The sequence below is a fragment of the Besnoitia besnoiti genome, chromosome XI (genome assembly GCF_002563875.1).
Source record: "Besnoitia besnoiti strain Bb-Ger1 chromosome XI, whole genome shotgun sequence".
Lineage (NCBI taxonomy): Eukaryota > Apicomplexa > Conoidasida > Eucoccidiorida > Sarcocystidae > Besnoitia > Besnoitia besnoiti.
The window spans coordinates 138-137,521 of NC_042366.1; the positions used below are offsets into that span (position 1 = coordinate 138).

The 137,384-nt window shown below is 57.3% G+C and overlaps 14 protein-coding genes across 14 annotated transcripts in view; 8 read left to right on the forward strand and 6 right to left on the reverse strand.

The window, feature by feature from the left end:
• Positions 1-1,063: 1,063 nt before the first annotated feature.
• Positions 1,064-6,170, forward strand: BESB_018980 (calcium dependent protein kinase CDPK8; the record flags this gene model as incomplete). Its single annotated transcript, XM_029360607.1, has 5 exons — positions 1,064-1,150; positions 1,590-2,143; positions 2,923-4,193; positions 4,516-5,266; positions 5,723-6,170. 5 exons carry the CDS (start codon positions 1,064-1,066, stop codon positions 6,168-6,170), a joined length of 3,111 nt encoding a protein of 1,036 aa, XP_029215966.1.
• Positions 6,171-8,507: 2,337 nt separating this feature from the next.
• BESB_018990 (uncharacterized protein) lies at positions 8,508-20,533 on the forward strand (the record flags this gene model as incomplete). Its single annotated transcript, XM_029360608.1, has 12 exons — positions 8,508-9,481; positions 9,723-9,825; positions 10,208-10,356; positions 10,774-11,245; positions 11,636-11,703; positions 11,914-12,007; positions 12,372-12,471; positions 13,050-15,598; positions 15,857-16,321; positions 16,741-18,050; positions 18,519-19,422; positions 19,973-20,533. The coding sequence occupies 12 exons, from the start codon at positions 8,508-8,510 to the stop codon at positions 20,531-20,533; spliced, it is 7,749 nt and encodes a 2,582-aa protein (XP_029215967.1).
• An 816-nt stretch (positions 20,534-21,349) lies between these two features.
• Positions 21,350-55,675, reverse strand: BESB_019000 (uncharacterized protein; the record flags this gene model as incomplete). Its single annotated transcript, XM_029360609.1, has 32 exons — positions 21,350-26,320; positions 26,567-27,272; positions 27,455-27,958; positions 28,100-28,208; positions 28,421-28,816; positions 29,234-29,522; positions 30,069-30,332; positions 30,833-31,132; positions 31,659-32,007; positions 32,632-32,836; positions 33,329-33,724; positions 34,019-34,147; positions 34,343-34,786; positions 35,252-35,587; positions 35,996-36,406; positions 36,994-37,219; positions 37,650-38,254; positions 38,581-38,799; positions 39,514-39,846; positions 40,226-40,513; positions 40,971-41,207; positions 41,827-42,099; positions 42,797-43,390; positions 43,665-43,832; positions 44,118-44,267; positions 44,726-45,082; positions 45,173-46,231; positions 46,681-46,914; positions 47,315-47,635; positions 47,934-48,486; positions 48,973-49,126; positions 49,626-55,675. The coding sequence occupies 32 exons, from the start codon at positions 55,673-55,675 to the stop codon at positions 21,350-21,352; spliced, it is 21,630 nt and encodes a 7,209-aa protein (XP_029215968.1).
• A 5,802-nt stretch (positions 55,676-61,477) lies between these two features.
• BESB_019010 (transcription initiation factor IIB) lies at positions 61,478-63,680 on the forward strand (the record flags this gene model as incomplete). Its single annotated transcript, XM_029360610.1, has 3 exons — positions 61,478-62,335; positions 62,779-63,098; positions 63,416-63,680. 3 exons carry the CDS (start codon positions 61,478-61,480, stop codon positions 63,678-63,680), a joined length of 1,443 nt encoding a protein of 480 aa, XP_029215969.1.
• Positions 63,681-66,920: 3,240 nt separating this feature from the next.
• Positions 66,921-69,925, forward strand: BESB_019020 (uncharacterized protein; the record flags this gene model as incomplete). The annotated part of the gene is made up of 2 exons (XM_029360611.1): positions 66,921-67,489; positions 67,804-69,925. The coding sequence occupies 2 exons, from the start codon at positions 66,921-66,923 to the stop codon at positions 69,923-69,925; spliced, it is 2,691 nt and encodes an 896-aa protein (XP_029215970.1).
• Positions 69,926-73,609: 3,684 nt separating this feature from the next.
• BESB_019030 (uncharacterized protein) lies at positions 73,610-93,197 on the forward strand (the record flags this gene model as incomplete). The annotated part of the gene is made up of 18 exons (XM_029360612.1): positions 73,610-73,732; positions 74,396-75,075; positions 75,144-75,532; positions 76,093-76,166; positions 76,799-77,287; positions 77,938-78,678; positions 79,198-79,607; positions 79,840-80,161; positions 80,575-84,985; positions 85,689-88,930; positions 89,313-89,378; positions 89,819-89,956; positions 90,293-91,093; positions 91,127-91,535; positions 91,788-91,903; positions 92,239-92,405; positions 92,701-92,835; positions 93,008-93,197. The coding sequence occupies 18 exons, from the start codon at positions 73,610-73,612 to the stop codon at positions 93,195-93,197; spliced, it is 12,903 nt and encodes a 4,300-aa protein (XP_029215971.1).
• A 911-nt stretch (positions 93,198-94,108) lies between these two features.
• BESB_019040 (rhoptry kinase family protein ROP40 (incomplete catalytic triad)) lies at positions 94,109-95,659 on the reverse strand (the record flags this gene model as incomplete). Its single annotated transcript, XM_029360613.1, has 1 exon — positions 94,109-95,659. The coding sequence occupies one exon, from the start codon at positions 95,657-95,659 to the stop codon at positions 94,109-94,111; it is 1,551 nt and encodes a 516-aa protein (XP_029215972.1).
• A 4,127-nt stretch (positions 95,660-99,786) lies between these two features.
• On the forward strand, positions 99,787-108,379 carry BESB_019050 (RNA recognition motif-containing protein; the record flags this gene model as incomplete). The annotated part of the gene is made up of 15 exons (XM_029360614.1): positions 99,787-99,881; positions 100,150-100,624; positions 101,178-101,248; positions 101,567-101,675; positions 102,246-102,347; positions 102,537-102,608; positions 102,904-102,997; positions 103,869-103,966; positions 104,268-104,315; positions 105,519-105,618; positions 106,205-106,310; positions 106,569-106,620; positions 106,902-107,091; positions 107,504-107,569; positions 107,883-108,379. 15 exons carry the CDS (start codon positions 99,787-99,789, stop codon positions 108,377-108,379), a joined length of 2,175 nt encoding a protein of 724 aa, XP_029215973.1.
• A 1,217-nt stretch (positions 108,380-109,596) lies between these two features.
• BESB_019060 (uncharacterized protein) lies at positions 109,597-113,617 on the reverse strand (the record flags this gene model as incomplete). The annotated part of the gene is made up of 5 exons (XM_029360615.1): positions 109,597-110,012; positions 110,546-110,750; positions 111,143-111,212; positions 111,321-112,044; positions 112,720-113,617. 5 exons carry the CDS (start codon positions 113,615-113,617, stop codon positions 109,597-109,599), a joined length of 2,313 nt encoding a protein of 770 aa, XP_029215974.1.
• A 4,796-nt stretch (positions 113,618-118,413) lies between these two features.
• BESB_019070 (RNA recognition motif-containing protein) lies at positions 118,414-123,236 on the reverse strand (the record flags this gene model as incomplete). The annotated part of the gene is made up of 7 exons (XM_029360616.1): positions 118,414-118,769; positions 119,258-119,627; positions 120,391-120,569; positions 120,712-121,482; positions 121,644-121,751; positions 122,556-122,784; positions 123,231-123,236. The coding sequence occupies 7 exons, from the start codon at positions 123,234-123,236 to the stop codon at positions 118,414-118,416; spliced, it is 2,019 nt and encodes a 672-aa protein (XP_029215975.1).
• Positions 123,237-124,501: 1,265 nt separating this feature from the next.
• Positions 124,502-126,086, forward strand: BESB_019080 (uncharacterized protein; the record flags this gene model as incomplete). Its single annotated transcript, XM_029360617.1, has 3 exons — positions 124,502-124,964; positions 125,328-125,405; positions 125,671-126,086. 3 exons carry the CDS (start codon positions 124,502-124,504, stop codon positions 126,084-126,086), a joined length of 957 nt encoding a protein of 318 aa, XP_029215976.1.
• Positions 126,087-127,960: 1,874 nt separating this feature from the next.
• Positions 127,961-129,280, reverse strand: BESB_019090 (Ydr279p family (RNase H2 complex component) protein; the record flags this gene model as incomplete). The annotated part of the gene is made up of 1 exon (XM_029360618.1): positions 127,961-129,280. The coding sequence occupies one exon, from the start codon at positions 129,278-129,280 to the stop codon at positions 127,961-127,963; it is 1,320 nt and encodes a 439-aa protein (XP_029215977.1).
• A 2,054-nt stretch (positions 129,281-131,334) lies between these two features.
• Positions 131,335-135,539, forward strand: BESB_019100 (microneme protein MIC1; the record flags this gene model as incomplete). The annotated part of the gene is made up of 7 exons (XM_029360619.1): positions 131,335-131,407; positions 131,708-132,174; positions 132,536-132,614; positions 132,900-133,064; positions 133,317-133,780; positions 134,146-134,224; positions 134,746-135,539. The coding sequence occupies 7 exons, from the start codon at positions 131,335-131,337 to the stop codon at positions 135,537-135,539; spliced, it is 2,121 nt and encodes a 706-aa protein (XP_029215978.1).
• Positions 135,540-136,817: 1,278 nt separating this feature from the next.
• BESB_019110 (uncharacterized protein) overlaps positions 136,818-137,384 on the reverse strand; it is a gene marked incomplete at both ends in the record, with an annotated part of 6,303 nt that continues 5,736 nt past the window's right edge. The window contains 2 exons of the mRNA XM_029360620.1: positions 136,818-136,915; positions 137,076-137,142. Coding sequence (XP_029215979.1) covers positions 136,818-136,915; positions 137,076-137,142 — 165 coding nt within the window. The remainder of the gene's footprint in view (positions 136,916-137,075; positions 137,143-137,384) is intronic.

Consider the following 137,384-nt stretch of genomic DNA (forward strand, 5'->3'; position numbering starts at 1 on the left):
ATCTATCTATCTATCTATCTATCTATCTATCTATCTATCTATCTATCTATCTATCTATCTTCTATCTATCTATCTATCTATCTAATCTATCTATCTATCTATCTATCTATCTATCTATATCTATCTATCTATCTATCTATCTATCTATCTATCTATATCTATCTATCTATCTATCTATCTATCTATCTATCTATCTATCTATCTATCTATCTATCTATATCTATCTATCTATCTATCTATCTATCTATCTATCTATCTATCTATCTATCTATCTAGCTATCTATCTATCTATCTATCTATCTATCTATCTATCTATCTATCTATCTATCTATCTATCTAGTATCTATCTATCTATCTATCTATCTATCTATCTATCTATCTATCTATCTCTATCTATCTATCTATCTATCTATCTATCTATCTATCTATCTATCTATCTATCTATCTATCTATCTATCTATCTATCTATCTATCTATCTATCTATCTATCTATCTATCTATCTATCTATCTATCTATCTATCTATCTATCTATCTATCTATCTATCTATCTATCTATCTATCTATCTATCTATCTATCTATCTATCTATCTATCTATCTATCTATCTATCTATCTATCTTATCTATCTATCTATCTATCTATCTATCTATCTATCTATCTATCAGTAATTGCAGAGTATATCGGGGTCGCATTTGTCTCTCGTGTCGTGCTGCAAGGGCACGCCCGGTCTGCCCTCGGGCGGCGCTGGCAGGGAGGTGCTTGGCGTCTGTATCTCCGCCAGCCACCATTTTTCTTCCGACAGGCTAGCACCTCGCCTTCTCTTGCTTTCGTTCTTGGGTCTCCCGACACTTATGCGCCTGGAGAAAGCCGAGTAGGAAGGGTTTGAAAACGCCTCCTGTTTTGTCTCTGTCGCTCTCTCTGTCCTGTGTCAGCGATTCGCGGCGCGCACCTTTTCGAGCGCGGGGATCTCGTCGACCGGGGCGATGACCACGCAAGTCGGACGATTTACTACCTTTCGCCGTTCGTTCTCAAAGGCCTTCAGTACGACGAGGTTCAATCAGATATGTGGGCCGCTGGAGTCGTTCTCTTCATGCTCATTTCCGGAGTCCCGCCCTTCGACGGAAACACCGAAGCTGAAGTCGCCTCAAAGGTGAGAAAAAGGCACGCCCACGCGGGCGCGTGTCGGCGCAGCACCGATTCCATCCCCGTGGCGTTCGTTTGTCCCTTCAGCTGGTACCTGTTGCTGACGCATGGGGCGTGTTGCGTTTCGAGGGACGGCCGGGAGAATAGAGAGATGCGCGGACGCCAGAGAGCGTTGTAAATGGTGGGAGCTGGCTGTCGATTAGGCGGTAGGCAGACTGACGAAAGAGTTGAACCTGAACCATGACGAGGAGGCTCTCCTTTTTGAGCAGAAGAGAGATACCCCCACCTCTTAGATGCGTCTCCGTATGCGGTGGAATTATTTTTATATCAGCAGAGGCACATTGGGATGGTGGCGTGTGTGTGTGTGTGTGTGTGTGTGTGTGTGTGTGTGTGTGTGTGTGTGTGTGTGTGTGTGTGTGTGTGTGTGCCTGTGTGTTTCGTTTCAGATTTTGACAAGCCCTGTGCAGTTTCTCCAGCCTTGCTGGCAGCACGTGTCCGAGGAGTGCAAGGACTTGATTCGGCGGCTTCTGTACAACCCGTTTCTGTCGAATGCGTCGCCGTTCTACTCTGCGTCTCTGCCGGCGTCGTACGAAGATCTGGCGTCGCTCTCAGGGGCAGCGGCGCGACCGCTGTCCGTCGATTTCCTCTCCGTGACAAGAGCAACTGCAGTCCCAGGGTCGTTCATGTGCGCGGCGTCGCCCTTTGCGCCGTGGTCGTCGCCGGCGTCTTCCGCCTCGTCGCTTCCTCCGTCGTCTTCGCTACCCTCGTCGCCACTCCCTTCACCGCTGCCTTCTGCGCCGCGTTCGTCCTCTCCGTCCGCCGCTTCTTCTTCGTCACCCGGGCCCCCGAGTGGATGTCCATTGAGCAGGGACGGTGCATCTGGAGAGGCGACGATGCAGGACTCTTTCGAGGGGATTGCTGGGCAGCCCGCGGAGGCCGTGTCGTGTTTCCCTGCACCGACCGCGACTCCGGCTGAGGGCAGCCTGCAAACGGGCGCCAGGTGCGCTGAGGGAGGCGACCAGGAGAAGGAGGGGAAGAGGAAAACGTGGGAGCGAGGCGTGCTACGACGCATGGATGCCGCAACGACGCTCACCCACCCTTGGTTTGCCACTGTGCAAAGGCAGCTCCTATCAGAGAGTACGCAAAGCGACACTCCACAGTAGCATGTAGCTGGACAGGTGAAAAGACGTGCACGCGAGCTGGGACGTCTCAGTAAAGCTTTCGGAATTGCTCACTCGCCTTCTCCGCAACCCACATCCACAGGAACCTAGGCACCGACCGACCTGTCTCTGTATAAATTTCTGTAACTCATTTCTGCTGTAATAAGATATACATGCATGAGGCCAGGAGGCAACGAGCTTAGATATCTGTCCGCATCGTCGGTGAATGAAGCACCAGGAGAAACGAGGCGGGCGAGAGTTCCTACGAGCGTTTGCAGACGCGCGGATGCCGCAGGGGCTGCCGCCAGGTAGCCGTCCAGACTCGCAGATGTATTTACATTTGGCATGCATGGGTGTAAGGAGGATGATGATCATTAAGGGGCAGCCAATGATGTAGGTGCGTGTGCAGTTGCTTCCTCGTCCACGTTTTCTCGACACGGGTTGAAGAAGGCGCTCTCCGGGAGCATGCACCAGCAAATGCCTCTGCGTGAGGCTAGAGTACGTGACACCTCTGTGCGGTTTCCGTCGCTCCGCCTGTCTGCGTTCGGCTGCGGAGCCGATGCCTGGGTGTGCTCCGCCGTGCACGCTTGCTCGATGTGCTGGCTTTTCTTTTCTTCAGTGCCCGGCCCTCGGATGTCGATGCCTCGCTCGGTGTCGAGTCCGGCGTTCAACCTGGGTGCACAGGAGGCTCGGCTTCGCTTTGGACAGCCGAGCAGCGACGGCGGCTTCGCGCCCGCGTGGGGGGGGGGGAGCCGTGCACGGGCGGGATGGGCTCCACAGTCCGCGCGGCGGACGCCCTGGCGCCCTCCGCCTCGCTGGTGCCGTCGGTCGCCTCGGGCGGGGGCGCCGGCTCGTCTTCGCCGCCTCCGTCGCCGGCTTCGTGGATCAGCCCGGTCTCCGGCGCGTTTCGGCCCGCGGTCGCCGTCCAGCCGCCTGCAGCGGCGGCTTGGCTAGACGGAGCGCTCCAGAAATCCTCGAGGCGGGGTGCTTTGGGCAGCCTCGTCGAGGGCGGCGAGAAGCGAGAAACGGAGATCTTCGTCGGGCGCTCGTCCGCACAGGCTGCGAGTGCTTCGGGCGCGGCCCCCGGCTTGGGCGCCGACGGGGCGCGGCGCCAGGCCGAAGCGGCAAAAGAGTGCGTGCTCGAGCGGGACGACGAGGCGAGAACTGCCCAGAACCGGCCCGCGCTTGATCGGATGCGAGAGAGAGGACCGCAAGAGGGAGAACGCGAAGGCGCTCAGGGTCAATCTGCTGAAACGCCTTGTGCAGGCGTACAAACAACGGTATTCGTGGCAACAACCGTGACTCCCTCGTCGCCTCCCGGTCCCCCGGCTGCCGCTGTCAGTGAGCAAGCAGGCTGTCCGGCCAGCTCTCTCTCGCCGAATGCATGCTGGGACGCCGCATCTTCAGCGGAGCTGACTGAACGCCAGTATGGCACGCGACTCTCGTCAGCCAAGTCGCCCTCCCGCGCGTCCTCGGGCGCTGCGACACAGCCGCCAGGGGTCTTCTGTCCGCTGCCTCAGCTGCATCCGCCGTCTCAATCGCCGAGCCCGTGCGTTGCTGGCGTGTCTGCCGGCGCCCCCAGCGCGTTCGTCCCGCCGGCGGCCCCGTTGTCGTCTCCGCCAGGCGAGCTGCCGCCGCCGCAGTTGACGCCGTGTCTGAGTCGGGTGCCCGCGTCGCTGTGCCCAGTGAAGCCGGAAGAGGCGGGCGTGTTTCGCTGCCGCTTCCTGCTGCTGCTCAGCGCCACCGCGTGGCGCTGCTTCGCCGCGCTCGGCCCACTTCAGCGCGCCCTCCGCACCGTTCTCGCTCGCGAGATGGAAGACGAGCTCGAAGTCCGGATTCTGCGGGAGGTCTTCTGCGCCCTAGACAGGCGCCACAGAGGCACGCTTGCACGTAAGGCGACGCGGCAACGCCTTCCGGAGTGACCCACGCGGTCGTTCGCTTGCGTGCCTACGGTGTGCATGGCGCAGCGGGCTACCTCCACCTATGCACACCCACAGAGGTCCTTCGCGTTCTAGGCTGGACTGTTGTCGAACGCTCACGCTCCGGGGCGCGTTAGACACATCGTTGCCTGCGCGCCATACAGATGAATATGAAGTGGTGTGCGGGGATCGAGGCGCTTGAAGCAAGAGAGTTGGACTGTGTCCGAATAGGGTGCCGGCGCGCGCATTGCCTGTTTGTGTCTGTGTGGTGTTTCGCTGTTTCTGGGCTTCAGCGGACGACTTCGTGTGGGGTCTGAACGTGGCGCGCGAGATGGTCACGACGGAGTGCAGCTGCTGGGTAATGGTGCAGGCGAAGCAGGAGGCTTTGGTCCCCTCGGGATGCGTTGGCCTTCACGCGTCGGATTCAACTGCTTCGCTTGCGTTCAGCAGCGTGTCGGGCAAACGCGAGGCGCTTTCGTGCTGCAGTTCACAGGCGAGTCTCCCGGTCGACGGCGACCCCACAGGGGGCGAGCGCGAGCCCCCGGAGCAGAGGTCGAGGGAGACGAGTGCGACCGAGGCAGCCGACGCCCTCGCGCGGTTCGTCGCGGATCGTCCAGAGCGCATCTCGGTTCTCGCCGCGGCGCCGCTCGCCAGTGCGGCCTTGCCGCCCAGTCTCCACTCGCTGCTGAGGCTGGCGAGCGCCGGAGACGCGGACGGCGACGGGCCTGCAGTCGACCAGATTTTGCCGTACCTGATGAACCTGCATGCGCTACTTGGCGTCGCGCCGCCCGACGTCCTCTGCGAGTATTTTGCCTTGCCCCGCGCCCCCCCGTGGACTCGCGCGGCGCTCTGCACACACGCCCGAGCGACCGAAGGGACTGCGGGCGACGCAGTGCCTCAAAACAGAGACCAAGACGACCTGTGGACGATCGACGACGTTATCGCCGGGCTAGACACCGACGGGAGCGGGAGCATCGAGTTCGTCGAGTTCCTGGCCGCCACGCTCGCCGATGTGGATCTTGCAGAGCGAGAAGCCCTCAGCCGGTGCGTATGCGAAGAAGCCACAGCCACCAGATATCACGGCACGTGTGCACGCCCCATATGTACATACAGATGTTACTCCTATATATGTATATATATGTAAATTGTGCCCGTTTGTACCGGCTGCCGACATGCCAGCCATCGCTTCGGATTCACCGCACCGACGCTATGATTGCACCTGCGTTAGGGTGTGCCGCAGCTGCTGCATTCGTTGCATGCTCTGGGTGTCCTGCTTCGAAAGGCTGTAAAGAGAAAGCTGCTTACATGTGTATGTATTGATATAGTCGTGCTTACCTGCGGGGAACGACGTTTGCGGTGGAAGATGCGTACCTTAGTATCTGTACGTGTATCTGTCTGCCTGTCTATCTATGTTTCTGATCAATCTTGTAGGCGCTTGGGGGTCAGCACATCACGGCAAGACATCTTACGCAGAGGCGTTCTTTGTGTTTTCTTTTTCAGGGCGGCATTTCGGTACTTCGACCGTAGCTTTGACGGCCTGGTGAGCTACCGCGATCTTCTGGGGCTTCTGACTCTCCAGCCTGCGTCGCTGGCTTCCCCTCATTCGCCTCCGCCGTCCTCGTGGTGTGTGCCGCCGGCGCGTGCGTCGTACGCGTCCACGCCGCCGGCTGCAAGCGGCGCTTCATTTGCATACTCGCCGTATCCGATGAGCGCGTCGCCTGCGGGCGATTGCGCAAGGGGAACAGGCGTTGGAGGGTTCGAGGACGGCGTTTGCGATCCCGGCGCGGAGCTTGAGCTCGGAGAAGGGGAGGGATTTCTAATGGACCTTGAGCGCGTCACAGCAGCGAATCTGCCGCTCTACAGAGCTGTTTTGAAACAGATTCAAGCTGTTGACGAGGACAAGGATGGCTTCATTAACTACGACGAGTTTCTGCGTCTGCTGGGATAGCCGACACACGAGGCAAGCGCTGTGAACAAGAGACGCATTGATGCAGGCGGAAGAGGGGGGGAGCGCGGGAAGCCCTCAGACCCGAGGGCGAGGGCGATGGCGAGGGCGATGTGCAGAATGAAACGGCGGAGTCGAGGCCCTTGAATCGCGGGGGGAGTTGAGCTATGGTGACAGGGATTCTAGACTCGCCTAACGATGCAAATGATAGACACAGGGTGCCCGGTTTCTCCTGTTCGCGAGAGAATGCCAGCGGGAGATGCGGAGGCCGTCTTCAGTGTGCAGACGGCGCCAGCAAAGTTTGGGGTAAACACGTTTTTGTATGACGCATGTTGCGATTTCTTTAGAACCTTTTTTCGCATGGAACGAGCCGTAGCGTTCTTCGCGCGCCGTCTCTCAGCTCACATTCTGAGGGTTTCGTGTCTCTGCCTCGCCGTTTCTGTAGGATCTTTCCGATCACGTTGCGCGGAATTCTTCGCGCGACCAAGTCGACTGAGTTGCGACCGTTTGCCAGGGTCTTCGTCGCAAAGAGGGGGGGACGGGTCTTCTGCGGGTGACACTGTTTGCCCGGGGATCGGCAGCAATGGGTTTTTCGTCGTTTTCCGGAGAGAACAAACACAGTGGAGCTGCGCCCAACAAAGTCTGCACACACGTGCGTCTGTGTTCAGCGCACCTACCGGTTTCCTTTTGAAATTTGTTTTCGCTTCACACAGCGGCTGCGCACTCGATGCGCGAACAGATGGGACACGGCGTTTGTGGATGGAAGAGTGCTTTGAAGCAGAGTCAATCGCACGGGGCTGCGTAGGATTGCCTGCATCAGGCGAAACAAGGAGAATCGTTAGGTGTCGCAGCAGACTTCATAGAGGCAGTGATGACGAGGAGACGCGCAGAAGGCATAAGGCCGTAACAGTACACAGCCTACCGGAGCCACGGAAGCAAAGTCGGGGGGGCGGGGGGAGTGCGTCTGCTATCGATAGCTTGCACTGGATTCGGCAACCTGGAACCTTAAATCAGTTTTCGCGCGACCAATGAGGGATTGGATTCGCTACAATAGCCTGTTTAGGATACCGGTAGGCTCCTGGTGTCCGTCGGCGCACAGAAGCATCACGTGCCCCAGAAAGGCCTTCAAAACTGATTGGAAATTGCGAGTCTCCGTGCGTGGAAGCTGCAAACATGGTGCCCAGCTGAGATGAAAACAACTTCGGGCGGCAAACGACGCGCGTTCAGATATGTGCTCGGAACGCCGATAGCAGATTGTTGCTGCCGTCGCTTGCTTAGAGACAGGGAGATCTACGTTGGTGTCCCTCGAACAGCCGCTGACACTGTTGCAAAACGCAAAACAGGCACCGATGTTTTGAGAAAGTGTATTAATCAATGTTTTGCGTCGGATCTGTACCGCTATGGACGTCGTCGCGAAGCAGCCGTTCCCCGTTACGTACGCAGAGCTCCTCGCATATACCTCTGCAGACTCTACACGACAATCAGCATGTGTGGCAACGACCGTGGACACGACTGTTTTGAACGACTGCGACTCTGGTTGTCTCTCCAGTCCCCTCTACTCCACGGCAGAGGCTTCGCAATTGCGCAGAGTCAAGTCGGAACCGTGCATGCTGTGCATGCAAGAGGCGCATGCACGAAACGCAGTATTTACCTGTCGGATTGTGTCGACTCGTAAGCAATCGCGAAAAAAAAAGTTCCACGTTGGACAGTCACACACCTATCCTTGAGGCGCTTGCATCTTCCGTTTGAGCTACAGCGACATTCTGCAGATCTGGGCCAAGCGCATGCAGCTCCCGGCCCCGTAATCCAGCCGATGGTTCAGACGGTCTTTACATCTTTGACTCAACATGGAAACACCGCGCTACCCTGCGCGAAGGTGCCGTGGTTAACGTTTACTTGCTTCCTGCGTCGCTCTGAATTGAGTTGGCTGCGCCAACTCAAACGTGAATACGCGGTTGCTTGCCCATGAGCGTACACCTCGAGTCTGACTTCAGCAGCGTGATACCTGTATTTGTATTGGGGCTGGACATCTTTTCGCTTCGCAGTAGTGCTCCTCCAGCTTTTCCTGCACTTCCTCATCACAGTTTTTCATTTTCACGAGAGCGGGGGACGCGGACGAGGAGACCGACGAAGGAGGATGAGCGCCGGAAGCCGCAGCACTGTCTACAGGGGGGACAAGAGGTAACGAGATCAAAGTTCTCTCGGCGGGTTCATGACCATCGGCTGGGCGCATCGACAGAGCATTGTGGAGGTGATATACCTCTTGTATCTCTAAAATGTTTTGTCGTGTACTGACGCCACATGAGAATCAGGTAGAGTGATCTATCATTGTCGCCAAAAATGCGGGCGTTCAGTGTGAGCCGCGCATGCCGCTCGGACAGCCTGATTTCCCCGGCGGTTTCCGGCTTGCGCACGCTTTCGCGAGCAGAGCTTTGGCATTTCAAAGAGTGCAGGACCCTCAAAAGAAGAGAAACAAGAACAGAGGCGGCCAGAAGAACTGAACTTCGCTGGCTTGCCTTGGAAAACTGTCGTACACAGAGAAACTGCGTGCGCCTCCCAGCCCGGCGGACTTTCAGACGATTTTATCATTCACAACTCAAGTCCGCCTTCTCGCCCGCGTCATCACCGTATCCTGCCCCTTCCGTTCCGCCTCCAACCACCGAAGAAGAAGATGCAGCGTGCCTCTCGATTTTCGAGCGCATCTACCGCGCAAAGTCCGAGCCGTCTCTGGCTGGCTCGCGGCCGCGTGCGGCGTCTCCTTCTTCTTCCTCTCCGCCCTCGCCGCTCGCTGCCGCCTCGTCTCTGCACTCAGCTGCTGCGGGCGCTTTTGGCCTAGAGGCGGGACGGGACGGTGAGCACATGCACCGCTCTGGCGAGCCGAGACTCGAGGCTGAAGAGATGCCGCCGCCACTTCCCAGCCTCGCCCGGCGCGCTCGCGACCCTCGGGCCTCTGAGTCTCCTGCGTGGGCCGCGGCCCCCGCAGCTCCTGGGCAGCCTTTGGCAGTCTCTGCCGCGCCTCCGCGCCAGTCGTCGAAGCTCTCCTGCCACGTGCTGGTGTGTATGGTGGCTGACACGGCCAGATCTGGAGTGCGTACGCGGGAGGCCTGGCAGCCGCTCTTGCTGTTGGTCCTGCAGCATCTGTCCCGGCTGTCGTCGCAGCAGATTCAGCAGACCGCCTTGGCGCTCAGCCGCGCGGGGCTCTGCGCTCCCCTCGTGCTCCAGGGACTCTGCGAGGCTCTCTACTGGAAGTGCGAACAGAAGAAGCCGATGCCAGACGACCTCGTCCTCTTTTTCGATGCCCTCCGGCGCCTGCGGTGAGGCGACGCGACGACTGAAGCTTTAAGTTCGCAGAACGACCCACGGAGCAGAGAGAGCCCAAGCCGCGCCCCGCACTTGGCCCCGCCTCCCCCTCCACATGATGCCGCGAGCGTGCAGAAGGCCGCAGGGGAGCGTCGCGACGTTTTGTCCGATGTGGGATAGGGCACCGTACCAGTGTCGGACGGTCTTGACGTTTTTAAGCTCTCTTTGTGCTCCGTCTTCTGTTCCTCGGCGCAGGTACTGCCCGTCGACGCGCCACATGAACAAGTACATTGAGAGGCTGAAGGAGGGGCGGAAGAAGCTGACTGTGTCGCACTGCTTGAAACTCCTTCGCTTCTTTGTAGGTTCCCACCTCTTAGTACGACCAACCTACACGGCGGCGGCACATGCCACAGCGGCCCGTCGTGACCGTTTCTTTCCTGGGCTCGTGTTCTGCAGTATTAGACCGCCCCCGCGAGAAGCCGCGCCGTCCCCTAGGGACATGCATGCGCTTCGCCTCCGTTGACATCTGTGTGGCTCTCTCTGCCCCCGTCCTCAATAGTGCACTCGACTGCGTATAAGAGCGCCTTCGTCTTTTCGTCGCGCTCGCTGCCCGCACGCGTCGTTCAGTCGAGGGCCGTGCACACTCGCTTCCTTGACTTTCACCCCTCGCGTACCTACGGTTACACATTCCTGAGTCCCCGTGTGCGCGCCACCCAATTTGCGGTTCTGTATTCCTCCAGGCGGAAGCGGGAATAGAGGCACGAGACCTCAAGCTTCCGGCGTTTTACTGGGGCGTCACCGAGCGGCTCACCTCCGGTTTCGCTTCGCTGCATCCGCCTGAGGTCGCGGCAACCGCCCAGCTCCTTGCGCAGCTAGGCAGCCGCGATGGGTGAGTTGCGGGCAGCCCAGGGTGCAAGAGTCGCTTTTACAGGGCCGGCTGTGTGCGTGCAGTTTCGGGAGTGTTTGGCACACCGTTGAGAACTTAGCAGCCCACGCCTCTCGCTCGCCTTGGAGGCGCGCGCGGATAGAGGCAGGCTAGCTGAGCGCGCACTCACGTTTCTGTATCTGCTGAAACATTGCAATGCGCGATACGCGTGCGTGGATCTTCAGGCAGTGGAACCACTTCTGGCGTTAAGGCGGGCTTTCGGCGCAGACGGCGTGTCCACATGCTGCTGCTAAAACCTCAACCCATGCTTGCGCCTGCACCATTATGTTTGTCTCTGGTGCTGGCCGCTTGATTCCCCACGCAGATCAACTGCTGCAGGTTTTTCGGCTCTGTGTTGTCCCTTTACCCGTGCGTTCTCAGTTTTCTTTTCGACCGTATATGCCTCGCACTCTACAGCCGGAGCGCGGACCTGATCAACCAGAACGTGGCGGCCGCGAGCCAGCTGGAGGAGGCTCTTCACGGCTCTCGTCAGGCCTCGCCGCCGTCTTCACATGCTGCGTGCCGCCCCCCTCCGGCTTCATCGTCTTCTCTCGCGGAGGCCCTCGCCGCTGGAGACGGCTCGTCGGGTGCACTGGCTCCCTCGGCGGCTTCCGGCGCTCTTCCAGAGTCTGCCGTGTCTCTGTCGTTCGCTGACCTGGCACACAGCCAGGGTCGCGGAGGTCTGCCTGCCTGTCGGCCTTTAGAGAGCTTCCGTTCCCCTGTGGAGAGAGGAACATCGAGAGAAGGCGAAGAGCCGATTCTCGAAAGAGATCAATTTTTTGCAGCGCTCGTGCACCTGGGTCAGACCCTTCTGCGGATCAAGCTGCTGAAGTTTCCACCTCATTTTTGGCTGGTAGAGCGAGCACGGCAGGGGACCCGGGGGGTTTAGGTTTGAGTGGCAGATGCCGATAGCGGTGGCGGACGCGCCAACAAATCGAACAGAGGGACGAGACAGAAAAAGGCTGAAGGCCGGTGCGGCGCTGGAGCAGGGTGGAGACGAACCTGAAGCGTAGCTCTGCGAATGCACACGCACATGCATATTCACACGCGGCCAAAACCCCGGGGTACCAGTCACAAGTTTCGGCGCCCCCGCGTCCGCTTCTCGCCCTTCCCTGAGCGCGGCCCCTGCTCCACAGGCGTCCGCAGGGCGCCAACGCAGCAGGGGGAATGGGCGTTTCTCCTGAAGGCTGTTGGGGTGTGTGAACTCGTGAATATCTGCGCCTATTGGCTGTCCTTTGCGCAGGCCCTTAAGCAACACGTCGAGCACCACGCGGCGTCCCTTAGTCCAGAGCAAACGGTTTTTGTTCTCTCGTAAGGCGAGGACAGATCTGGGCGCGGGCCTTGACGGGGACTCGCGCTGAATCGAGCTTGCGTCTACGCTACGTCATATGTGTGTTCGCTGATGCACCTGTCCATCTGTGTCTGCCTCGGTCTCACGTTTGTGATGTATTGCTCTGACACGATTTCTTTTCGAGGGAGTTTCTCTCCTCATGGACCCGGCCTTTCTGTCCCCCGCTTCAGGCTTCTAGCACGGGAGCACTACCGCGATACCTCGCTGTTGAATAAACTCGGCGTGACAGTGGAACAAAATCTCCTTTCCTTCTCGCCAAACCAGGTGCGTTCTCAGCCGCCGGTGCGGAGCGACGAGATGACGTGTCTCCGTTTGGGGAGCCGTGCCGCTCAGGGGCGCACGCCGGGGCAGGCGGCTCTCCTGTCGCGGACAACCAACGTTCTATCTCGTCCTCTACAGGTGTCAGGCCTACTCGCTGGACGTCAGTCACATAGACGTTTTGGTGCCTGCCCAGTTCCTTGTATCTGCTACGGTCCTCTTGGCTTTAAAAGGCGCACAAAGAGAAGATGTTTTCCCTCGCCGCAACCAGGACCAGTAAACATATCTACATGTATTCGAAGTCAAGCATACGGCTCTGTTTACCGGCCCATCGCTTCTCTCAAGTACGTTTCGGCATCCGGTCGTTCAGCTAGCCAGCGTTCTGTTCGCGTTCTCGTCGCTCTCCTACCGCCATCGGACGCTCCACGCAACGCTAGCGCTCCGTCTGCTCCAAGCCGGTGCTCTGCCCAGTACGTCAAAAAAGAGCAATCTGCAGCGACCTCCTGGTTTCTGGTTCTCGTCCTTGTGTCCGGATGCCACGGCGTCGCTCTGCATCGTGCGTAGGTCTGCGTCGCAGTGGCGCGAGCTCGGGATGTGGCTTTGCCGTTGCCGTCCCCGAGGCGGAGCCTGCGCATGCCTCACGTTGGCCGTCCGCTCTCTCTCCATTTGCGTCAAACCTCAAACGCATCAGGCGGGGGTTCCTCACGGGTTCCGTTCGTCTCCGTGTGGCCTGGATGGCTGCATGCTTCTGCAGGTGCAGTGCAGTCTTTGTATGTCTGTCTGCCCTTTCCCATACGCCAATCGCACCATTATCCTTTTCGCCTCCTTGGGTGCTCGATGCTCTGCCTGAGGGCTACAAATGCAGGCGTACACGTCAACCAATGCGTCCACGCCCACATAAGTTTGAATGTGGACAAGTACGCTGGGGTGCCCGTGGTTTTGCTTGTGGCCCAGCGTATGCCTGGTCATGTACGTCTTTCCGTGCGCCGCGGTATGCATGCGCATGCGTCGTTGTGTCGGCGTCTGTTCTCTTGCATGCTTCACGCAGGTATGGAATCTCTGAACGCGCGCTTTCTTCGATCTGTCCTTCCCCTAGCACGGTTGCCAGGCCGCACGAAGAACCTGGCGATGCTGTCCTTGCGTGCGGGGCTGCCTCAGCCTCTCGCCTTGGCTCACATTCCTTCAACGACTCAACGGGACCAACCTGAAAATGAGGCAGAGGCTTTTTTGTCTTCCGCTTCTTCACTGCTCTCCTCACCTGTCGGGCACCTCTCTGCTGCCGGGGGCGATGCGGCAGGGGGCGACGCGCGCCAGGCTACGGTGAACGCAGGCCGGCAGGGACTAGCGAAGAGGGACGACAAGGTGCTTGCTGCGGAGCCCGAAATGCGTGGGCGCTGGAGAGACGCAAACACCGCGAGCAGTGAGGGCCGCTGTCATCACGAGAGGGAAAATCAAGAGGCGATCTTCCCGAGATCGCAGCGCGTGGGCACACGAGAGCGCGAAACCCTGGCCTGGACTGATACGAGCACACAGAGCACTGGCACGGCGGAGCGAGACGCATATCACATGATGCATACAGATCCTCCGCCGCCGTCCTTTGGCGCCGCGCCACACGCATGGGCAGACGACCGCACTTTCGCGACCCCTGGCGGGAGAGGAAGGCAGACTGCGAGGGGAACTGGCGAGGCGCAGCCGCTGGGTGCGGACGCGCACATGCCTCCGCCCATGTTCTGCAGCGCGGACAGTGTCCCGCGAGAGTGGGAAAAACGAGCACTCGGGTCAAGCGTGTCTGCATGCGATTTGCTTCACGCGGGTGGAGCGTCGCCGGATGCTGAAGTGCAGACGGTGGAGGCGAGCGGCGGTGGGCTCAACGGAGAGGGCCGAGCACACGCAGAGTGGGTCATGGAAGCAGCAGCATCATCGAAGCCGCCGAAGCAGCTGGCAAGCGTGGAGTCATTGTCAGCGGACATGGGAGGTGGCGCACAGCTGCTCCACAGCGGACCGGACTGGAGAGCGGACGGAAATGCAGGAGGGAGTGAGGCCGTCCTGGGCGTCGACCTGCTTCCAGGAGCAAGCGCGAGCAGAGATCCAACTGCGAGCCGGACTCAACACGCTCAGGCCGCTCCTCTGGGCGCGGGCGATTCTGCTCAAATGATGGCGGGCTCCGTCGTTTCACGAGTTGGCGATGGACACCGAACAGAACTTTCGAAGAGCGCGCCTGTACTCCCGAGCTTGGTGCCTCGGCGGATCGAGCCGACTGTCGCGGCAGCTATGCTGAGCGCGTGCGTTGAACTGAAGCACCGTGACCGCCTCTTCCTGTCGTGCCTGATGGCCTCGCTCAAGGTCGCAGTCGAAGAAGCCACAGTCTCCTCTGTCTCGTCTGTGGTGCGGCGCAATTCTCGCGCTGTCTCGTGTCGGCATCAGGGCGACTCGGCCTCAAGCGACAGCGTCGACTTGCCACCGGTACCGCATCCGGTTGGGGACGGCGTTGCCAGCGCTCTTGATCGACCATCCGCAGGATGTCTTTCTGCAAACGGCAGGCGCCTTCGACCGGTAGTTGGGCTCCACGAAGTCGCCGGGGAACTGGTGTGGAACCCGGAGGAATCCTGTCCAGCCACAGGAACGGAACGCGGTCCGGAGCCTTCGATGCGCGCAGAGGCAAATACCAGTGTCCCCCGTCCGGGCGGCGATATCGACCGAATTTTCAGAGCCACGTCTGCTAACGCTAAAAACGCGGATGCACCGCGTACCTGCACACTCGCCGAGGAGAACGAAGGTTATTGCATGGCTGAGTTAGGAGCGTCGCCAGGAGGCAGATGGTCGGTAGAGTCGTCAACGCTTGGATCACCTTCCAGGCCGAGGCAGGGGTCAACGAGAATGCGACGAGGGGCGGCTCCAGCAGGAGACACTTTGTTTGAGCGCACCCCGAGGGGGCCTGCGTCAGCAATGTCAACAGTGCCGCCTGCGAAGGCGGAAGTGCTTCGGGGGGCTTCACAGAGCTCAGACGGGCTCGCCTTCCTCAGCGGCTTGGATGCCGCCCAGGCAGACGCGCTCCGCAGCCTGTCGCGCGAAGTAGAGACCGAGGGGTTTCAAGGCGAAAGGGCGAAGATGCAGGAGAAACGAGAGGCACGCGAAAGCGGAGAAGAAAACAAACCGCATGACTACACCTTTTGCCCTTCAGGTCTGCCTTTCCCGGAGCGGGATTCAGCGGCCGCATGTTCGTCCAAGGCTCTCTCAATGCCTGGCGGTGCAGCTGCGGCGTCCACATCATCTGGTTCTGGCGTTTTGCGCTTCCGGTACACGCCTCAGTTTTTTGAGCTTCTACGTCGCGCCGCTCTGCTGAAGGCCGCTGGGCGCCTACCCTTTGCGTCTGGTAGCTTCGCGGAATATATCGGTGACGCGAGCGAACCCCGGTGCTCGCGTCCTTCGCCATATAACGGGGAGGACACGGATGAAAGCGTGCAGAAGTTGAGAGAAACACGAGGGGCGCTTGTGGTGGGAGACGAGCTTCTGAAGTCCAGGAAGGGCCTCATCGGCAGATGCAAGACGGTTGTGCCTGCGAGCGCGCGCATTGAGAGAAAGATTCCTCCAGAAGAGGTAGGACTAAGAATGCGGCGAAGATTCGGACCACATAGGGCATGCGTGTCAGCGAAGGAAGAAGTACGTTGATAGCCCGCCATGCACGACGCCCCGTTTCTTGGGAACTCTGATGGCCTCTGCAGTTGCCTATCTATTTGGGTCTCGTCATCTGTCGCGCTGCCCATTTGTTCATCTGTCTACGTGTGGTTAGTGGTGAGATGCGGCGCTGACTTCACTTCTGTCTTCATCATGCCCTACTTTTGCTCCCTTATTCAGCAGCGCAGGCGCTTCTGGGATCGTCTGTTTGAGGCCACGGGGCATCCTGCAAAGCGACGACTCTACAACCGGCGACTGTTCCTCGCCGCCTGCGAACTTCGGACCATGACGCTGCCTTCGCGACCTCTCCGCTTATCTCCCGTGGCGCTGGGGGGGGACGTGCAGCAGCCAGAAGAAAAGGAGACAGATGCAAGCGACGCAGGGCTTCCAACTGAAGACGGACGGTCAGCAGACGACACAGGGACAACGCAAGAAACCAGCGGCGAAGACCCCGGTGGAGAGAATGTTGAGGGGATGGAGTGTGGCGCCTCCACGTGCGCACCGTTCAGAGATTCGGGGTCCCGCAAAGGCATGCAGAGAAGGCTACGTGAGAAGGCAGCTGGCGGCAGGTGTGCCAAACCGAGAGGGCGGAGAGAACTCATCGCCGTCGGCCGTCCGAGCGACAACGCGTTTCGTAATGCCCAGGTATGACAGGGAATACCGGCTGGTAATGAACGCTATCGACATACCGCCCACCTCTTGCCAGCTGTGAGAGCATGTATCCACAGATGCGTGAGTTGGTAGGAAATGCGTATCCGTGTGCCCTGCGCTCATGCAGGAGGAGGCTCGCGGTGAGACAAGGAGTCGCTGGAAGGCGGGATTGAATGTACACTCAGCACGTGCTTTCATGGCTCACATAGATGTATATATGTGGACGCTTCCACAGATCTCTCGACACCTGCGGGGAGGGAGGCGGGAAAGACATATGGATGGGTTGCCCCATCCAGTTTGCGTCGACGCAGGGGTTCGAGACCCGGGCGGTGGCTTCAGATGCTCCTAGCCGCTGTGTGCCTGATCCGGAGCACAACAGTGCACTGCCGCCATGTCACTGGTGATGCCTGCAGACGGTCCGCAATGCCATGCGCCGCTGGAGCTTGCTTCGTCGGGCGTTTCTGGAGCCTTACGAGGGACACGCACGTGCTTTGGAGCTCGCCCTTCACCGGCTGCAGACCTCGAGAAACGCTCGGCTGCTTGCCGCATCGCTTGCACCACAGCAGACATACAGTGCCTCGGTCCTGCCTGTGGGGGGACCCCAGGGCTCTGCACTAGCTTGCGAGAAGATGAAAGCCTCTGCAGAGACACACGACGCAGGCGATGCCGGCGCGCCGCTTCCCAGCCTCGCGCTCCTGTTCCTCCCCAGAGAGCGAGGCACTCCCGCAGCCTCTTGTTCACGACTGCCTTTCCTCGTTGACACAGCCCAGCTGTTGCCCCCGAGAGGGCGTATCAGTGCGCGCGGCGGCAGTCGACATGAGGGAAGCGGCTTCTGGCTCTCTGCCTCGCGACTGAAGGCTATGTCCACCCGCATTTGCCGCGACAACCGGCGAAGCCGAGAGCGCCTGCTTCGAATCCGGGCGGAGCGCGGCTCGGCTCTCGAGAGAGATACTCTGATGCTCAAAGATACAACTGCCCCCCTGAAAATTGCGGCTTCCACACCCGACACTCCAGCATCGGCACAAGACGCACCTGCGGCGGAAGCGCGCCCAGGTCTGTCCGACCCATGCCACACCCTTCACGTCTTGTCAGCCGAGGTGAAGGATGTCCCATGCGAACAACACGAGAAGCCGCAGGAACCGCGATATGCGAGTAGGCCTTACCTGACAATCAAAAGAGACGTTGGATCGATTCGGACCCGCTGCCCCCTCGTGCGCGAAGTTTCATGCGCGCTCCAGGCTTCCCTTCGGTTGCACTTCCTTCCCACTGGTCTCGTCACCAGTTTCACTTCCTACCTGCTTCAGGTCTTGACTAACGTGTCCGCTCTCTTCGTTTTGCCGTCTCCGCTGGAAGAGGAGGCGCGCTGCCAGATTGAAGCGAGGGCCGGCGCTGAGCGTCAACGGGGCGAGGAGCTGGCTACGAGCGAAGTAGGCAGCACGCGAGGCAGACGTCAGGGCGGCGGCGGCGGCATTGCCAACACGCGGGAGCTGCGGCGCCCTACCGCAACGGCGCACCGTGAGCTGGTGGTGCTTCTGCAATGCCTGAACAAAGCCGCGGACGCTGCGTGCTGCGTGCCTGGACTGGCGGCTATGGAGGCCGGTGAAGGCGAGGGGGCGAACGCACATGGAGATCCAACTGACGAGGGCGAAGGATACGGAGACGCACTGAAGCAGTATCCTCAGGAGCAACGCGAGGCGTGGCATGCTCTAGAGAAATGCTACAGGTGAGGCTGCCATTAGCAATCGGATGGGCGGTTACTAGGCACGCGCCAGGCAAAAGTCCCCAAATACGAGGGCGGGATTGAAACGGTAGAAGCTTGAGGTGCTGGGTTAGCTGTGCGTTATAAAGGGGTTGGCACGAGGTGGGAGCAAATCACTGAAACTATCCTCATAACGCGATGGAAGGTAGTGGCGCTCTCAACTTGCGCCCGGTTACAGACACTCGTAATCCGTATGTATGTATATGTGTGGGTGTATATGTTATACACGCATATATATTTTTTTTATGGCACCAGCAGTGTCGCGGGCAGGCGTGGTCGCCAGGGGGAACTCTCACACCCGTCCGTCTGATAGGTCTGCAGGAGTATCTGACCCTGCGGCAAGCGAACGCGTCGAACAGAAAGCAAACGCGGGGGAAGCTATTTTTACTGGATAACGCCGGCGGCACGCCTCTGTGTGTGCGTCCTTGTTAGAGCCCTAGCCTTCCAAGTTTTATGGACGGTCGAAGCGTCGTCGACCACGCCCCAGTCAGATGCACTGTTCGAGGCCCTGCGGGTCTACACTCGCCTGTCGCAGTTGCTGGCGATACAGTTCCGCGCCGCCCGCTCGGCCGCCGGCGATCCACGCAGCGCAGCAGAGTCTAGCGCAGCGAGCGCCTCCAGTGCAGTCGCAGCCGCTGCGTGTGAATCCGCTGGCATTCGCCCGCCCGCTGTGTCGCTGGCGCTGCGCGTGCCTTCCAGCCCAAGAGAAAGGCCTCGCAGCTCAAGCGCCGCGGGCCGGGACGCGTCTTCTTTTTTCCTCTCTCACGCCGACTGGTTCCACTCACTTCTCACGTTCATTGGCCGCCGGGTGGGAGTCGCGCCAGGCGTCTGCAACGGAGGGAGAAACGAGCAGTGGAGACACGCCTTCACAGCGCAGTCGGAGCACGACAGCGAAATCTGTGAAGAGCGACGCACGCGGGCAGGCACACGAGTGCAGGAGAGTCCGAGGGCACACGCGCCGAGTGTGGGCGACTACGAAGAGAGACAAGGCGACAAAGATTCTAGTGGTTTGTGCAGAGACCGAGATCGGCCTTGTGCGACACCGGCTGATTCTGTGCGTGAGCACGAAGCGGCAAGACGTGGAACCAGCGGCGCTGCTGGGCAGCGTAGCGACTGCAGAAAAACGGGTGCCAAAGTTTTCTCTGTACGACTGAAGGAGCTTACGCAATTCATGGCATGCCTTCATGGCATGCGTGAGTTTCTCCGGGAGCTGGAAGGTCTGCAGGGTAGGCAGTTTGAGGTCGTCGAGCTTTGGCAGGCGGTGCGTGCGGAGGCGAAGCGCCGTTTGCTGACGGCGTTTCGAAGGGCAGGAAAGGACGACGTACTTTATTCGAAGGTTAGTCAAACATCAAGGCTAGCCTGTGTCTGCGTCAGGCGATGCTAGCCTGTGTCTGCGTCAGGCGAATGCTAGCCTGTGTCTGCGTCAGGCGAATGCGACATACTCAGAGCTCGGCAATCGTCGTCCGTTAAAGAATTCAGAGGTGATAGAATGGAAGGCACGACATGAATGCCACCATGTCCGGGTGCACCACAAGCGCATGCGTTGGTTGTTTTCTACGGAGCATTGCAAAGCCCGACCAGTGGAGAAAGGCGGCCTTCGCGAGGGGCGAACGCACGTATAGCGGGGTTCGTTGAGGCGCTCTACGTACTTAGTTCGATGCCAGTATTCGGCATGCACTCTGGGATCGGCGTAAGCGCCATCATGCAAGTCGTGGAGGCATAGTCGCACGCACCCACGAGCGAGTGCAGCTGAGCTTTCGCTCAGCTGGTAGGTGCACTCTCGGAATGCTGATGTCTCTGAGTGCGCCTGCGCGCGCAGCACTGGTAGGTTTCACATTTTTCGCTTGTGTTGTTATGCGTGGTTCGGTTGCCTTCATCACCTGCAGCATTTGATGAAGGCCACAGCTGACGCCACTGAGCCCACCACCTCACCAGAGGGCGCGTTTCACCGTCGAGACGTACTTGCAGCCCTCGTGGTTTTGAGCATCGACGCTCTACCAGTTCCACTCGGCGGCGTGCGGGAGGAGCCCGCGCGTGGAGCATGTACCGCACTGGAGGCAGATTCGCATATCGCCGCTCCGCAGACTTCGGCGCAGGTAGCCCCAGAGGCAGCTGGCCACTCAGAGAGCATGCGCAGTCATGGGTCGCTGAGGGCCCCGCCAGAGCCTCCCGGAGCGGTGACAAGCGCCGCCGACGAAACACGCCAAGAAGCAGAAGACGAACGGGAGAATACTGCCCTGCGCAGAAGCGGCCTGAAGCGCGAAAACCAGCCCTTTCACAAACGCACCTGCGTTGCCGAACTCGATTTCGAGCAGACTGTGCGAGAATATGCGCGGCGAAGTGCTGTCCCTAGTCGGCTGCTGTTGCGAGCTGTTCAGCGTGAACTCGCGAGGCAGGGACGGCTAGAGGCCGCGGCCCATGTTCGTTCCGTAGTCACTCGGCTTTAAAAGTACGCGGGACATGCCGGCTTCATACGAGCGCTCGTCGCCTCAGTGCGGTTATACAGATTCCCACTCGGGGAAGGGGAGGGGAGGGGATTCATCGAGGAGCCTAGAGGGGACAGCGACGTCGATTAGTTCACTAGTAGTCTCTCACGTTTGATCCTTGTGTGGCACTGGAGAGCACTGACTGACCTAGTTCAGGGCGTGCGCCTCGCGGAGCATTTCACGCATTCCTTTGTTGCAACTATCATGGCCGCGGGCTGTAATCCCTTGGGTTTTGGGGAGTACAATGACGGAGCTGGCTCGGCGATACGGCTGGCGGTAGTGTACGAGGGATATAGCGGCTACTAAGGCTGTATGCGACTCAACGTGTCTTTCGGTTAGCTCATCTGTTCTTATGGACAGTTTCCGATGTTTGGCAGCAGCCGAAACATGACAAACGCCAGCCCGGCAGACTGACTGAAGGATGCTGAGAAACAAGGGGCGTAGCTTGCGCTGCGCTTTCACATGCATGGACACATTCTGAATACGCAGTGTTGGTTAGGCTGCCACAAAAAGGAAAACCCAACGACCCCCAAAAAAATCGCGTTCGGCGGATGGCATTAGCCGTCATCTTAAACCAGATAGAGGGAGCTCTGCCCTCTGTTGATGCAGGACAGGAAAGAGGTCTACTACTGTGGCATCCAGTCCAGTTTTTCCAGCCCTCTAGCCATGTGTGCCTGCCAAGTCGCCTCTCACACAAATTCAGTGCTGCACGAGCGCGGATCTGTTCTCCTCACGAGCATAGCGTTCATGCCCATACACGGATTTACTTTCACCAGTCTAGTCTTGCTTTGCATCTCCGAACTTGCCCAGTTTCCGCTTGCCCATGGGGAGACCCTGTCCCTTGGGCACCGCCGCACGCTTCGGTCCCGGGAGACTCCCTCTGACCCCGGCCTCTGACGACGCTGCTTCACCTGCAGCCGTTTCACTCGCGCGCGGCGTTCCCAGTCCACCAACACGGCGGCGACTTCCTAAATCTGCCGGAGTGTCTCGACTGCGCTGCGCTTCAGGGGCGCCACCGGCCCCCGCTGACGAGTCCCCGCCAGGCCTGCTCACCCGGCGGACTGGAGTCGGGGGCGCCGGTGACGTGCTTCGCTCTGCTTCCGTGTCGCCGCGTCCTCCTGAAGAAGCTCCGCCTCGCGAGCTACTCAGCGACAGAGTTCGCTTCGATTCTTGCTCAGGAGCCGAACTGGTGGCCTCTGCACCCGGACCCGAGTCAGAACCAAGGCGTATCGTTCTCTTTCCCTCTGCTGGAGCGGCCGAATCCTGCGAGCCCGGCCGCAAGACGCGGCGCTGCGACTCGCCCGAGATGCCCTCCACGCTTCTCGCCCCGCCTTGAACATGCACGCCAACCCTCCGCTTGCCGTCAGCGTCGGAGACCTCCGAGCCTGGGCGCGACAGGCCGTGCTGCAGATCTGATCTCTCGGAGAGATGACCTACGGTTCGTGGAGGCGGCCCTCGGTTTAGCGCAATTCGCCGCTTCGCACCAGAATCCTTCCCGTTGGGTCCCAGCGCCAAAGACAGCGTCCGTTGTTCTCCCGTTGGAGACGATCCTGGCCGCACAATAGCGCGGCGTTTTTCGTCACGCTTCATCTGGAGTGTGCGTTTGCCGACGATGCCCAGGGCTACGCGACGGTCTGCCAGCGCCTCCTTCCTCTTTTCAAGTCTCTTCCTCGATTCGTCGATATACCCGACGCGTGCAGCTTGCTCGTCCCGCCCTCTCTGTTCATCGGCCTCCATAGACTCCAACAGACTCTCAATATCCGCATTTTCATCCATGCCCAACTCCAAATGAACCGCCATAGCCTTAGCCGTGCGCGCTCTCTCAATCTCGTCAATCTCCTTGTCAATCTCACCTCGCAGCCTCTCAACTTCCATCTTCGCTTGATTCACCATCTCCACGGTGAAGAAAAAATCGAGGAGAGAAAACGTGATTTCGGTAGCGTCCTCATCGGTTGCTGTCATCTCCTGGAGCGCACGGTTCAGTTCTTGGAGCTCGACCTCCAGCTCCTCATTCTCTTTTCGTAGCTGCGGTACCATTGAATTCCCTGCCTGAGCCATGCGCTCACGGTATGCCACGTGGAGACGCCGGAGTTGTCTCTGAGGAATGTGCTGCATGGACTGGACGGCCACGTAAAGCTCCATGAGAGTGATTGGACTGTCATCATAGACGTCGTCGTCAAGCATGAGATCAAGGAAATCTTCTTCTGCAGTATTGAAGGTGATTTCTCCCACTTCCAAGGATTCCGCACCATCGTCACCATCGCCATCCTCCTGGGCACCCTGTTCATTGTCGTAGTACCAATCCGAGAACAGCGTGGGTTTGATTGCTTCGAATTCTTCTAGATCGAGCGGAACCCGCAAGCTTCTGTTGTCTTGATAGCGTTGCCAGAAGCAATAGCAGAAGGCGTATCGGATGGTGAAATCTAGCCAGTCTCCCGGAATGGAGAATTGGCACCACGCAATAACCAGCTGCGAGAGAGAGTCTCGAAGAGCTGCCACGAAATACGTTCGGTTCTCGTAGTTGATCTTTCGATACGTTGTTTTCTTCTTTCTCAAAAGAAGTCGCCTCAGATGGAAAACACGCGACTTTGTAGCTGCTTCCAAGACCATATCCTTCGTGATGTAGTTGTAGTAAATCTTTGCATTTCCTGAAGTGTAGAGGCGGGCGAGCGACCTGGTGACGCGGTTGTAGTAACGCCAGAACGACGGGACGTTGACGAGATACGGTCTCATCATCACCATGCGGCCCCACTCGACGAAGAGAGTCCAAATAACGTAAAGGTAGTAGAAGGCCGTGATCGCCAGCGGGAAGGCGCCTGAGTACTTGAAGAGCTCAAAGTAGTAGCTGCCTTGAATAATAATGCCGTTCGCGATATTGCACAACAGTCCGTAGAATTCCACGCGGTTTGCCAAGTTGTGGCTGCGCTTGTCGAAAGGCTCGACCTGCAGCTGGACCATGATGAAAAACATCGTGACGGCGAGGTTGGCGGAGTTCCTGAAGATCTCCTGAGCCCCAGAACTGTTCAGATGCACGTGCATCGTTATAATTAGTGCGACGCACGTTTTCCGCAGGCTGATAATCCCCTCCCACCAGCGATACTCGTAGTGGTAGCCGTTTGCGAGGAACCCGTGCTTGAATCGCTGACCGATTGTGTCCGAGCTGTGGTCCGTTGACATGTATGCAATGAACGCAACGATGCTCGCCACGCCCCACACGAAGAGACCAGCGCCTCCGAGGCAGAGGCCTGCGAGGTAGTAGGGATCCTCAATGTTGCAGGCCTGAATCGGCAGACCGGCGAGAACTTTGAAGGGCGGCTCAGACTTGTACTGCGTGTCAATGCAGCCCATCAGCGTGGTGCATTCCACAACGAAGGTCGGGAAGTGCCAGAACCAGATGACCGTATACGCGGGAATGAGGTCTTCGAGAAGCCGCAGGAAAGTTCTCCAGCCGCTCATATCATCCGCAGAAATATACCGGAACATGCCCAGACACCGTTCCGCCTCGACCTTGCGAATGGTCCTCTCCGTCCACGTGTCATCGCCGTGAGCCTCCCTCGCCTGGTGCAGCACCACTCGGACTCTGTCGATATATCGAGAGTAAACAACCTTGTAGAAGGTCACCGCAATCGCGCCTAGAATGGTAAGAAGCACCACGTCCAGGAAGGGGACAAAGATCTGGAAAAAGTGCTGCCAGTACCACTGGTGCGCATCAGACAACTCAATGCCCATGCTCGGCAAGAAGCAAGACACTTTGAGGTACGGATGGGTGGCGAAGAACAGATCCAGGAAAAAGACGCGGTAGACGCCAGTCCACTCAGAGAGCTGCGACTGAGTCGTCTCTGGCATGAGCCCGTAGATGCTGAAGAAGAACATGTTGGAGATCAAAATGCGAACCAGAACCGGGTGGGTGCATGCCTGCTGTTCAACCGCGACGATGCTCAGCGATGCAATGATCCAGATGATGGCGCAGACCACGATACGCGACAACACAAAAACCAACGTGTCGAGCCAGACCGACAGGCAGGCGTTGCAGCCGCTCTTGTATCGCACTTGTGAGTGCCCCTCAGCGCAGGCGCTGCAGAGATACCCTGCTGAACCGTCCACGCATGTGTTTCGCGGTCCGCCTCGGCACCGCATGTCATCGAAGCAAGGATGGATATCGGGGATTCGATCGTAGCGCGCGCTCTCGACGATGAAATCGACGTCCCGCACCCGCAGCTGCAGTGCGCTGACGACGGCGTCTTCCTTTGGCTGAGACCGCCTAGGCTCGCCACTGGGCAACTGCCCGGAGCCCGGCGGAATGACAACGCCGGGTTCACCTGACGCCGCCGCGCCACTTAGAGAACCAGGCAGCGACTCCAAATCCTCATCCTCTGGCGGAGGGGCCTCGAAGTCCACAAAGGTATCTCCAGTGAAGCTCGCCACCATTGGAACCATAGAGGGTTTCCACGTTGTCGCGTTCAGCGGCTTGTACACAGCAAAGAAGCCTGTACTGGGGAAAGGCACCTGATGGTCGTCGATGGTGATGTCTACAAAGTTGTGGTCTTCCTCGACAGCGCGTCGAGCACGGGTCTTCAGGCCACCCGGGCACACACCACCTGCAATGCAATCGTGGCAGGTGATGATACCTTCCGCATCTTTTGCCTGCACAGCATACTTGCCGATCTTGCAGAAGCACTGAATCTTCGCAACAGCGCCTTCAATGGTTTCGGCGTCTCGCATGCATCTTCCAGAGCAGGGGGCGTTTTCCTGAAGTTCCTTGTAGGTACCTGACGCGCACTTTGCGCACTTGAAGTTGAGGTTTTCGCCGTCTTCCCCATTAGCAGCCGTACCAGCGAAACCATAACCAGGCAAACACAGACACTTCTCCACACTGTCCGCAAGCACTGTCGACGAAGGGACGTTCGCACCGTCTGGACAAAGCTGAGGCGGCATGTGGGTACTGTTTAGCGGAGGGTCCAACCACAGACCCGGGCAGTACATTTGCTTGTGACAGGAGACACATTGATGCAACGTAACGACCTTCTCAAGCTGCTCGCGGATGTCGGGCTCCAGCCAGTGCACTTTCATTGTTTCGGCAAATGTAACACCTCGTTCCTCAAAGATTGAGGTATCCATTCTGTCTTTTCTTGAGCCAGCATGGCCTGTCGCTCTCGGATGCCCTCGTAAAATGCCGCGATCGCCTCGAACAGCCAATCCCTCCGAAAGCTGGACAACCGAAACTTGTTCATCCTCAGGGCTCTGTTTTTCGGGATCCTGTTTAGGCTCGTCACCAGACGCTTCGTTCTCAGCAGGCTCTTTGTTCTCAACGTGATTCTCGCTGTCGGTGACGTCGGATGAGGCCTCTTCCTCCGAAGGAGCCGTTATGGTCATATTGGGAGCTGGGAGCATAAACGTGCCAGGAGTGCACGCGCATTCATAGGCGCTCGTGCTAGCCACGTCCGCGGTTGTGAAACCAGCAGGGCACTCCGCACACAGGGCATTGTCTGTTGTGTTCTTGTACGTCCCAACGTTGCACGGCTCACACTGACGTCCAACGAGATGATAACCCGGGATGCACTTGCAATGGTCTGACGATGACGCTCGATGCGCCAACGTCACTGAAGCCAAGGGGCATTCGTAGATTTGCCCGTCTTGATCACCGGGACAGTAGGCGTTCATAGGGCACTCTTCGTAGGTCACACGCCGCCAGGTCATATCCTTCCCTGGTCGCTTGATGGCGCAGGACACCGTCATGCCTTCGCCGACCTGCAGCATGCACACACACACCCACCGCACACAGGGAAACGCCAAGAGATGCGTCCAGCTTTAGAGAGAGAACGACCCGCACGTCTCTAGACCAATATCTACTGTCGTCCTCAGTCTCCCGGCCTAGTTGCCGTAAGGCGAGGTGACCCAACAGGTTCTTGCTGCGCTGCTGACGACCTCTCATATGGTGTGCGGGGCGTACGCGCAACACGCGTACCGCTTGCAAGGTACTAAGTCCCAACGTACCACCATGTCCGTGAAGGGATTATTGACGGTTTCAATCGCTTCCTCCTCCAAATCGGGTCCATAGAAGTGCAGTTCGCAGACGGAGTAGGTGACGAGGTAGGTCCCAGTATGATTCGTCACGGCTGTCATGGTCGACAGGAAGGAGCCGCTTCCTTGGGTGAAGGACAGCGACGTACAGTAGACGTTCCGCACGCAAGACAAAACACAGGTTTGGAAAGACGGGGTATAGATCCGCATCTTTACTTCGGGCATGACGCGGGAGATAAGCCCTGTCCCCACCTCACAAATGCGATGCACTTCTTGTAGGGCAGAACTGCCCATAATTTCGTATTTGCTTTCAGCAGTTCGAATGTTTTGGAATTCCTCGCTTGCACTCGTCATCCTTCTGCTCGCGAATTCAGACGATTCTCGTCGCAAATGCTCGTTAGCAACATCTCGGCGCGCAGCCTCGTCTATCAGCGATGGGTGCCCCGCTGAATCTGAGATTAGCTGCTCCAGCCTGGAAGACAGGAAGTAGCCGGGACGGGCAACGCATGCGCTGAAAGACGATGCCTTGGTCGTCTTTGTCATCGTGAACGGTGGACACGGCAGACAGCCAATCGTCATTCCGTCGAGATGCTGGAAGGTGTTTTTCGGGCACTCAACGCAAATAAGCGTATTGTCCACAGGGCTGCGGTCCATGGATTTCCCGTAGCCTTTGGGACAGCTGCGAAGAGGACAGCACGGAAAGAAAACGCAAAGGAGCTCGGTCACGCGCAGGTCTCCTCGCAGCGTCCTCCGGGAAATATGGAGCTACTCCGCATTGACACCGGACCCAGCTGATGTCCTTCCCTCCAGACGCCCGGTCCTGCCCTTGGCAAATCACACACGCTCGACCAAACAGCTTACTTGCAGTTCAGCGCTGACTCCGCTCCTTCCAGCACAGTGGCCGCGTTCTCAGCACATGCGACGGGCTCTCTGGCTTTCCCAGGACAGTAGTAGTTCTTTCGGCACGGAGTGCAGCCACCACTGGTCGCTTCGTAGTAGAAGCCACTTGCGCAGAGGGAGCAGTCGCTCACTCTCTTCGCTCCAGTGCTGCTTGTGAACTGCACTTCATTAAAGTTCGTTGACGCATGAAGAGAACCGGTGTCTCCCTTCGACGCCGGTTGTGGACATGGCGTGCACGCTTCATTCCCGATTGAGCCTTTGTAGGAAAGTCTATCGCACTGGACGCACTTGTCCTCCTGCCTCGTGTAACCTTCAATGCAAACGCAATCGGAGAGGGACTTGCTGACGGTAGCTCGTGTCGTGAAATTCTCTGGGCACTTCGTCGGCGGGCTGTCCTCTCCTTCGCAATAGCTTCCTTGAGGGCACGGCTTGCACGTATCGTTGTCCAAGTAGTATCCTGCGTCACTGCGGAAGGAAACACCACAGAGGCACCCGGATCCTAGTCTGTATGCATGATGGGATCCAACTCATGTGCCCTCTGCCGCAACCAGTGTGTACGGGAAACCCACAGCGATCCGCCACAGCAGCACCGAAGAAGCGACTTACCAACTGCAAAGAAGAGCTTCCTCGCTGTCGGCTCCAAAGATATAGCTGTGCATGTTTGGCGGACAACGTCCAGTACATTTTGTATCCGAAATCGAAGCTTTGTATGCACCTGAAAAAAAACACGGAGCAACCGACAAACCTTCAGTTCCTGCTAGTTATAGTAGTTAGGCCCCTGACTTCGAAAGCAAGTTGACGGCACAGCACTGCCCTTCCGGCGGTGGACACCACATTAGCGGCGCTCAGTCACAAGAACTTCCGCTGAATTCCTGCTAGTAGCCGCCTCCCTACGACGTCGCAGCACTTTTCGAAAGCGTCGCATACCTGCGCCACACGGATGGCAGTCACCGAGAGACCCGATCTCAAAGCCAGGCAAGCACCGGCACTGAGCAAGCTGTGTAGAACCCGCCGACAGGGTGGTACTGTACGGCTTGATCGTGTGACACTCCTGAAGCGTAGCCTCTTGGTCGCGGAATGTTCCGACAGGGCAGAGTTCGCATGCATTCTTGGTGCTCTCGAAGTATTCGCCAGCGCGACATCTGGCGTCTCCTATCACTGTCCACGTATAGGTTTCGAGGAGATCACCACCGGTGATAGAGACTGTGAAAGAACCCGTGTGGGAGACCGTGCCAGAAATAACTCCTGTTTTCGGATCCAACTTGAGGCCAAGTTCACTTAAGTTGCTGCCCCTCTCCTCTCTAAAAAACTGGATGGCTGGCCCTGTTGAGAAAAAAAAGACCATAAAAGAAAAGCCGATGGATACGATGCTGCACGCAGTCAAACGGAACACCAGGCTTTGCTAATGAGCATGTAGTCTCGTGGAAAACCAGCGAACAAAACTGTGTTGGCGCGGATGCGAGGGACGCCTAAGTACTGAACCGAGTGCGGAAATCCGTGCACACGCCTGCGAGAACACGAACCCATATATGGTTGAGCACTCATTTCCGCGATAACTTGCGTAAAAGACAATAAATCAGATTTCGGTCCGACGCGCAACGCAATTCTTTCGAAAAAGCGGGAGACATGTAGATGCCAGAGACCCCCGTATGGTCCCCTGTTGATTTGAAAGCTGCGCGAGTCGGTGCGGGCGCAATGCGCTGCTCGGCTCCAAGCAGGGATTTGCTCAGACGAACTCACCTGTAACAAGAGGCTCAAATGAGTAGAACAGACCCGACTGCAGCTTAGTACGGAATTCGGGATAAGTGAAGTACAGATTGCCAATTAGATCCCGTAAACTCAGCAGTCCCACAAACGCGTCCAGACCGTCGGTTGTGACTGATGGAGGCCAAGTCCTCGCGATTAGCAACAAAGATGCCCCGAAGCTTTGCATTCCAGAGATCAAATGGCGCCCCTCGAAGCTGATCTGCCGATAAAAGGTTAGGTTGTTGTTCTCGACGTTCAAGAAAACTAGGCGGTCCGTCACGAGCTGCTCAAAGACAAGCACGAAACACAGGACAGAACGCGCTACCCTTGTCCACCGAAATTTAGACCACCTACGGAATGCAAGCCCGCCATCCAGACCGCAGAAGCGGTCCTCCCTCCGGCTCAGCCGCAGCCCACGACACCCTACACGCGTGAGGAAAAACGGCTGGAAGCTCTGCGCCATCTTGCATGTGTGTTCAGTGAATGGACAGACGCTATATCACCCTGGCACAACACACTGAAGGCGAACATCAAACCACTGGGATACATGGGAGCAGAGGTACGGCGATCAACCATGAAACGGCCGAGACATCCAACGCAGGCGAAGGCAACGACACTGCTGCTCGGCAGCCTCTCGAAAACCGCTTCTGCGCGGTTCCGCATGTCTACCAAATGTGTGCAGGCAATCCGTCTGCACGTGTCGGTGACGCAAAAAGATCCGTGTGGCTGGGAACTGACGCATGCACACAGACCACATCCTTTGCAGCCGGATGGACGGTGGTGCAGAGAGAGGCCGCCTTTTGTGGAAGCCACCGCGTCAATTTCGTACCTCAGTCACAAGAATCAAAGATGCTGAGGAGCCTCCGCGTGGCTTCCCTGTTGGAATATACTTGGACAGCGCAAAGGGATACGAGAATCCATGTGTTCCGTGTTGCGCAGTCTTTGGAGTCCCGAAGTACGCGGTCCACGGAGTCCCGGTCACCCCTTGCTGAGCGCCCCTCATTTGGGCTAGAGGGATGTTGAGGCGCCCTACAATGTGGTTGAACGTGTCCGCTACCAGCAACGCCATGGTGGCGTCGTCGACGTCGACAACCTGAGCAAGCAGACATGCCGTTCCGCCAGCAGGTGACTAGAAAAAGTGCCAGTTCTACAAAATCCACGCACTGAGCACGATGCACCATGTTGCGAGAGGCAGAATGCAGAGTGTGACAATGGATACAGCGTCACTCAAAAGGCGCGTTCCTTCCAATCAGGTGCCCTCAACTCAGGTGACTCAGGAAGCCCACGCGAAGAGGCCGGTTCCCACCGTGGCTGTTGACATTTTTTCGAACGGGTCTTCCAGAAACATGAGCCTTGTGGATGTGCGTTCAAATCAGTGTCCGAAGTGTCGCGCGCCCCCCGAGCTCCAGAAATGCCTCGTACACACTCGGCAGATGCGGCGGGGGCTGCTCGCCGAACGGCTGCAGTACGGAACGTCGCCCCTTTCACTCAATAAATCCATCGCCTACGATATGACACACACAACAGGACTCCACTGGTACGGCAGAGGGCACGACTGCTCCATGGAGCTCAACAAGACGGAGAAGACCTTACCTCTACACCAGCCGAGAAAAGCATAACAGGGTTTGTAGGGAAGAACATCCGGTTCAAAGAGGGATCTTGAATATTGATGGTAGTGATGACTTGGCTTTCGTAGTCGGAAAAGAAGATGTAAGGCTCTCGGACTGCCAGGTCCAGCGGCTTCAACACGGGATGCGAGAATACTTCGCCGGTGGCAGTCGAAAGATTCGGAGCATCCCCTGACACTGGATTCATCATGTAAACCTTCCCAGGACCGAGGAAGAAGACCCGCTCCTGCTGGTCCCCGGCACACGCGACTGTCGATCTCATGCCCTACGACACACCACCAGACCAGGATATTCACACGTCCGTAAAGAGCTGGATACCTGCCCGCTTTATGTGTGTCACGTCTCAAAACGTTCTTCGATGCCAGGCGCAAGCTACTGCAGAATATGCCAAGGCACATAACACCATCACGTTGTAGAACGGCAAGGACAGCAACGGGCGCAGCGAGAACCGCCACCAGCAGCTTCTTATGGTCAGAAGTCTTTGTCCGGGTTAACCGGATCCACGCTCAGTCTCCTGTTGCCTGGAAGAACCGGGAGGGGGGGGGGTGGCGCTTCATGCTGTTCCACACGCGCTGTAATCCTATGAGGCGCTAACGACGGAATCTTCACACACATCTCCAACGCCGGAGGCGGAAAAAAAAGCGAACCAACAGCAAAACAGGGGTCTCGACGTAGGCTCTATCAGCACGTCTCGGACTAATGTTGGCCAGCTGATAGCTTGGGAAGCCATCGGTTGTGACTTTGACTGCCACTGAGATATCTTTAGTAGGAGATATTCCCACAGCGCTTACCTGGGAGTAAAAATTGACCCACTTGGCATCAAGATTGCTCACGCGGCTGAGGATTGTCACAGACTTCGATTGGTCGATCTGAGTCGTTCCTAGGGGAAACGACCACGCACCCATACCGTCTGGCAGCCAAACGCGATCGGAACTCCACGATGCAGCTCCTGCGGCATCCCCCTCAGCGTGCCCACGTGTGTGGCATGGGAGCATGAAGAATCTGTCGTCGTTGACGAGCTCCGCCACAGTCTTCCAATAAAACTGCACCACGGTTGCTGTGCCGGCGTCATAGCATTCGCTTTTAGACGTAGTACATACGCAGACGGCGAACATGCCCGTGCCTGGGACATTTGCGACTCTGCAAACAAAGCCGTACACGCGCATGACCGTTTGCACAGTCATATTACTGCGCAAGAGCTGCGCCCCGAAAGGACACGGCGCGCCGCAGTACCCCCTCAATGGAAGCGTCTGACAGTCTGGGATGACAGCCACGAGCCGACCCATACACACATACATCACAAACGCGAACCAGAGCGGTCGACAACCTACACCATACCCCAATCCTGCACCATCACGAGCGACAGGCGACATGCAAAAGTAAATTCAGTGGCGCAGGAAAGCGCGAAAACTCCTTTCGCCTTGAGGGCGTACCTCGTGCCGCCAATGGCGATAATGTGTCACAGCTCCTCTAAACCAAAACTGCTCAACTGCGGAGGAGCCTCATGCGGCCGTCATGGGGGGTTAGATCCCCTTCCAGCGTCAGTCCCTGAGCTTGGGAAAGCAAGACCCTCTGAAGTGCCGCGTCGGCATCGCCATGCATTCTTATACCCACACTCCGACGCGTGCCTTTCCCAAGTGGTGGCAAAGAGCGGCTGTCAAAATGTCTCTGCACTGGCCGCACGGCGTGGCATCCGACTCAGCAGCGGCGACCCATGACACCATGCGGTGCTTATCGTGGCGTGCACGTGGCGGAAGGGCTTACCTGAAAGAAACGTGATTCTGGTCACGCTCTACTATTTCGGAGAACGTGAGGTGCGGCGCGTCTTTTATTTCGTCACATCCCGCCACGATATCCGGTTTACCGAAGTAGGCAACGTACTCCTCATTCGGATCCGGGGAGCCTCGCACGTACAGCACCTCACCAACGTAGCCCTGCACGAGCTTGAACAGCTGGCCCGGCCGAAAACCTGGCGTTGAACCACAGTGCAACACAACGACATTCAACAACCGAAATACCAGGTCATCTGCACCCTTCCACCCTTTCGTAAGATCACGGCGGAGTGTGCAAGTTTCGCCGAATGCTTAAAGGAGGCGTGGCTAACAACCCCATCGATCCGACAGCCCGGGGGCATTCCGTCTGCTGTCTAATATCTCAGATTAACACTGGGGCGGCGCCTGGTTCTTCAAACAAACGCCAGAGTGCTAGTCTACGGTGAACACTGCGACTCTGCAGAGACCAAGTCGGTCGTTCAGAGGCTCCTCAGCTTCTGTCCGTGTAACACCTCTTTTAGAAGACCCTAGGCCTTCGGTGCACCCCCGCTGCCTGATAGACGATCCAGCCTGTTACGGGCATCTCCGCTGTCTGCTTTTTTCACGCATAAAATAGGTTCCCAGCTCTGTGAGCCGCGCCCCACTGCCAAAAAGTGCTCTCCGTACGCGTTCCGCGAAATCCGACTCACCAGTGGGCATCATTTGAGTCAAGTACGTCCACTTTGCCTTGCTCTTGACGTCAGTTTCGACTGACTGCGTTTGCTGTGTCTCGGGGTCTCCTGCTGTTGCGCTCAACTGATTATCTTGCATAATAAATCCCACCGCTTTCTGTATCTCGTCTTGAACTAGGGCGGGCGTCGAAACTTCTGCTTCAGCTTTAGCCTCTCCTGCCAGTTCCAGTTTTGGAGAAGCCGCGGAACTAGCAACTCTGGCTGTCCCTGAGGCAGGCACCGGCGCGCTACCAGTACCGGCGGACCAGCAAAGAATATAACGAAAGCCGGGTTCCAAACTGACCGGAAACGTCGCCTCCGTCCCTTCAGAATTCACCCCGTCTGCCGAAACTGCCACTCCGTACCCTGAAGCACCTGCAACACAGCGGTTACACCAGAGAGCCTCGCACAATGGGTGGAACTCCAAAAGACACGTGCCGATCCAAGAGTCGCAGAAGTTCTACAGCCGCACGTCTGCGTGCCACCTCCGCCGCTCGCGCTTCACAGAGTGACCAGTAGTTCATCCTTATTCGTGAGATACAATTGCGCCTGGCACCTTACTTGGCCCTGAGTCAGAGCCAATCAAGGGCCCGCCAGCCCAAGCCACGCGTAGTCTTCTCTTCTGCGTCATTCTCGGCCTGCCTGCAGTCCACCGAGGAATCATCTTACCCGACTCGCAGAGATGGCGCATTTCACGGGCGCCGTGCAACGCGGCGGGCGCCCTCAGGTAGACTCTCAGTTCATTCGTTAGTGACAAGCCTGTTCCTGTTACTTGAAGCTTTTGCTCGCCGTCGACTTCTGAAGGTGAATGAACAATGGAACACAACAGGGCACGACGTAACTGGCGGTGACGATCGGCGACGAGACAGAAACACGAAAGTGTCTGAGGTGTCACACCGAAGCGCCAAGAACGCAGATGCAGCCTTCCGGCTTTGCAACACTGGCTCCACAGCAAAGCTCCAGCAGCCACGGTCGCTGAAATTCTGAACCTACGAATGATCTTAATGCCTCTGGTCGAAGGTCCCTGGATATGGACGCTGCCGACCCATACATTGAACCGCTTCGCGCCCGTGCAGACGCCAGCTTCGCTGGAACAGTAGCAGACTCGAAGGTATCCTGATGCAGTTTCCTTGGCTCGAATGGGCCACGACCGCCAGAGAAGCGAAGGCGACTCGGCAGACCAACTGAGGTCTCCACCCGAGGTTCCACCATCACCGGCCTCAACGCTGCTAGCCATTCCTAAGTTATTGAGTTCAGTGACCGGCGAATCTGTTGGGACGTCCACAACGGAGCTGTCCATTTGATCCGCGCCCTCGGCACCGCACTGCTTGGTCGGAGAAATCACGGTAACCGCATCATTGGGACGCAGGACCGTCCCACGCAACGTTATAGAGAACGTCCCGCCGATGATCGCCGAAACCGGTTCGAAGCTCGGGTCTGTAAACAAAACACGCACAGACGACGACGGCGAAAACGAAATGACGGATGGAATAGGGCTGTGTACTACGTGGGCTGCCTCTGACAGGCAACGGCAAAAGCTCCGACTTCCGGCGGTGCGGTTCTATAGTTCCCCGATGACAAGCCGAGACCAACGCCGCAGTACGCCACTCGCGCGCTCCCCCCTCACAGCGCGTTGCAGCAGACCACCTGTCCACTTGCCAGCCCTGTGACACTACCTGTGCGTGACAGTGCATTAAACACAGTAGAAAGCGCCAAAAGCCGCAGTAGACTCCCCTTTCCTGCTTTGTCTGCTGTCAACAGATAAGGACTGCCCTACGCACTCGGCTACCCCATGTGACCCCCGGGCACGGGCAGAGCCCCGCGCTGAGAGGGGCGGCTTGCTGAACGTGTTCACGAGGTAGTGGTAGACATCGCTTCGCACCCTGGCAAAATGGGACTTACACTGGACATCAAGCTCGCTGACAGATGTTTTGAAGTCCTCTGGTTTCGTGCAGTTGTCGCCGCCACACCAGCAAACGCGAACAGATTTCGAGGCCGAAGACACGACGATGTGCGTGAATGTCACTCTATTGGATGTGTCGCTCGTCGCCCGCGCACTGGTAGGGAAAAAGTACGGCTCCAGTCCAGCGTCGCCACAAGAAAACGCCACTCCTGTGGTAAGATCCGAGGCGGGCAGCATGAACACAGAGTTCTTCGGAGGCAAACCGACACCGGTTATTGTGTAAGTGAATTCCGTGCCAATGGTGACTGTATCTTTAACTGTTCTCGGAGAGGGTCCTGAACGCAGGGGAATATGGGGGACACCCACTGGCATTCTCAATCATACGAGACTAAACAGAGGCTGGTGTTGACCGCCGAGGGTTGATGGCAGCTGAGAAAGCCGTCAAGGCGCTGGTAGACAGGCCCTCACAGTCCTGAGTAGGCAATGGCGCCGTGTTCGATGGGATCAAGCAAGCGCCTGCGTCCACAACAAAGTGTCTTGAACACATGGAATCGCGAAAAGGCTGACGTTTGGCGGGAAAGCTCATCGTTGTTCACCCAGTAAAGCGCCTACCATGCAATCGCACGCGCGCTACGCACATCAGCATTGCTACACAAGGGGACTCTTCAACGCTAGTACTGGATCGAGTAGCGCGGCGAGAGATGCGTACGCGCATTCGTATACCCGAAGCATTCACAACTCACCGTGAACCACCCATGAGGCGACTTGCAGAAAGTAGCTTGTGCCTGAGCTGCAGTCACTTCGGGCTCCATCGCAAATGCAGACGGCAAACGCACTGCCAGGCGGCAGCCCTGGCGTGTTTTCGTCCACAACGAGGATGAGATTTCTCCAAAGAAGCCGGAACATATTGGGTCCTTGTTGTTCGATTGCGTCGGGTCGTCGGTCAACCGTCATGAAGCGCTCATACGGATGCTGCTCGTTTGGATTCGGCACCGAGCAATCAAACCTTTCTTTCTCTTCACCTCGCGGAACGGGGTAAATTCGAATGCGCATTTGGTCGAGCTCGTCCGGGTTGTCCGTGCCGGCATACGTCACTCCAACCTCAACGGGTTTTCCACTTAAGGAAGTTAAAGCTGCTTTCTCGTCAACTGGGCCTGTACACAGCCACAGTTGCGGACAAAAACTGTAAGCATGACTTGCACGTCCCGAAACCCTGACGTTCGCGCCAGGCAGAAAAGGAACGAGAAGGTCACATGCGAAATACGCAGAAACCTTACGAAACCATCGACTGTCCTCAACACGCTCCACGGCGTACATCTACAGTTCAGTTTTGGTAACCGAAAAATACGTCTCAATAGAACTGCACGGTAACATCAAGAAGGCTGTCTCAGGCAAGCACGAAGACAACAGTCCGTTGCGATAGCGGCGGTCAGCCACAGTCTGATCCAAACCCCGCGCTACACACAACACAGCGAAACATTACGAACCAATCGTAGGTCGGTCTAACGAGGTCAGCCCGACTAGCCTTGCAGACCTGCCTCTGCCTGCGGGGAACAGCAGTCAGTATTACCCAGGAAACCGAACACCGCAGTCGCGATGCACGCGTCACCAAATACTGGTTTCAACGATCAAAACCCCAACAGCAGTGACACACGTAGCAAAACCTTTGGTAAGGACCGTCTGACTCCCCCAAGAGGATCCCCTGCAGGCACACCTGCAAACATCGTCGTTGTTGCCTTACCTTTAACGTGGAGTTTGCCCAGAGCAATGCCCTCTCTAGAGTCGGCGGAGATTCTCCAGCACACTTCATAGGACCCAGCAGCGAGACGGACTGCAGTGGAAAACAGAAACGTCTGTTTGACAGCGTTCATCTGCAGGCCAAGTAGCGGCTCGTTAATGGGGGCTTCGCTGTCCGTCGTCCCCTGTACCGTCGCCTTCATGAGGCTGGACCCAGACGAGCAGGAAGCCTGGGGGTTCGGCGCGGAAAAAAGCAAACGGGATACCACAAAGCAGGCTCACAACATGCACAGTGAAAACGGGAGAAGCTGGAATTCATATCTGCTGTCTGAAATGAGCAAGATGTAAGTGAGAGGCTACTGCAATGCATCACGTCGTCAGTCTACGACGCCGCTAGTTCGACTGCATTCACTGCGAGAGAGAAGAGCGAGGCAACGACAACCGCTCTTCCCCTCTCCCGCCTTTCCTCCCCCCCGACACCGCGCCCCTGCCAACGCCATGTGCACCACTGTTGTCCACTGTATTGGATTCCCACAAAAAGCCAAGCCTTCTTTAGAGTGGGCGAGTTACGAAACCATATGTGACTCGGCATGAAAACAAAGCCGGCTCTACGTCCACAGCCCAGTCGCACTCCTCATCTCCAACCTGGCAGCTCCTCACCTGACGGACGTCTGCAACTGCGTTAGAAAGGATGTACGACGTCGAGGTGGCGTGAACGGCGTCGATTTCGATTGTGCACTGGGTGCCGCCCATGCAAACGAAACTCGCACCTTTTGTCGAGGGACCGGTTACCAGAGCCACCGCCACCGGAATAATGTAGCCCGCTGGAGTGTTACAGTTGGACGGATTCTCTTCTCCCTTGAAGGCGAAAGGGTCTCCGCCGGCGGATATGTCTAGGTGAGATGTGCGTGGGCAATAGCACACAGCATAGATGCCGCCGCCACCTAACGCAGGCCACGTTATACGCCCGTCGCCGTCAACCGTGCCGATACCATGCCGCGGCAAGCCAGACTCTGACCCGTCCATCGTGCCTCTGCATTCCTTGTCGCCCGTAAACATAAAGAAGTCGATGGACGAATCGATTCCTCCATCCCACGGCAAGTACTTGTCCAGTGGCCTCGTGGACGCTGCATCCTCCAAAGCGACGACATCCAGAGGGCCGCTGAAATAATAGTCCCCAACGTGCCAGTCGTAATCCCCTGGCGAAGTGCACTCAGAGGTCGGCTTTGGGCATTGGCAAACCCTGGTTGTCGCCAAGCTCCGGCCTGCACCGCAGACAGCAGATCCAGGAGAAGACGGGACAGTCACATGCTGCAGATCATCTGTGTCTCGTCGCTTCGCGTTACGCTCCCGCCGAAGGCACTGAGCGCGCACGCAGGCCAAATGCTGGCCGCAGGAGGCACCAAAGCGGCGGCATGGAATCGACTTCAGAGCTGCTCAGCGGCAGCGCTCTGAGCAATGTATCTAAGGTGCACCTCTCACCACCCCGTGGATCCGCTCGCATCCGTAGCACAACCCCAGGTGAGCTCACGAGCACAGAGAACACAGGCAGACCCACCAGTGGCGGCGGAGCATGTTGCCATGTTCTTACCACGGTACGGCTCAAGAAGGAAGTTCGCGACCTCGTCGGTGTGTGATTCAAGCGTGAGAATGCCTTCATTTGGCAAGACAGTAGCCGGATTCCCCGTGGGTCCGCATGCGTCCTTCATCACCCGCAGGTTCAGGGTATTGTGCTGCAGTCTGAATCCCGTGAAATCAAGTCTGCAGGTCCTGCCCACTGTGCAACTTCCTCGGTGAGCCGTCTCCAGACCTGGAGGACCGCAGGACACCAGTCCCAGGCACAAGGTGAGTGGGACGAAGAGTGCTGCGGGCGGTGATCACGAAACATGAAGTTCGTTCCCTTGCGCTGTTCATGACCACGATGACGCGCGCATGGCGAGAGGCGCATTACAGCGCACAGCATACAACGCAGCTGGTGAACTAGACGCGGCACACGCAGATTCTGTGTATACGATAAATAATCAATAAAACCGGAATCGTCAGACCAGCACGGGCGACGGGCGTTGTGCAGGCACGCGTTTGGCGAGTGTACGCGCATACGCGCTTGTCGAGTTCACCGACACCCGAGACGCCGCAACATCATCAGAGTACCTTCCACGTACTACCAGCACTGGCTGGCCCTGTCACTCGACAGAGACACGCTTCATCAACGGGATGGAGAGATGAACAACGCATTCTAGATGCATCCTGTTTGGCCACCACACAGGTGCCGGCCGAACGGCGTGTTTTGCAACCGAAAAGCAAAACGCCAGAAGCGCATCACTTGCCAGACCGGTTTTCCGCACGTACAAGAACGACAGTGCAAGAGTCCACGGGAAGAGAGGATGGCTTTGAAGTCCTGACAACAAGGAAGTGCTGCACAGTGCAGCGAACGCCACGCTCCCCGCGAGATAGTAGCCAGCGAGACCCACCAAACAAGGGCAATATCTCTTGCAGGCACCCGTCATCGGCAGCGTGCTCTTACCAGAGACGAGAAGAATACCGACTTCCGTTCCATATTGCTCCGTCCTGGTGCAATCGACCACACTGCTCTTCTTGCACCAGCACAGCGGCATATGGTCCAGACCGGAGTCAGGAAAATTCTCCGTCCATGCAAACGTCGTGTCTATCGGCTTCGACTGGTCTGCTACTTGTGGAAAGCTGATTTTGCTGCTCTCCCCGTAGTCGGTCCTGTAAGAAGCCCCGCAGCTTTTCAGGGCTGCCACCTTGTCACCATCAGCAGGATGGAAGACCTTCGTAGTCACTGCGCAGGGAACACCCATTACGCACTGTGATACCCACCAACCCGACGCCGGACCTGAAAAAGAAAATCGTAAAACCTGGAGACGCAGCACTTGGAGTACCCGCAGGCAGTATATCGTGTGAACGGAAACAAACGCGGTGCAAACAACACCCGCAACGGCCCTTATCAAGTACTTCTCGAGCAGCGCCTCCCATGAGCGATATCCCCGCGGGAAAACCGGGCGCCACCGCTACACCAGTATCTCTGGCAGTCAAGGCAACCACACAAACTGCAACATCGATGAAGAGTTTGCCCTGCATCGTACGTCAGGCAACACTCACGAGCGCATGGCTAGTCATGGCACACATTTCCGATGCCAGGGCAACCGTGAATGTCTTTGTTTGAGGTTTGGTGGAAGTCGGGACGTCGTGTAAACCTGATGCATGGCACCTACCTTTCATGATGATATTCATAAGCTCGATTCGGGGAGCATCGGCGGCGTCACAATTTTCAGCAACTGTCCTCTCGCAGTATGTGACGTTCACAGTTGCCTCTGGGTTCACAACCGTGATGAGATCGACAAGCGTTACTTCGAACATCATGGAAGAAACCATAGTAACTGGGAGTTCGACATCACCGGCTGCGGCATACACGTGGCCTTCATTCCCATCAAATGGAGGTGAACGAGGGCGCACAACAACCTTGTCGTACATCGTAGCGTCGGTCGTCCCGTCCCATACATCTGAATCGCACGGACACAAAACCAACGACCACTATTCCCTCCACTCCCTTCCTTTACACATCCGGAAAGAGCGCGCAAACTCTGCCAAAAAGTGAGCGTAGTCAAGCTAAGGTTCGCACGTTCCATTCGCAAACTGCTGCCTTCCAACCCTCCCAGAGCATTCTGGACTACACTTCTCCGCGTTTGTAGCGGCAGAATCCACCAGTCATCTAATTTCGGCGCTAGCATCCCGGGTAGAAATCCCTTTTGGTTGGAAGACACTTCCCTTCTCGCCGCGCGAGAAGTATCTCCTCTGTACAGCGAGTACACGAGGGACGTCTCATCTCCACTGCATCGCTTACGGGCAAATGTTGCTTCCCGCATAGTTCCACCTCGCGTACTGTTACGTGTTGCCGAACAATAACGTCGCTGCGGCAACGGTGAGTCGTGGGGCATCCAGTTCCGTTTCAAGACTTACCGTAGATGGTCATTTTTCCAACTGGGAACATGACATCAGGCGTGCATCCAGATTGTTTGAGTGCGCAATAACAAAGCGTGTATACACGCTCTGATGTCGCATCACCGGAAAATACTGACGCCCGCGACACCAGTCCAGAGAACTCCCATTTGCGAGATTCGGTGGCATGTCTCTGCTGCTTAGCAACTGGTTGAACAGCCACAAGCCGACCCCTGTCGGGTAGTTCCGTCGCCACATCTGGAAAGGAAACAGACAGCACGAAAACAGCCCAGTCACGCACGTCGTCCACCGCGGTTGCCCAGAGGACAAGCGCACAGTTGCGGGACGACGTCCGTGCAGTGCGAGGGAAGCGTCGGCATAGCTGCGGCATATTGAAAAGGCCTCCGTCTCCGTCCTTCCACGTGAATTTGTCCCCTCTCGCGGCACTTGTAGCCCCCAGCGCGCCGCTCAGGCGGGTTTCGGGTCACACGGCGCTCCACACCTGCGTTCGAGACCGGCCGTCAATTGCTTCGCTTCATGTGAGCACCCCGATGTGTGCACACGTATTCGCATGCGGCAACGCGACGTATACCCGCATCGTCGCCACTGGAGCCAATGGTGGAGCCGTCGTCAGCCCAAAACGCCCACGCGCCGCATGCATGTGCACGCCCTTCTGTGCATTCCTATTTGCCTGTATGCACGTCCAGCCGCATGGCTGCCTCACACCTCGCCGCGAAGGGCGGCGAGGAGGACGCGCCTCTGCAAGTCGTTAAGGTCGTTGCTTCCGTCCGCGACAGCACAGATGCAGATGTCCTGAAACTCTTTCACGCCTCTCTCCCGTGGGCAAACGGGGAAAACTTCTTACCTGTGCATGTACCTCTCATAACATGGACATCCGAATCCATGCCGTACTCCTGTTGGCCAGCGACGTCGTCAAACGTGAACGGGCACTTTGTTCCGTAAGTGCATAACACAGCGACATTTTGCGCCGGTGAGACGACGTTCACAGACAGAACAGGAACCGAGAAGTCCCCGTCGTTTTCGCAGGAGGACTCCGGGTCGCACCAGCAGACATCTAGTTTGGTGATGCCAGTGTTCGGCAGCTTGAGCACCTCTGGTCGGCTGTACTCGGTGTTCTGGTGGAAGGGAACTGGACGGAAAGCAGGAGACTGGAGAAACAGATGGTGCAGCGTGGTCGTTGGAAAAGAATTTTAACGGCCTCGAATAATACTGCTTGACACATCACCTGAAAATACCCTCCGCGCTCTGACGACAACCGAAAGAACAAGCTGGTACAAACTACGCGCTCCACAACTCGAGCCACGAGCAACTTTTGATCAAGCTGACTCACAATGTCAGCTGGGGGGCATGAGCCAGACTCGCTTCGCAGATTCGCGCGCGGTACTAGCGGGCTCGTCACACCAAGAACAAATATACAGAGACAAACAAATGAATGTAAAACCCAAAATAAATGAGACAGAGAAAACGCGGGAGGGGTAGGACACCAGGATAGCCACGACGGTTGTCATACGGGGTAGAAACACACGTGACGGCTCGTGTGCAAGAGGCACGTTGATGGTAGTACTACTAGGCACGCGCTATCACTCTGCATGTGTGCATGACAACTGCACCGGGGAAGTCGAACAGCGGCGAAAGAACTCATGAATTCGAGAGACACGTGTACGTAGAGAGGAGAGCAGGAACAGGTTAGGGCAAATAACAAGCAGACACATGGCAGGTAGTCGCTCTCGTCACGCCGATACACCACTGAATAACCAAAACAATGAAAACGCACGTACGTACCGAGCAAGACATATAGATTGAAGTTCTGCCGGCAACGCACTTACCGAGGGATGCAGTGACCGCCGAAAGCTTCAGCACAATCGGGCCGACCTCTGTCGCAGCTCCGCACGTGCCTTTGGGCGCCAGCCGAACCTGCCGATAACTCGGCATGACGAACGGATCTTGCGTGAAGTCTAGACCGACCAGGGATTTGAAGCCTTGTGACACGAGCACAACTCGAGTAGGCATGCCTAGTACGGCCACCTGGTTCTCGAACTGAAAGTCAGGGTCGGAGGGTCCTGCAAACCCGAGGGCACCCAGTCGTGCTGGGCTCCTCGTGATCTGCAGCTCGGAACTCCCTCCGGACCTGTCATTGCGTCCTGTTGAGGTCTCGCGGCAGACAGCAAACGTCCCTTTCGCCACCGTATCGCTCCCAAGCGCCTCAGAAAGTTTGCGCTGATCCACCTCGAAGACGAGCTCGCCGTAGGCAGCGCTGACCACTGGCGTGTACCTCGTGTCCAGCGTACAATCGGCATCCGTCCCCGAATAGCCCGCCAAGAAGACCGTTCCTGCTTCGTCTCCTTGAAAGGCCTCATTTGGGAACGCAAATTTGCATGGTCCCGTGAAGGGCAAGCACATGACGCCGGTTTCCGGGATGACTGCGGACCACAGCGGAACGAAAACAGGAAATACATGGGAACGATGAAGAGGTGAGAGCGAAGAACTGCCTCGCACTGCGAGTGTACGCATGGACGAACTACAAAGGATGGGCGCTCAAACCAAGCTAAATCCTGTTGTAACTCTTTGCGATACACCAGCCGATGTTGCTGCCGCCGACTGAGTTTCCTTGCCGCTGCAGACCGACAGCGAAACGCATGAATTCTCTCACAGCGACGTCCGCCATTCCCTCGAAAGAGACCCCGGATCGCTTACATTGCACAGTCAGTGAGCCAGCGGGCTCGGAGTACGCCGTGCCGACGCACTCGCTCTCTTGGGCCTTGTCACACCAACAAAGCTTGTATTCGGCTCGCTGGATGTCCTCCTTTGGTGGAATCGGATGCGAAAAAATAAGCCTCTGTTTGCCTGTGAACTGAAACTTGCCTGCAAAGACGTCGCCACCGGCACGCAGAACCGACAGCACAGCGCCGACACAGAAACGACATGAAACCTCCTCGATGCAGGCGCGACGACCCAGCTTTGTAAAGACGTGTCTGAACGTTCCAGCAAGTTTATTACATACCATACCGGCGGACAGGACGGAACGAACGGAGTGGAATGTGACTTGAGACAAAGCGACAATGTACCTCGGGGATGTGCATGAACCCCTCCTGTGAGCTAGCAGCATCCGAAAAGCCCCCCAGCGTCGCGCATGGCACACCGCCGTACCTCCGTTTCCGAGTTCGTCCGTCAGATTGGGGTCGGAGCAATCGACAGCTTTTACGCCCACGAACAAGTTTGGTCGTTCTGGCCCGTGGTAGTCGATCATTACTTCACACAGGCTTCCGCTGTAGCAGAAGGCCTTGACAGGTTGGAGTCCTGCGCGGCAACAGCGGCGACAGTCGAACACGGACGTCATCTCTATTGCAAGAAGCCATATCACGCGTGTCTGCGTCTGCTCTCGCTGGAATCGATCGCAGAGATCATCGAGGCTGGACATACACTTGCAGGACCCGCAAGTTCCCTTCATCAAGGAGGAAGGTCGAGACCGTGAAACCGCGTTGAAACGCACACGCTGTGGTACAGCGCGTGTCTGAGCCACGCAGTCTCCACGTGAAAGGCCACTGGTGCAGCACGGAGAAATCTTGTAGACACGCTGGGCATGAACACATGAAGGTAGAGGCAGATACACCGGTCAGCAGACGGATGTGCGTCGCTTCAAAACCTAGGGAAATTCATAGACAGCCACATCTGCTGTGTACGAGCCGATGTATCGGCGCGAGTAGAACCACTGTGTATATATAGGTTTCATGTGTGGTTGAACTCGTGGACCTCACCGTAGCCGACCACCTCGCCTATTGGCATGGAGAAGTCCGCGAGTTCCGTAGTGGGGGTTGCGGCCGGGTTCCAGCAAATAAGGAAAACCTCTCCAGTGCTCAGCGTCGTTTCCACCTCGAGCACATCGTCCACGGAGCTTGATGGGATTGCCCAAGTGCGACTCCGGGTTTGAAGCGTGCTCACGTGTCCTTGTTGACTCGAACATTTTGATGTCGCGCTCCCCCCGCGAGCTCCATACCCACACGTCGGCGGGCGACGGTGTCGCCCCAGTCTGCGCGGCCGTCCAACGCGCCAGAACGCACCGAGCCCTTTCGTGCGGCCAGCTGCACGCGTCTCAAGCAGTGACTCGCTATCCTCTGCACCCTCCGCAGAGGTACCGCCCACGGCGGTTTGATCCTGGTCCTCCGTGGATTGGTTTGCTTGGGTTTGGTCCGTATGCTGTGGGCCTGCATCAGGTGCAACTGGGACGGCGGAAAGCGTCGGCCGCGTCTTTATTTTCGCAATGCCCGGGCCGTCGCTCCCCCCGCACTGCTTCACAACTGACACACGCGAATGGGTCATGTCCATCTTGAACAGGTTTCGTCCTCTGATCCTCAAGGTGCATGGCGACCCGGCTCTGCAGTTGAACGCAGCGAAGTCCTGTGTCCACGCGGACGGCACAGGTCCCATCCAGCTTAGCAGTCCAACAGTGGCCGCGCATGGGAGCGAACGAGGCGTTTTCTGAATCGCGCAGCCACCGTTATTGACCCAGCACACCACAGCATCTTTGTGCTCAGCGAGCCACATCAGATGGGCATCTGACAGTGCCGAAGACAAGCTCGCTACCGTGGCGGTCGATATCGGTAGGCCGATCGTCGACTCCTGCAGATCCCTTTCCGATATGGTTGTCTTCAGCCTGAACGTTGACTGGAAACGCGTATATGCAAGATCTTCTGGATCCTCGGGGCACGCATCACGCCCTGCAATGAGACCCAAACTCGCTAAGGGGCGGAAGTGCGAATGCAGATTAGCATACTTCGAATAGTCCGTAAAACCGGATCGGGTCCCGCTATCAGATCCTGGCGCTGGATAAACACTCGAAATAGTATCCGGCTCAAATTTGATGGAGCACTTGGCCCCACTCGATCCACTGCACATCATCTCCCCCCACGCACGCGGCTTCGGATTCACAGCTCCGGGCAGGGTGCCCAGCAAGATTCTTTGCTCCCCTCCATCAGCGGCAAGCTTGTCATTCGTCCAATGCCAGCACATCCCCTTTTCATGAGGGGGTGCCTTGATTCGATATCGAATCACCGCCACTCCGGAGTCGCCTGAGTCATAACTCATGAAAACACTCTTCGAGTTGGCCGTCTCTGAATCAGAAGATTTGCATTCGAGCGCTCCTTCCGGAGGGATGTCAACTGCGTAGACGTAGGTGCCGTAGGCAGACTCCTCGTCCACGATGCCCGTGACAACAACCTCGACATAGGTGCTGTCAATCCTCGAGTAGACCATCGAAATGAGATCTGACGCAGCATCACCAGCGCAACAGCAAGCGAAAGCGCATGGAAATCGTCAATGCCATCAACTGAACATGTCCCTAGCATCGGCGTCAGTATGTGCTTTGCTTCGGACGCGACCCCCCTGATGCTCTTTCGGAGGCTTCCCAGCCACACTGCGACATCACACTATTCCACAAGCTACTAGATTAACAGCCGACCACAGAAGAGAAACGTGGCAGTGTCTGGAAACTGTAGCCACCTTGGGTCTCATACGCTCTCCACACCTAACGGCCCCGAAGTGTATCTGCGTATCAATGAGCAGCCGACACGAACTGCAGCCGCGGCATCTGAAAACGTACGATACCCCCAGCAAAATAGGCTGGCACGGTTGGAAGTGCGTGTGAATGCATATGAACGGCTAAGAAGCGGGACCCGCGCGCGACGACAGATGAGGCGCTGCTTTTGAGACACACCGGATAAGCCAGCCGTGGGAACAGCCTGAACAAAGCCGAGCTTCTCAGTGTAGCGTGACGGCTCCAACGCGAGGTCTTGGTCAGGGTTCCAGCACAGATTGAACATGCTGGCGATGCCAGAAGGAAAGGTGACGCTCATCTCCATGACCTCCGTTGACGGCTTCGAGTAGTCGATGGCGCGCACAGACGCTCGCGTCTCCAAAAACTGTGGCCACCACGATGACGGCCGCTCAGCTGCATCGTCAGCAAGAGGAAGCACGAAGTCACTGGTGGGTAAGACTGCATGGCGTGTCGCAGCGTCTGCCCTGTAAACCGACGCTGCAACTCAGCAACTCCTGCTATAATACCAACGCCCATCCCGAGGAGAACGCAAACAGGGCTTGAAAAAGACTCACCGTCGACTACCCGTCGTCAAACGCTGAGCCGCAACCCGCCCAAAATACTCTCGTGTCGTCTCCGAATCTACATTGCTGCCGCTCAACGCATGGTATCGGTTTTTTTGTAGACAACTATCCCTGTAGAGACGGCTACGCAAATTGGTGCAGATATGCCTGAGGGGATTTGTGTGGAGCAGTCGCGCTGCCGAAAAAGGTTCCGGCATACACCGCGGAGCGCCAGAATGTATCTCACTTACCAGTGCATTCATACGCCCCGGTCAGCTTCAGCTCGTTGCCCGTCGGCGGATAGCACGGGCTATCAAGTTGAAGAAACTCATCGTTATTGAGTCCAACTAAGCCTTTGACAGTCCGGTCGTCTTCAGGCGTATGCGGATAGATGACACATATCTGTTTTTTGGCGCAGTGGGAAGCCACCAAGCTTGTCACATCCTTACGCTGACACTCGGCACCGTTTGCTGGCTCACCGCTGACTACCCACCATGCTTCCTTCACCTTCACTTTCTTTGATGCTCCGCATGTCAAGACGCCGCGACCGAGTTTGCTGACGACGAATATGCCTGAGCATGGCACCCACAGACGCACGCAGATGACCAAAGAAATCCCGAGTCTGTCTGGCGTCTTCTGTCACAGATTCTAATTCGACGCTGCGTGTCTTCACGCCTTTCCAAGCTCCGCTCTCACGCGCTACGTGCTCCTTTTCCACTGAGGACCCAAGACCAACACCCGCCAAGAGTGGACGCTTCTAAAAGGCGATCTTGTTTCGGTAGCTATTCTTAGACAAGTCCCTTCCCCCCCCCCCCCCCCCCCCTCCACCCCCCTACGAGGGATCCTGGATGCCTGCCCATTCAAACTCACCGCGCCCTAGTCCTCCACCAGGATCGAAGTGGTCTTCCAGAGCAGGGGGGACGGGGTCACGCGTGTAGCCAGGCGGAAACTTGGCAACGTCGAGGAGGCCAACACCGCCAGGGCTGCCGCATGTTTTGAGTGCAGCCACTCTACTGTACGACAGGTCGTATAGATTGAGGTTCAGACCCGTGATCTTGATTTGACATCCTTGCGGGTCTTGACACAGAACGCGAAGGTCCGTGTCGGCTTCAGCCCGCGGACCCCTCCAGTACATGGAACCTAGTTTTTCGAAGCATCGATCAGGGGCCGGGCAGAGGTTCGCGCCATATCTGTAGCAGATCGTAACCCGGCCCTGAGCACTAACCCACTTGCGGTAGTCCGTCGCGGAGGAATACGTCTTCACATCCCTTTCTGACATTACCACATCGAGGTGCACAGCTTCTGTCTCCGGCGACAGCGCGGCACGCATCTCAGTGTTCGCGATGCGGGGATCTGTCGGGAGTTGAGGGCAAACATCTCCTTTGAGTAGGTAGAGCTCACCTCCAGGAGCGAAAAACGGAGGCTGAGAATAACAGAGCGTGGGCGGCAAAAGGCGCACTGGGCAAGCATTCGACAGGCTACCAAGCAAAACCTGTCCAGGATTCCAAGAGAGCTCTCCTCCGCATTCTTGCCGGAAAACGCAACTGCTCATCGGCGCAAACGTGTATACACAGCTCAGAAAACGCTGCTGTCACTGCGTTGTTGTGTAACGCCTGGTGCTGGGAGCTGGGGTGGATTAGCGCCAACTGTGCGCGTGCCCTCTGCGAACTAGCCACGCCCCGCCACCCCTCCGCTCCCGCCCTTCCCCCCCCACAGGCACGTTCCTGATTCGCCGCATGCTCATGTGCAGGTGACTATTGACACGTCCAGCACCATTGGATCTCGACGCGCATGTGCCGATGCTAGAGTTTCTCTACTGAGTCTGGATACAACAGTTCATGCTCTTCACACCTCACGAACTGCCGAATTAACGAAGAGCGTCCGCGCACAGAAAAACAATCAGACTTACCTCTTTCGAATTTGGCGAGGATTTCGGCCTCAGAGTCACCGCACACTTTTCGTTGGCACCTAGAGAGCACAAGGCCAACCCTGTCACAGGTTGACCGTGAGCTGTTGTATCAAGCTCTGGAACTCCGGCTGCCGGAACAGTCGACAAGAAGACCCTGCAATACGTCAACCGTCAACACGCAAAGGCACGGGCTCTCTACAGTGTAAAATCCTCGGCCAAAGAGGTGCGTGTAAGTCACCAGTCTTGCTCACGGACAACAGGCACCGTTGCAGTCAAAGATACAGCGGGCTATGCAAGCCAACACGCCACGCCTTGTCGGGTGCCCCCCACAGCACTGAAGTCTAGCTGCACCTGATGTAGGAGCGGAGCGGGGTACGACACGCCACCGGACGAACCAGAGCGAATGCGTGTGTCCCAGCATGCGTCTCTGAACGACACGCGCGTGTCTACATACGGCGTGAACCCACAAGGTCAAATAACTGCGCCTCTCGTGTAGACCCGTGAAGCGGTTTTCAAACTGAGTAATGCCCGGAGTTGTGCAGAACAGAACGGCAGCAGTGCGTCGTGCGCTTGGCCTGTGTGTGGTTTTGAGGATTGCACGCCCACTACCTCGACACGATGAAGCCACTTTGTCGGGCTGAGTGGTGTCTTACCGATAATCATAAAGGACTTGACCTTGTGCACCTTTGTAAACTGATCTCCAGCAAATCTTCTGCCGTGTGCCACCGGCACTGATAAGAAACGTAAGCATGTCAACAGCAACCGTCGCATCGGATTCTGGCTTCTGCTCATTTAGGGAAACCTGTTGAGCCGCTTCACGCTCCTGTTGCCGACGTTGGAACAGTGTCTGCTCCTTTTCAAACGACATAGTCGCGTCGATCTTTGTCTCCGAGTCGGTGTCTGTGCACTCCGCCTCCTTGGCCAAGTCATCAGAAGTCTCTTGCACGGGGCTGGTATAGACGTACCGCTCGACGTTGCTTGCTGAAGCCTTTGTTGATATCGCATTCACTATAACGACCAGCCGTGCGTCATCGACAGAATTCACTGCCATTTGACGGATTACGACAAAGGGCAACGGCAGGAAGAAAATGTGTCCCAAGCTCACGATGAATCGCGACTCGTCTGCCCCCTTTGCCTCTTCACTGTTCTGCTCGAAGGGATTCCAGCACAATTCATATGCTGAAGCCAACTGAATATCAACTTCAAATGTTACGGAGAGATTATCTTCGCGTAGTGGCAGCTGATCCCAGTCCCGCTCTCCTAGAAACGGCGAAGCCCCCGACGCTGGAGCCTCGGCCTCGAGGAACGCCACCGGAGGAGACACCATAGCGCTCTTGGCCACGGGCCTCTCAACCACGTTCGCATACCAGTAGTCTCCTGCTTTCCCACAGGCTTCAGCGTATGCCAGCCGCGGAACCGAGTACCCCACCGCATCCATGTTCAAGCCCTTCAGAGTCAAAAGGCATCCACGGCTTCCAAGGCGATTGCAAAGCGCAACGTCGCTGGGCTCCGCGCGGGTCGGCCCCAACCATAGCGCAATCCCCAAATACTGCGTGCACGGCTGGCTGGGGGAGTTGCTGTCGACTCTGCAGTTGGGCAGGCGATAGCACAGTCCCGCTTTCCCTTGCGTCTTGAGCAGCTCTCGGGCGGGCTCGTCCAGCAGCAGCACCGCCTTGTCGGCAGCCAGTCGCGGCCCCGAGGGAAGCACGCAGCCAGTCGTCGATGTTTGTGCGATGGCTTGTGTGTAGACAGCGTCTAACGGATCCGCAGGACAGGTCGCTGTGGTGAGTTGCGTGTCCATCACCACAGTTGCATGCGGATCCAGAAACGTGGCTGCACCTGAGCTTATGCCTCCGTAGTACCCCGTCGCGGCTTGCCGAGGAGTAAGAGTTATCTGGCACGCCTTGATGCCCAGACCGCACGACACTGCAACGCCTGTGCCCTCATTTGGTGGTGCAGGTAGCGCGCGGCCGGCGTAGTAGCCCACCAGCACCGAGTGCCAAATAGCGTCGGCAGCGGTCTTTGCAGCCGCACCAGAGCTCCCAGGGTATAGCTGCTCTGACCAGCATACCGCCATCACCTTCGGAGGTGGATCGCTGGCGACGAATCGTCGGAAAGTGAATTGGTCGTCAGCATTCTCAGGCAACATTCGCTGCATCTCCGAGAATGGCAGAATGGGTCCGATAATGTCGTCTCGCAGCGGCCCAGACAGGTCCTTGTCATAGTCACAAGGCACCGTGCTTCCCGCTGGATAGTTGTGTACCGGCTTAAGATAGACAGCATCCGGCTTCTGTGCACCGTCTTTTGTCCCCGGTACGGTAATCTCGATTGCGTATATGGCCATCAATGGCTCGTCCTCCAGGTAAACTCGAAGCTCAGCAGAATGGAGCTGGCGAGCAAAAACGACTTGACCGACGGGCTCGGTGAATCTCTCCAGGTCTTGTGTGTCAAGTGCGTCCGAGCGGAAACAGAGCTGCTGATTCCCTCCCGCAGTTTCGTACGGCACCTCATAATAGAGAGCGGTTGAGTTCGCTGCGTTGTTGGCTAGCGCCGGGTCTAGGTCGCCGTGTGCTGCCATGAAGCTCAAGAAAGGCGGTTGTCCCTGCTGCGCGTGCAGAGTATCGTTTCGACCAGAAGTTCCTTTTGAAGGAGTTTGCGACGCCTCGAAGAAAAAGGGGGAAACCGGACTGACGGCGAGCGACGAGCCTGTAGAGTTCTCGGAAGTAGGAGGAGACGCGCCTTGCGGTGCAGCAGAACTCGAGGCGACGAGAGAATGATAGTCTCCCCAAGGCGCCAAAAGTCCTATTCCCGGCGTGGCGCCGCACTGGACGAGTGCTGCCAGACGATTCGTCACCTTCTCGTACAGATTGAGATTGTGCCCCTGCACTCTAACAAGGCAGGATTCGCGTGAGCCCTCTTCGCAAACAACTACGTTGGACGTTGCGTCCGACGTGGAACCGACTGCGTACGCCTTTCCAAACGTGCCTGCGCAGGGATGACCGCCAATGGGACAGGATGCTGCGGACGTCTTGCGGGTGTGCGTCCAGCACAGATTTGCAGTGCCGCGAGCCGCCAGCCACGGCAACAAGCTTGGCTCGAGGACTGCCTGTAGAACAGTCTCCGACTCGGCCTCAAGACGGAGCATCACTCCGTTCACGTTCTCAGCACTTTCGTTGCCTGCGGTGTCGATTACGTCGAAGACGGCGTCGTCGTGACGTGTTGGGCACGCGTCCTCCATCAGGTACACATGTAAATCGCGGGACAAGTACGGTCGCACTTTTGCTGGATTGTCCTCTGGCGGCAAGGCTTTTGGTGTCACCTTGAACTTGCAAGGCGTCTCGGCAGGCTTCAGGAAGCATCGCGAGTCTGCCGGAGTCAAGTTTTGAACCTCCGAGACCCTCGGAAAGGATGCCAGATATTGTGGAATAATGACAGTACCCACGTTACCTCCAAAGTGGATGGTTTCCAACCAGCACAGCTTTTTCACGGACGGCCCTGCGTCGAAATTCAGCTCCAATCTCGTCGACGTTTCTGCATTCAACTCAGGAAGCGCCGGGCGAGTGACGAGGGTGGGCGACAGGATCTCGAGGTCTTGCTCGCAGTTAGCATCTGTCACATTATCTACCGAAATGACCAAAAGCGAGCTTCTTTTCAAAAGTCTCTCGGTGAACGCTCCACCAAGGTCTAAAACCACGGAGTTACCGTTCACTTGTGTTCCAGCAGCAAACTCAATCTTGTTGACTGACAGAGGTACTGACACGGCTGCGATGGTCTCCTTGAAAGACAGGAAACCTAAGAAATCCATTGTCGCCTCCTCGCATATGGCGTAGAAGAAAGCCGAAGGGGTTTCCATGGGGACTTCCACGTTGATTACCTCGTCCCCAGCAACCGTGACGACGGCTTCAGCCTCCACCTGAGTTTGGAAAAAACAGATGTTCTGGTTCGACGCCGAGCGACTGAGAGCTGGAATAAACCACAGAGTGACGTCAGAGGGCAGGGACATTTTGAGTGCTCGGGCCGTCGGCTTCACCTGGAACGTGCAGAGCGGTTCCAAGTATCTCTCCCAGCCGCAGAATGCCGCCGGCGCACCGGAAATCAACCCGCCCTTCTCCAGCGACAAGAGGGATCCACCCGTAAGAGATGGAGGGGAAGCGGGCAGCTGGATTGCCTGCTTGAAGGCTACAGACTCTGAACCGTCTGCGACCGTCACAGTAGCAATCATCTGGCTGAAGTGTTCCACGCGCGTGCACGCCGCGTCAGGCGCCTGTCCGCTCCTCTCGACGGTCGTAGCAGACGAATGTTCGTTGCAGTAGCACAGTTCGTAAATCCCCGAGAGCATCGTCGAAAACTGCGCCCCCTGTGAAAGGTCAACTTTCGACGTGATGTCGTACGGCCCCACCATCGATCCATCTACCGCCATACAGCTGAGCTTGAGAGCAACTCTACCCCCCGTATACGGAATACCCCAAATCGCATCGCTCGGCGCCGGGAGCGTCGCAGCACTGCTCGCAGCCGAACTCTTCAGGTTGAAGTCCACGGTACACGATGACCCCACCGTGCACTCAATAGCAGGCGGCAGGCGAGTAACCTTATCTGAGCGCAGTCCCAATGTCGTGGCCACCGGACGCGGGCCGTAGTCCACAGGATACGTGCAGAAGACAGAATTGACTTGGTCGCACGGCGCCGACTCGATGCAGACTCCCCTGTCGGTAACACGAATCCCTGCGCAATCCACGTAGCGTGTATTTTCCATTGTCCGCGGATGACCTGAGCACCATTTGATATCCCACGATTCTATCTCGGTGTCGCCGTCTGCCCCAGTCCACGTTGTCCTCCAAGCGGGTTGGTTTATATCGGCTCCTTTCGCCTTGCACGTTTCTTCGATTTCTGAGTGGCGATGCCAAAACCGCCTTGACGCGGTCAAGGTTTCTTCTGGGCAGGCATTCTCCACAACGCGCAGTCTGGTGGAGGAATTGGTCCTCACGGGCAGCAACGCCTGCTCCCCCTGAAAGAGCCCAACCCAAGTGAACGATGCAGGTTCCGCAAGAAAGCCCATGACGTTCAGATCGTGGTCACCCTGCACAACAGCAACTCTGGAGAAACTGGAAGGCACACTGCGATCCAAGACCAGACGACGGCAGCTCAGTTGCCCCTCAGCAAAGCTGCCCATGTAAAGGAAGTTATCTTGCTCCACGGACGTAAAGCATTTCAGTCCGTACTGAACCGAAGGTCCCCACGGGCACCTGTTGGAGCCGTCAACCTCGCTGATACCGCGCACCAAAGGATATGTCCTCGCAACGAAATGCTGCTCCCACTGACCGGCGTGGAGCGCGTTTTGGCGCTTGTAGGTATAGCCCGAGAGGAAGCTGGCGCATGGTGCATCGAATCCCACGTGAAAGAGGGCAGTCTGCGTCGCTCTATGTACACCATCCGCCTCTGTTTGCCCGACAGTCCACCGGCGGGCGACGCAGAGATTGAACCCTGTTTTTCGATCCACTTCCTCATCTGAGCTTTCGAACAAACCGCGACCCCGGATGTCGGCAACCCACAGAGTACCAATCTGTCCATCACAAGTTTTCACTTGCGGAACCATTCCGTAGTTTGTAAACTGTGTTACAGCGCCACCCGTGTGATTCTGAATTGCCAGTGCAGAGTACAGGCAGATGGCCGCGCTGGACGAGCTGCCGTCGTCTTTGGTTGTCAGCGCCGCAAAATCGGCGCGGTTCTGGGGCACAGAGAAAGTGCGAGTAATGTGCCAGCCGTCCTTGTCTTCCGGCTTCGCTGTATCCCAGTATGTCTTCGGGACAATGGATGATGCCAGGAACGCCCCGTTCTCCACAGGATTTTTCGCCGCTTCCTCAGCTCCTCGTACGATGACATGAAACTCCTCCGCTCTCAGCTGAGCCACAGCCTTCCCGAAGGCCGACTTGACATCATTTATATACGACCTGGGGGCCGCTACTGTAGCCGCAGGGTCCCAGTTCGGGTACGTACAGCCACTTGGCAAGTTCCTTGAAAAGTTTTCCCATGGGCTACGCTGCAGCCAGCCGATCATACCCTCTTTCAAGCAGTGCTCGCTATCTGGCTTTGTCTCCCAGAAGAGCGGGAAGGAAACGGTAGGGGGCGCGAACACGCATCTCTCCTTGAAGATACTGGGGATCAGAGGATTCTCTCTTGCCGCTTCCGCCAAGCAGGCATGTGGATGTGCATCTTGGACGCACTTGTCGTAAACCGCATCCTCCACAAAGCTGCAAATGTTCCAGCAGTTCATCGAGTTGGAGGTGCTCACCGTCTTCGTCCAGCTTCTATAGATGCCGCTCCCACAAGCAGCTAGTGCCGCGGCAGGATCAGTAGTCTCGGGGGTCGTTTTGGCAGACTTGGACGCCGTCTGTCGCGTAGTGATGGCCGCGCGCAATTGAAGTCTCGAGAGACGCCCAACAAACCCTGAACGTTCCGCCCCCCGTTCCTCTTCCTGAGAGACAGGCACGCCATCCGATTCGAGGTCCCCATCAGGAGACGCAGACGAAAGGAGCACATGGGGAAGTCCAGCGGAAACACCAGCTTTGGAGCGACGAAAAGCAGCGTCTCCATCCGCGTGGTCAAATGGTGTGACGAAGGGTTCTGGAGGGGACAGAGAGACACCTAGGGCGAGGAAAAAAACGAGAAGGAAGAGAGTCCACAGAGCGGTCTCACGGGAATTCATTCTCCGTGGCGGTTTCCTTGAGTTATGGTCCCTGCGGGCACGCCCACGCCGTCGTGATGATGCGTCCATTTTAGCTGAGGAGGGCACATACGACGGGACGCCGCAGTCGCAATGTGTGACCCCCCTCTCTCCATTCGCGATTCCGGAGGGCCCTGGCGCACCCTCGCTGAGGACAGGCTTGAATAATGTCAAGGAGTAGTCGTCAAGAGATGACGACGAGACACACGGTGAGGCATGTGTCGAAGGGCACGTGGATGACGCAGGAGAGTTGTGGGGATACGACTTCCCCCAGATCGGGCGTCGCCGCCCTGCCACTCCGAAGTGGCCTCTGAGCCGAGAAGCGTTCCGTGAGGAGCTTCCCATGTTGGCACCGCATCCTGAACACACCCGTAACCAAGGATTGTTACTGCTGCAAAGGTGTTCAGCTAGCATTGTCCGACAGGTGACTCGTCGCCAGCATTGTCGCCGATTTCACCTGCTCGTCGACATGCAAGAGAAAAGGCCCTTTCACCGTCGAACTATCCGGTAGCGTGCCGAACCCAGTTGGCTAGCATTTCACTCTGCATGCCAGTCGCACCGACAACCTTTGTCCTAAATTGTGGTAGAAGCCAGCGACGCCACGAAGCGCCAGAGCACGTGATCGACGAGGAACAAGCGTAACGTGTTGAACAGCACCAGACACCACCCCGTTTTGAGTTTTGTTGTGCCTGAACGGAAGACGTAGCCTAAGCCGGCCTTTGGCACGCGACGGAATAGCGTCGTTCACGAATGCATGCTCAACGCACGGCCGCGCCACCCTCAGTGGCAACCGAAAAAATACTCACGACTTGAAGAAAACCGAGATGCAAGATGCAAGAGGTATGCTGTGAGTGATGCAAACAAAGTGACAGGTACTGACAGCAGACGACTAGCCTATCGACAGCTGGCACGAAGTCCTTCAGGTCCAGCATACGCCCGCCCTAATAAATTTGCAGCATTGGCGCTTCGTTAACCAGCGCCAGAAAAGAGCAGAGATTTGTGATTCAAATGATAGAGGACGGAGCGGGAGTAGCTGGCTGAGCTGCTGGCGAGGGCAAACAGGAATTATCATGGGACATAGTGAGGTGAAAATCGCTCAATGGATAACTCGCTCGGCTCAATGGCCAAAGATGCGGAGATAGCGTCTGCGAACAAATGGCAAGAACCACTAGGAGACGAATCCCCTAGGCTACATTAATCCGTGTTGGCTCTCAAAACAGAACGTCCCCGGAGTTAGCGACGAAATCCCGATGGTGGCAGACCGGCGAGCGGTCAATTCGTCAAGGGGCAGTAATGGTGATAACGAGACGCGGGTCCATGGGAAGTGGGATAATGTCCAGAATCGATCAAGCGAAAATCATCAACCATGGCAGACCTGTAAGATTCCAAGCTTTGGGATTTGTAGGCAGGGATGAAGACACTGTTCAGCTGCGATGTTGGTGGCTCTTCGTGGGCGGGCCAACACTGCGAGCTGGATTCAAGAGTTGCAGTAAATGACAATAAATCTGGGTCTTCCGATACTACGAGGAAAGCGAAGCTCAACTTTGGATGTAGGGCAGGCTGCACATCCGGGTGTCATTCACCCGCATGTAGCCGCCATCTTCGTAGATTTCTGGAAGTTTGCAGTACAGCAAGCAGTCGTGTGGAACTATTATGTAGTCCGTTCGCTTCCGGCTCCTTGCCGCATCACGGACGATACTGGCACTCCGACAGCCTTTCTGCATCGTTCCCAATGGAAAAGCCCTCACCCGCAGCATGCCCAGGATCGCTTCTTTTTTCGCTGCTCATGGGTCATGCTTACGCAGGTTGCGGCAGGGGCGCCGCGTGCAGCTGTCGACCTCCAGCGCACAGCGAGTTGGTCAGCAGGGCACGAACCCGGCAACTCACCTCAACTACAAAACGGAAACAACACACGAGTTCCTTGGTATCTGTTTGCGGAACAGTTATGTTATATTAGGTGTTATGCATGTCAAGGCGAATGTAGGGCATGTCGTGCGCTATTGTTTTCGCACGCGGGTTCCCAGCGGGACGAGGAAGCGACCAGTCCGGCGCTGTCCCTCTCAGGGTTGGCTGGAAACCCCGTCTCTAGTGGAATGTGCGTGGCTTCCTCTTGGAGCCCAGAAGCCAGCCGCTGCAGGGAGTGGCACGAAAAGTGTCCCCACCGCCTCTGGCCCGCGTCGAAAACACATTCGTCAGTGTGTTTCCGCGTGTAGGTAAACGTGTGCAATTTCGACAGACAACAAGCCAATGGTTCCTCTTGACAACCAGAAAAAACGCACGTCTGCGCGTGCGTTGGGGATCCAAGCTGGCGGCTGGGGTGCTTTATCGCCTGCCTAAGCAGTACTGTATCGCTTATGCGTTCTTTTTTTTGAGTAACGGGCTTAGCTACTTCACTTCTCGTATTTGCTGGCTTGACTGGGCTATTGGTGACGCAGAGATGGCGCGAAAACACTATATGCGTCGGTGTTTCCAACAGACCACAACGGCAGGGGGGACGGGGTCGAATATGTACGGCGTTACCAGAACCTGGTCCGCAGCTTCAGATTGGAAGAAAAGGGCATGCCTGTTCAAAGAATAGCAGCATATTTCTCTCTGTCATCGGCTACAGTCAACTTCCGGAGTCGGACGCGTCTCCGAGAGTCTCCCCACCTGCGCGGGCCAGGATTCTGCGCTAATCCAGCCCCAGCGAGTTGTGTTCTTTTTTTTTTCCTTTTGCACTCGCTGTTGGTCCCCGAGAAGCACAGTAGGCTGCGTGGTGAAGTTCTGAACAGCAGGCGCTGTGTGGCGTAGCCTTGAGTACGACGCATGAGAAGCAATCCGAATGTGTTGAGGGGCGGGCTTTCCACTCTAGTGTATGAGTTCCCCGTAGTTGATTTCCCCATAGTTAACCACGGTGTAATGTGTTGGATAGGCCTGGGATTTTGCGGCAAGCTAGATGTATGGGCGATAAGCACTGTTGACTTCGGTCGTTTCCCCCAATGACATGATACTGGATGTCAACCGGCGGACGCCGATCCTCCAGATGCGGAAGAGGAAGTCACTTCTGTGTAAATTGGATCTGATTTTCCGAAGACCACTCTGGAAGACTAAACCATGGCGCATTTAACGTCAAAGATGAAGTCGCCTTCACTGCAATGTTTTCCGCATTCTCACTGAACACACGGTGGCTTCATCAAGAACGCAATGCCGATGACATTAGACACGCCGCCAGTACGCCACTCGTCCTCTATTTGCCGCTTGCTGGGTGAGCCGGGGCGTGGAAGGGCAGACACGTTAGTTACCCCAGAGCGGAATCCGCGGCAGCGCTCTGAGGTAGTCTGACGTCAGGTCGGCAATCTTCGGTATTTCAACAGGCGGCAGGCAGGCTAGCGTCAAAGCGGCATCAGAGCGAACCGACTCTACATTAGGGGAACGAGATCACGCTAATGCAGAAAAGGCGCGCTTCTGAAGCCAAGGGTAGTATACCGCGTGTGGCTGGGTGTACTATACTCTTTGCTTGAAAACCTTCCAAAATGGAGGCATTCTGAAACGCTGATGCCTTTTTGAATGTTTAGTGTGAGACTGCCTCTAATCAGAAGGGCTCCAAAGAAGTGGCTCTGGTCCCAAAGACACGCGCTTTCGCGCCGCTCCTTTGCCGGACGCTCCCGATACTTCCTTTCCGCTGGAGGCGCAACGCCGTCGCAGACGGCATCGGCATGTACAACGTGCTCAAGAGTGACGGCACGACACCAGATGGAGCCTCAAGCATTTGAATGATCCGAGACTTCTCTTTAGGACAAACCTGTCAGCCTACGAAACTGAGTCTGGGCTAACGAAGGTCTTTTCCCGAGAAGTTTGCCGGTATCTGTTGCGCATGAGGCGGAAAACGCGATGGACAAGCACATGGACGTCACGTCTCCTCCCGTCACTCCTCCATTATACTGTCACCAGAACTCATGCAACCGTAGGCACTCGGCGCCTTCGGGCGGCATTGTCAACTTAGTGCTCACTACAGAGCGTGCTCTCTGTGATGGTCCAACAGAAAATGACGCAGAGCGTGCGAGCGGGAATGCATCTGCAAGTTGAGGTAAAAAGAGCGGTAGCTCTGGATCCAATCGCAAAGCTCAAAAGCAATTCAGTGCAACCTGCAAAAACTCTTCTACTGTCGTGAAGTTTCTACCATGGCAGTGATTCTCTGTCGGTGATAACATCTACGTGCCGGATTACAGTTAGCCGGTTGTTTAAGTTGTTGCTCTTTAGGCATCATTTGTTACTATCAGGATTAATCCGTGAGGTGATGAGAAAAACGCGGAGCTACCGTGTTCCCCGTCACCCCCCTTGAGCTCTCCTACAGGAGCCCGCATGACGTTAGTTGGCATTTTGTGGGGTGTAGGCCCGTTCGACGCCTATAAAAGCAGAAAGAGGAACGGCGTGTAGCTTCGCCGCAGTGGTCATGCACCCACTATATTCTTCCTGAGCAGACTGACAGTAAATCCCCTGCGTTCACCTCGGAGGTCTTTTACCATATTTCTTCACTGTCCTCCGTAGACCGAGTCTGGTGGCCGTGCATCGCAATAGAAAACCCGCCCATGAGGGTTTTGTTGGATCCATTGGCTAATGCTTGTTTCCTCAAATGATCTGGAGCCTGGACACTGCCTTTCCTGCAGTTTGTTAGGCGAAAAACATGTTACAAGCTCAGCGGACAGGCGGGAGATGTTCTGCAAAGTGGAAAAGGATGTAGAACTTCACTCAGTTGACACAGATCGCTACACACCGCCCTTGGATCGTGGCTCGTAGCGCGCTGACTAAGGCTGTGGCGGCACTTGCACACTCGGCAGGAGAGATGATATCGGTAGAAGAGGAGGGCGCCATTCATCCATCCTTCGGACGATTGCGCATGTGATTCTTCGGAGCCACGGGCCGTGCCGGCGGGGCTCACCTGAAACAGAAAAATACCTTCTCCAACGCTTCTCTACGGTATGGGCTGGAGTCGTGGCCATCTGAGTCTACTCAAAACATTCTTGAGGTTCTTCAAAAGCAGCATTATGCGTAGCTTCCGGCGTCTGCGTATGCGGAAAAGTGAAGCGCACGGAGAAACAGCGAGCATGCTCCGGTACACTAGAGAACTTCTCATGCATGCTGCGCAGAGTCGATGGCTTTGTCAAGCGCCGATGGTGACATAAAGCGTCCCCTGCTGTCCCGTCAGTTTTCTTGTTTGTGTGGATGTCTTGTGTGCTCATGGCTCTTTTGAGTTCGGTTGCCTCTTTCGTGTTCCGTCTGGTCGAGGCCCTTCCAGTCACCACATCCGGCGGATTTGGAATAGAGCCTGGTGTCTTTGAGTCAGCGTGCATTTCGCGGTTGCAGATTTTCGGGTCCTCTTCTGGAAGCGTGACTAGTTCTGCTGGAAAACCTATTCACTGGATTTCCACGTGGTCGTGTCGCTTCAGCAGGTGACCGTGTTCTCAAGCGTGACCCGACAGTCTTCAGGCTTGGCACGTGCTGCCATCGTTTTGTCGCTGAAAACTACGTCGGGGTTAACTCTCGTCTGCTCTCTGTATGAACCCCCCCCTTAGACGTGCTTTTGCATTTTCATCCTCGAAGATTACACTACAAAGTGAACCACTCTGGATCTGTATCAGAAGGACAGCAGCGCTACCACATCCTCCACGCGAATTTTGTGAGGAAGTCTGTCACCTGCTCCGCTGCTCTGCAGCAGCGGCGGGCGGAGGTGATATTGTCCTCCCTTCGTTTTCGTCTCGGAGGCATTTGTTTCCTCTTTGAATTGGTTTTCTGTCTTTCCGCACCATGTCTGCCCTGCCTCCCGCGAAGCGGCTTGCCGCCTGTGCTGGGTCACTGCCGTCTTCGTCTTCACTTCCCACAGATGCGTCCTCTGCCTCGCTGGCTCCTACCCCCGTAGGGGGGACTCCGACCACTTCTTTTTGTCCCGCGACAGCTTCAGTCTCGTTCTCCTCTTCCTCGTCCGTCTCGGCTGGTGCCTATGCGGGGCCGGTTGTCTCGTTTCACCAGCCGTCGCGGACCGCGCCCGTCCTTCTCCCAGGGAAATCGTCCTCCTCCGCTTCCTCTGCTGCCTCTGCCTCTCTGCCCGCCACCCCCCCCCGCGGCCTGCCCTTTGCGCCCTCCGCCGCGCCCTCCCACGCGCCGCGCTTCACAGTCTACGCCTCGACTCGCCAGGCCAAAACCTGCCCGTACTGTGGACCATCGCGGAACGGAGCGCAGACGATCGTTTTCGATTCAAGCAGCGGCGACCAGCTGTGCAGAGAATGCGGCTTGATCGTCGAGGAGAAGGTGCTGAGCGAAGAACAAGAGTGGCGCAACTTCTCTGCTGAAGCGGCAAGCAGCAGCCGAGGAGGCGCGGACCGGAACCGCGTCGGCGACGCCCTCGACTCGTGGCTGGAAGATGGCGGCATCGGCACCACGATGCTCGTCGCCTCCGGCGGCGGCCCTCTGGCTGGGAAGGCGGCCTCGAGTGCGAAGCGGCTCCAGCAGCTCCACGAGGCCACGACTGCCGGCCTCGGCTCCGGTGCCGGCAGCGGAGACAGGCAGCTCAAGGTGGCCTTCAACTACATCCGGCTCATTGGAGAAGCCTTCGCTCTTCGAGACAATGTCCTCGAACGAGCGAAAGAAATCACCAAAGATCTAATGGTAACTCACTCTCCTCTGCGCGAGCCTCGCCAGCCTGCACTCGCTAGAAGCCATGGAGGCCTGCGTGACGTGTGATGACACCCGTTGCCTGCGAAAGAGTCAGATACCTTTGAGGCGGTAGTCTGTCTTTGCCACTGAGCGGTGGGGCTGTGCAGTTTTGCGGTTAACAGCAGCGAGCGGATGTTCGACCTCGGGCTGGGCTTCACTGGTACGCAGCTTCGCGCATGCGGTAGCAGGAGAAGCCCACCAAGCGCCGTAGAGTTTAGGGTTGTGTTGTGTTTTGTAGGGGAGCCTGGTCGCCCTGCCTTCAACAGGACGAAGGGGGGGCATCAGAGGCGAAAGAGGAGATCTGTGTGCACAGTGGCGCGGTTCGAGACCAGCACTCCGTGCCTGTTCATCCATGGTGGGAATCGCCTCTGTGCGTGATCTTCTGTTTTCTTCAGCAAGACGGCGTTCAACTTCGGACGCGGAGCAACGCGACGACGATGCTTGCCATCATCTATTTGGCGTGCCGAGAAGCGGGGATCACGCGAACGGTGAAGGAGCTGGTTGTGTATGACCGGGCCATTTCGGAGAAAGAGCTTGGCAAAGCCATCAACCGCATCAAGAAGCTCTTGCCGCAGAGGGGAGGCGTCAGCAGTGCAGAATCGGCGACGCAGTTGCTGCCGCGCTACTGCTCTCGACTTCAACTCAGCATGCATGTGGCAGACGTGGCGGAACACGTCGCCAAAAGAGCGACTCAAGTCATCATTTCCTCTCACAGGTACCACCGTTTTCCATTGGCAGGAAGAGAGGCAGCGAACATGACACGGCTATAGCGAACGCGTTGGCCAGCAGAGAGCCTTTGTGTCTGTCAAAATTGGGAGAGGGCTGGCGAGCGGAATCTGCATTGAATCTGTCGATTCACGTGCCTACTTAAAAGTTTGTTCAGATACGTAGGCAAGCGTCGCGCGTGTTCCGCGGTTCCCTCTTCGCTGTATCTTGGCGCAGTTCAGGGGAGAGAGGTGAGCGGGGACCCGGTCATAACTGCCTTGTCAGTACTGCACTCCGCTGTGAAATTGCTTTCCATGTGGTTTGCAGACCAAACTCCGTTGCCGCTGCGGCCATTTGGCTCGTTGTTCAACTTTTGAATGCAAGCGCAAACCCGAATTTGCCAAAGGCGTCGGAGATCGCCAGCGTCACAGGCGCGGGCGAGCACACGCTGCGCTCCATTTATAAAGATATGCTGGATGTCGCTGAGCACCTGCTTCCCCGGGAGTTCCAGCCTACTGTTGAGGGAGGGCTTGATGGCCTCAGATCTCGAAACTCGTCGAGAAAGAGGAAAGCGAACGAGATCCCGTCCTGAGAACTCGAAAAGCGAACCCTGGCAGGAGGAGGGGCTGCAGCGCCAACGCTGAAGCCCAAGAATCAAGAGCGTGCTTTCCTGATCAGACAGAAACGGAAGGCACCGAGAGAGCGAGACCCTGACCGCCACGCAGGCCGGATTTTGGCTTGTGGGAAATAGTTGCACTGCTCTCAGTGCTTGCGTCTAGTCATCCGCTGGGTTTTCGCGGCTACGCGATTGCAGGATCGGCGCGAGGGGAGGTTGGTCTCAGAACAACCCTGGCCAAAACGAGCAAAAAACGTAGGATTGTTGGAGTGGAGGCATGCGGAGACTCGACGCAAGTTTTTTTCGGGGCTTGGTGAAACGCTCGGGAAATGAATGGGTAATGAGAGGTTTAAATGCGGAGGATGCCATCGCTAGCGGGCGACCCACCACCCATCACAAAACAAATCGTAAATAGAACACAGCGTCACATTTCGACTGCGTACTGGCAAATGGGGTGGCGATCACGGAGTGCTGATCTCAAGGAGCAGATGCCAATCTGGAGCACAGTGCCTCTGTAGCACAGATGGCTCAATTTTTACTTGTGCACTTCGGCGGTCTGCTACGGCACGAGAAACCTGCGGCTGCCACTTAGCTTTCAGCTCCAGAGGCACTTTGCAGAAACACGGAGATGAACACCTGTCAGCCGCCAGCCTACGCGTCACGTATCCGTAGAGCCAGTCGGATTGACGCCTTGGAGCAGCTACAGTGAAACAGGGTTCGTCATCGGAGTATCTACGGTTTCCCACAATTGGTTGCTGGTGTGACGATTAGGGAGCAGAAAAGCAATCTTTGCCTCAGTCCTGTTCCTTGGGTTCCGGTACGCCGCCCCGCTCGTGGCCTCACTATAACTTCCTCGGGAGCCAGTTGCTGCAAGCGGCAAGCCAGAATTCAGTTGAGGCGCTGCAGACCTTTCAAGGATACCTACCAGTTGGAATCGACTAGTCTGCATCATTTTGATCTTCGCCCCTTTTCGTGCCACGGGCTCCACTGGAACGTAGTACGCGCTTTTCGTTTAGCAGTAAGGCCGTTATGTGTGCGCGACAGCCTTACTCCGGCGATGGCGGGCCTGAAACGCATCATCTGTTACACTGTGGCTAAGCCGTTGTCACCTTGCAAATGTGGTAGTGCTGTAAAGCGAGCGTGCACGTGGTGTGCTGCTCTGCATCTGGCGGCAGTTGTGAAAGGGCTCGGTTTAGACACGACAGCGCAACGGCTTGCAGATGAGCTCAGCCTTCACCTTCTTCCCGTAGCACCTCTATCTCCACCTGTGTCTTCAAAATAAAAGAAGCCCACCCGCTTGGCGTATGCTTGACATTAAGCATGCCCGCAGCCGGCCTGCTCGAGCCCTCACTGGGATGGTAAGGGCGACGCCTCAAGTCAGCAGCGCAAAACCCCTGTGTTTCTAGTGCTTCACAGGCCGTTATCCATTTGCACGCTGCTGATCGGAGTGCTTGGTTTTCGTCTTCTTAGCTGCCACTGCTCTACTGACTGTATCCATTCCTCGCAACATATTTCTTGCATCCTCTTGGCATATCGCGCGTCGACGAGGCAGAAAAGCCTCCCGCCAAAGAAAAGGTAAGCAATAAAATACTCGTGTCCCCCTCACTTCGTGGCACCGTGTCTTCTGATGGCGCTTGCAGAGGCACTGCGTCAGCTCCACCTGAGATCTGTATGTGCATTCGCCGTCAGCTTGCTTCCGCAAGCTTGGACACCGTTGCGCTTTGGGCACTAGCGCGAACGACTGGACCATGAGCTTTGTTTAACGCATCCAGTGCCTTGGCAAATGAATGAAGTTCCATGTTCTACATATTTATAGCACTGTTTGTCCCTATTGAGTTCCCACACAGACCGAGGAGACGCTCCTGGCAGGAAACGTCCTACACTGATGCTCCCATACTTCAGAGATACGCGTTAGCTGTCGATCCGTCCGAGCTGACCTCTTCGATCTTTGTGTCAGGACAAACTGAATGAGCATCAAGCATGTCTGCGCGGAAATCTAAGACGCTAGATGTGCCGTTCCCTCGAGACTGACCACCCTTGACGTGTGGTGTCGTTTTTAGCAGCTCCACTAGAAACCGAGACCACCACAGACAGAATCTCCGCAGCGCTCAAACGCCACCCAACCTGCCGCTTAAACTACAGGGTCTGAGTAGACCTTCAAGAAGGGGAACATCGATGTTGACACGGGTCTACACCAGCGCCTGTGCCTCCCTAACCGTTTAGACCTGTAGGTCCTCTGTGCCCGGCGATTCCTTGACTTGCATCCACATAACTAGTTAAGCGAGTAAAGCGCGGTACGCGCTCAGCCCGTTGCAGATTTCAACGAGGTGAGGGCTGCCTATCGGACGAAGCTGTTGGAGCAAGTCGTGACGTCCAGGCAGACTACTCTCACCGAGGACGGGTTGAACCGCTTGCCGCCTGCAAGCTGCGGGGGACTCCACGTGCGTGGGGGGGGGGGGGGGGGGGGTTGGGGGGGGTGCTAGCGAGAAGACAGTATAGCATGGTTGGAGGGAAGAGAGTGGAACGCCTGAAGGCTCTCGTGGTCTCGCCGGAAGACGACCTCATGGACGCCTCGCAAGCTAGCTTGCATGTAGTGTGTGCCGCCGCGTTGACTGACGTCGATACCGCGTTAGAATCGAGACACGCGGCGGGAGCGGCCGGACGGTGTGTGCGAAAAGAAGACGCGTTTCCGCGTTCAGCGATGGAAGTGGCGAACTGCTCCAGCGGTGATGCTTTTTCCTCTTTATTTCCCCCTCACTGCCTAAACCCTAAACCCCTCGGTGTGCTGGCCCGTTTGCTCCTCAGACCGCCGTTTTCATTTTACTGCACCGGGCAGGGACTGTATACTGTACCTCTCAGTCAGTGGATGGGTAATTATTTGGGTATACCACCGCTTGCTCCTCCTCTGTGCGTAGCTTCTGTGCCCTTGCCCTTTATGATACATCGCCGTCTCGTCACTGCGTCCATTTTGTTTGATTCTGCCCTTGCGTCCGTTCTCTGGGCGGCGTTCGGCTGTCGTTCTCGTCTTCGTTTAGGGCCTTCCGCGGTCTTCTGCTGCCTGTCTTGTCCCCCCTTCGGTCTGCGTCCCCTCTCTCTCTGGAGTCTGCACTTCCCCTCCCTTTCTACCGCGCCGCTGTCTCGACGTTTTCAGTGGCAGAGACTCCGTTTCATATCTGTTTCCGTCTTAATCGTGTGAATCTCAGCTGGGAGAAAACCATGGCCGTTGAAGACGTTTCATCGGGCGCAACCGGCCGCAAACGAGGAAGGAAAAAAGAGGACGACGATATGATTCGCGTATGTCGTGAACTGCGCTTGCTACCCCCGTCTTCTTCTGAGCAAGCCTTTCGATCCTCTCCGTATGCAGCCCGGAAAGCATGCCGTCCCTTCGCCTCGTCTCCTTCCTGTGGTGTTCCTCCGCGGAGTTCCCTGCGAAACGTTTCTTTCTCTCCTGCTCGATGCCCCGTACCTCTGCATGAGAGAGACGCGCCTTCCACTCTTTCGGGCCCCTCTTCGTTGCTTCTGCGTGTCCCCCCTTCTTTCGAGTCGCCTGCGACTTCTTCCTCGTCCTCCTCTTCGAGACTAGCCTCAGGCGCGCGCGGCGGAGGATTCCGTTCAGGCTCCACTCGTTCGCAGCCGCGCGGCTCCCAGCCTCCCCGTGCGGCGCCAGAGTTGCCTCCTGCCTCCTTCCTTTTGACGCCTTCGCTCCCTCCCTTTTTCTGCTCCAACGTGGCCTTCGCGGACCGTGTCGCGGAGCCTTTTGCATTGCCGGAGGGTCGGGACATGTGGTGTGCGCCGGGGCCCCGGCAGGCGCCAGGCCTTCGAAACCGTGCGGCGAGCCCCCGGCTGTGGTTGCCGCTCTCTGTGTCTGTCCTCCTTCTGTCGTGCTCTGTCATGTTCCTTTGGCGCGCGGAGGCCGTGCGGATTGGGCGCCTGGGACACGCGCGCGACGTCGCAAGCTTCATTTCGTCCTCAGCCGCCTCCTTCGCCTGCGCCTCGTGCGGAAGTCTTGCCGCCTCTCCGTCCTGCTGGAGCGGCGCGGCCTTCTCAGCTGCCGCCTTGCGTGTGCCCGCGCGTGGCTTCTTCGACTTCTCTCACGCAGGTCCCTCGCCGGCCTGCGCGGGCTTCTCGCCATCCTCATCTCCGTGGCGGTTCCCCTCCGCAGGCGCCTTCGCGGGGGGGCGGCGGCGTTGTTTCACGCCCCGCGCTTCGCGGCGCTCCCTCCTTCGTCATCGAAGATTCAGCTCGGCGCCCCTAAATATCGGAAGCGCGCGGTGCGTGCAGGCCGACAGAAGACTCCCAAGTTTCCGTACCAGCCGAAGGACTCTCTCTTTTACGATTTCCCCGACCCTCCCGCTGGCCTGCCTCTCCCCCTTAGCGCCCGCCGACCTGCGGCGTCGAAAGGCGATGACGGAGTTCCCCCGCGCGCAGAGGTCCAGGGGGAACGCCGCGCAGAAACGGAGACTGAGGCACACTTCAGCGCGCACATACGCCAGCATTATGTGCTCCGCGTTCCACCCATTGATCAGAGGGCGCGGCGAATGCTGTGGATCCACAGGCACCTAGGAAGGCGCGACGGCACTCTCAGCCCTGTGGAGGACGCAATCACGGATCTTCTGCTTTCTCACAACGTCCCTGAGGAGGCGGCGCTCGATCTGTCCGCCCCGGTGGTCAGTGCCTCTTCGTCGCCCTCTTCGGGATCTAGCCCGTCTCCGTATTTATCGCATCTGCATGCGCTGGCCTTTCCAGAGTCCCTGGGCCTGACGGCGGCGGAACTGACTCGCCTGCTCACGGTTTGCCCGGAGCTTCTGCTGCCGCGGCGGCTGGCTGCATGCAGCGCGGCGCTCGACTTTATCCTCAAGGAGAAGAAGTGGAGCCCAGAAGCCGCGAAGAACCTCCTGCTTCACGTGCCTCGAGCCCTGACCGCGGGTGGCGACCACGTCGCCCGCTGGATGCGGGAGTACCGGGAGCTGTTTTGCGCTGGCGCGCCGGCGAGCGAGGAGGCGGGCGCGAAGGAGGGGCGGCGCGTATCAGGCAGCGAAGCACGAGGGCAGGATGCGGACTCACACAGCCTACAGGATGAAGCAGATCGGTTCTTGGAGCGCACCGCTCTCAAGCACCCCATGGTGTTCGCGGTTCGACGGCCAAGGTCCAAGCTGCGTCATTTCCTACAAGTCCTCCGGCAGGTGCGCGCCTCGCGAAGCGAGTACAAACCCGCAGGCTGGTCTACGCTGCCTGTCACGGAGCGGGCAAAGATCGTCGCATTCCTCTCCTCTTCGTCGGCTCATCCGTCTGCAGGGAGGGACGCCGCAAACGGCGCGCCTCCCGCCGCAGCTGGTGGCGCCGACCAGGGAGAGGACGCGCGCCAAGAGGCGAGCAGCGCCGCGGCTCTTGAGCTGGAATGGTACAGAGGGCACTACGAGCGTCTGGAGGAGTTTGAGGGGGAGACGTTGGTTGAGAAGCTGCTGCAGGAGACTGGCGACGAGAAAAGCGGGGGAGAGGGAGCGAGCGAAAGAGAGGCACTTTTGCGGCCTCTGCGTACCGATGCAGCTCGCATGCGCGCCGCCATGAGACACGAGGAAGCGAGCGTCAAGGAGATGTTTCGGGCCTATCCACGTTTGTTTAGTATGGGCATCGCTGGGAACGTCCGGTCCAAGCTTTTGTATCTGCAGAATTACATGCACAAGGAAGTCGAGGAGGTTTTCCTCTTCCCCCAGTTCCTCTCCTACAGTCTTCGCCGGCGCATCATTCCTCGCCACATCGCGCTGGTGAACGCGTTCCTCCTGCAAGAGAAGGCTCGGCGGAAATTTGAAAATCCGCTGTTCGACGAAGGCAAAGCTCTCGAGCAAGTGCGCAAACGTGCGCGGACGCGGAAACACTGGGACGACAGAATGCGGGAAAAGAAGAGACTTCAGTTGCGACTGGAGCAAAGAAGAGGCTCCGGCGTAGAAGCCCCGCAGGAGGAAGGAAGCGTGTACGATGAAGAATACTGGGCAAAGAAAGCCATGCTAGCTGACGAAGTCTTCCCCTTCATTGATGAGAAGAAAGGCTGGAGAGGCCTCGAGCCGTATCAGCCCTTCGGGATGCAGCCCCTGCCCCCCCTCCGCGAGATGTATGCGACAAGCGACGAAAAGTTCATGGAGCTATTTTCCATCCCCTATCATGAGTTTGTGAGCGCCAAGGTTGACGCTGAGAAGGTGAAGAATCCGCAGACACTGTTTTGACGCCCAGCCATCAAGAAGGGCTGAAGGACTAGCCACGCAACACGCAAGAATGTTCAGGATGGATGACAACGCGCCTCTCCCAAACGGATGAGGGGAACAGGGCGTCTTCATACACATTTGTGTTGCGAGCCTACCTGCCTACCTATGCAGTACTGACGCTCGAGTGCTCCTGGCAGTTTTATTATGGTCACGAGGCCAGCACCGTTCCGTGTGCCTGCTGTGCAAGAAATTTCTAGAACTTTTTTCGATGCAACCGGGCGCGGCGGTGTTCCCTTTGCTGCGCCCATCAGGTAGAGCAAGAGTATTTACGACATGGGCAGCCACGATATTTGCCGGAGTTGCATGAATATCACCGCGCTCCCCGTGACCACCGTATGTCCGCTGCTGATCAGAACGAAGAACGCAGTCCGCAGCCCCCCTGTTCTGGTGTACCATATTCAGCACTCCAGCGGGGTGGCGGTGTCCTGCAATCGTAAGGAACTTGATGCGTTGTATCTCATAACCAGAGTCATCTTCTAAGACTGCTACTAATCCAAATTCATCTCATAACTTTGGTTTCTTAGTTGCAACTATATTTGTAGTCAAACGATTACAGTTATGACTGGCAGAGTTCCGCGAAACTAATTAGCACACCCCTGCCTACTGGGGATCAGACCAAAAGAGTTGTCTAATGGTTTTAGGAAGGAGGAGATCCGTTAGCTCTTCGGAAATGTCGTGTGCCGGTTCACGGATTGGGAGGCCAGGAGGCTTTCAGTGTCGATACCAAACACTCTGTGATGGCGAACCGACATGCGGAGCTCAGCTTGCGCGCGGTTCAGACATGTGGCGACTCCAATGGAGGTTTCTCCATGCACAGAACAAAACAAGATGGAAAAAGTGAAATTCAAAACGATTCGCACGGTGGCGCTGCCCGCTCTTGTGGGAGCTTGTCCGAGAAGCAGAGAAAGGGTCTTTCGCCGTGGAACTCCGGTTACGGCGTCACTAACAGGAAATCAGTGATTCACATTTGAACCTTTGTAACTCGGCGTGGTTCTACTGCGTCCAGTGCTGCAGTGCCTTCGACACTAAACACGGGCCTTCGGACGATTCCTTTGCAAGTCCGCAGCGCAAACTGCACGCTACAGGTACGGAGCTCAGCGCCCCCCGCATTGCTCGTTGCGGAGTTGTGCGTAGCCACTTCGTTGGAAACCGTTCTTTCTACACGAGGAACTGCGACGGATTCTAGCTTGCTGCATGCAGGGAGCGACAGTTGGTGCCTGGGATGCCTGTCGTCGTCATCCGTGCACGCCTCTCCAACAGTTACCTCGTGAGATGAGCTACAACGGCTCTTGTACCGCAGCTGCCTGTTGCATGCCGGGTCGATTCTCGCCAAACGCACTCAGCGGCATTGCCGAGTCGCGTGTTAGATGGCTGCGGTAACAGAAAAAAACTGACCAGCGTACGACATCGTACTCGGGCCTGCACGTGTGAGTACTCCGGGCAGCAGCAGGGCTCGAACGCAGTTCGCTTCCCTTCCTGTCTGGCTGATTCGCAGACTAGCCAACTTGCCTTGCGCTTTTCAAAGCAGTCTGATGGCATGTGACAGAAGAACGGTTAGGAAGACAAGGCACGGAGGAAAAGGACAGCGGAGAGTTCAGACGAGGCGACACAGTCTTCCGCTGAGGGAAGTGCCGCTGCAAGTTCCTGGCAAGTCAAGCAGTCACCTTACGCGCTTGTTCTGCCAACGGAGACGGCTCACCGAAGAGGCTCGTGCGTTGAAGCGCCTCCGGTCAACGCGTTCCCATATTCAGGGGACGAAACCCCTGTTTTATCGATGCTCGCAACAGCTGCTACCAGAGACTGGAGCTAGCGAGGCAAAGCGCGCCGATGCGCACGTGTCTGCGTTGCAAATGACTGAACGTGTAGTGCCCCTGTTTTTCCGTTTCGGATGCATAACGAAACGTCGAAACAACACTGGTGAAACGGCGGAGAGCTGGCTTAAACTAACAAGATGCTCCGCTCTCCCGTCGGTGCCATGTGCGCCAGTCGCCCAGGGGGGCATGCGTCTTTTCTCTTGTTTTTGGTTGCCCAATTTTCCCGCGGAGTCGGCCCCCCTACGTCCGTCGCGCGTGCCGTTGCCTCTTAGGGGCACGGCCTCTGAGCGCGGCAGGACCGCTGATTTTTGACCTCGAAATGAGCGGAGGACGAGAGCGAAACGCGTGACGGAGACGAGCACTTCTGCAACTGGAGAGACCCCCGAGACTGCTGCTGGAAGGATTTGGGAGGTACTCGCCAATCGAGGCACGCCGCGAACGACAGAGACGGAGATACTCAGCATAATATCGTGTGTCCACCGCGTCAACGACCACATACCAGCGTTCATGCCGCTCGCTCTGCGCTTCATCTTGCTCATTCCTTTTCTCTGCCAAGACGCCTCCGTCTGTTGACGCACTCTGGTGTAGCGGAAGATCGGTTCTGTGGACAGGCGGGACTTCTTTGACAAGGAGAGTCTCTTCAGTTATCACTCGCCAGTCAGGCGCTTGCCACGAGCGCGACAGTGATTTTCCTCTCTACTGGTTTTTCCCCTTCATCCGGGGTTCCTGACGGCGGGCACGTGGCTCTGTCTCGTTGTTTCCGCAGAGCGTCGCGAAATCCTGCGGTCGGATTGTCTTTCTCGGCACTTTCAGGGCTCAACTCTCTCTCCGCCCTCTAATTTGCGAATACGCCCCAGGGTGACTGGTTAACTCGCTCGCTCCTGCCGCGGAGGCCATTCTCTTTCCTCACCTTTCCCTTCTTTCGACAGTTGTCTCCAGGGTTTGCATTCGCTTCTTCTGCGCGGATTCCCGCCTTTTTTGCCTTTTCAGCCTTCAGACTGGATAAATACTTTGACATTTCGGACTTTGAGTGGTCGTGCAAGCTGCTGCACTGTCGTCACTTTCACCGGATTTCGCTCACCTCTGACGAATTGCGTTTGCCAGTCCTCGATTCCACTTTCGGTCTCTGCCATTCCTTTAGTGATATCACTAAGCTGCGTCAAACAGCTGTATCGGCGAGCTACCTGTTTGCAGTGCGTGGAAAGGACCGGCGTCGTTCTGCACCTTTCTGCTGCACTCGTTCCACGTTTTCGGGGTTCGATTGCTTTTTTCTTCCGTGGCTGATTTGTGGCGTGCGTCACAGCACCGCAGTGCGCCGGTTTGAGGACGCGCTTTCCGCAAAGTGTCCGCTGTAGGCTCCACCGTCCTCGCCTTCATCAGCGACTTGGTCAGGTTTCGAGTTTGTTGCTCCGGCATTAGTGCGTAGTCAATAGGCTTCATTCCCCGGTCCCTGGTGTGTCCCCTCTTTCATCCGTGTCTCGAGTGCTAGTCTCGATTTTTGATCACTTCTCGATCCCTGCGCCGCTGTTTTTCAGAGCGGTTCGCCGTCGCTCTTCCTTGCTGCACACTACCCGACAGTTCAGATGTGAGGCGCCACTACGTGCGCCTCCAGCCGCACAGTGACAGGCTCGCGTCTTTTCAACTGCTTCGTCTTTTCGCCGGGAAGTCGCTGTCCGCTCCCACGGGGGTCGGAGCTGCCTGTGTCGCTTTTGCGTCTGAATCGACGCAGAAAATGCGCGCCTCCTCCCGCGCTAGCCTCGTGAGGAAGGCCGCACTCCACGCTACTCAGGAATAGCTTTTGCATGGGTTTTTAAAGCCAGAGAACACCACCATGAATCACATGCCGCGACTCATCGTCATGGGCCGCGGTGGCGGCCGAGGGCTGACCACTGCAGAGGACAGCAGGTGGAGCGCGATGCTCAAAATCCTTCAACAGCCAAACCAAGCACAACACGTAAGTGTCGGGAGGATGACGCGCAGATGAAGATCCAACCACATGTAGGATATTATTAAGCACTCAGGGGCGTAAAGCAGGCAGATAGGCAGGTAGATATGAGGCAGGTGCGTTCCGCGAGGAGACGTGCCGACGGAGCCACGTTCTTGCAAGCAGCTTAGGTCCTCGCCCCGTGCGCTTTTCGAGAGTAGTAGATTTAACGCGCAGGGTGAAAGGGCGAAAGCGGCATTCGAAGGTTCACAATTTGCCAGCGCGTACATCCGTGAACGCTGTATGCATCACGAATGGGGCGGGGCGTGGGGGGAGGGGGGAAGGGAGGGGCGTCATGAAGCCAGCAGGATGTATCGAGGCGCTGGATCGTCTGTTCCACGCCTTGCTGCGCTCCTGGATGTGCACAGGTCGCATGCACATGCATGCCTGAGCTTGGGCTGTATTTGAATTCCGTATCTACCCTGCTTCTCCCGTTGATATTCGTCAAAGTCGATACACTCTTGCGTGGAGGGGATGGGCCGCGTGTGCACGCACCGAACTACGCTAGACTTCGTTTCGATTCATTGTTCGGCGTGTTGTGTTGTCCGGTTTGACTCGCCGAGCTTGCGGTATCGCTTCCGCTTTTGCGCATTGATTATTCTGTGATGCTGTGCGTTTTGTTGGGCTCCTCAGACGGCGTGCCTGGCGGATTTGCAGGAGTGGCTGTCCTACGCGACGGAGGCGTCCATCGGGCACTTCCCCCTCGAGGTGTTTGTCGCGGCGCTCTTCGATCTGCTCGAAGGGAAGCCCGCGGCCTCGCCGTTTCCGCGCGCCTCGGCTGCCGAAGCGCGCGGCGTCTCGTCGTTCTCCTCCTCCGCCTCCTCCTCAACCGCTGCCGCGGTTGAGCCGCCATCTGATCGACGGCCCGGGGCGCGGCAGAGCTCTGCGAGACGCGAGGAGGTGTCGGCGCGTAGCCAGGAGGCTGGAGAAGGCGCTGCTCCTGAGGGGGGGGGTAAGGCGGCAGCGGCGGACCCCTGCAGCACGCCGCGAGACGAGAGCAAGCAGGCAGTCGCGGGAGAGACAGAGACAGCCGCCGCAGGTGGCGCCGGGGGCTCCGGTGAGAAAAAGAGCGGACGAAGGGGGCGATCCTCCTCGCGGCCCCCGAGCGAGCACAAGACGCCGACAGAGGAGGCGGCGGCGGCGGCAGGGAAGCCGTCGGGAAGCGTAGCCTCACCGCGGGCGGAAGACGAGGATCGCCGGTCTTCGTCTTCGTCTCCTTCTCGCCAGCGATCGGCCGCGGGGGGAGAAGAGCCTCGCGAGGGGAACGAAGGCACGGGTCTGATGGACGAAGGCACGCGCGCCTTGTCGCATACGTCTGAGGGAGGTGAGTCCTCTCTCTTACCTTCTTCGCTTCCCCCGGCGTCGAGCTCGTCTTCTGCAGCGTCCTCGTCTTCGCTTGCGTCGTCCTCGAGCTCCTCGTCCTCGGGGGAGGCTCAGGAGGCGAGGGCAACGGCGGGCAAGGCGAAGGACGCGCGCGATCATCTTCGAATTTGGCCTTCGACTTCGGAAGCGTGGCCCTTCGCTTTGGCTTTGAGCGCAGCCGAGACGCAGCGGGTTTTTTGCTGGGAGACGACGACGACGACACGTTTGCACTTGGCAGAATGCGAGATGATGACGAGGAGCTGCTGCTGCTTCAACAGCAGGCCCTTCTTCTCGGCGACGACGAGGACGGCGACGGCATGGTTCAGAAGATGCTTCTCGTCGCGAACTGCCTCTTCCTCCTCCTCGATCTCCTCCCCGTGCAAGGTGCCGCGGCGATCGCCCGACAACGTACGCCTCAGGACGCTGGATCTCACGTCTGCTGTCGACTCACATCTCGCATGCGTATCCGCTTTTTGCCTCCTTCGACCTGGCTGACTGTCATATTCTGCGGTCCTGCCATCGTGCGCGCGCCTCTCGCGTTCTCTGTATGTGTTTTGTTTTTCGTCGACGTATCCGCGAGCTTGCCGACGTGGGATTCGAGAGGATTTGGCGCCTAGAGCCGTGCGCATCTGGCAGAATGCCTGCATGGTGCATGCGACCGCCACCTGGATGGGCTGCGGCACTACCCGTTGGGCCTAGGCACGACAAGCCTCTACAAAGCGACAGAATTGAGAACCTCTTGCATCTGGGGTCGGCTGTTCGCGGGCGGTCGGTATGCCGAAGGTCGCGAGGGATGCTGAGCCAAAACGTCGGGTTCGCCATTCCCGTCCGCACTTCGTCTGAGTGTCCGTTGCGTGGGCGAGTCCGTTCTCGGGTCGAGGCGACAGCGACGATGTGACCGAGAGGGAAAAGGAGTCGTTTTTTCACGACACTGTTTTGCCCTTGTGATCCGTGCGCCTCCGCTTCAGCGCGGTATCTCCGCATCTTAAACAGCAAGCTCACAAGCATCGAATACATCGACCTGGCGGAGAAGATTTTGCAGGTGAGCGCACTGACAGATGGGAGGGGGAAGACGTCGCACACGAGTAGGACTCTGTTGGCTTCTTCGCGTGCTGCGCTTTCCACCGGCTCTCTGTCTGCTTGCCGTCTGCTGCGTCGTAGTTTCGAGTTGAATCGGTGGCTCTGGAGCTTTCTTCGTGCGCCGAGCCGCACCATCGTGCCGCCTGATGCAGGGCTTCGCTACTTGGTGCTCATCGAGGGTCGCGTCCCGCAGCTCTCTTCCTGTTTAAGGTGGTCGCGCTCCAGCGCTGCTGAACTCAACTGCAAATTCGTTTTGCTGCGCTTCTTTGCCGCATCTGGGTCGTGTGAGCCCGCGTGTTCTGGCGCCCCCTCCCTCTCTGTCCTTTTTTTTGCACTCGTCCTTTCACGTGGGGTGCATATCGCGCCTCTCGCGAATGCGCAGTGCCGGAGTGAGCGTGGCATCGCGTTCGGCGGCTGGAGATCCCCCGGACGACCCTTGGGAGGGTGGCGGGGTCGAGTTGAAGTACCTCGCCGTTCTGCAGCCACCGTGTTGGACTGCTGTGCGCGTGCGAGGCGTGAGTTCAGGGTTGCGGGCTCAGGGCTTGGCTCTCACGTCGACTTGGATGCCGCTTCGCTGTCGTTCGTTGTCTTCAGTGCATGGACAAGCTGTCGGAGGAGCAGCCGCTCAGCGTGTTTCTGTCGGGGGGGCTCCAGGCCTCCCTGTCGTTTCTTGATTTTTTCTCGCTGGACGTGCAACGGCGGACAATGAAGGCGGCTGTGCGGCTCTTCAAAACCGCGCAGACGTGGAGCACCTCTCCGTGTCCACTGTCGCGCGCCAGCAGCTCGCGGAGTCTCTCGCTGCGCGGCGGCGACGGCGGAGCGCGCGCCGAGGAGGAGGCGCAGGAGCCCGACGCGTTCCCCCGGGCTTCCCCGCGAGCCGAGCGAAGGGGCTTGTGGCGACGAAGTGGTGGGGCTGACGAGGGACGGGGCGGGGGGCAGGAAGGTGGCGCCCAGACGAAGGGCCTCGCGCCGCAGATGGAGAAGAGCCTCGAGCAACAGAAGGAAGAGCTGAAGAGTCTCGTCTCTCCAGTGCTTCCCGCGCTCTCGGCGCTGTTGACCTACGAGGATGAGACTCTCGTTTCGGTAAGCGAAGAAAGTCGCCAGGGGCGCTGTGGCACCGTCTTCGAAGTCTGCATGCGGCCGCAGTGGCTGCAGTGGCTTCCCCCGCGAGAGGAGGGCGGAGACGCCTGCATGTGGCAGCGGACTCGGCGGCACAGTCCTCGAGGCCAGCCAGCTCCGCATCCTCGATCCACTCCAGCTGCGGGGGCTTATGAGCGAGCACCTGAGGCCTCTGCGGCGGACAGAGCTTGGTCGTCGTTTCCAAGAAAAATATGTTTTGATCGTGGCGGGTCCGCCTGCCCAGGTGGCGGCGTAGGCTTGGCGTGGATGCGTAGCAGAAGAGATGTAGTCGATCCTACGGAAGCGGGGCACTCGAGCGGATCTGACCTGCCTCCCTGCCTCGGGTGGGGTCCTTGCCCATATATATATATATAAATACATATATATATAAACCGTACGCAACTACCGCTTGCCTTTCGAAACCAGATGCACGCTGGTAGAGGTTTGCTCAAGCGCTTATGCGGCTTTCCGCACGCCTCTGGCTGCTCATCATCACGCTCTGCACTACCCGGACTCGTTCCTCGTTGCGCGCGCATGTGGGGTGTGTCTGGATGTTGGGTTGTCTTCCCCTCCGCCTACGCGACGGGCGTGTTGTCGCTGCTGTGTCTGTTCAGTGTGCCTGTCAGTGCTGGCGCAGCTACATCGACTCTCTGGTCTCCCTGCACCTCCGGACCGCCTCGGCGTCGCCGCCGCCGGCCTCGCTGCCTGTCTCTCCGCTTCCCTCTTCGCCGCGCTCGGCGTCGCCAGAGCACGAGGGAGCGTCCGCCGACGGTCATGGCTCTTCTGCGGCGGCGGCGAGTGAGCCTGCGGCCGCCAGCGTGGACTCGTTGACTGCGTTGCAGCATCTCTGCCGTCGCTTTGGCGCGCAGGGGGTCGGTCGGGACTTCGTGGGGCTTTCCTTCGCCGCGCTGTCGCCGGCGCTCGAGGCGCCGAGCGGCGTCGCTGTTCCGTCGCGCTGTGCAGCGCAGGAAGACGAAGAGGAGGAAGACGAATGCCGCCGGTGGATCGAGGAGGCCGGCAAGAAGTACCGTGCCGCGCTGACGGAGCTCCCGAAGGAGCTGAACGCCATCGCCTCGTCTTCGCTCGTGCCGAACCTCCTCGCCCTCATCGCTCGGCACGTCGACCTCGCAGTGGTTGCTGCGCGCGCGGCGTCTTCGCAGACGAAGGACGGAGAAGAAGACAGAGAGAGCGGAGAGGAAAATGAGGAGGAAGGCATGGCCTCGCTGCAGCAAAACGCATGCGTCACCGACGCGGCCTATTCCCTGGCCGTGCTCGCCAATTTCAGCACCAATCTCGCTGAAGAGCTCCTCAGAGACCCTCGGTGGAAGAGCGTCGAGCGCGTTATGCACGCAACGGTGAGCAAAAACCGAGCCCGCTTGAAAAGAGGCAAAACTCCTCCGGCGAGAGGTGCGCCAGCAGAACCGAGCTTGCGTGTGACTCCGCTTTCGCTTAACGGTCTTGATGTATTTTCGTAATTTCTTAAACTGGGTTTGATAGATGATATTGTACGGACGATAGCTTCTTGGTCCCAATACATACATATGTATTTATATATATACAGATGATTCGAGCTCTCCCCCTCTTGGGGGTGTATGCGAACGTTGGCCTGCATACCTACTTACCGAAGCCTGCGTATCCGTACGTATTCACCGCGGCAAAGGAGCCAGTCAGGCACCGGGAGCAAACTTCAGAGTTAGGCATCTGGAGAGACTACAGCCGTGCTTCAGCTGTTCCTGTGCGTTTGCGCGTTCCTCCGTGCTCTCCCTGCGGGGGGCGGGGGGGGGGGGGGGGGTGGCGTTGAGTGCTCTAAGGGTTGCAGCTGCAGGTGAATCTCTGTGCGTTCGACTTCTGATGTGGCGCGTGGTTTTTCTCAGGGCGAAGGGCCGGATTTCATGTTGCTCCTGCGGTTCGTGTGCCTCGGAGTCTCGCTGCTTCCCGCGGTCGTCTTCAACTTGCCTCTCTTCTTCCACACCCTGCGTCTGGACAGCGGGGCCAGCGCGTCGCCCAGGAAGAAGAAGAAACGTGCGTCCCCGCCCGCGTTTGCTGCTGAGAAGGTGCCGCGCAGCAGGGACCGGCGCGGCAGGCGCAAGGCCGAGCGGCTTTCGGATGGAGACTGCGACCTGCTCATGCATGCGGAAGACAGCCTCGAAGGGAATGAGCAGGCAAACTCGCGGCAGCGACGCCCGCCAGACGTGCCGAGAAAGCTCGCCAGAGTCCTGGTTCCCGACGCGGAGCGAAGCCGCCTCTTTGTCAAGGAACCGGAGCTCTTTGGAACGCTCATCAAGTACGCGACCCGGCCCGCGAAAGAAAACACCAAGTCGAACTCGGGTGTCAAGCATCCGACCGTGCAGAAGTCAGACTCAAGCGTGCTCCACTGGGATATATGGCTAGACGCAGTACATGTACGTGCGCATATACTCGTCTATTTGTGTGTGTGTATGTGGGTCTTCACAGCGCGCATCGTGGAAGTACCCCGTATGTCTCTTTGCCTTCCTGGTTGGGCGTGTGTCTGTCAGGACGTTTGTAGGCCCTCTACTGCGGCTGTATGACCGCGCCCTTTCTTCGGAGTTGCTCTTGGAGACTCTACAATTCCTCCTGGGCTGCGTGATGACGGCGAGCGTGGCTGAGGAGGCAGAGGACTCAGGCGGCCTCGCGCTCGCTGGCAGCGAGGAGAGGGAGTCGACGGTGGACGCAAGGGGGGACGTGCGGGAGACCGCAGGGACGCTGCAGGCCCCGGCAGCCAAGAGCCTGAGAGAGGAGCTCCTCGCTCAGCTCGACAGCGTGCAAGTCGCGGAGTTCCTTGCCTACATCCTGCAGACGAAGCCGTCCGCGACGGCGGTACGCGCAGCTTGAACGCCGCCACACGCATGCGTCTTCTTCAAGCAAACCTGCCGCGTGTTGGGGCTGGGGGAGCATGTGCTTGCCCGCGGCTGGCTATCGCGGCCACGGACGACAGTTGGCTCTCAGTTGTGGCGACGAGTGGCGGCTCTAGCGCGACAACTGACTGTATGTAGAGTCTCTCATATGCTCATCATGTGTTCATGTTTTCGAGGAAATGAAGTGAAAGTGCACACCGTGTTTGGGGCTCCTGCGGAAGACAGACACATTTATACATTCGCGTGCGAGTACTGAACCCAGCGCCGCGGGTGTGTATGACTAGATGTGCTTGGCAGCGCTCGCTGGTTTAGGGTTTAGGGTTTAGGCGCTCTTTCTGTTGCCATGTGCGCGTGTGTTTTTTCTCTTTTTCTCAGGTGATGGCAGCACTGAGTGTGACTCTGGAGCTTCTTTCGCTTGCGCCGCACGTCTTTTTGCCGGTTTTTTTCAAAGAGGGCGTCATCGCCTTCGTTCGCGGCGGCCTCGATGCGGCGATAGACGACGGCGCCTTCGCGTCGATTTCTGCCTCGTCGCTGTGCCCCTCTTCCGTGTCGCTTCCGCTCTCCGCGCTCTCCTCAGCGGCGTCGTCGCGCCAGTCGTCGCCGCATGCGGGGAAGAAACACGCTGCTTCTCGTCTGTCTTCGGCGTTGGCGACGCCGCATTTGCCTCTGTCTGCGCCTGAGGACGAAGTCACTGGGCGTCGGGCTCCATCGAGGTGGAGAGCCTCGATGGAGCGTCAAGCGAGCAGCGACGAGGAGACGGAGACGTGCGCCCTCCCGCTTCGCTGGTGCTTCGCCTTTTCGTCCTCGGGACACGTGGCTGTCAACCTCTCTCGGCTTTCGCTCTGGCTGAGTGCAACCATTCTTCTCCTTCCAGCAGTGCAGGCGACGCACAGGTGTCTGTCGTCTTCCGCAGCGGTGCACCCGCTCTGCAGCGCGGGAGACGCCCACGGGAAGGACGAAGGCGCTGCGGACGAAACGGGAGCGGGCGACCCCCGCGGGCTCGCCCCACTCTCCTCGGCGATCCGCGCCTCCGATGTCCTGCCGCGGCTCCAGCAAGTGACGGCGCTGCTGTCTCTTTCGGAGTCCGCCGCGCACCGGGGTCCCGAGGCGGAGACTCAGGGCGAGGCCGGGGGCTGTCGTCCCTGTCTCGATGAAGAGGAGGAGGCGGCGGCGCCCGCGGGGTTGGAGAGTCGCGCGGAAGGAGCCGCGGTCGAGACGCGGGGTCACGCACGAGCTTGGAAAGCCTTTGTTTCTCTGCGAGAGCTTCTCGAAGGTGACGAACAGGTCTCCGCCTTCGAGTTCATCGTCTCCGACGTCGCGGCGGCGCTGGCGGAGTTCCTCGGCGGGCTCGACGTCGCCTCGACAGACGCCTCAGACGGGGAGCACGGGGACGCGCAGGTTCAGAGGCGGGCCTCCGGGGCCTCGTTTTCCTCTGAAGCTGACAGAGAGGAGACCAGGGCATTGACGTGTGAGAATGCTCGCGAAGGGCGTGCGGTGGAGGAGGCCCCCGAAAAAGGGGAAAAGAACGCACAGAGGGCAGCCGCTAGAAGGGGCGGTGCCTGCTCTTTTTTTCCTGCCTGCGTGCAGAAATCCGCGGGGAAAACGAACGCGGGCACAAAAGCCGCAAAGAGAACGCAGCTCCTTCACGAGCGCCTCTGTCTCTTTCTTCGCGCCTTTGCGTTCTCCTCCGCTCTCCCACTACCAGAAGCCTTGGAAGATCTTTCGTCTTCCGCGGGCTCGCTGTCCTCGGCGGCGCCCGCGGCGTCTCCTTGGGAAGACCTCGATTGGTCTCAGGCGGACGGCGCTCTGCTGTTGCAGCTGGCGTCGCTGTGTATGAAGAGTTTGGGCCGCGCCGGCGAGGCCTCTCTGTCGGTGCAGACTGTCTTCTCTGCGAGCGACAAACACGTTATGGGATCTGCTGCCTCCTATCTCCCTCCTCACCTCCGACCGGCGACCCCGGCGGGGTTCGTCTCCGCGCCAGGCCGCTCTTCCGCGAAGCGCGTGTCTCCTCGCCTTCAGTCGCTCGCCTCGACGCGCCCCTTCCTGTTCACAGGAAAGAAAGGGGCTGCGCCAGGGCCGCATGCCGAAGGCGAGGAGACACGCGCTTCGCGGAAGAGCGGCCTGGCGCTTGCGCCGCAGAACGCGTCTCGCGGGCCTTCCTCCTCCTCTTCGGCCGAGGCTGCGGCGGTTGACGCGCTCGCCTCAGGCGGATGCAGCGGGGAGGGCGAGCGCGGGGAGAGGGGTCCGGCAGCTCGCCGCTTGCCGCGGTCCTACGGGGTGCCTGCGGCGTACGTCTCCTTCTTTGTGTCAGCCAGCCGAGAGCAGCAAGACATAAGTGGAGCTAGTTCTCTCGTTTCGCCTTCGAGGCGCGATGGCGCGAGTCAGGAGAGCGGAGAAGGCGGCTCGCCGAAGACGGGGAAACGCGCTGCAGAAAGCAGTCTCCGCGCGCGCGCGACCGGTGCGGCGGCCTTCTTCCCCTCGGCGCGTGCGGCTACGCCAGAGACGCCTGAGGACTTGCTGACGCTCTTTGGCTCTCTTCATCGAGAAGTCTTCGTGCGGCTGTCGCCCTCCGCGCAGGAGCGGCGGAAGGCCTTGCTGCATGCGCAGAGGCGGCGCGCGCGCTCCGCGGGCGAGAGCCGCGGTGCGGAGAAGAAGAAAAAGCGAGGCACAGCAACCGAAAAAGAGAATCAACGCGGAGAGGGCGCCGCGGAGAAGGCACGCGCTGCAGATAGGGTGGAAGCAAGCAGGAAGGACAGGCGAGCGGAGAAGGAAGAAGAGAGCATGACGGCGTGCAGCGGCGGCAGCACCAACTCGAAGCGGAGAAGAGCTCAAAAAGAGAGGAAGGAGACGGAAGCAAACGATTTGACAAGGAGGAAAGAAGCCAGTAGGGCGCGCAGCGAAGCTGGGAGGAGGAGGGGAAAAGACGGGGAAAAGAAGACGAAGAAGGGCGCGAAGGACGAGATTGCAGAAGGAGGTCAAACGGCAGATGACCAGAAAACTTCGGTCGATTCTCAAAGGCCCTCTCTGCAAGCGGAGGATGAAGACAGAAGAAGAGAACGAGAGGGAGAGAGACGAAGCAGAGCAGGCTCGCGGAATCGAATCCGGGAGGATGGAAGGGAGACTGCGAGCGACTCCGCGTTTGTCGCCTCCGCGCTTCAACAGGATCTGCTGCCGGTGTCTCGTTCCTCGTCTCGAGACGAGAGGCCGGGCGCAAGCAGCGTCTCCGCGTCCACGTCGGACCTGCTTTCCCTCCTGGTTCGCACCGCCGCGGATGACGAGGATGATGACGATGACGAGGACGATGAGGACTTTTCGGCAGAAGGCGAATTTCTTCTTCTCTCTCGCTATGCGCGGGCAGCCCTGGACGCCCGTCGCTTTCCACAAGGCACGACATTCTCGGCGGACGCTCGAGCTGCGTCGACTTCTGCGCATCCCGCTCGCGCGGCCTCTCACAGCGCCTCTCCTTCTCGCTCAGCGCGTCGCTCAGGTGCTGTCGCATCTTCTCTGTCTTCCTCTCTGCGCTCATCGGCGTTGCCTGCCCCTCCGTCGTCGTTTCCGCATCACGTACTGTTTCCGATGATTGATCGGCTGAGTGCGTCGCTCGTTCGAGAGTCCAGCTCGGTCGCCAGCGGGGTGGGCGCGAGGGCGGGGGCGGAGGCGGACCCCGGCGAGCAGTCGAGCGGAGAAGGCGAGTCGCGGGCGTGCAACGTCCTGCATGCGTCTCTCGTCTCTTCGCTGGCGTCCTCGTGGTATCCACGCGCGGGCGGTGCCGCACGGAAGAGCAATGGCCTTGCCAGTAGCAGCGGGAGGCGCGGCGGGGAGAAAGACTCGCGCGAGGCTTTGCCTGAGTTCAACTGCATGCTGGGTGGACAGGCCGCCGTCAGTCGGTTGGAGGCGAATGTGCAGAGGGAGGTCGCGAGCCAGCAGGCCGCTGCTTGTGCTGCTGCGCAGCGCCCAACGAACGCCCGCGTCTCGCCCCCCGGCTCCGCTAGAGATCGGCGCGTCTCCCTGCTGGGGCGGCCGGCGGCGCCTCCGACGGGCGCGGCCTCGGCGCCCGGCGACGATGGCCCGGCGGAGGATGAACACGAAGGTGGAAGACGATCGAACGAGACGCAGCCGGAGGCGAAGACAGGCGAGACGCAGGCAGACCGCGAGGAGGCGGAGGAGGAGGCAGAACAACAGGAAGAAGGCGAAGAAAAGGGCGACGCCAGGCGGACAGGGAAGCGGAGGCGAGGCGTCTTTCAGAGCGGAGGGGTAACACGCGTGAGGGAACCCAAGGCGGGCGCTGCGGCTGGAGGCGGAGACACGAAGACGGCGGCCGGCGGACGACCTGACGCTGCGGCGGCCGCTGAGGAAGAGGAAAAGAAGGAAAACGTGAGCAGAAGCGGGCGCCGTGGACACCAGCCAGCAGGACACACGGAGGATGAAGAGACGAGCGATACGCTTCTAGGCGGCAGACGACGCGGCGAGCAGAAGAAGGGAAAAGAGGAATCAGCGGGGGAGGAGGCGGACGAGGAACTCCGCAGAGATAGAAGCGCAAGTCGTCAACGCCGGGGACGCAAAGAAAGCGAAAAAGACTCGTCGCAGCCGCCACAGAAGCCCCACGTGGCGCGCCGCACAGCACGAGACAAGAGCGCGGGCTCCGACGTTGCTAAGAATGAGGCGGCGAAGCCGAAGAAGACCGAAGAGGCTGCAGGGGCTAGGCGACGACGCCAAGAGGAGTTCGAGGTCTCCTTCCTCTCCTCTGCAGAAGAAGAGGCGTGGGCGTCCACGCCACAGGAAACCGGTAAGATAAGCTGCGAAGACTGCATGTGTGGACGCGACTGGCGGAAGCGAGCGTCTTCCTAGTGGCGCCTCCGCTATGGAGGCAACACCCAACCCACGACAACAGCCCATGCGCGCGCCTGCATCCCAAGGCGAATGCCGGCGGCTGCCACGTGTGTAGAGTAGACAGTCTTTTGCGGAGTTCGTCCTGTCGTTGCTTTCCTTCGTCTGATCTTCTGGCGTCGTGTGCCGCAGGAAATTTTTCTCGATCCGTGCCCCCTTCCGTCGCTTCGTCTCCGTGTCGCGCGTGTTCAGAGGCGGCTAGAGACACTGGTTCTTGTTGAGATCTCGTTCAATGGCTCTCTCAACTAGATGGATGACCCCAGTTAGGTCTCAGATGTCAACCGATTCTCGTTTTCGAAAGGTGAAAATGCACTCGTCGTCCGTGCCTGCTAGGTCGCTGTTGCATGTTTCCCTCTGGACACCCCGCGCCTCTGTTCATGCACTAGTCTCCCGTGCCGTGTTGTCTACAGTGTCACTTCGCTTGCCTGTTTGCCGTCGCACTCAGGTTGCGACAAACGTGCAATTCCGCTTCTACGACGGTTCAAATGCTTCCGCGCACGGTCGGGTCGAGCGAGAGCTGTAGAGAATGTTGCGTGCGTCGAGGTCGTTGTCTCTCTGCATGCGTTTTCTCGGGTCTGCGTTCTCTTTGCACTGCGCCTCAGAAAGCTCTGCAATGGCCAGCGACGCGTTTGCGAGGAGTACAGACCGACGGCGCGGCGAGCGGGACTGCGAGAAGGCGAGAGGCGAGGACGAGGCGGACGCAAAAGCGGAGGAAGGCGCTTCTGCACTGTACGGAGTCAACGACTTGGAAAGCGACTCGAACCAAGACGACGACGCAGGCCTCTCCGTGGAGCGCTCGGACGACACAAGCAGCGGCTTTGGATCGTCGTCGACCAGTGAAGAAGACGGCGAGGAGGAGGAAGACGAGGAGGACGAGGATGAGGACGGAGACGAAGACGAAGACGACGAGGCGCACACCACCACCGAGTTCGAGGTCGGCTTCGCCGACGCCTCCTCTCTCGTCCTTGACCGCCCTCCACCCTCAGCGCGCGTCCTCTTTGCTTCGCCCGACATCACGACTCTCTTCGCGTCGTCGTCCTCAAGGGTGCGGTCGGCGGCTTCAGGGCACGCGAATGCCTCAGCCGCTTCTTCGTCTGCACTCTCGGGAGGAGACAGCCGGACGAGTCCGCAGGGGGTGCGGCGTCTCATCTCCGTCGGACCTGCGACCGACGTCTCGTCTTCAGCGTCTTCATTCGAGGCGGCCGTGTCGTCACGGCTGTTTCCGCCGTACGTGGCGGACGTGGGGTCGGGGGGCGGCGCGTGGCGGCGCGAAGAGGGCGACACAACAAAGAAGCGAGACATCCAGCTGTTCGTGGACGGCACAGCCGTCCCCTCGCACATGACGCTCACCGAGGCGCTCTGCCGGTACCGGCGCTGCTTCCCGTCCGCCAGGGTGGTGCGGCGGCCGCGGTCCTCCGCCTTCAGTGCGCGCGCTGTAGAGCAGCGGAGTGCGCGGAGCCGCACGCGAGACGGTCGCAGGCAGTGCCCTAAGCCCGCCACGGCTGAGCAGCGGGAGGAGGCGCCCCTGCGCAGCGCGGCGCGCGACGGGCGAGGCAACGAGCCGCAGCAGGACGCCGAGGCGGCGCGGCGAGGAGGAAACGCAAACGCCGATGAACACGGCGCCAAAACGCAGTTGGCGTCTTCGTTTGTAGGAGCGTGCTGCCCGGCTTCGTGTGCAAAGCCCGAGGGCAGCCGCGCCTCTGCCGACGCGGCGCGAGGACCGGTGGTGCATCGCGGAGGCGTTGCAGCGCCCCCCAGGGAAAGCTCGAATGCGGAGTACGCCGTCGTTGACCTCAGTGCCCGGTTTCTCGTCGCCGCGGACGCAGATCTTTTGACGCTCCCCTGCCAGCAGAACGGGGGCAGCAAGCCCCTCGGCTTCCGCGCGTCTGCGCCGGAGGGGGGGGGCGAGGACGAAGCGCCTGAAGAGGACGTGTACCTGCCGCTGTGGGATTTGCGGCATGTGGTGGAGTATGAAGTCCTCGAGGCGCAGGCATACGGGGCAGGGGCGAAGGCCAGCGAAAGAGCCGCGGAAAAAAGACAAGCAGGCACGCCGCAGGCCGCGTCTGCGCCTCTTCCCGCCTCTCGCGTCCCTTCTTCCTCCAGGGTCTCCTTGTCTCTCTCGTCCTCTTCGACGTCTTCGGAGTTCGCCACGGGGGGGCGTGATGGCGGCCGCGCAGGAGAGAGGAAAGAACGGCACTGCGACGCAGGGTTCCTGCTCGCTCAGGAGAGGCGGGCGCAGGAGCTGCTGGAGGGGCGCGCCTCGCCTCTTTTGTGCACGGTGGTCGACTCCGTGTTTGGCTCCAGTCGTCTTCTTCAGGACTTGCGCTCCTTCGCCAAGGTGACCTGTCCCTCGCGGCCTGCGTCTTCCGCGTCGTCTTCTTCGACTGTGGCCCGCGCGGGCGTAGGGGCGCCCCTGTCTTCGCCGGCTGAACTGCGTTCGCTTTCCTCTGCGTCTGGGGTTCCTGCGCTGGAGCCCCTCTGCAGCACGCCTGAGCGGCGGAAGCGCGTCAAGGAGGAGCTCAGGCCGGCGCTGCTTTCTGCGACCGCGAGACAAGGAGACGTGGGGCCTCGCACATGGCCACTTGTGGCACCGGGCAGCCAGGAGAGTTCGTTAGTCTCGGCTTTTGAGGACGCTGTCTCGTGCATGGCCTTCCTGCGCGGCTCGCTCGCTGCACCACCGCGGCAGGACATCCTGCTCTGCGCAGGCTCCGACGAGGCTGCGGAGCTGGTCTACTTGCGGGCGAGGAGTCTGGCGCGCGGCGCACCGCGAGACACAGCTGCAGATCTGACGGCGGCGTCGCCCGAGTTCGCATTTGCAGGCGAGGCTTTCTCAGCGTCCCCCGCTTCTGCGGGCTCAAGGGAGGAGACCCCTTGCGGTTGGATGGCGTGTGAGGGAGGGGATCGCTGGGTGACGGGGGGAGGCCGGCGGAACTTGTTTGGGCATGGTGGCAGTTTGGGCGACATCTTTGGCGCGGACAAGACTGCGGCGTCGTTGGTATTCCTCCTGACGCTGCTTCACCATCTTGTTTACGCCCTCCGGCGCATGCAGCTGGAGCGCGCCTTCGTTGCGTTTGCTCACGACACCGCTGCGTTTGCCTCCCAGCTTCGGGCTGCGTCCCCCTTGTCGGGGTCTTTAGCTTCGCCGCTCGGCTCGGGAAAGCGACTCAGTCGCCCACCTGCGACGCCCGCGCATGAGGGCGCCTCTCAGCGTTTCTCTGGCGCCTCGGAGTCCAGCAAGGGACGGACCAGGCGGCGCCGGGGGACGCAGGACTCGACCTCGTCGTCGGCGTCGCTCGCATCTTCGCGGTCCTACAAGAGCGCACCGTCTCTCATTCGGCTGTCTGAAGCCCAGCTCGGTCGTTTCTTCACCAACAGCGCCCTGTCGCTCAAGCTCCTTCAAGTCCTTTCCGACCCGGCTCTCGTCGTCAGCCTCTGTCCGCCGCTCTGGGTGTCGCGACTTCTGCGAGGGTGCTCCTTTCTCTTCCCCTTCTCTGCGCGCATGCTGTACGTGTTTCAAACTTTTCTCGGATTGAATCGATCTCTCTGCTGCTATGGCCAGCGTCTCCGCGACGCGATGGACACGGTCGCTGCCCGCGGAGCCGCAGGCAGCGGCTCCAGCCTCGCCTCCTCGCGCGGCGGCGGCACCTCCGGCGCCAGATTCGCCTCCCTCGCCCTGCCCCCCGCGAGCCCGCTCGTTGCCGCAGGCGGCGCGACTGCGGTCGGCGGCTACGGCGCCGCGGACCCAACCAGCCGCGCCCTGATGGCGACGCTCGCCGCGCGCATCTTCTCGCAGATCGAAGGCAGTCGGCGACAGCAACAGAGTTTCGTCGCGAACCTGGAGACGGTAAGGGTACTTTTGAGAGAGACACAAAAACCGAACGCTGCTGAGTCAATCGCCTCGCAGGCAACCCAGAACCCGAGATGGCGTCGTTAGCTTGCATCTACCCTTGCGCATGCGGGTGGAGCCTCGCTCGGCAGCGAGGTTCGTACGTTGACCGGCGAGAAGACGCAGATGTCGCTAGTCACTGTGCATCGCTGATGAGCAGGTCTGTCCCCCTTACCCCCCACGTCGTGACCGCCAGGCGATGAAGTGGCTAGAATATCCGGGCGCGGGAGACTGTAAACCGTAAAGTCCTTGCCTGTGGGTGCATGCATTGCAAGCAGCGTCTTTTATCTGTCGCTGCGGTGTGTATGTCTGGGGCATTTTTTGCCGCGTCCATTCGCAGGCTGTCGCTCTGCCGCGAACAAAGGTGAAAATTCACCGGACTCGCATTCTCGACAGCGCGTTCAAGGTGAGTACTGCTGCTCGCACGTGGCGCTTGTATTTCTGCCAACAAGAAGGCATGCGCCAGCAGGCGCCTTGTGAGTGGACTCCATTTCAGGTGCGATATAGGATTAGCAGGGACTTTGTCGCTGACGGAGCGGAGAAGTCTTCCTAAATCCCTCCATATAAATGCATATATTTATCTACATGAATTATATATATATATATAAGCGCGTAGTTGGTGGGAGCCTTCCCATTTGGTATCTCATTTGCCTGGACGCGAATCTTTAGAGGGGTTGTATTGATGTGCGGACTTCCGCTTGCAGAATCGGTGAAAGACGTGAAGAAACTCATGCCTGTGCGCGACGATCGTTTCACGCGCATGAGAGCTTCTGTTTGTGCGTGGACCTGTGGGTATTCTCGGCGGATGGCGTGTGAGTGTGTGCGCCGCTGTCTGCGTGTTTTCAGGTCATGGAGCACTTCCATTCTCTTCTCTATAGCTCCAAGAACGGCAGTCTCGCTTCTCAGCAGCAGCCTCTGCTGGAGGTCGAGTATTTCGGCGAGGAGGGCGTCGGCTCAGGCCCGACCATTGAGTTTTATTCCGAGGTAGACGCGGGGGGCAAACACGCGGCAGGTCTAAACATGCCTGCCTCAGGGCGCGGGGCTGTTAAAAAACAGGAAAAACGAAGGCGAGCTTGGGGATTTGGGTACCTCGCCTCTCGAGGCCATACATTCGGGAGACACGTGTCAAGTCATCGCCACAGTGTTTTTGCAGACACTGAAGTTTATAGTTCAGGGTTCATGGTTTTATTATTATTCTTATTTGCTAGAAGCCTGGGGCGCGCCGCGCCGCTGCAGCGTTGCGTGATCTCGACTTTGGTTGATGTCGCGTTCGAGCTGAGTGTGCTTCCGCGCGCCGTTCCTTTCTCGCATGTCCCCCAGGTCTTGGAGGCGATCCAAACGCACTCTGCACCTCGCCTCTTCCGAGATGTGAGCAGCGACGGCTGCTTCTTCCCCTTCCCGTATTCGGTCGACCTGTCTCGACTGGCGCCTGCTCTTCTCTCGAAGCCGTTGTCCTCCTCCCTCACTTCGTCTTCGGGCGCGGCAGCCAGCATGACGTCTGCGATGTCACCGTCTTCTTCTCCAGTCCGCCCGAGTGCGCACCCTTCGCCCCGCTCTGCCTCCGCGTCGTCCTCGCTGTCCGCGGCGGTGCCTCCGCCCTCTTCCGCCACTCCCTCGCGGCCGACGCCGCGAAAGGCGCCGGAGGGCGGAAACGCGGAGGCGCGTCGTCGCGCAGGGAGAGAGGGCAGAGCAAGCGGCGAAGGACACGGGACGGACGAGGCAGAGGGCCTCGCGTCGAGTCCGTCCTCGTCGAGGGGGTCAGCGACGCAAGGCGGAGCCGCACGCGACGCCAGCGCCGCTCCGGCGCCCACGCCGCGAGGAGAGAGCGGCGACGCTGAGGCCGCGGCAGGCCGCCAGTTTGAGCGACCTGATCGGACGCCGCGGGCCTCGCAGGCAAACGCGTCCAGCGGGGATGCCGCTATTGCGTCGTCGTCGTCCTTGGTGGTGAGTGCGGCGTCGTCCGTAGAGGAAAAAGTCTTTCTGCTGTTCAAACTGCTGGGGCAGGTGGCAGCCAAGGCGCTCCTCGACGGAAGAAGCTGCACGATCGACCTGCGCCTCCACCCGGCGTTCTGGCAGCTTGCCTTGCAGAGAGAGAGCTGCACCTGCGGAGCGTGCTCGGGGGCCCCCTTTGCCTCGGGGGCCTCCTCTACCGAGGCACTGCAGCCCAAGAGGGAGCACGGACAAGATCCAGGCAGCGGCCGCGGCGTGGCTGGCGGCCAAGCCCGCGAGGCAGCGGACGCGAAAAAGAACAAGAGAGGGGCGCGACCCGCGCCGCTGGACGGCGACGGGCTCGGGCGGGGAGCGCGAAGGCAAACGAGGGCGCTGGCTCGAAGGCAGAAGGAGCAGGCGAGCCAGATGAAGCGAGCCGCGGAGAGCAGGGGCGGCGAAGAAGAGAAGGAAGCAGCGGGCAGGCCGTGCCGCGCCTGCCTCAAGACTCAGGCTTTGGGACTCGCAGACCTCAACGACGTCGACGAGCAACTCGCGAGAAGCATGCAACGCCTGCTCCTGTATCGAAGCGAGGGAAACGAAGTGGAGGACTTGGCGCTGGTTTTCGTGCTTCCTGGTAGGACTCGCGGGCGGCGTAGCAGCGGGACGCGAAGCTCCTTGCGCGAAACAAAAAAGAGTCGCTCTGTCTCTTTGTTTGGCATACCTCCCCGCTGCATTCGCTGCTCATGCGAGGACTCCCAGACAGAGAGAGAGCGGCGACTCTTAGAGCCGGACGCGTGGGCGACGGCCGCAGTGTGCTCAGTGATGCTTGCGGGCTGACCGCACGCGTGGAACGTTCGTTTCTGTTTCGTTTCTCTTGCCTCTACAGGCACCGACATCGAGCTCGTGGAAGGAGGAAGCAACCTCGCGGTGTGTAACGGAAATCTCGACTTTTACATACGTCGTGTCATTCAGGTTGTCCTGTTGGAAGGCATTCTGCTGCAGGTATGTATGCCTGAAAAGCTCCCGTGCAGCCGGTTGTGGGAAAGGCGTGCCTTTTTTTTCAAGGCTGTCTGTTCTGTCTTCCCCTGTGTTTTCGATTATGCTTCTTGCTCTTCTGTCGTCTTGCTGACGTCTCGCTGTCAACGCCGTCGTTCTCCGTGTGTCTGGGTCGCTCCCCGGACTTCGCGCGATGCGCGTCTTCTAGTCCTCGCTGGCGGGTGTGTTTACCCCCCCCCCGCCCCCCCCCCACCTCGCACCCTTCCTCTGCGGTGTGCGGTTTCGCGTCTGATATTTCCCTTGCGTGCTTCTCGGCGCCTTTCCGTGCGATGTGTGCGCAGGCTTACGCTTTCCGGTTCGGATTCAGCACGCTCGTCCCGCTCTCGAGCTTGTCGCTCTTCTCACCGCAAGAAAGAGCTCATCTGGTCTTTGGTGGGGGCGGCAGAATCGGCGACAGCCGCTTTTGGAATATTGAGCACCTCCGCGCCCATATCGTGCCCGACCACGGGTGAGCCAAAGAGATGCTTCCTGCCTTGCCTTCGAAATGAGCCCTCGCCTCCTGAGAGCGTCTCGAGGCTTTCTCAAAAGGGGGTGCGAGGGGGGTGAAGAGGCCGCCTGTCCAGGCGTTGATGGGTTGTGTCTCTCTTTTTGGGGTCCGCGTGCGCGTGTTCGTCTGTGTGGCTGTAGAAGTATACGCTGGGGTATTTGGAGTGGACGCTTTTTGTATCTGACTTCGTACTTCGGCACGGCGTTTGAGGTTAAGCTCCATGCTCAAGGTAAACTTTTTCTCTGACGCTTGTCAGGTTCACTGCGTCGAGTGCGACGTACGTTTCCTTCTTGGAAGTTTTGACCGAGTTCTCCGTCGACGAGCGACGCCGCTTCCTCCGCTTCGCTACAGGCACGCCGGTCCTGCCGCATGGCGGATTTGCTGCTCTTCGGTAAGATGCGAGGAAACGGGGGCCTAGCCACTGCGGAGGCGCTTCTGTCTGTGTGCGTCTGTCTGCTCCTTCTCTCTCCAGGTGTCCTCTGTCCGCACACATTTCGTCTATGAGTCTTCTTTGTAGCGTGTTTTCACTCTTGCGTGATGTTTGATTGTGTGCGTGCGTCCAGGCCTTTGATGAAAGTGGTTCGCAAGCCCCAGGAGAGCGGATCGGAAGGCGCCACGAGCGATGACGTTCTTCCGTCTGTCATGACATGCACTAATTACATAAAGCTGCCAGATTACTCCAGCAAGCGCGTCCTGCGTCTGCGTCTCGTTGTCGCCATGACTGAAGGCCAGGGAGCGTTCACGCTTTCCTGAGGATGTTGCGCATTATTCGTGGAGTCTGGTTGCATGTGCGTCGATGTAGGTGCGCGTGTGGAAATGGCGCGGACTTTGGTTTTTGTCGAGATGATGCTCTACGCGTGAACTTTAAAGACTGGAATGAGAGCCCCTCCACGGCAGTGTGTCTTGAATTTCGTCCCCCATTTGCAAGCGCTTCTGTCTTTCCTTAGTCGGCGATCTTATCCTGAGGCAGTAAGCGCAGCTTGACTCGATGAGAGATATCACTGACGCCTGAATGCGGCTCACTGAGACTCTAACGGCTGCCGTGCTGAAGCACCGGGGCAGGCGTCTGCGCTACTTTCTCTCGAAAAGGTCTGTCACCACGTCGTGTGTGAAACACAAAGTGCAAACAGGTCGTAAACAGCACCGTTGAGTGGCGCCTGTCGCAGCAGAAATACTGGGATCGATGAGCAGTTCCTCCATTCGACGAGGACCGCTGACAACTCGTTATCTGAGTGTCTTAAGTACCGCTCTCAGGCGTCTCTGCGTTTTGCTGCAGCAGCGGTGCGTGACAGATGTCCGTTCATCGTTTGCATCGTAATCGAAGTTCCTCAGTTTAGGGTTTTCGCTAGTAGGCTTCAACACATATTTACGTCTCTAAATGTGCCTGCCCAGTCACACGTCCGGTCAGGATGGGCAAAGGAAAACGCCGTAGACGTCGCTGAAAGCAAGACGTCAGGACACGCTACGATATCGAGTTGTTTGAGGCATCGTGAACTAATGGATGCATTCACACAAGCTGCGCTTACTGTTTCAAGCGTGACCAGTTCCATTTGCACGGACTTCAGTGTGCTCAGTTCTTCGTTCCGAAGGTGCCAGCAGGACGTAGGGCCAGCGCCGTCATCCCGAATACACACCCACGTATGTAACGTGGCTTGCAAAAAATGTTACTTGTAAAGAGCGCTGACTTCATCCCGCGTAGACACGTCCCATTCCAACACCCTCACTGCATTGTATTCTTCACTTTCGAACGCCTCCAAAGCCGACCAACGCACTTCGCCTCGAGCACCGTACAAATGAACAATGATGCGCTCCACAGGTCCGGGGATCCCTTGTCCGCAGTTCGAGAACTTGGGGTCTGACGACCCCTCTGGCTGCTGCGAAGGAGGCGGCCCGGAGCACCAAAGTTTGTAGAGGACATCAGCCAAAGCAGGTGCCACATCGAGAGCAGTATACTCTCTGCCGTTCGCAAATCGCGTTGGAGCTGTTGTGGCAAGCTTCCCTTCCGGTGCCTCGTAATATGTCCTGCCCGCTTCCACAAGCGATGAAAATCCGGTGAGGAACACCGCTCCATCTCTTCGCAGCACGAAGTTATTCATCGACAAGTTCGGAAGTAAAATGCCTCGAGAATCGTGGACCGCCATGACCTTCACGAGTTGCATTGTCAGATGCAGCTGCGCCGCAAGAGCAACAGATGCAGAGGAGGGATCCGTCGCCGCCTCCTTTATTGCCTCCGAGACTGTCGTGAGAACTACACGCGAGCTTGGATAAAAAACCACAATGTTCGGCATCGCGTGTCCCGGGCCGAGCTCGATGATCTTAGGTGTCTTGTGCAGCGGGGCAGCTTCTATTGGAATTCTGCAGCGAAATACTGTGGCGGTTTGCTTGGGAGATCCCGTGGCAAGCAGCTGTAACACACGCAGTTCCGCTCGCAGTTCGTCCTCATACTTGGCAACTCGCCGAGCTCCCTCTTCTCCCGCAGGTACGGGGAAAACCATCATATCCAGTGAACCGTCGGCACCTACAGCTCGAAAGATGGTGTCTCTTACAAGCGACCGCCTTTCGAGGAAAAGCCCCGCCTCCCAGGACGACGTTTCGAGCCGAAATTTCTTCCGCGGCGGTATTGCCCTGTCTATTGCTTCGACGACTTCTGGTAAGTTTCCAGAGGCTGCCACGGGTACCCGTCGGACAAAGAAGGAGACAGCCGGTGACCCAGTCTCGCCTTTTGTAAAGAACACATGCTGCGGCTTCAACTCGCCATTCATCGACAAACTTTCATAATCTGAGAGCTCTGTGGCGACGTGGTCGTCTAAAAATTTGAGAAGTTTTGCAACAGGTTCGGCTGGTGCAGGTCGACGTACTCCTGGCCTCGACCGTCCACGTCGTCTGGCGCCCGTGCTGAAAGGAGGTGCGTCTCCCTCCTCTTCGAGCAGCCTTGTCCTTTCCGGCTCCCTAGATGACGAACTGCGGAAAATGTTAGAAAGATGCCTCAGCAACCCCCTCACCCGAGGGCGTGCTACCGGCGGTGCATCCTCTTCGCTGTCTTCATCTCTTGGACCGGTCCCACTGTCGGAACCCTCAGCAAACCCCAGAGCCTGGAATGCCACTGGTCTAATGCTCGTGCCACTGGCTCCTTCAAGCTGACTCCACCATGAAAAAGACGAAAGCAGCAAGAAGCATGCTGGCCCCCATCCGGGTGCGAGGACCGCCAAACGCATCTTGGTGTGTGTGTAGCTGAAGGTTTCCTAAGCGTCGCGATGCTGAGTCGAATGGTGCTCACCCGGTCACAACATGTCTACGACCCAGGCGACGGGGCTCTATGACGATGAGTTTCTAAGGTCAGGTCGAAAGATGACGTCAAAACAAATCAAACGAAATTGTGTTTATCGGCACCGCGCGATCAGAATAAAGGGCTTGCATAAGAGATCTGATCTCCGAAGAACGAAAGCTAGCCGCCCGTCCCATGTCTCCATCTCCTAGCTAGCCTGGATCAGCAGGGGCCCCCAGTTATGATGTGCCTTATGTGGCACAGCCAAAACCCCTGTCTGGCGGTGGTTCTGGTCAGCGTGTCTGTGCGTTGGAGAGCCCTCGCTTAATGCCCGTGTGCGTCGCCGAGACCGATGGCGTCGTAGCTTAGGACACTCTCGCTCTGTTCCAGATGCCGTGCAAGCGGGAAGGAGCCGCGGCCCCGCCATAGCGATCTGGACATGGAGGACACGTATAACGTGCTCCAGTGCAACTGCTCCTCTCGTATATGCCAAGCAGATTTCTGCGCAAACCTGCTTATGGCGTGACACCATGAAACGTACTTGGTTGACAGATCTCTCTCGGACTCATAATCAAAATCACCTAGGCTGGCATGGTGTGTTACGGTAATGCATGCTGCTCAAATCAAGACACCGCGTACCCCGCCTCGGGTCAGAGCTGCTTGCCATCCACGGAGTACGGCGATCCCTGGCCTATCATTAGTCTCGCGGCATTTTCAGGTCACCAATCAGTCGGTAGACGAGTCGCGCAACAGGTCCGGAAGCCAATGGGCACCCCGGGCGTTTCATAGCGTTTCGCCGCTGCCAACCGCTGTCTGGCACTGTTTGACTTGTGTACCACAACGGCATGTTGTCTCTCTCTGGCAATCCAGCGTCGACTCTCTTGCATAACACAGCCAAGGCCTCTCCCACACAGTGTTACCACATGCAGTCTATGCGGTCGTTATTCGTATTACAACGACCAGCAGACGTAGCGGGCATTTCCTCCCCCATCCTCCACCCTAGGCGATGCATCACCCAAGAATGCAGAATCCCTGACTACTCGTTAGTTAAGTGAGCACGTGTCAGTCAAAAACTGCAGCGCGTGACTGGGCACAGCCTCGATACACTAATGGAGTCAAGAGTGCCCATGAGCACGCTGAGTCCTATCCCTTTCCAACGCCCTCGCGACCTGGGAAGCTCTACTGTCTAGCGCATCCGGAAGAGACAAACGCGCTTCGCTTCGAGCTCCGTACAAATGAACAAAGATGCGCTCCGCAGGTGCTGGGAGGCCTGGTCCGCAGTTCGAGAAATCGGGGTCTGACGACCCCCCCGGCTGCTGCGACCGTGGCGGCCCGGAGCACCAGATACCGTACAGGACGTCAGCCAGAGCTTCGGTCACATTGCCAGCGGTAAACTGCTTCCCTTGCGAGAATCCTTGGAGCAGCCGTCACAAGCTTCCCTTCCGGAGTCTCGTACTATGCCCTGCCCGGCTCCACAGGCAACGTGAATCCCGTCAGAAACGCCATTCCGTCACTGCGGAGAACAAAGCTATTCAAAGGCAGGCTCCGAAGTAAAATGCCCCCAGAAGTGTGAATTGCCATGAGTTCCATGAGTTGCACCGTCAGATCCAGCATCGGCGGTGGGATCGGTTTCCGGCTTGGTTGCAGCGTCCTAAATCACTTCCGCGCCCGTTTCGAGAGACGTACGCGAGCTTGGGAATAGTACAGCAATACTGGGTGTCACCAGGCTGGGCCCAAACAGATTGACCTTTTCCAGTGCTGTTACCGGGACAGCGTCCAGTGGTACCCGGCAGCGGAACGCACTACTGACTGTAGCCGGTGACCCCTCACTGAAACTTTTCAGTATGGAGAGCTCGTTGGTCAGCTCACTTTCGTAATGCGGTGCTGCCGCTGATGCGTCGGGTTCAGGCGGAATCACGAATAACCTCATATCGAAGACCTCCTGCTCGACAGCGAAGCGGAACGCATAAGGTCCGCCTATTCGACCTGTTCTTGCCCAGGCCCCCATATATAGGATGTTTGTCGCCCCGCGCTCCTGGCCTTCAGGCGCGACTCGATCAAGGATGATCGTCAGGTCTGGCCTTGCTTCTGCGCTGACCACTGGGGCTCGTGCCAACTGCCCGACAATTCGGTTCGGGGTCTGGTTGACACCAGAAAATGGCTGCGTGGCTCGGTAGTGTCTGTGTGTGCGTGTGCAGATGCATGTTTGCGTATGTTGGCTTGGTCCCCGAGCGGCGAATATGCCCGTGTGTCGGCAAGTAGAGGAATGAAGTATCAACTGGTGTCCGCACCAGCAGATGATTCCATCAGAGTGTAAGCATTTTGGCACGAGACGGCTGAATGTGCTTTATGTGGGCGTTCAGTATGCTTTTATTCCATGTGCAGAACACCCTACACAGTATGGACGATCCGGGTGAAACTCTACCGGCTAGTTGAACAAGCATGGCCATACCGTGGTCAAGTTCTGCTCCGCCGGAGCGCCATCCGGCAGAGAAAGACTTCACGCAGAGCACTTGTTGTGAAGCTCTTGCTATCGTCTGCATGTTCTTTGGGGTTTAAGCAACCGTATGCCTTCTTGGCACAAGTTCGAAACACAGGATAGCTGCAGTCACCGTTGCAATCCAGAGAATTAGAAGTCAGTTCTTGTAGTTGTATGGCTAGCCATATATCGCATTAGTTCATCGGAAAGTGATTTTCGAACCGACCAGCATACATCTGTACGACGCAGTTCTGCTGAGAGTTGCGCGCGGCGCATTGGTTTCCGAAGGCTCCAGCGCCTATAACGCGTATTTCAGCGAAATTTGGCAGACAGCCCTTGTCCTCTTTTCTCGTGTGCCGCTTGCCAAGCCAATGTACGCTGCCACACGTATTCCGAATCTCGTACAATTGCCGTGGGAGCATCAGCAGCCTGCTGCTCACGAAAAAAGTATTGCACCGCGGGCGGGGCCGCCAGTGCATGCATCAGTGTCAAGGAGAGGAAAACCCTTGCTCATTCTCCATCTTCGTGCTTTCCTTTTGAAAAAGGTGTTGTCTCTCCGTGGTTGCGCTCGGTGCGGTTGAAATGTCTCTCCCGTCGAGTCGTTTGGCAGTCGCATCCGGTGACAGCTCTCGATCCGAGCCCAGGTAATGCATGCACCACACGAAACATGCCTATCTAAATTCTCAGTGAACCGCAGAGGAAAATCGATTTATCGCGAGGCATTTCTTCTCTGGCGGTGGCGTCGTTTACTGCCAAGGTGAGAGTGCGGGTGTGCTGCTTCCTTACTCGCACCCTCCGTTCCCCGGTGTTATCCTCGTGAACACCAGGGAGTGCGCTCGTCACTATTCCTCGTGGAATCTTTTTCACGGTTGCTCACGTGCTTCCGCGGCGCCACATTTGCAAATTGCCGCAGAACAGCGGCTGCGCCGTTTATTCAGCTCTCTTCCGGATCTTGGCGGTGTCTCTCTTTGCAGCGGTAGGAACCCCCGTTCCTCTGTGGCGGTCACTGCCACTTGTCCGTGTTTGATCTCTCCATTGTCTCAATTCTGAAGAAGTCTCATTTTTAATGGGGTGGCTTTAGGTGCACTCTTGCATACGCACTGGTCGTCTGTGTTACAGGGGTCTTCGTTGAATTCATTTTCCTGTTTCTGTCCGGCTTCCTGGCGACGTTACGGTTTCTTATCTTCTTCGCTACACCGTCCTCCATTCATTCCTCCCATTGTGGTACTGCCAAGTTGAGTCACCGCCCCGCTTGCCGCCTCATCCCCAAGCGTCTGCGTGTCTGGTCCCTCACGCTTCTCCCTGCACTTCAGCTTTGCCTAACGAAGGGCAAAGAACTGCATGTCTATGCACCACCGGGTTGCGAGTCTTCTTCCCCGAGAGAGGGCACACCCACGGAAGCGGCAACCTTAGGGAATTACAACTCACTCCATCTGGGGCCTTTTTCTTTCTTCGGTTCTGTTCTGAATCTCGGACTGACGTTGCATTCAAATTGATCTTGAAGACGAAAGAAGGCTAGCCGCGGAATTCACTGCGGGCTTCTGTTTCACGGATTCTACGTGATTCACCGCTTGCCTGATCCGAGTTATTTTCCCGCCATGGACCCTTCGTTGGCGTTTCGCCGCGCTGGGGGGCTAGAGCCGGCGGTGGGGGAAAAGAGGAAGGCCAGTGCCTTGGAAGAAGAAAATGCCGCGTAAGCGCTGCAGGGACGGGCTGCCTTGAGAGAAAGAAAAGAACGTGCCGTCCGCCTAGGGTATCCCTGAGTTTCCTGATGCCGCCGAGGTCGACCCCAGCATGTGCCTGTCCATCTTTGCACATGTATTAGGGTTTAGGGTTCTATATACTTGCATATAATATGCACGCGAGGCTCTGTTAACGTCAGCGAGCGGCCACGAATCGGGATTCTGCGAGACGCTCCGGTGCACACCTTCATTTATGTTCCCTTTCGTTGCGTTTCTCAGTAAGGTTTTGAAGACTGAGGCGGGGGAATCTGCGTCGGCTCCGTCGCCGGGACCTCTGGTGACCCCTTCGCCGTCTGCGCTGTCGGTGAACGGGCCGCAACAGTCTCTGCTGTCTCCGCCTCCTCCAGTCCTCTCGTCTCCGTATTCCCCGGCTCCTCTGTCCTCTCCGGCCGCCGCGTTTGTCGCCGGCGCCGCGGCGGTCACCTCAGTGTTGAGCGCGCCGCTGCTGGAGAAGCCCCAGGGCCTCTTCGGGGGCGGAGAAGACGGGGCGCTCGCGCCTGGTGTGCCTGGCGCGATCCCGCCACAGGCGGGGAGCGCAGCCGCCCAGGCGGGCGCCCCTGACTCTGACGAACACGCGGTCGACGTCGCCCGAGCCGCTGCCGCTGCCGCGGCTGCCGTCAGTGCACGCCAAGCCGCCGCCAACAGTGCCGCGCGGGCGCTGCAGATGGCCATGAAGACCGCAGAGCTCCTTCAGGTAAAAGGCGTCAAAGTATGCAGCACGACACACTGACCGGCTCTCCAAACAACCGGGTCGGGGGGGTCGGGGGAAGGGGAGAGGAGGAGCTCGCGCAGAAGGAGACGCGTGAGACGCTGCTGTGCAGCTGATGAGGTCGCGGAATGGAGTGCTGCGGATGCCGTTCGAACCGTGCAGCACATGCGTCGCCTAAAAGCGTGCGATGACAGGGGCGATGTGTCGAAACTCGCCGCGATGGCTAAAACTGTGGCTATACCTCAACTTGATTTGTCTTGATGGATGCACCAGAAGCAGTGTGCCTGGAAGGACGTGTTGCGGCCGTGGGGTCGAGGCAGCGAGTGGCCATTTCAGGCTCCGGGGCACTTTTTTTCCAGCAGGAAGTCGCCTCGCCACCCTTCCCCCCCAAGAGCGCGGCTGCAGCAGAGAACTGAATGGGCACAGTTCTCGGCGGGCGCGCGCGTGCGCTGCCCTGATTTTCGGGCGGTGTCTGGGGTTTAGGGTTTACAGGGCGAAGCACTTGTTGCTTGCCGCGGGACTGTGACGTCTGCTGCAGGGACCGGCGGGCTCCGCGACGGGAATGAACGTGCCGGGGTCGGAGCTGAATACGCAGAGTCGCCACGCAAGGTACGCCACTGGCACCTCGCCTTTACGTCCGCCGCGGTCTCTGACCGGGAGTCTGTGTGCCCGTCATCTTTGTCGGCGCTCGCTGGCTTCTTCTCTATCCCGCTGCTCTCGCTGGCGCGGAGACTGCCTGCGCGGCTGCTACAGGCCGCTGGACAATCCTTTCTTATGGATCCGCATGCAGGCGTGCTGCAAAGTTTAGGCGGGTTGCTCGTGGGGGCTCCGTGCCCGCGTCTGCGCGAGTTGGTCTTAGCCAGTGCGAGTCGCCCCGCCTTGCTCTGCTTTCTTCGAGTCGACCTTCTGTTTCTTTCTGTTTTGCAGGAAGGTCTACGTCGGAAACTTGCCCGTGCCGGTGACGCAGCCCGAAGTGCAACAGTACTTCAACGAGCTGCTCAACACGCTTTTACCCAACAAAGTCCCTGGAGACACGGTGCGCTGCACACAGAGACCGCGGCTGGCCTTTGTATCATGCGTGCGGATCTAAAATATACGCGTGTTTATTTGCATGCGAGAGGGGACACACATTCGCGAACTCCAGCCGACGAGACGGGCGCAGGGAACGAGGGGAGACAGCAACGGCAAGGCTCGGGCACCTGGAGAGAAGTGAGGAAGGCACGCTGCCGGAGGCCGAACTGGCCTCGCACGAAGCAAATAGAGGGAAAGCAGAGCCAAATGAAGCCCGAGTTGCGGCTGGAGAGGCTAGGCAGGCGGCCTGACGTGGGCGCAAAGCGAAGGGCGCCCATCGACTGTCGAGCTGGCGATACACGTGCGGAAGAATCCAAGCGATGACTCCGGATGTGTCTCCGTTTGTCTCCACTCGCCTTGCAGTCTCCCGTGCGTGCTCGTCATGCTTCCAGTTCTCGTCTTGCCATTAGCCTCACTGTCCTCTCGCCCGCGCGTGTTATCTTGCCTTCTGTCTGCCCCGCCCCCCCCCCCCCTCCTCCCCGTCTCGGCTTGTCTCACTCCTGCTGTTTCGTGTGTGCCTTCGCCGGTGTCTCAGATTGTGCACGTCTACGTGAACGCGGCGCGGCGCTTCGCGTTCTTGGAGCATCGGTCGATCGAGGAGGCGAACTTCACCTTGGGACTCGACGGCGTCTCCTGGGTAAGCGTTTTGAGAAGTCATCTTTTGCTGCGGCGTCTCCCCTGTGTGAGTCGTAGTGAGCATGCGTCACTCTGTGCACATCGTCTTCGGCTTTGTCCGTGCGTCTGTCTCTTCGTTCCGGTAGTGTCTCCTCGCGTCCGTGGCGCGCCTTCGCATTCGCTTTGTCTGGGGCTTTGCATTCATCCTCAGCGCAACTGCGCCCTGAGTCTTCGGCGCCCGCAAGACTACAATCCGACACTCGCGGAGCAGCAGTACAAGGAGGTAAGTCGTGCCAGGCTCTTGACGTGAGACGCAGAGATTCACAGGCGGCATTCGAGGAGAGACACAAACAGACACGAACAAGACGAGCCCGTCCTGAACAGAGAGGAGGTCGCGAGCGCCACCTAGGCCAGCGTGCCCCCCGTTTTCTGCTGTAGCGCGCGCAGGGGGAATTAGAGCTCTTCCGAGTTGTTCAACAACAGCAACACGCATGTGTGTGTCCCCTCTCTCCGTGGACGTTTCCAGAGGATGCGTCTGCCACAAGGCGCGCTCACCTTTTGTGCGATGTGTCCTTCAGGAGCGCGCGCGGCTTGGCAGTCTCACGGGGTTCGCCGTGCCCCCGCCAAATTCGTCCGCGACGCCCTCGGCGCCTGCAGAGAGTTCTCTGATAGGTAAACCCGCGGGGAGACATCGCGAATGAAAAAGCGGAGTGAACGAGGCAGTGGGGATAGAATGAGGCGACTGGAAGAGCGGAAAGAGAGGGAAGAGTATGGGAATGCGCTCGCGGCGAGAGCGCAGCCGAGAGCGACGGAGAGTGGAGGGGGCGGAAAGGGGAAGCTACGCAGAAGGACGATTTGCTCGGAAACACTCGAAGGACTGCAAGGGGAAGAAACGGAGGCCGACGAGATAGGGGCCGGAGGGAGGAAAGACGAGCCAAGAAAGAGGCGAAACGGAAGAAACCAAGGGGCGGAGAAAAGAGGCAACAGTGTAGAGACTGCAGAAAACAGAGGGCAGACGGGGCAGGGTTGGACAAACTGGGGAGACAGCAACGAAGAAAAGTGAAGAGAAGCGTGCATGAATGAGAGGAAGTAAGACGAATGGGGGGAAAGCAAAAGAAGAGAAAACAGTGCCTCCGTGTGGCTTCCTCTTCACCTTCTTTTTTTCTCCTTCGTTCGTCAAGTGCCACCTCAGGTCTCCTTACTCTTCCCTCGCTCACCGTTGCCTTGCTCTGGTGTCCATCCTTTTCTGAATTTTGTTCTCTTCTCTCTCGGATCTTGTTTCTTTTCTCGTGTGCGGTTGCTTGTGCTGGTGTTGCCTTCTGTGTACTTTTCTCGCTCGCCTCTCTGTGCGAACTCGTTCTTTCCAGACGCGGATTCTTAGTCGCGTTTTAGGCCTGCACTCTGCGAGGCTGACCGCTGTCGTCTCTGTCAGCTCGCCCTGCGTATGTAGCGGTTTGTTCGCCGCCTTTCTTCTGAGCTGATTTCGGTGGCTGCGCGTGGCGGCTCATCGTTCTTACCACTTTCATGTTCGATGCCTTTGCAGCCGGCGCCTTGGGAATCGTCTCCACAACCGTGCCCGACAGCCCTCACAAAATCTTTGTCGGTGGATTGCCGCACAGCATCACGGAGCAAGGCTGCAAGGTGAGGCTGAATTTAGGGAAGAAGAAGGGGAGTCGCCTGTGGACACAGAAAACAAAACGAAGAGACGAGTGGAGCCGTGCGAAGTTTGGTGGCGCCCGTCTTCCGCCTCTGACCTTTGTCTCGGTTAGCTTGCGCCGGTAAGCGTCTCCTCGTTCTCTCTTGTCCCGCCGCGGTCTCTTCCTCAGAAGCGGCTTTGCTTCGTTTCAATTTACTTCTCCGTTTTTGCCATCTCATCTGCGGTCGCGACTGGCGAGCGTGGCTTTCTCATTGGGCCTCGTATCGCGATCTGTTTTGCGTGCAGCAACTCTTGGAGGCGTTCGGTCAACTGCGGGCTCTCCACGTCGTCAAAGTACGTTGTTTTGCCGCTGCGTGTCATTTCGTTCCTTTTTTCCCGGTTCCGTGGCGCCACTGTAGCTTCGAGGGCACTGCGTCTGCTGCCGCCCCCTCGCTTTGCTCGTCCACCTCTTCTGCGTTTTTCGCCCCTTTTTCCAGTTTCCATCCACGTTTGCCTCTCTCTCTCTTGGCATCACGACATGCCGCTTCTGTTACACAGAAGCGGCATGTCGTGATTCGCGCCCTTTCTTTTCCTGTACTTCAAAAAATAAAAAGGGCTATCAGCACTGCTTTGTCTCCTGCTTCTTTCCCTTGTGTGCATTGCTGCTCGCGTCTTGTTTGTCAACTCTGCTTCACTCAGTTGGAATTTTTGACTCCAGGAGTACCTCCCACTCAACCTATGTCTAAGCAATGATGCATTTATATGCACGCATTGCCTGAATGTGCCCAAATGGGATTCGATGTATGACTAAGTGCATGCGATTGAGTCTGCGTCCGGAGCGTGACAGATGATAGGCGAGAAGTCTCCAGATGCCTTTGGATTTCGCCCTCGCCGTTTTAATTCTCCCGCGTTTTTACCGTGTGTGTGCCGCTGGGTGCGCATGCGGGAGCATGTTTTCATTCTGCTTGCGTCCGACTCTGCTCGGAGGTTGGCTACTCTTCGGGGTCTCCTCTTCTCTCTGGGGGTGTGCTCGTTTCATGTTTTCCACTTCGTTAGTTGATCTTTGGGAGATCCAGGCGCCTGTGACCCCTGCGCAGCTCAGTCTCCTTTCCGGCAGGTAAAGCAAGCGGCGAGGCCCTGTGTGTGTGCTTCCTGGATTGATTACCTCGGTCTCGTTTGTCTCCGCTTGTTGGCGGACGGAAACAACGTCGATGCCAGAGCTGCTTCGCGGTGGAGTAGCGCGGAGCAGGTCTTGCTGTCCCCAGCGCGCTCTGGGTGACTCCCTAAGCGCTGCTGACCTCCCCGGCATGTGTTGGCTTTCTTCGAGCTGCGCATACGCCGACGATCTCAGATTCCGCTATTACCTTTCTGCACGTTCTTGCGCCGGCGTGGCTACGATGGTCCACCGTGGAACTCATGCGTCACTGCATGCAGTCTAACCGCTTTCCGTGTGCTGATGCCCTCGGTAGGCTGGCCGCGGGGTCGCCTGCAGCCCGTGGCGAGCTGATCCGCCAGCGTCGGAGTCTGTTGCGCTTGGGGAACTCTTGATGTGCGCAGGACCAGCAGCGAGGAGACTGCAAAGGCTTTGCGTTTTGCGAGTATCTGGATCCGAACGTCACAGACGTCGCGGTGGCGGGCCTTAACAACATGAGGATTGGTAAGAGGCTGCCCCCTGTGGAGCGCGATGCGTGAAGGAGGCTTCCCGGAAGTGTGCTTCAACGCCCTGCTATGTGGGTGGTTTCATGGGCACTGCTCCTGAGTACGTCTTAGGATGTCTTGTTCTCGTTCCGGGGCGGGCACGGTGAAGACTTACACGATGCGGCGCAGCCTCTCGGCGGAAGGTGATGTCTGCGGATCTGTGTGTCGTGGCGGAGGGCGTCTTCGCCAGGCGGAGTATCGGGTGAGGCCTGTGCGGAGGAGGCCTCTGGTCGCGGCATCGTCAGTCTGCGCAGCCGAGACGCTTTCAAATGGGCAGAAAAAGCTTTCGCGGAATCATTCGAGCGGATGCCAGGGCTCGTATCGATGTGCCTTTTACTCCAGCACTAGGGCGGATAGGACCTGGGGTTCTGTCTGCTTCGGAGGCTGCAGCAACGAACGGCTTTCGTTCGGTGGCATCTCTGCGCACGCGCAAGCTCGTCCCTCGAAAGAAAGTGAGAGGAGGCGCTTCGGCGGGTTTCGGGGGCCCGTATTTTGTTTGGTAGGCGTCAGACCTGCGACTCATTTCGATTTCGACTTTTTTTCAGCGGATCGCGTCCTGCAAGTCCGCCGAGCGATGCCGCACGGCCACGTGAAAGCCGGAGGCGACGGCGGCGTCGTGTCCCCCGCGCCTGCTGCTCCGTCGATTGTCGGGTAAGGCATCTGCAGAGGTCACAGCCCCTCAGACCACCTTGTAAGGTTTTTCTTCTTTTTGTTTTTTTTGGGGTGAATGCTTGGCGCCGTTCTTCACGTGTGCCGTTTTCTCTCTTGCGTTGGCGTCTCGGCGGCGTATCTCCTCTTCTCGCGCGTCGTTGCTTCGCGTGTGTGCACGTACCTGTTTTGCGTCCTTCACCTTGTGGCTCTCTGTGGAGCTAAATGCCCGCGTCGCGTGTGCTTATCCCTTTTCTGCAGGACGCTGAGCAAAGTCATTGCAATCCACAACATGCTGCCGCCGCTGCCTCTGGTAAGTCCCATGAAGGCGCAAGAGTCGGCTCGAACAGGTGCGCGCAGTCATGGTGGGTGGCTGCGAGCCCAGCGGCCGTCGTTTCCACGCGTTGACTCTGCAGACATGTGTTGGGTGCGCATTTCACGACGAGAGGATAGAAGATGTTTTTTCTGGGCGCTGCATGTTTTGTGGTGCATCGAGTGTTTTTGGCATCTTTCGACGCGTCCGCGGACACGTCTTTTGCGCCCACGGCGAGCGGCAGACTCATTCTCAGCGTGTCGCGTGCGGTTGGCGCTCAGGTGCCGCCCCTTCTCCGCGAGGCAACCGCGTCTGAGGCGCGCATCCGCGCGAGCCCTTACGGCGAGATTCTCTTCGTGGATGTTTTGGAGAACCTCGCGACCTCGGCTGCAGCGAAAGGCGAAGGCGTGCCGGTCCTCGTGGAGTTCCGCGACGTCGACTCTGCCATTCAAGCCATGGCTGGCATTCAGGGTAAGGCATCGCGGCCTCTGCCTAGGCGGGGGGCTATCAGGTGCCTGCGCGTATGTATGCTTATTTATGTGCACACATGCATGGCCAATGCAGGGGCGGCGCGCTCTCCTGGCGCCTTGTGAAGGGGGCTGGGGCGCGCCGCGGTCGCGAGCGTGGGTGGGGTGGTAGCTGCCGTAGCGTGATCCCCTTCGGGCTCTCAGTCGGCGTCTAGGTTGACAGAACCGGTGGAGGGTCCCGGACTGCGGCTGTCGGCTAATCGCTTATCGTGCATCCTGGAGCGTTCGCTACTGAGATATAGGGCATGCATACAGTCGAGGTAGATGGGTTGCCGAGGCCATCCAAGGGCTTTTTCACTATGCAGTGCCCGAACCGGCTACGCACGTCGACGGTTTGTGCGCTGACTTCTTTCCAGGGAGCACGTACGACGGCCGCTCTCTCAGCGTCGTCTTCGCGGAGCCGTCAGCGGCGATGAAAAAGGGTAAGACACGAGCAAACCACAGAAGGAACGTGAAAGGACGTTTTTTCGCTGTGCATGCGCACGGGCGGCCTTTGGCGTGGAAGCGAAGGGGAAGCGACGGAAGGAGGGCGAGCCTGTGGTCGTCTGTGCGGACAGACACGTAGCTGTGGCTCAGCTCTCTTTCCGTCTCTCTATGCTCTCGGGTTTAGCGCAGTTTAAAGGTGCTCGCAGGGGATTTCAGCGCTCTGCTGCAGCGATTTCTGGCGAGATGTTGTGAAGCGCATGCGGACGCGAGTGTCTCCTCCGTCTTCTCCTCTATCTGTTTGGTGTCCAGCGGCGGTCCTGCGTATCATTCAAGAGGCCGGAGGCCCCGCATCCGCCAACAAATCGAGCAGCGTGTCGCCTCCCCCCCCCCCACCCGTTCCCGCCGATGTGTCCGCGGCGACGGGCGGCTGCAGTGCCGCCACGTTGGCCTCGTCGGGGGCCCCGCCTGCAGCTGCAGAGGCAAAGACCAAGAGCTCCGTGGCCGCGGCGCCTCCTCCTCCGCGCAGCCCCGAAGAAGCGGCAGCTGCAGGGTCTGCGGCAGTAGCCGCGTTGCTCTTTGGTGGCGGCCCAGCGAGTCGCCAGTCTCCTGTCGTCAGCATCCCAGAAAAGCCGACCCAGAGTGACGGGGTCTCGAGGCCTGAGGCGAGGGCAGACGGATCGCGTGCTTCTGATATGTCGAGGCCGACGGCTGGCGCCGAGGACGCAGATGCGCCAGTGACACAGCGAGCCCGCGCGGCGGCCGACAGTGAAGAGTCTGGCAAGGCAGGAGACGGAGAGGAGCACTAAAGATGTCCCTTTGTCTATGAGGTCAGTGTATAACGTTGCCGTAGTCCAGAACGCGGGACAGAGAGCTGGCGAACGAAACGAAAACACAGTGGTGCCTCGAGGCTACCACAGCAAGGATCTTGCACAGCTGGCGACGCATGTGTGAGTAGAGTTCGGGAAACACTTCTGTCCATGGGTGCATGCTGGCATGCGCAATGTATTCACGTGAACTTTCAGAGAAGGAAAGGAAGCCGTGCTTCTTCCGCGTTAACGCCACGTCGCAGTTGGCGGGTGCAACGTGCGAGACCCTACCGGGCAGCTCCTTTCCGGAGAAGGCGGGAGAGGGAGACGACAGGCGTTCTTTTTTATAAATCTAGCTTCTCGATTGACGGGCGATCTTTAGGCGTACCTAGGGAGACAGACATGCTGGCCTGCAAGTCCTGTCTTTCTACGTGGAGCGGCCGCGACATCACAGAGACGCTCAAGGTGACGCGGAACGCAGGATTCGCCTTTAGACTAGTGGGCGCCTGAGGCATCCTTGTGTGTTTTCAAGTGCTTCCCTGCTGAGTTGGTAGTATATGCCCGGCGTGCTACGTGGCTGCTGTGCCGTAGCATCGTGCTTTGCAACGAAGGCCATCGACATTTTCCTAGCTACTCAAAAGGGTTTTGGAACTCAACTACACAGAAACGTGCCGTCCCTTCGCGTGATGCGTATCACAGAATAACTATGCATTTTTATCTGCATTGTCTGGACGGGCACCCTCCGTTGATGGTATTCCGTCAGTGCGTTGATGCCTAAAGCTTGCAGATGACAGCGAAATTCACCAGCGAGACCCGCAACACCTGCAAATCCCCCCACAGAGAAGGCACACTGAAATCGAGCGCCGGCGTACCCAGACAGAGGCTGCTGCCATATGGGATTGCGTAAGAGCAAGGCTGGCAGACACCGGCAGGTAGAGCAGAACACCTACGCTTGGCAGCGCGCGACCAACCATGAATTGAGACAGTGCATCGCGCCCGCGTCAAGCTCTCCCTGAGAATGCAAAGGGCCGCTCACCCACGTTTTTCGGATACGCGGTGCGTACACAAGGACCCCGGTTGAGACTCAAATGTGTCCGATGTCGTCTGCGAGGCGCTTGCACGGTCATGCACAGCAAATTTCCCATCAAGTGCCTGCGCGCAGCACTTTTTCTGCGCGAAACCGCCGGTACAGCTCCGTGCGGGCCTCAGGCACGCGGTCAGACTTCTCGGCGGAAGGCGTCATCGCCAGCGCCTCCCTGAGCAGCCACGCTTCCTTTCTGTTCCGCTGCCTCCGCCTCGTACCGGGCGCGACACCAAGCCACTCCATACACACCAGCTCGCCCTAAGTTGTACGCGAGGGGCAAAATCCATACCAGCGCCGCGCCGTAGACGGGTAGATCGCTAAGGTCTACCCCCCCTTTAGCTAAGCTTGCAGGCTCAATATCGTCAGCATGATTCTCCTCACTCAGTGAAGAGAGAACAGCAGGTTCCGTAACTCCACGGGCGGCGATATGGGAATGCAGCAGCAGCGCTAGCGGCAGAGGCAACGAAACCAGGTACGCGCATGCAATGGTTTGCACGCGTTTAGCGTGGAGGAGGAGTCCTTCAAGAGCGGCAGTGACAGGCAAGATTGCTAACGCAGGAGTGCTGGCGAGACAAAAACCGAGCAGAGTTTCCGATAACCCTCTGCTAGAAGTCCGTAGACGAAGGAAGACTGCGGCGCACGCATTAGGAAAAGAAACACAGATACGGGCAAGCCATATCAGGAAAAGGTGCACGCCGCTAGGTGTAAAGGTGGGGTTGATGATTTTGGTACGCTGCCCCATTTTGCTGTTTTTTCTGTATATACATCTCCTGTTCTAGCAACCGGTGTGTGGTCCTATTCTGCGCACTGCCGCCGCTGAGTCCGAACGACCTCATTGCCTGATTAACTGCTATTCTCCATGACAGCGAGCGCCGCGACGGGACAGGTCACGCCTCGCGAGCGCGCACTGCGCAGGAACTTACATGCAAAGCCGACGCATGCAGCAGACATCGTCGCAACAAGCCCCATCCACCCCGCTGTGTATAATAGTCGTCGGTGCACGTGGCGCATGACGAGCGCTCTGCGCGATGTCACCTCCCGCTTTATCCCGCTGACAGGACTGCCTTCGGCACACATCATACCCTCTGGTGTCGTACGGGAAGGCTCATTTCGCGAAGCTGTACCAGCGCTCTTCTCAGCAAGAACAGCTTCTGATGGCATGTCTGGCAATGCCTCATAAGAAGAACCGGCCGACGCCAGTGTTTCTGCCTTGTGGATGACAGACTGGGCGACTTGTGTGAGAGCCTCACAGGGCAAGCCGTGGACGGTGTACACGCTCGAGGCAACCTGGCGCCAAAGCCAAAAACTAATAGCATGGGTGATATGCAGCGCAGACGGAATTCTTTGGTTCCTATGCGGCTTGGCCGCATATCGGGTCACTAGACAAGGCTGGAGCTACGTTTGTCACCTGGTACCCGCAGCGTTATCCAGGGGACGTTACTCAAATGAGCACTCGTGCTACGCAGGACTCGTTTTGCAGAGGTAAACGCGAAAGCCTCGCCATACATTAGCTCTAATCCCGTGCGTCAGCGCGGCGCCCCCGCTAATGTATGTGTGGTGGCGCCGATGATCGCGTACGAAAGCATTACAAACCTTTTGGTTCATATCTACTATACGGCCCCAATGCCAAAGCCCTTCTGGGAAGCAAGCTCGTTCCTTTCTCTTTTCCACTTGGTTACCTGGTGAGCTGCAAGAGCTTTTACTCCCCAAGAAGCTGCGACTTTCATCATAGCAGAATAAAGGACGACCCTGAGCATACGCGAGAAAAAACCAGACGTATCTTCGCCAATACAGCTTTGGTATCGCGCGATGGTCATGCGTGCCAGGTGCCAGCTACCTCCACGTGCGTCGTCTTACCTCACAGTACTCTGGATAAGAAAACCGGCCAGAAACGGAGAGAATTCCTGCAGCTCGCTGATTGACGGCGGTCGCAACAGTGCTGCACGAAGCTCCCATGCGCCATTCCTGTCGTCCCTTGTTTCCTCAGGCATCCAGAGACATGGGTTTGGTGCCGTCCACGTGTCGCAACAGTATACCGCCTTCGTAGACGGGCCTTCCTCCGCTGCGCTCTCGGCTGGCTTGTGTTTCCGGCTGCTGGTCGCTGCCATCGTCCGGTGCAGCAAGCGGAGGAGAAGAAGAATGGCTACAGCGATTTGGATAAAGACAATGGCAAAGGCACTGGCACGAATCCGGCTGTCATCCGCCACGCTGTTTAGAGAAAGGGGCGCTTCTGATGCGAGGAGAGCGGATCGTCTGTCCGATGTTAAAGACAGAGGCATGGGCGACAGCCGATTTTCCGACGAAGAGGCGGACCCAGCGAAGACGCTGGTCATCAGCAGAAGCGGAATGGAAGCAGCCGTAGCCGCGGCAGAGAGACGGACCGGAAGGGGGTCGCGTAGAGCCAGCAAGGCGGCCTTCGCCGTAAGCGAGACGACAGCGAAGGGGAGAGAGTGTAGTCGGATAGACACGCATGTGCGGGTCAGCACCAGGAGCAGACGAGAGGAAGACGCCGCAAAGAAAAACGAGAGTAGGGAATCCACGATCCACCACAGCGCCACGGCCAGGAGTGCTCCCATATACGCTGAATAAAAGCCACAGAGAAAACACATCAGGGAACAGGGCACAGCATTGACTGATGTCCTGCAACGTCGCCTTCATATGGCCTGCTGCCATGACCACGCAGGCAGTCCAAAGCTCCATTGATGCAGCGATGTAGCCGTATGCCGCTGGGTCTTGCTTTTATCTCGAGAAAAGGATTTAACGCCCCAGCACTCTTATCCGAGCGGCAACAACACTGTGTGTGTTCTATGGGCAGAGACAGGGCGCAGCACCTGTACGCGCAGGAGAGTGGATGACAGATGCGCCTCGGAGGGCCCCGCGGCGCTCGTGGGTGCGTCGGCGACTCGCCCGCGAGCTCAGTTCCAAAGGGGACACGCTCGCGAGTGCCTCCTCCAAGAGCAACATGGCATGGAGACGTTCTCATGGGGATACTTGAGGTTGTGGCAGCTCTTCCTTCGGAAGCCAAACACAACGATACGCAAGAAAACCATGAAGCACATCCACCTATGAATATGCTAAGGCTTAGCACGTGCTCCTTGAGGCCTGAGAGAGATCTGCACCTGGCGACCGCGACAAACACTGTAGACAGTCCGTATAGATTCCACAGTGCGGAAGGCAGAATATCCACTCCCGGGCTGGCACCACCAATCAGCCAGGGCGTGGAGCTCCGCTGCCACCTCAGCACTCCTTCGCTCACCACTTATCCATACACCGACGATGCAGGTTCTTAAGCAGCGAAGCCCTGTCACTCCGTCAAAGGAATCCGGAGAACTTGCTGGAGTCGCGCTGTCAGGTTCACAGCATCCGTGGCGTGTCTTCGTGTCACGCGTCGCTATAAGGGTGCCTTCTCTCCACTCTGACTGGTACGCAGCAGACACTGAGCGAGTGTCTGCGGCAGCTGGACATGAATCGCTTAGTTTCCCGCAGGCACCAGTTTCTGTGGCAGCTTCCGATGAAGATATATTTGCCTTCAACACTGACGAACACAAAACAGCTGTGGAAATGCCAATGCCGATTGTTAAGGCCGCGATGCCATCACACAGCTGACCACTTGCACCAATTGCCGCCACCGCCACATTACGGCCGGAAGTCTCGTCAATTTCTCCACCCTGGGAGTCGGCGTTTAGCGTTGATCCTGAAAGGTGAGCAGGAGCAGCAGCGGTGGTAGCGGACGCGACGAGAGTAAGCAGGGGATCCTGCAGCCAAGTGAGCACGACCGCCCCACAGGACGTGAGGACGGCAGAAGGGCTAGGGAGGTCACGTAGAGGCGAGTGAAACTCTTCTTCAGAGTCATTTGGAGAATGAAGGGCGTTGTCCGGCGTTGCACATTCTTCTGCACGCAGCGCAGCCCGTGGGTCTCTACCGGGGCCTGGAAGGTTGTGTCGAGACCCTGAGGTCACTGACAAGGGAGAGACAGGAGAAGCCGGTTCTTCTCTGCAAGAAGCCTCAAAATTTATGGTGGGGAAACGAACAGGCTCGAAAGATAACGCCTCGCTACCTTTTGAGGGAGTGTTGTCCTCCAAAACACACGGTCTCCGAGGTGCAGCATTTGCATGTTTTTGAGACCCTACGATCAAGGACTGTGAGTAGGGCATCGAGGGGGAATGTTGAGTTTCTCCGCCGTGGGATTTTACGGTTTTTAACGAGGGCGACTGTGAAATGGCCGGCTTTTCAGCATCAAAAAAATCGGCATGTCGTCCCCCGACGGGCGAGGGCTGTGGCTTTTTCCGCCGTGACGGAGGCATTATGTCTATCCGCATGAAAGTGCTTGGAGCCGAGGAATACTCGAAAGGAATACAGCTAGTCGACAATCATCGGCCGCTCTGACCACCGCTACCGCCTCTTTTAGAGTTCTTCGCCATCCCCCCTCTCCGCATGGTTGGAGGGAGCCAGCGGCGGGTTTCGCCCCGGAGGACTCGCGGAGTTACACAGCGGGACGCTCACAACAAACCCACTAGCACAACAAGGCATATAGATCTTGTAATGGAGGATCCGCAGATCCTTCCCGTCTTCGCTGCAACTTCTTTCGGGAGCGCCACCGGCGCGGGAATCTCAGAATCAGAATCTGGTAGCTCGTGGACTGTGTAGCGACCCCCCACCGTGTGCATCCCCGGGCACCGGACGCAGGGACTGCCGCTATCAGAGACCCTTCCGCGACGAGAGGGAGGAGATGTCCACATGGTAAACACGCGAATGTACTGGATTCGAACGCAGGTATTGTGTTTGCATCTTCCTTCCTGTTAGGCAGCGCGACTACACCTCCTCCCTGAGTGCGACTTCTGTGCTCACAATCCAGGAAAACAATACACCCGGGCGAGGTACCTGCTCGAACCGAGTGGGCGAACATCGTCTACGGATCGGCGAATCTCTGCGCGACCGAGCAGTTGCCGCGCGACAGCAAACGCCGTTTCCGCTCCGCAAAAGGCACTTCTGTTGCAGACAAACCGGTGTTCTACCTTCCTAGGTGGTGTGCGCCCACCCACTAGTATATCGTCAGACCTCAGAAACTCCGGCACACCAGAGTGGAAAATGTCTCCTACTGCCAAGCACGTGAAGTCAACCGCGGGCAAGAAGCAGCACTCCAACCACGGCCAATCGACCAAACTGTGGAAATTCCGGAGTCCTTGTACACATTCACTGGATTAGTTACACGCTGCTTGGCAAAGGCCTCAAGTGGTTCATTTGAGAAGAGACAGCCCCTTTCTGCGAATAGAGACGAGACCTAGGGAAGTCTTTTTTCCATGTGTCGCACGTGCCCCGGGGGAATAACTAGCGGCTGCCGCCGAAAACCACGTGAATGGGATGCGCCCAAACAAAAGGCACCAAAGGCTGGTGACTAACGTGGGCCCGTCTACCGCGTGTGTGTGAGGAGAACCTACAGCGACATTCGCGCGTGGAAGAGCTGTCAGGGACAGATGGTGTTGCAACGTAACTAAACTCTCGCACGTGGCTCTTCTGGCTCCTACAAGCACAGTACGTCGGATGCACATTCACCCCGACGGCTTGCGACAGTTGTGCGGCGCGTCCCGCGAAACAGAGGAAGGGCCGACGGCAATTATCTTCAATGCCGAGGGGCCGGGTACCCAGCTCTCACGCACAGTTCACATGGAGAAAGCGGGGCATGTTTTACCCCGCCGATTCAGATTATCAGGTCGAATGAATCACGGTATAGGGGGCGCTACGTGAGCAGTGGGTGGCACAGCGCCGCCTTTTTCGTCGTAGCTGGCACTCGTTCACGGCACTATCGTCGCTACCCCGTCTCCGTACTCAAGCCACAGCCGCACCAAAATGCAGTTGGCAGCCTGGATGCACCAGTATGTCGACGGTGCTCGCAACGACGGCACATGGTAGCTGGCATCGCCGGCCACCATGGTAGCCCCCTCTGGCATCGACGGGTGCCGCGATGCCTGCCTAGCGAGTTCCGCAGTGCGCAACCCCCGCGCAGCGAACCGCTGGGCACGCGATGCGGCGTGACAGCGGTCGCATCGTGTCCAGCGCGTCTCTATACTTCGCAATGCACCAAGTTCCCTGTTTCAGAAAACAAGAATTGATGCTGCAGTTAGTATTCGAATGCGTCTTTTTCATTGAAGAGCGATTTGCGTTTCGAGCACGCCGTGAGAGGTGACCAGTGCCTCTGTAACGAGTGTGTAACGAGTGTACTGTCGGTCGTCGTCGGTTGCAACCATATTGCCTGTTGCTTATCACCCTGCTTCGTCTGAGCTCGCCCTTGATTTCGTCGCTGCTGCAAACAGGATGTGGATGCTGCTGCAATATCTGGTTTTTTACTGCCTGTTCTCCGCCGCATACATCCTTCCAGTCTGCACTGGTTTGACGGCGGCGGGGGAGCAGTCGTCGATGGCGCCCGATGGCGTCTCCTTTCTCAAGGCAGCTCGCATACCCAGGATGCGCTGTCCGCCTGCCTTCAGATGCTGCTCGAGCGGCGGAAAGATATTCCCTCCGAGACGCGAATGTAGACATTGCTACTGTTCACGTGGGAGACGGCATTGACCGGCGCGCATCGAAGAGGTACTAACAGCACGACGACCGGATTGCACCGGGCTGTACGGCAGCGTAACGCGAAAATGGTGCCGCGTCTGCATCTTTGTACGTGCCAGCTCCGCACAGTGTGTACATGTAAATGAAGTGGCTGATACCCAGCGAGTATCTGCAGCGTCAGACGCGGGCGGGGAGCTGGGGCTCGATGGGATAATTCAGGCCTCCCGTACGAGAATTATTACTATCAGAAAAACAATGGGGGTTCCCCACCGCGTGTGCGTCGTATCGCTTCCGGATCGCAGGATGTAATTGGTGCTAATATATGTCATATGTACACTGTTGGAGGGGTGATCGAAGTTCACCCTTTATCCACCGCCATTACGGTCGTACCCATGTAAGACGTGTCGGTGCACGATGGACGGGCACACCTGTGCACCGTTCTTGAGGCACCGTCAAGTTGGAAGGGGCCTCTTGTGCATATTCTAGAAGCTCTCGCCAAGTACTACTGCGTATATCGACAGTTGGAGCTGCGCGTATTGGGGAAGCGCTAAGTGTGGTCATCATTTGCGGAAATGTGGAGTCCACGGAGGGTTTCGTTGTCGAGTAGAGTCGTACATATATCAACATATTTACTGCCTTTCGCTGCGGACAATTAATGAACTCCCTTTGCTAAGCTAAGCAATTTCCGCCTTGCCAGAACCTGTTGGGATTTGCCTGCGGGGCGAGGCCAACTAAGGCATTGCAATTGGTGCAGTGAGCAGTCTCCCATTGCCGGATACATCGACAGATGCCGTTTGCGTTCTAGCTGTTGAAGCTGCAGTAGCGTCCTGAGGGGGGGAACATGCAGAGTTAGCGATGAGGAGAGCCCTGCATTGGAATGTGTAACCCCACGTGCCGGGACATCGGTCACAAAGTCGGTCGGTATCTTTCCGGGCTCAGAACGGAGTAGTGTCTTCATTAGCACGGATGCGTCAGCAGCCCGCGATATACTCTTACTTGGGGGGGCCGATACGGTGCTTTCACTTTTTGCGGTATGTTCGACGACACGACGCTCGAGCAAAAATATGGAGATTTCAGTGGACGCTATAGAGTGGCTGGCAGCCCATTTTGCTGCGTCGGGGCTCCAGGGGTACACAAGGCGCTCCTCCAGAGGGGCTAAGCAAGTAGTCGCTGCATTCCGGATATGTACTTGTTTTCAGCCCGCTGTACCGGAATGCGGGCGACAACTCGATACCGCGGACCATAGCAGCAGCATGTCATGCTCATGATGTCGTTCAGTGCATTGATGGATGGTAGACAACGTAGGCTACGAATGTTACACGACGTGTTAAACTATGTAAAGCAATAAAGCTTCCTTGGCAGTCAATTCTCATCCGGCGGTGCGGGCACCGGTAACCCGTAGATACCTTCGACTCCAGCGCCCGGGAATACCGATTCACCGTTGGCACAACTGCGAGACGAAACTTTGCCCCGTGCCAGTTCACATCACGTCTCGGGAGTCGTTACGCACGAGAAAGCAGCCACCGGACGGCTTCCGAATCTTGGATGTGCTTCTGCATGCCAGTGTTCACTCCTGTGTTTCTTCCTCACCAGTATTTTACGCTACCGTTTCACTACCTGAATCTACCAGCATACCTGCTCAGAGAAACATCAGCTCCCAACCTGCCTGTTGTCTGCGTGATGGCGGAAGCTGAAGTGAGTCGAATGCCTCAATAAAGTGGTGTCCTCAAATGGGGCGTAGGTCGTGAAATGCTCACGAAAAAGACATGCGCCCCGCCCAACTTACCGGAGCTCTACCTAAACTGCCGTCACACCGAAGGAGTCGATAAACGTACACACCCGGCAAGCGAGAGACACAGACAAGCCGACGTTTCTAAAGTCACGGCAATGCTGAATTAATGCTGAGTTTGCCTCAAAAAAATATCGAGGAACAAGTGGCCAGCACCAGGCTATCTATGCAAAGCGAGTTACCTGTGGCTCGTGCGTGGGCGGTCACATAGCAATCTCTTCAATGTACCGGCGCATCACCTCCCTTGAATTGTCACACATCGGTTCCTGCCTAAACCACTGGCCGTCTTGTGATGTAGTTTCTCCTGCACGCCACTTCAAAGCACGGAGACGCAATGTACCGAACTCAGCGAAGACGCTGCAAAGGGGTCGGCCAGCAAGAGCTACTTCTGGCCTCCCTTGCTCAGTGTACTGTAAAAATGCAAGCCCCAGGAGTTGCCAACATCACAGAGGACCCCCTTGAAGTCTGGGAAAAAATCTGCTCCTGCCCCGTCTCTCCTGCGGTATGGTTTGACTAGCCAGTCCTCAAATATACTCCGCACTATCAGTGGCCACACTGAGCAGAGGACGTCTAACACGAAGGCCGTCTCCGTCAATGCGTCACACGTTAGTCGCTGTCACTGTCGAATGTCTTCGATGTCCCTTGGAACTCCTGCACGGTTCCATCCTTCGCCGCCTTCACTGCGCTGCTGGCTCCCCCTCGCCCGCCGCCACGGCCTCCTCGTCCTCCTCGGCCAGCACCGAAGCCGCCCCTGCCGCCCCCGCGTCCTCCACCACCGCGACCGCCCCCACCAGAGCCGCGCGGAAGCGCGAAGTCGATCCAGACCGTACGTCCATCGACGTCAGTGTTGTTGTATTCGACGGCTTTGGTTGCGGACTCGATACTGTCGAACTCAATGAAAGCTTGCCCCTTGAATTTTCCAGTGTCCTCGAACACTGGCATGCGGATGTCCTGGATCTCGCCTGCAGAACACGCGAAATAAGCAGCCTCAGAATTGCTGACGGACTGCTGAACACGCGTGCCGACCCATGTCGTATAGGGTACCTGCCCAGCCCCTATACACACAAGCGCCGAACCCACAGTCAGCTGCGCCCCGAAGCACGTAAGACACGACAGGCTGAATCAAGCGGATGCCGGACGCTATCAAGAGTTGCGTTGCAGAACATACAATTTCGAAAAAACGCCGACCGCGTCGAATTATCGGTGCTACACACTGGAGTCACAGTACGTTATACCACGTTACGCTCCGACCTCACGCTCGGGATGAATCAGCCACACCTCAGGGCTCTTCAGCGTAGAGCGAGCAAAACTCGCCGCCACTAAGCCTCTTCCTATCATATAAGAGGAAATCATCATCATCACCGAGTTTCGTTACAACTCTGGCCGGAGCTTTAAACTCGACGAAGTCTCACACCAGCTGTGCGGAGGCCTCCAACCTAGTGTCACTCACCACATTCCTCGAAGAGGCTGCGGATCGACTCTTCCGTTGCATTGAAGCTCAAATTTCTGACGACAACTTGCTTGTTTGGGGAAGCCTTGGGTCGCTCGCCCCCTGCAGCTGCGCCTCCTCGGGCACCGCCCTGTTCACGGCCGCCTCGTCCACGACCGCCGCGCTCTCCACTTCCTGACTGGTGACTCTGCTTGTCCGCCGTGAGGTTGATGCGGAGAGTGCGTCCGTTGTACTGCGTGTTGTTGTATTCAACGGCCTTTTGAGCGGCCTCCTCAGTTTCGAAAGTAATGAACGCAATGCCTTTTCCCTCAAGCATCTTGATGCGAGTGGTCGGGCCGCAGTCGGATTCGAAAAGCTCCTTCAGTTCACTCTGCACGGCAAGAAATCCGAACACGGACGAAAGGCACCACACCAATTGGACACACAATTGAGACGCAAACAGTCGTCGTGCAAGGACCAACTACCCGCGAAACTCGTCCACGCCACACTGACAACATATCCGCACAACTATCTTGACGGCAAGAAAGGCTCAAGAGGGACGTCATCAGAGAGTATGGTCGCTTTTTGTTATCAGCGGCTTGCGCCGAATCAATGACAAGAAATAAAAAATCATCAAGACGTCGTCCTTCACCTTTCATTCAAAGACGAAACACTATCCTACAAACGCTATACGTGCATACGCGTGACTGGCCGTTGGTCAGAGAGTATGGTCGCTTTTTGTTATCAGCGGCTCGCGCCGACTCAATGACAAGAAATAAATTATCATCCTTACGGGGTCCGCACCGGCTCCAGTGGAGCGTTAATATGACACACACGGACTCAAGTGGGACATCCTACAACAACGCTCTTCCAACAAATGACAGAGGCACACCTTGATTAACAAAATATTGGCGTGACCTATACCGTTTCCGGACGTACGGATTCGTAACACTCGGGCACGGTTCAAACTCACGTCGGGTTCGATCTTGCAGAGATTTTGGAGGACGATGTTGACAACGCCCGCGCCGAGTGCAGAAGGGGCACGTGTGCCCCAGCAGGGCGCGAGCGAGAAAGCATCACCGGCCGCTGGAGCTCTGCTCATATCTCTACGCTTGAGCGTGCAACAACCCTCACCAAATGGAAGCAATGCCTACCTCTGTGGTGGAATACGGGAGACCTCCGCAGAAGATCTCTGTTCGCAGCTTGTCGACGACCCCGCCACCCTTCGTCTGAAGGCGGGCTCTAGGCTGCTGATGCTCGTCTTTTTGCCGCTTGGAGGCATGCTTCTTATCGTCGCCCGTTGTTGGGGGTTCCTTCCTTTTCTTCGGGGGACCTGGATAACAAACAGAGAAAAAGATGCTGCGATGCGTCATACAACATTCCACGAAACAGTGCAAGAGGGGGCATATCCATATCCGCGAATATCGCGTGTGTCAACTCGGCCTGGTTTCGTTGCACCCTATGTGACGTCTCACTTTCATCTTCACTCTCCTCCTCCTCGTCCTCCATTTCCACGTCCTGCGCAGCTTTTCCCTTCTTGGGAGGCTTTTCATCCTCATCGGACTCATCGTCGTCCGACTCATCATCACTGCTGCTAGCAGCGGCCTTCTTCGCTGCACCATTAACCGGTTTCTTCTGGGCAGCAGGGCTCTTCTTCGGCGGCTCTTCGTCGCTTGAGTCGTCTTCATCCTTCGCGATCGGCTTCTTTGCCACAGGGATCTTAGAGTTCGACACAACAGACACCTTGTGCTTAGGGGCGCTGTCCTCGTCGTTGTCACTGGAGTCTTCCTCTGAAGACGAAGCCGGGGCGTGGGCCTTCTTCGCGGGCGCCACAGGCTTTGCAGCAGCTTTCTGGCTCTTGAGGGCGGGCTTCTCCTCGTCGCTAGACGAGTCTTCGTCCTCGCTTGACGAGTCCGCAGGCTTGCACACCGCTGCCTTCATTGTCTCTGTGTCTTCATCACTGGACTCCTCACTGCTGGAGTCGGACTGAAGGGGCTTGGCAAGAGCCGCTTTCTTCTGCGGGGCGGACACTGCTTTCGCCTTCTTTTGCGGAGCTTCGTCTTCCGAGCTAGAGTCATCGTCGCTAGAGTCAGTCTTCTTTGCCGGCGCCTTCGCGGCAGCAGCCTTCGGAGCTGCTTTTGCCTTGGCCGCAGGCTTGAGACCCTCCTCGTCGCTGCTGTCGTCACTGGAAGACGATTCTACCTTCTGCGGAGCTGCCTTTGCCTTCGCTGCCGGCTTCCGGGCTGCTGCAGAGGAAAGCATATCGCAGGAGATATTGAATAATCGACAACTCCATCCAAAATTCGTCCAGTCAGCCCGCGGGACGACTGAGTCACTTAATGCAACTGCCCGGACGATCTTAGCAAGTCAGCGCGCAGAATCAAATGCGACTGATGTGCAGGCGTACGAGTTTCGTCATCTGAAGAATCGCTTGAAGAGTCATCGTCGCTCATCGGCTTTGCCTTCACAGGCTTCTTGGACGCCGCAGCGGCAATCGCCTTTTTCGCACCCTGAACTGCAAAAGAACGCAGAGGAGAAAACCAGAAAACCCCGTCGCCCCAAAAAGAGGGTATTCCACCCGGAGGCGCCTGCTTTGGCCACGGGGCGCCACGGACTGTAAACAAGAAGACACTCACGAGGCACGCCAAGGACAAAAAGACCTGCAAAGAACACGCCGAGACCCCTTCCCGCAAAGAAGGCAAACGGGGACCACTGAACAGCACACATACACAGAACACCGCCCATGACCATAAAACAGACGACCTCGCCATCGAGGATCAGAGATCTCGGTGGTAAATGGCAATCAGCCAGTGACCCCGAGGGTCACCGTCGTAAGTAGCAAATATAAGATGGCATCACCTCCTGGGGCGAGGTTGTATCCGAAACACAGACGTCAGACAGATGAAAAAAACCGAAGCAGGGGACACCTGATACAGCCTCTCATATGAGTATGAAACGCCACAGTACTCTGTCCAGCTCCCTGCGTAGTGCACGTAAGGAGCAGAGAAAGGTTACTCGGCGGCACTCGCATATGCCAGAGACCATGTAGATGCAAAACTACTACGGGACGGCATTGCATGTGAGACCAAGACACCGTATATAAGAAGGGAACATGATTTCTTCACGTCGGAACGGCAGGATCGCAGATCAGAGATCTCGGTGGTGAATGGCAATCAGTCAGTCACCGCGAGGGCGACCTTCCTAAGTAGCAAATAATTCATAGCATCCTCTCTGCGAAAAGGACTCTCAAAGTCCACACATTCGCCGCCTCCAGTATCCACTGCCCTTCTGAACAGGGTAGCTTCCCCACACCGCCTACCTGCAGCGGCGCTCGTGACGGTTTTTTTGGGATTGGTCGGCTTTTTGGTGACCTCTTCATCGCTGCTGTCGTCCTCGCTGCTTGACGAATCTGCCGGCCTAGCGGGGGGCGGCTTCTTACGGGAATCCTTGGCAGCGACGGGCACTGCCTTCTTGGTCACTTGTTCATCGCTGCTAGAGTCGGAGCTGTCGCTCAACGACGCAGCAGCCACTGGCGCATTCTTTCTCTGCTGTAGGGTACACAAAGAAGAATCAACAGAGCCGACACCGTTGATGCGGGTTCACTCCATGAATTCTTTTCGCAACAGGGATTCAAGATGCCGCAAACCCATCAGCGTAGCATGCGACGGGAATCCTACCGTCCCTACACAATGGCCGTTTGTGGGGCCGGCTCACAAAGCGGAAATAGCAATACAGACTCCGTTCCTCCGGGCTTCCCTGATTCTCACACTGGTCCAGCAATGCGAAGACACAGGCGAAACATAGTAGAAACTACAGACCGCTTGTGGCGGCATTACTTTCATACGCTTGACCTCTATGCAGTTACCCGGCAAAAGAACGGCACTGCACGTTGCAGCGCTACTGCATGTCGTCAAGCACGCGACAGCAAGTTGACGATGCACTACAAATCGAGAAAAACCACGAAGAAACAATGTGGTGAAGGCAGGAGGCCTACCTTCATTTTGAAACGATGTTTTCCGCAAGTCCGGCTACCAGAGGAAAAGAGTGAGAGAAAACGAGCCCCACACCGGGTTTTGTCGCCTCAAGGGATTCACGCGAAAAATAGCCCTGCCGCATTGAAAACGCGTGGAAGACCACGAGGGACGAACACAAATACTCCTTGTCCAATGCAAATTGTTCAAAAAGAGACAAGTGAAGCCTTGCAATCGGGAGTAAACCCGCTGGTTAAAAAACCCCTGCCCCACTAAGCGTTCCGCTGCAACAGGGAAGAGATACTCTGCCGCCGGCTGGGGTTCCTCAACTGCGGGCAAGCATCTGGGATATTCGCGAATCGGCTACTGTTCCTTTCAGTTTCGTCGGACTCTCCCTATCGTGGCTGTTACTGCGTGCGTCTGCCCCAGTCCGATTTTAAGCCGACGACGCGCCATGTTACGCTCACATCGATAGATGCCGCGACCAAGCTCTGTGCCAGGTGTGACCTGTTGCTCACTATTGGTTGCATGTATACGCGAGAGCCAGAATACACGGACGCGGAGTCGACGCGGTCTCGGCTGGCAGCCGGTTTGAGGGCGCCGAGAAAAAACCTCATCGTGCGGGTTACCGTGTTGAAAGACGTTATGAATCGTATAATCCGTTCCTGGGGGGACGTTTTTCCGTTCCAGACAACAGAGTGATTCTGCACGCCTTGACATGGAATTCGGCGGACGTGCGAAGGACCCGCGGAGTGGAGCCCTCCGACCGCTCGCGTGCCGCCGCGAGAGGGCGTCGTGAGTTCGGCGCAGCGTTCTGTCCCGTACAGTCTACTGAGCGCTTACCAGTTTTTATGACCCCTTTTGAAATCCACTGGTGCCGCCAGCCTTGCAATTTTGGCAGCTCCATAGGGGGCGAAACGTCTCGTCGGCTGCACCAGAAAATAGGGCTCGTGAAGGGTGTGCGCGCTCACCCTGGGTCTCACTGGAAGAGTCCGCGGGACTCGGGTCCGTCCTCTGTCCCGCCCCATTGCAAACATCTTGAGCTGGTGACTGGAGACTGGCTACGCTACGGCCGACCGCAGTCTTGCCGGCGTGGAATGTTCGCACGTACGCTAAAGTGTGCCGCGCTCATGAAGCTCGCTTGCTGAGTGCGTTCAATGGTGAACAGCAACGCAGCGGAACAGCTCCACGACGGCAACGTCGCCAAACTAAACAACTCAGCGACCAGGGATAGGGAATGCATTCCAAGGTCCGTTCTTCTGTCCTCGCCACTACTCGTTCCTCAGCTCCAGCGATGGAGGGCACTGCGAAGAGCAGGCCGAGGGAAGCAGAGTCGCCAGTCTGCCGAGCGGCGGTTGCCTCGGCTCTGGCTCTCTTGTTTGTAGTACTCAGCATGTCCTCCTCGTTCACCTGTGAACAGTGTTCAGGAACGGTGGCCATCATTGGCGCGGAGGCGCATTCGGGCGGGCTTGAAAAGCAGAGGATAAGTAAGGAGAAGCAAGAGGGTGCCGAAGCCGAGCTCGGCGGGGCATTTGACCTGCTAGATCCTGAGATTGACGCAGGAAGCGCTGGAGAGGAGATCAGTTTGGGCCACGGGGGGCCTGAGAACCATGAAGACGATGCAGAAAACAAGAGCCACATGGACGACGACCAAGAAAGAACGGCGAGCCGCCGGGCGCGAAAAGAGAAGGAAGCTGCTCTCATTTCCACGATGAAAGAGCTCCTTGAGGAAAACAGCGAATACCGAAAGATGGAAGGTATGTAGCATCCTCGTAGTGAAACTAAAGATCTCCGGGAACGGTCAAGTGGGGACGAAAAGTTCTACATGGACGATCTGCTCTGTGGGCGACGGCGCAACAATGGGGCAGGAGATCGTTCCTACTGCAGTCTCGTGCTGGTATTCGCACTGTCCCCTCGGGTATCATGAAGACCGGTGCCAAGAGGATGCAGAAAAACTTGAGTATGGTCGCGCGTTGCCAGTGCAAGACTCATAGGACGGGTTCTGCCCAGTGCTTGCGGCCGGGGGGTAAATGTGCTTCGCGCATACAGCGTTCTTTGCTGGGAGCTGCGGACTCCGAGCAGCGAAAAAGGAATAGGGTGTTTCTGTGTGTTGCTCGCAGCACAAAGAGAGCGAGAGAAACTTCTTTCGCGATACAAGGCAGAGGAAGGTGGCTTAGATGCAGAAGGCTCCCCGATCTGTAAGTAGCTCACATGGGCGCCTCGCAACAGATTGAGCAGTATTCTGGTGAAACAGGGCTCGTCGACCGAATGCAGCCGCTCTGCGTTTTTTCACACATTCCAAAGCAGTATACGCCCGTGGATGCAATCCCTTCGGTCAACCCACTGAATATGCGACTGGGAATGAGGGCTTAGGGTTTGTGCAGATGAATCGGGCGGCCTCGAGTGTGGGTAGTGTCGCCGTGTATGCCAGGTGGTCGATAAGTTGCTCTGCTTACCTTTCAGATAACAAAGAGACCAAGAAGTTTTTGAAAGTGCAAAAGAGAAAAGGTTTGGTGGAGGGTGGTGCGATTACTAGCGGTACATTGGCGGCGGCGGGTCTGACCGGCCTACTGCTGGCAAACCGCAAAGGAGATTTTCTCGAGGGAGATGCTCGTCAATCGCGCAGCAAAACGAATCTTGCCCTCACGGCGAGCAGTATCGTTGGGGCCCTCGGTCTTGCCCTATCTCTCTTGCAACGGCGTCGATACAAGGAGAAGCTCACCCAGCTCGAGCGCAGGCTCCTGCGCATGGAGAAGGAAGCACAGGCTGGACACATGCCTGAGAACGAAGCATTTTTTGGGCTGGACGAGGAGACCCCTGAGCAGAAGCGGAAAAGGTTAAAAAAATTGCGGGCGTCGGACACGCGAGATAGACGATGAAACTAGACAACTGGACAAGCCCTCCAAGGACAGCTCCGATGTGAGCGATTCACATAGGGCATCACCGCCAAAATGTGAAGACCAAGAAAGCCATATTGCAGCCGCCCTGTTTTCTGGGAGCCAGCAGACAACACGTACCAGCTAAATTGAAAGCCCCAGCCGACTGAAGCACAAACGCGTCGTTTCGTGTGGAGGAACATTCGAAAGCGGGAGGTGTGGTGGCTCTCAACCGGAGGGCTCAGTGAAGTATCCCAAAAGAAACGAGTTTCATCGGCAAGCCGAAGGAAGCAAGGACTTATCGGCGGACCACATCGTGGATGGTGACTGCCTTCGTCGCAGCAAACGTCCTTGCTTCCGCCGTAATGTTTGGTGAAGCAGAGGCCCGCAGCGGGCTTCCCCTCAAGGTACCCGATATTCCCACGTTTCACCGTGGACGAGGACGCACGACATAGTACTCCTCCCCTCATCGCCAACGGCGAACGCGAGTGCCATTCTTTGGGAATCGCCAGGCTTTCCAACTCGGTCGGGGAACTGTTAAGTCAAAGCTCGTGCCGCCACTCACAATCGGCAAATTCAACAGACATACTAGGGAGGAGCTGTTCATCCCTCGCGTGAGATTTATTCTGTCTCGTGTTCTTTTCTAAGACTCAAGATGGGACTGGCGATAGTACTGTGATTTCATTCAACTGCAGTACTAACCGCGTCTCCTCGCGCTCCCCATCCTCCTGCCGATGCGTTTGCCAGATCTAACAACGTTTTGTATGTATACTGCTCAGTGGTTGTATCTATGCAAATCCAGGTCTTTTCGGTCACCGGCAGCTGCCGCTGAGGGTATGTGCGTAGGCGTAGTACGCTCGCACACAGCGAGTCAGTTGCAATATCAAGCACCTCGCCAGTCCTTGCGGTGTAGGATCACACGAACCATGCAGATCGCCTTGGGCGGGGGGGACGGGTTTTGACACTTGATATCCCATATGCCGTTGAATCTGACCGGTCACCGATTCGCTGTCACGCGTAGTGACGGGATGTGTCAACCTGCTTTCCGTTCGAGTCCCCAAAATTTTGGTAGGGCCGGTGAATTATCCGATTGACTCATGGCAGACTGCTCAGATGCAAAACCCTAAACCTGTAGGCCGAGCGTCTGTGGCGGGTTGTCTCGTTGGGGCAGTTTTTGAGCGCCAATGGGAAGAGACATATTGCAGGGTATGACAAGGGTGCTGGTTGCTTGGGGCATGACGACCAGCACACTTCGTTCGCCCACTTCAACGGGGATCGTTTTTCCCCCATAAAGCGTGACTTTGCAACCGAAATACCAGGAGGACCTTCCCTGGCACTCGGCCGTAGTCCAGCTCAAGCGGCATTCTCAAGCCCGAAACGTAGTCCCGCTGGCTTTCCTAAGCTCAGACAGTCCTCCGATAACGACCTAGGAGTCGCTGCGCCCCCGGCAGGTGAGCTGACACTCGAAAGACAACCACGTAAGCTGGCGCAGGCCGTAGGCTGTTGGAAGTATGTTGGAGCACCTTGTATGGCGTGCCCGCGGCGGAGCAGGAAGAGATTGTCACCGTAGAATTCTGTTTACATGCCTTCTCGCAGCGCTCTCCCCCACACAACTGCGGTCCAATGGCGACATATACGCGGAGGAACTTCAGTATGGCCCGGTTACAAGGCAGCATTTCAAGCGCACTGAGTTGTTGGATCACCACGGAAGCACTGAAGGAATGTCAGGTGTTAGTTCTGCAGCAACTGCCAGAAATGCAGCGCAGCACTGACAATACCGGTATCTCGTGGAATGTTGCATGGGGCCACAATAGTAACGACCCGCTCACCTCCCACGTATAGACTTGCAAGCATAAAGCCTGTTCCCATTAACAGATTTATGCTTTTTTCCTGAAAAACGAACTAATTAGGGCCTGGTGTGGAGCGCGGGCAACAGCTTTGGGGTGTTTCTTTGCTCTGGCTTTACGCTCCCCGTTAGCCGCGCCCAACCCTGCGGTGTCGCATTTCCGGGGTTCCGGATTTGCAGACTGCATATCATCCATATTCGCATGTAGAGCAGAGGTAGAGGGCTCTTCAGCTCCGACATGTGCGACTCCTGCTTCTTTCTCTATCACTTGTGGAGGTGGACTCCTCTCCGGTGCATATCCCGAAGACGTATTCTCGCTATTAGGACACCCATGCGGCTCGCTGGGCATCTCACGCACGCGCGCCGGTGAAGCTTTTCGACGGTCGTTGTCTGCATCATGCTTAATCCGTTTCCTCCGTTGCACAACCGTATCATGCAACTCCTCTGAGGGCTGACTGCTCTCGCGGGGGCATCCGGCTTGCTCAGCAGCGGCAGCCGGAGGCGCCGAACGCTTTCCTCTTCGTGCTTCGCAGCTTGAAGACAAAGGATCCGGACTGCAAAGTGCAAGCGTGGATAACATTTTATCACCGCCAACCGCAAGAGTTGTGAATCCGCAGCTGGTCTCCTTTTGCAGCTCCGTGGATTTAGTCGTCTGTAAGCAGCCTTCGCTCTGACGCCGCTCTTTGAAAGCAGTAAACAGACACTTAGGGAGATATCCGCTTAGAATCTCCTCTGCAAGTCGGTCTGCAGCTGAGGTATCAATTTCACAGTGGCCAGTAACGCCGCGGGAAGTCACACGTTCTCCGCCTGTTCCCAGTCTCGTGCTCGTCCGATTTCTTATTTGCGTCTGATTAGATTCATTACCGCCTGTAGTGCGGGGACTGTAATGCACCTTCTCCACACACACAGCACACTCCCTGAAAGGCAATCGTAGCGCAAGGATGGTATCACGCAGCTTCGCGTGCTTCACCTGAAGATACGCAACGGCCTTCTGCAGATTCAGACGACAGAACTGAAGAGCACGCTCAGCATCACTTGAACAGCTCAAATCTCCCCCCAGTTGTGCTGCATTGGCCTCTCTTGTTGAACTGCAGGCCCTGCGGATATCCGCAACTAAGGAGATACGTTTCGCCACAGCCGGGAGGGATGAGACCCACGTAAGGTTTCTGCGGACTTCATCCGAATAGTCGCACTGGGATATCAGTTGAGAAAAAGGCACGAAAACTTCGGATGCATGCTGATGAAGGAGAGAAAGAAAAATAAGAAGGGGGTCAAACGGCGTGGCCGATAGCAAAGAACCATCTTCCAGGACGAACTCGGGTGACCTGAGAAGAGCCGACGTTGTTCCCATGTCCCGACTGAACTGGTTGAGCTCAAACAGTCCTGAGCGTGCCCACAAGAACGCTACTATGCTGCTTGGTCTGGAAGGATGCGGAAGCAAAACCTCGAATAACCGATGCGAAGAGGAGTCTCGTATTGCGGAGTCTGGACGTCCCGCGTCGTCTGGAAGGTCTGCACGAAGCAAGTGTGTACCTGTTGCGGCAGCACTGTTATTCGATTTAGTAGACCTGTTCCATGAAGACGCTAGTAAAATTCTTGGGCTGCATCCACAAACGCGATGCGGCCGCGACCCTACCCCCATGGTGACAAGGCAATTTGTTAGACGAATGGGAGCCTCCGCTCAGAGCAGGAGTACGCAGTTGAGAGATGACAAGTCCTCGCTATTCGGTAGAAAGCAGACGAAACAAAAACTGCATCAGAGTGGGCGACCTGTGGCAAGGGACGGCTCGAGACTTCGGGATATCATGGGCTAAGCTCATGACATGAAAGCGATATTTTCGTGAGCCTGGCGTGGATTCGCACCCGTTAAGTCACCTACTCCCGTCGGACGGGGTATGAGACAACGTGGGGCATTCTGTCGGATCCGAGACAATGAGGCATGCAGTACATCACTGTGATGGATTCTACGGTCGACTGCCGGTGTGTGCAAGCTTTGTGCGTCAAACGGTGAGAAAAACCCAAAACTGCGCAGTCGGTCTCATCATGGGTTTGCATGCGGCGTCCCGCCCGGGAGGCTGCAACGGGGTGTGCGCTGTCGGGAAGGTGGCAGTCGCGGACGGGGAAAAAGGGGGAACAAGCAAAGCTTTGGATGTATATTTTGTTACCTAAACCCCCAGCTGCCAGGTGCGGAATCGGTTCATACGTGGTTCTGGAGCCGAGACGTGAGATCGGATTCTCGGCGTAACGGGGCTCACAGCCGGCATTACTGAGTGAGACCTGCGCACCGTGGGCGACTATCTTCAGGAGACATGGTTTCACTGTTGTACGCGCGTCTCGCACTACTGCTGTTTAGGGGTTATCGCGCTGGAAATGCCGTGAGATATAATGGTGCTGACACTGCCTTCAAAGTACACTCGTGCTTAGATACTCGTGTACGGCGGCGCCGGAGGATTAACGCGGCCAGGGTAACGTAAGAATTTGGCGCTCTCCAGCCTCAAGCTGCTGCATCCACACTGTAGAACATTTGGAATACCGCTTCATAAAATTCTCACTCAGCGCACGTTTCTGCCGTTGGATCACCACCTCAGTTTAGGGTTTAGGGACCCAAAATCGGTTGCGGGAACTGTCTCCAATCGCTGGGGACAGTTTCTGTTACGGTGGATACGCCGTCCTATGGAATACACGAGAGGCGCGAGAGTACGAGCAGAAGGCGATACGAGTAAGGTCGTTATTGCGGTGGCGTGTACACGAAGATATCGGAGGTGTGAAGGTTTCGTCTAGGCCGGAACTACGGCGCGGGGCTGTCGCTGTCACTTCTCTTCCCCAGCTCGGCAGCGAGTTGTGCTACCACTCTTACTTGCTCCTCGCCCTCTGATTCAACAAACTCGTGTGTGACAGAGGATCTACGTGATCGGCGGACATACCGTCACGCACGAATTGCAACTGACATCGAAAACAACTCGTGCTCTGAGGTCGTCTTCATCTTTGTGATGAGCGCTATCCAGGCGAGACGAGCCTCCTGCCATTGGCATCATTGCCTGTTGACGCTACTTTGACGTCGCATTCGTCGAAGCATGCACTACAGTCGTCTAAGACGAAGGAGACGCTACACGTTGTCACGGGGTCCAACGAAAAGCGTGTGCGGGCTTGGCAGATTCTCTCGGCGGCGTTGCAGTGAATTGCGACGGCGCCACAGCGCCGATTCGTCTCTGATGCGTCGCTGACTGCGTAATCTCGCGTCGGGTGGATGATCTGCAGGAGAGAAAGGCCATCGCCAATATCTTAACTTTTCTGGCACGTTCCAGTTCTTTCCCCTGTGTTGTGTGGCTGCCGAATCTTCGCCACAGCAATCAATCACGCATCTCTAATGTAGTACACGAATCATTCACCATCCGTATACAGAAAATGAAGCAATCCCGGCCTTGTGCGATATTTCTTTCTGTTTTGTTTGGGCTTGGAGGTCTTCCACAGGGACGAGGTATGCATCCACTCAGCTAATCATGATGGGCGGCTCGGTAGCGTCGATGATCGGAGCATCGGCACTGCCTGTTGCTAGGTCGATTCAAGCAGTCTCGGTTGCCGCGCCGCGAGAGAGAACAATCGATGGATGGACGTGAAACTTAGCTGGCTACCGAAAGGGGTCGATGTTCCAGCACACCGTGTGTGGAGTCTTTCCCAGTTCTCCTGCATATTATGTGGTCTCCGAAATCGCGTTTGAAGTGGTGTGTCCAATGGCGTCCTCTTCATACACCCGAATTCTTTGCTTGCGTCTCTGCAGCCTTCAGCCCTTCACCTTCTGCGCGATCTCTGCAAGAAGTCCTGGATGAGAGATGTCGAGAATTCTTCGTCGAGGCGTGCAAGGGGGGCTTACACGAAACATGTGGCCAAGATATCGATGTCGTGGCGCGGAAAGGCCTCGGCCGTCCGTTTCAGCCTACCCACGAGTGGCGATGCTACAAAGCCTCTGTGTTGCTCCCTGAAGCGGAAACAAATAATTTCCTGACTTGTGTGGACAACTGTGGCGCCGAGATCCAGTGCAGTGGCGGAGTTGACTGGCAGAAAACCGTCCATGTAACTCGCCATGATGAGCTGTCGACGTTGATCCAGGAGACGATACCACTTTTCTGTAGTCCTTACCAAGCTGCCGCCAACAAGTTCTGTCAAGCCTCTTTCGCGGGAACTGTGGCGAGGAAGACCAAAGGCTTTGGAGACGATGATCCTATTATTTGGAGATGTTACGAACCGGTGAGAACATGAATGCTCATGGAATATTTCGATCTGTGAGTTTCACCTGGCGTTTGTTAATCATGGGAGGTGAATCGGTGGAGGAAAGGCGAAGGCGGGATAAAAAATCTGAACGTGCTCGTGGAGAAAGAGAGCGGACTGGTTGTCTTATCCGTTACAGCGCTTCACACCCAAGCGGTGAAGTACCAGTTTTTGTGTGTGTGCTTCGGCATGATCGGACTGCGACTGAAGGCTGCAGTGAGCGCAGTAGACTCTTTTAAAGTGGTAACTGCTTCGTTATGCGGTTCTGTATGGTCTGCAGAAGCGAGTGCGTTCTGGCGTTGACCATTATAGTACGCTGTTCTTTGGTTCTTGTTTGCAGGGGAGTTTGTTGTTCTCTATTTACGGGGAGTGCATAAGCAACTGCGGACATTCATGGTCTTGCCCAGGAGGTCGCGCAGGTGAGTGTGGGCGGAGAATGTGAAAGACAGTTCATATAAATGACCGTAGGTTGACTTGCGAATGCGGTGTCGTCATTGCGGTCATTTGCAGCGCTGTTTAGATTGGCAGCTGTGGTTGTTAAAGCTCAGTGAATTGCTCTTGATGAACTCATATATCAGCCGTGTTCTGTTCCTGATGTCTAGAATCAGCATCCTATGATGAACCCGGCAGCATCCTATGATGAACCTGGTAGCATTATACTGTGTGCCCTTTCTATCTGTCTCATTTCTGTTTTCTTGCTTAAGGGACGCGGACGGATCTCGACCGGCAGCACTACACGCTTCAGGCCTCTATTCTTGATGTAATCGCGACGGTGGAGGAGCCGTGTTCTTCAGAAGACGTTTGTCTTCCGACGGACCAAAACCCTCCGGCGTGCGTTGATAGAAACGGGCGGCGCGCCGGCCCAGAAGGTGAGCATCCAAATGAACAATTATGACTCCTACCAAGTTAACCATCTGACGTCGCTGTTTGTAGCCGCGGGAGCGACAGATGAAGCGGAAAGGAATCAAGACGAAGTGCGTGGAATACAGCCGGGCTGCTTGTCTTCTTTGCGGCCACAGTGGAAAGCAGCTACTCGCCAGCCATTTACTCTTTCGACGGGTGGTAGATGCCGGAGTGCTGTTGTTATATGCGGTGTTGTGGCTTGCACTACGTTTCAACAGAATCCGCTGTGAATGCCGCTACTTCACTCCAAGCCGCTCTAGACGCGCGATGCCAGGAATTCTTTGCTGAGAGGTGTAAGGAGGGGGACGACCAGACATGCGGCGAAGATAGCAAGGTAGTGGCGCGTAGAGGCCGGGGCCTTCCGAATCAGCCTACCCACGAGTGGCGATGCTACGAAGCCTCTATTTTGCTCGCCGAAGATGAAGAAGATAATTTCCTGACCTGTGTGGACAACTGCGGCGTCGAGATCCGGTGCGAAGGCGCAGTTGACCCGTCGACCACAGTTCATGTGACGCGCAACAAAGCGTTGACGGCATTGATTGAGGAGATGAAGCCACGTTTCTGTAGTCCTTACCAAGCTGCCGCCAACAAGTTCTGTCAAGCCTCTTTCGCGGGAACTGTGGCGAGGAAGACCAAAGGCCTTCGGGATGAGGATCGTGTAGCTTGGAGATGTTACGATCCGGTGAGAACATGAATGCTCATGGAATATTTCGATCTGTGAGTTTCACCTGGCGTTTGTTAATCATGGGAGGTGAATCGGTGGAGGAAAGGCGAAGGCGGGATAAAAAATCTGAACGTGCTCGTGGAGAAAGAGAGCGGACTGGTTGTCTTATCCGTTACAGCGCTTCACACCCAAGCGGTGAAGTACCAGTTTTTGTGTGTGTGCTACGGCATGATCGGACTGCGACTGAAGGCTGCAGTGAGCGCAGTAGACTCTTTTAAAGTGGTAACTGCTTCGTTATGCGGTTCTGTATGGTCTGCAGAAGCGAGTGCGTTCTGGCGTTGACCATTGTAGTACTACTCGCTGTTGTTTTGTTTCGTTTTCAGAAAAAACTGTTGTTCTCTGTCGACGCAAGCTGTGTGAGCAATTGCGGGGACGTCGAATCGTGTCCAGGGGGGCGAAAAGGTGAGTTGCAGAGGCGCACGGCAGATGTTGGTGTTGACACACTGAGCGGGAAGGAGGAAGAGGAAGGATGATGGGTTTAGTAAAATCCTGGCGACGGCGCCAGCCTGAGTTTTTAAGGTCATCTTTCAGGCCATATTACTGTGTAAATCAGCCTTGAACCGTGTGCAATGTTATGCTCGAACTCGAAACATGGAGTGTTCTGTTCTAGTGCCGGCGGGCGACGCAGGCAACCAAACGCTGGCGGTTGGGGCATTCGTATGGTAGGTGCAATGTTTCAGAAGTGGTATTCTTACTCGCGTCCTAGGCGACCAGCTGGAATACTCGATTAGAAAGTTAATGCCTCCGCGTTCATGTTATCAAAGGTTTCAGGGCGTATGGTGTTCCCATGGGCGTTGCCGTCCAGATCGAATGACCGGGTTTGTCGACTCAGTCCATCTTTGTCGTCGGGCCTCCTTGGTCCACCGATTCCGACTGGAACGTCGATGGTGTGTACCTGATTACACTTTTTTTGCCTTTTTCAGGGACATCAACGGAGCTGGATGGACAACACCTCTCGCACGACATAAACATTCGGAAGGCGATCGAGGCTGTCAAAGATCCGTGTCCCGCAGGGCAGAGGTGCTTTCGGACGGAGCAAAATCCTCCAGAGTGCGTTGCAGAGGATAAGCATCTTATAATGGGGAACAAAGGATCTCAAGTAGGGCCCGAGTCTGAAAAGTCAACAGAGGATGAAACGACTGCCGACACAGATGATTATGAATTGCTGAAGAAAGGCCGTGAGAGTGAGGAGAGAGACCGACAGGAACAGCAAGGGACTGATGATCAAACAGCGGGTGATTCGGACGAGGGAGTGTTCAATGCAGCGGGAGTGAAGGACGTCGATAGTCACAGGGCGCATCTACCAGGTGGTCAAACCGTCGCTGATGACAAGGCGGATATGCAACTGAAACAAGGAGAGCAGCTAGTGCTTGGCGTTGAATCACCAGCGCTAAACGTAACCATTGGCTCTTGTGACCAGTTCACTGTGAATATTTCTGAGAGCGTGCTGAGTATTGCTGGGGGTAGTCAATCAGAAGCCATTACATATCCACTTGAAGGTGCGATAGGCCGTGCGATCTTCACGGTGGGGCTGGGCAACGCTGGGCGCATTGGCGTAACCCTCAAGTACGGCATCGACACAGGATATACCAGATCGCTTGGGTACGTCCTTGAAAACTCTGTTTGCGGCTCGAGCGCAGACGTTTCGTTCCACGATATTGGTTCCGGAGCTACGCTCGTGAGATTGCCGGTGGGAGAGAATCGTGTGGCTGCGTGAAGAACAGCGCATGACGCTGGATGGGCGGAAAACTCGTAAAAATCGACTTTCGGCCGCATTTCTGCGGCCCGAGGGAACAAGTGTCGAAACTGTTTTACGTCTCATGTGTTGAGCATAGCGCTAATTATTTTGTATTGTAGCTTCCATAATATCGTAGTGGTACGACCTAAACACGATCGATGCCTTTGATGAATGCAAGTTGTCGTGCAAGTGCTGCGGTGGCCCCCCGCCCTTCGTTTACCCATGAGCGTCACACCTCGCCTCTGAGAAACCCTGAGGCGCGTTAGAGCCTGACGTGACTCGAAAATCGAACGGCCGGGCGTTCGCCGGGACTTTTGTCCATCTTGGCTGCTGCACATATGCGTATTCGTTGCATGTCCTGCCTGGATTTCCGTGTGTCCCCTGGGACTAGAATGCAGCAAGATGCCGAGGATACGCTAACGGCAGAGCCACGGCGCACATCAGTGCGCGTTGAGGGTTGTCTTGTCCTTGGACCGATGATCACTTCCAGGACGCACGCAACACCATTCAGGAATACCAAAAAAGGGTAGAATTGCTCGTGCCCCACTGAGACAGCAACTGCTGTTCATTCACTCAAACATCACTGGCATTCTTTCAAGATGGCTACATTCAGGAATGTTCTTTGCAAGACTCTTGGCATAAAATAGCTGGGCATTTAACATGCGTGGGAACATGGGCAGAAAGAACGTGCTGCACAAACAGCCCTTCAATGGCAGCGCCCGTGGTCTCATAACTGTTTAGGAATGCAAATGCCTGGAGAAAAGTCATGCTGTTACACCTTTCCGTTCGAACACAATATAGACCACAGTTCTTCCACAACATATGAGAATGACAGCTGTATTCTATGAGAGTCGGTGGACCCGGGATCTTGTGTCACCACATGCATCACACGGAACGAAACCATGGTTGCTGCAGCACACTGTAGTCCTTGTCACGCATGATTCTTAGTACCGCGCTTCACGCTCCAGCAGGCCATCTGTGGCGCTGGCGTTGTAACGCATGGTACTCGCGTTTGATCTTGGGCATTACATGCCCCCTGATGTGAATTCTGTCCAAATCAGGCTTTCAAAAAGGGCGATGCGCAACACAGGGGCGCAGTGGAGACGTGAAAGCTCTTCATAACTCACAGGAACCCCTTGCCTGCACTCGCAAAGCAACCAAAGGTAGCGTCGCCGACGTCTTGTTCCTTCTGTGAATACAGCTCTGACTTCTCCTACCGGATATATACGTGAGGGTTTTGTTCTGTCGAGTAGAGGGCTAGTCTGCCTGTTCTGCTATCACGGGCACACACTCACGCCAGAACACCGTGAGTTCCAGACCACCGTAGGCCTTCCGTATGCCTTTTGCGTCTCGTACTGCACGGGGTATCACCTGCCAGACGCAAGCACTGTATCAAATGCCTGGAGACGCAGAACAATTCTAAATGCGATTGTCTCTTCTCCACCCGTCCTATGTCGGTTTATTTCGTCCTTGAAATAATGTTACGCGATCGCTCACACCTCCCATGTAACGTACTTTTCGGTGGTGCTTTTCCTTTCGGAAGACCGTTGGGTGGCCCCTTCGTCGCTGACCCGTCGTCAGCCTACACACGCACCAAGCCACAACCGCTGCATATTCTGAATTATCATTCTGCAATGCTGACACACAGATGAAAGAACAAATACTCCCCCAAAATGGATCCGCGATGTATGGGAATTCGAGGCCGATTAACGGTCGGCTAGTCTGCACATCAGGCAGTCTGCTCTGGGATATACTGACGACAGACACCTCTAAATATCACATGCGCTACCCTCCTGTGCCAACGGACAGACGCCTAGTTGGACG